This window comes from Trachemys scripta, chromosome 9 (assembly GCF_013100865.1).
Source record: "Trachemys scripta elegans isolate TJP31775 chromosome 9, CAS_Tse_1.0, whole genome shotgun sequence".
NCBI classification, from domain to species: Eukaryota; Metazoa; Chordata; order Testudines; family Emydidae; genus Trachemys; species Trachemys scripta.
The window spans coordinates 81,613,765-81,754,450 of NC_048306.1; the positions used below are offsets into that span (position 1 = coordinate 81,613,765).

General features: G+C 42.3%; 4 protein-coding genes across 6 annotated transcripts; 2 read left to right on the plus strand and 2 right to left on the minus strand.

Moving 5' to 3' along the window:
• Positions 1 to 1,012: 1,012 nt before the first annotated feature.
• Positions 1,013 to 14,857, plus strand: MLF1 (myeloid leukemia factor 1; the record flags this gene model as incomplete). Of its 2 annotated transcripts, XM_034781515.1 has the most annotated exon segments (7): positions 1,013 to 1,175; positions 5,165 to 5,209; positions 9,154 to 9,240; positions 10,274 to 10,402; positions 11,565 to 11,724; positions 12,114 to 12,246; positions 13,534 to 14,857. In XM_034781515.1, coding segments are annotated over 7 exon segments (829 nt in total), but the record flags the coding sequence as incomplete, so codon positions are not given.
• A 7,832-nt stretch (positions 14,858 to 22,689) lies between these two features.
• GFM1 (G elongation factor mitochondrial 1) lies at positions 22,690 to 77,631 on the plus strand. The gene is made up of 18 exons (XM_034780952.1): positions 22,690 to 22,826; positions 25,437 to 25,589; positions 26,233 to 26,365; positions 28,114 to 28,318; positions 29,150 to 29,266; positions 31,024 to 31,174; positions 34,599 to 34,753; positions 38,740 to 38,824; positions 41,956 to 42,093; positions 43,039 to 43,140; positions 44,806 to 44,862; positions 45,615 to 45,752; positions 47,149 to 47,231; positions 59,974 to 60,136; positions 61,315 to 61,459; positions 70,425 to 70,585; positions 72,099 to 72,152; positions 76,750 to 77,631. Exons 1-18 carry the CDS (start codon positions 22,752 to 22,754, stop codon positions 76,879 to 76,881), a joined length of 2,247 nt encoding a protein of 748 aa, XP_034636843.1. The 5' UTR covers positions 22,690 to 22,751; the 3' UTR covers positions 76,882 to 77,631.
• Positions 47,267 to 59,031, minus strand: LXN (latexin). 2 transcript variants are annotated; one of them, XM_034780953.1, is made up of 6 exons: positions 58,682 to 59,003; positions 55,221 to 55,283; positions 54,313 to 54,490; positions 53,671 to 53,807; positions 49,038 to 49,100; positions 47,267 to 47,611 (listed from the first exon to the last, which is right to left on the minus strand). In XM_034780953.1, the coding sequence occupies exons 1-6, from the start codon at positions 58,808 to 58,810 to the stop codon at positions 47,513 to 47,515; spliced, it is 669 nt and encodes a 222-aa protein (XP_034636844.1). In that variant the 5' UTR covers positions 58,811 to 59,003; the 3' UTR covers positions 47,267 to 47,512. The 2 variants fall into 2 exon arrangements, with proteins under 2 accessions (XP_034636844.1, XP_034636845.1); XM_034780954.1 differs by lacking the exon at positions 53,671 to 53,807 and having other exon boundaries at positions 54,258 to 54,490; positions 58,682 to 59,031.
• A 3,158-nt stretch (positions 77,632 to 80,789) lies between the features above and the next one.
• RARRES1 (retinoic acid receptor responder 1) lies at positions 80,790 to 95,918 on the minus strand. The gene is made up of 6 exons (XM_034781949.1): positions 95,534 to 95,918; positions 86,327 to 86,389; positions 85,298 to 85,472; positions 84,456 to 84,592; positions 81,480 to 81,542; positions 80,790 to 81,394 (listed from the first exon to the last, which is right to left on the minus strand). Exons 1-6 carry the CDS (start codon positions 95,756 to 95,758, stop codon positions 81,230 to 81,232), a joined length of 828 nt encoding a protein of 275 aa, XP_034637840.1. The 5' UTR covers positions 95,759 to 95,918; the 3' UTR covers positions 80,790 to 81,229.
• Between the last annotated feature and the right edge of the window lie 44,768 nt (positions 95,919 to 140,686).

Here is a 140,686-nt window from a genome sequence, read left to right on the forward strand (position 1 = left end):
GTATATGTATGCAATTATAAATTGTGGTGGCACTCCTATGCTTTATGGTTTTGAACAGACTTAAAGGTGACAATTTTGTGGTTGTGCAGGTGAAAACTTGCTTGTGCTTGTATTTCTCACACTGTGAGTAAGGCATTTATCCTGTGAATAACTGCCAAGACACTTGATGCCTTATAGTTGCTTATCATGTTTGGACTGAAGCTAAAACTAGGAATCGTGTGTAGGATGGGTTAGGGACTGCTCTTGACAATAGAAAATAAGGGAGAATGAGCCAGGAATGGATTTAGTGAATGGTATTGGCCTCAAAGAAGGGGGCAGGGGGAACAAACGTGGGAGAGATGGAAACAACCAAATGGAGAGGCGAAGAACCAAGCCTAATATGAAGATAGGAGTATTCAAGTTTTAGAGATCTGGCTTTTGGTTAGTGTATGGACCAACTGGGAGATGCAAGTGGAGCAGTGTGATGCTCTTAATACTGAGAGGGAATTCCAGATGTAGCAGGTGAAAGGAATGGGAAGTGTGGGCAACAAATATAGAATTGATGGTATTAAAGCCTGGCAGGCAGGAAAGGTGTGAGATTGGGTTGAAGAGAAGATGGATTTGAAGAAGGTGAGACATCACTAAAGGTGATGAGGAAGAGAATGAAATATGGAGAGTTGAGAGCCAGAGGGGTTGTTCATGGGAGGATGAGGCAAAAGAGTTATGGGGAATAGAAGAGAGAAATACATGGGAAATGAACAGCAGGATGGAACAGCAGGATGGTGGGAATAAGTGGAAATCTCTGCCTCCCTAGGGTTTATTACAATGGAGCTGTCCATTGAAAACAGTTTTTGCAATCAAGGTGATGAGGTGTCTGGAGATCCATATGTCTAGTGGCTTTAAGTGGAGTTCTGGTTATTGCTCAGCAGGCCTGGCCTACTTCCTAATAATTTTACATAGTTTGGAATTGGACACGTTAACTTTCTAAAAGAATATTCATGAGTTTTCTTTGTTTCTTCCTCCCGCTCTCTAGGGAGCCTTTTGCTGCGCAGCATCAATACATGCGTCAAATGATGAGAAGCTTTTCTGATCCTTTTGGACGAGATCCATTTCTCAGTATTACAGAGGGTGGCGAAAGAGCTCGAGATCAAAGAGGACACCATGATTCTCAGGTTGCTTTGAGAGGAAATCAGAGAGTAAGTTTTCATAATCTCAAAGGATTTTTTTCCTTTACCAGTAATTAATTGTTTCAGGTATCTGGCATAACACTTCAATTTTAGACTCTAACCTAGTCTAATGGATGGGACACTGGTCTGGGAACAGGCAATCAAAGTTATATTCCTGGCCTTACGACTGGCCTATGTGACGTTGGTCTAGTTACTTAATCTCTCTACCTACCCTAAAATGGGGATAATAGTACTTGCCTACCTGTTGTAAAGTGCTTTGTGATCTCTGAATGAAAAGCACTATGTAAGAGTTTTACTTAACTCATTTGTAGCTGTTTTATATTAGAACTGGTGATGAAAAAAACACTTGTGCATGGCTAATATTTAAATAGCAGGGGATAAAATTTTCCAATGGAAGAGTTTTCCCTAAACTTCCCTTTATTTTTATATATGAATTTCCTTTATTTAATAATGTTAAAGGAAAGATTTTTAAAAGTGGGTATTTATGTTATGCCTTTAATTTATAAACTCATCTCTTGGGCCTACATAATTATAAACACAAATGTAGTCAAGAATTTATGCATTTAATTACTGGGAGCAGTATGAGGGTGCATAAATGTTGCTCCAGTTGAAAATCTGCCCCTAAACGTGTATGGCAGATTAAATCAACAAAGTTGGATGATTCATAGCTAGCCACTATCAATGTCTTTTAGCTGTCTGAAGCTACTGGCCTGCAAAGCCTCCACAAGCCATCTGCTCTTTGAAGTGGAAAGACTGCAGTCTGTGGAAGAAAACCTATAATGCTGTGGGTCCTAGGTTTTTGGTTTTCCATTTAATTTACTTACCATGTTGCGTTCATATGATGTTGGCCTCAGAATAGTGGAGGGTCTTGCTTTCCCCATAATTCATTCAGTTATGTCTGTGCCTAAGTATTGTAATGGCTTGTCGTTAACCTTGAATTTCCACTTTTGTGGGTGTAAGACGCACTTGAAACCTAGACATCTAAAATTGTTGGGAAAATGTTAAGCGTTATACAATTTCTTTACTTTGAATTGACGCTTCATATTCTGCATTCAGCCTGATCCATAAATGTCTTGCCTCCTGTTATGTGGCTGTAACAATTAAGGAGGATCAAGTAAATGATATGAAATCTAATAATCCTGGAGGCTTTCTACAAAAGAGAAGAAAATTCGCAACAGTCTGTCTTATAAAGTACACTTTCAACTGACTGGTCGTGCAGTGACAATTATGGCAATGTTTCTGTTGCTAAATCTAATCTGATTTTTTGGTTTAGAAAGGATATATGTTTTTAAATAACATGACAAATATATTTTATGTTCAAAGCATTTTGACTTTGTTTTAAATTAGATATGAACCGCTGCCATTTAGTTCAAGGATAACACAACTATAGGGGGTTGTGGAACTTTGCCAAAATCAGTCACTGTAATTCAAACTTACATATTTGGAGCTTAATAAACATAGCTGGAGCACAAACTGTCACCTGCAGGTCAAAAGAGTAACTGCCAGATTCTTTCCCTTATGCTTATAAGCTGAAAGTTAGTTTAAACTATAGATAGCGTTGGACCCACTTGGGGTCTGATTCGGCTTCCATTAAAGTCCATGGGAGGAGTAGGCTCTCAGGCTTCAGTTCAGCAAATGCTTAAATATGGACTTGACCTTATTTTAAAAAAACAACAAACAAACAAAAAATCACAGCGGGATTTCACTGTCTAATCTCAACAATTGTGGGGCACAAAGGAACATGAGTTGTGGTTGGGAGGAGCTTAGTGTTTGGGGACACTGAAGTATTTTGAAAGAGCACCAAGAAAAATACATCTGCCTGATCTTGGTGCCTAAAGTCACCCCAATATCCTTTTTTAAAAAATCCTTGTGGCTGCCCTAAAACAGTGGCCAAGTTGCACAGAAAACAGAGCTGGATACTGTGACCTGAGGGTGGTTCAGTGTATTTGTTTGCTCCAATCATAAGTGTTAGAGAGGTAAAAATGAAGAATTCAGATGAAATAGAAATGTATTTGATAGAGGAACATTTCAAAGTATAAATATTTAGAAACTACTGTGGATTTTTGGGTGTAGATATTTTTGCTCAAGGGATGGTTCAGTCAAACTTGGTGTTACACCTTGGCTGTTGTATAGGGACATATTAGTGTCTTTATTACAGTTTTAAATTATACACTTTGAGAAGAATTAATTTTATTTAAAAGCTTCAAAACTTTTTTTGTCTGAGTCCATGCTGGGAAATTATCCAGTCATTAATGAAAGTATAATTCCTACTGTGTTTAACTAAATTATAGTGCCTAAGCTTCATTTTAAAAAGGAACAAAATGTATGTTGCAACAATCTGGGAGCAATCACATTTCTTTGTTTTAAGATTTTAACTGTTCTTCCAGATTTGTTTGAACACTGTTTTCTAAACAGATCACAAAGCTTGTTTTAACTTTTGTTTTTGGAGGGGGAGGGACGCGGGGGGTGGGGAGTGGAAGAATACAATGCATTAACATGTGCAGTAATACTCTGATTTCTTAAGTTGTCTTCATTGTGTCTGATTCAAGCTGTATCTTGTTACATTTATTAAAAGAAACTAAAAATTAATAAACAGTTGGATTTTGGTTACCACAGCTATTAAGTAGAACTGGTTGAGAAAAGTTCCAAAAATTCAAAATTGCTATAGAAAACCCCCCAAAGTGCTGATTTTCTTTTTCCATTTTTGTAACCTGCTCTACTACTGAGCAAGCCACCTTCATGAATGTCCAGTCATAGTGCAATAAGAGCTTTTTTATGGATTTAAACTATTAGGCAAATATTAAATGGTTTTACATTTTTATCGTAAAATAAAGGATATTTAATTTCTAATTGACCATGATCAAAAACTAAATTATTGTTTAGATATGAAAGGAAGTCATGACAGTTACTTGTGCATTTTTTCCCAATACTAGCCATCAGCCTTAGCTGCAATGTATATTGCTCCATAGTGTATAATATTCTGCAATCAGATGTTGTATTCCATTTTGAACTTGCATTATTAGAAAGTGTTATACTGTTATGAGCTACACACATTTTCACATTGTGTGTGTCTGTGTGTGTGAGAATTTAACATCTCATCCTTATTTCCTGGAAATTTAAATTTGTTTTCCAGCATTTCAACTGCTCTCTCATACAGGGATATTCAAGACCAACTAGTCAGTTTTACAGGCACTGTATCTGACAGTGTTCATAGCTGCATCTATTTATGCATCTGTACAAGAATATATTTATGCACTGTGGATTTATTAGTCTTCAGACTGTTCTGTATGTGACGATAGATATACTTAGAACTTCTTTGCAATGACCTTTGAAACTGCTGACATGGTAGAGTTGATTTGGTTTATCCTAAGGGATCTGAATATTTTAGAGAATATGTATATATTTCATTTTTAAGTCTACATTAATCTCTTGCATTACATAAAATGAGAGCTTATGAGTAGATCAGCTGTATCACTTACTTTAATTTTTCTGCCCTAAAATTTGTCAGCCTTTTGTAATTTAGTTATGTAAATTTGTTTGTTGAGTAGAAACAGACTTGTTGGTTTTAATTATCCTCTCTGTGACTGCCTCTGCTACATAAGCAGAATTGAGCGTGTGTGAGGAAGCAGGGGACGTTCGAAGTACACCTTATGTTTTAATTACCTCTAGTATAAAGGTTGCTATGATACACAGATTTCTTATGATTTAAGTACTTTTATTACATTTGTGTAAATATGATTTATTCAGCATGGGTGCAGTCATCTTTTTTCATTTTGAAATAATTGTACTACTGTGTCTACAGAAAACTGCTTCATGTTATGTTGTTTTAACATATTATAAATCACTGAGGTCCCCTTAAATGACCTTTTGGTAAAATTAAAAAAAAAAAAAAAAAAACATATTATTTCAGTTGCTATATGTGAAAGTGGACCGGATTTCCCTTAACCATGATGCATAATCGGTACAATAACTAAAAGGAACTGGTACTTTTCTTCCAGGCAGTGAGCTGCTCCCTCATGCCCTTTGGCAGTTTTGGTAGCATGGTTAGTATCCTGAGAGAAATACCCCTTGTAACTTGCTAACCTGTATGTATTGTCTTTCTAACTAAAACAAGAATAAATCGTAGCTACATGGTGCTTTCTAACTACTGTAGTTGCTTGTTAGAAATGCGGAGTGATATAACTAAGGAATGTTTGTTTTTTATCTAGTGAAAATGCTGAGGTTGAGTAAATATTCCACTGATATCAAGTTTGATACTGCTGCTGAATTTTTTTTTTCAAAATAGTTTGATTTGTCCTTTTAAAAATTGATATACTTTTGTTTCATCTACAAAACTTTTGGGGAAAAGATAATTTCTTTGATTAGTAATCATGTCTATAGTTTGTTACTAGCAGGGCAATATCAGCTCTAGGACCAGAACTTGAATTGTGCCAACTTTTTTAGTTGGGGAATGCCCTCAATAGCTTGGGGGGCGGAGAGGGAGGGAATAGCTGGAAAAAATCCTTTTTAACATTTTTTACACAGATAAAACTCAGCCCTGTATCGCTGTCATTCTTTGGCCCTTGTAGCCAACTCAGAAGCAACATAAAACAACTCTAACAAATGGAGACGTTTTCCACAATGATAGTGCCTCTGACATAATGTCTCAAGGGTTATTGCAGGATGGGTGGAGAGTGCAGTGCCAAAGAGAATGGGAATACTGAGAGCTTTGGTAGGAACATGCGCACTAGCTTTTGTGGTTGGAAGCCATCATTCTGATACAAGACATTCAAACAATATGCAAGCTCCTTGCTGCTCTGCAATTAAATAGTTAATTAGGAAATGTTGTTTCCATAGCTATACCATGATATCAATGATACTGGTTCTCCAAAACAAAAGTAGACTGAAGTAGTGTCATTAGCTTCTCCATTGACGGTGAAAGAAAATAACACTGTCAAGAACCTTCTAAGCAATAATATCTCCTGTATATGTGAGTATGGGAGTGAACGTGGTAGTCATGGCCATGATTAGACTTTCTGGATGGAAGAAGAGAGTAGAGAATTTGTGGGACCCAAAAACATTGATAACATTTCCTTTGACAAGAGAACTCTATCTCTCACTCTAAAATGTGCACTAGTCTGATCTGCCTGTTCCACTCTTAATGAAATAGTCATGATTTTCAAATCAAATTCAGAAATGGAATTTTGGTGTCAATGTATTTACCCACATACATAAGTGTTTAAATTGGCTTCGGGAATGGACATCCTTAAATTAAACTTATTCAGCCAGCATAATTGTGTGTTTTGAAGTATATTTTTGGGAGCAGTATAGTAACAACCTATAATCTGTTCCCTGTCTGGACAGAGACTGATGCTTTACTTAACTTAACCTGAACAAGCCTATGTCACTGGATTTTCTTCAGACCCTTGACAATAATTACACTATTTCAAAGGCTTACTTTTCTCCTTCAGGCGTCCCTTTTGATATGGACATGTTTTCTCATAAGGAGGTTTTGTGCCGCACTGGGATTAGCTGCTCACTTTATAGTTTTGCATTTTAATTCTGAGTCATTTGTCAGTGATGTGCAAAGATCTCCTTCCCATCCCTACTCCAAGATGACCATGAAAATCATTTTTTCCATAGTGCTTTCTTGAAACAATATGTTGTGAATTATGCAATTAACTTTTAAACTGTGAAGCAATGCTTACTTATGCAGGATGTATGAAACAACTAAAGCCTCCAGTAGTTCATTAGGTTAACCCAATGTGGTGCATGCTAGTCAGAAAGGAGTCACTCATATACCTGCTGCTTCTCTTAGGTCTGCTGTCTGCTTTATCCAAAGGAGATATAATGCATTTGACGTGTAAATGTAAGTCTTGTGACTGAGAATTATAAAAATTGGAGGCTACTCAAAGGTCTGTCAAGCAAATGTATTTCTTGGTATGTCTGTTTCTGTTTGTTTCTGATCAGAACACCATTTCACGCCTCTTTCTGCCTAATGAAGTTTAGCCATGAGTAACGAATACTAGTATATCATTAAAGAAATGTGGTTTAGATGAAATTACCACAGGGTGGAAGCACAACTGATTGAAAGACCATATCCAAAGAATTATCAATGGTTAGCTGTCCTCCAGGGAGGAAGTATCTATTGGAGCCCTGTAGAGGTCTTTCCTGGTCCAGTACTAGTTAATATTTTAATTATTTGGATAATGAAGTGGAGAGAGTGGTTATAAAATTTGCAGATGACACCAAGCTGGAAGGGATTGCAAGCACTTTGGAGGACAGGATTAGAATTCAAAATGACATTGACAAATTAGAGAATTGGTCTGAAAACAAGATAAAATTAAAAAAAAAAAGTTCAAAATATTACACTTTAGGAAGGGAAAAATCAAATGCACAACAAAATGGGGAATAACTGACTAGGTGGCAGTTGAAAAGGATCAATGTGAATCATAAATTGAATGCGCATTAACGATGTGACATAGCTGTGAAAAAGGCTAATATCATTCTGGGGTGTACTAACAGGAGTGACGTATGTAAGACATGGGAGATAATTGATAATTGTCCTGCTCTACTAAGCACTGGTGAGGCCTCAGCTGAAGTTCTGGGAACCCCACTCTCAGAAAGATGTGGACAAACTGAGTCCAGAGGAGAGTGACAAAAATGATAAAAAGGGTTTAGAAAACTTTACCTATAGAGAAGTTAAAATACTGGGCATGTTTAGTCTTGAAGAGAGGACTGAAGGGGGAACTAAGTCAGGGGTGGGCAAACTTTTTGGCCCGAGGGCCACATCGGGGTGCAAAACTGTATGGAGGCCAGGTAGGGAAGGCTGTGCCTCCCCAAACAGCCTGGTCCCTGCCCTCTATCCGACCCCTCCTACTTTCCACCCCCTGACTATCCCCCTCGGGGGGGGGGGTGCGGGCTCTGGGGTGGGGTTGGGGATGAGGAGTTTGGGGTGTAGGAGGGTGCTCTGGTCTGGGACCAAGGAGTTCAGAGGATGGGAGGGTGCTCCGGGCTGGGGCAGGGGATTAGGGTGTGGGAGGGGGATCAGGGCTGGGGTTGGGGTGTGGGGACAGGCTCAGGGGTGTAAGCTTGGAGCGGCACTTACCTCAAGCAGCTCCTGGAAGCAGCGGCATGTTTCTTCTCTGGCTCCTACGCTGAGACGCGGTCAGGTTGCTCTGCACACTGCCCCTGCCACAGGCACTGCCCCCGCAGCACCAGAGGGGGCCATTGGAGCACGTAGGAGCAGGAGGGGGCCATGCTGCAGCTTCCGGGAGCCGCGTGGAGCAGCCTCCGACCCTATTCTGCGGCTGGAGCACCGGAGCGAGGCAAGCCCTAGACCCCCAGTGGGAGTTTGTGGGCCAGATCTGGCCCGTAGGCCATAGTTTGCCCACCCCTGCTCTATGAAGTTCATAGCACTACCTAATGAAACATTTGTTGAACAATTGCTAACAATGTCTGAAGAATTTCACTGATTACATTTGGAGTCCGCCCTAGATCCTCATTCATGTCCTTTTCTGGCCGACTGCTTTATGTTTATGAATGCGACCAGTGAGATTTGCACATTAGAGATGCTCTGTCTAAGGTGTTCTAAGGGATGGAAAGGCATATTGTAGTTCTAGTTTGTTTGGTTCTCTGGATGTCACCAGAATTGACAGGTTAGTCAGTCCAAAGAGAGGTTTAAAGGGAAGAGACCCCAAACAATCGTAAATGCCATCCTAAATGTGTGCTTGTTTTGACATTCCAATAATTTCTAAAAACCTATGATCTTCCCTTTTCTATTTTCACCTCCACAATCCGGCTTTTAATTTTTAAAAAAGGGAGTTGTTTTCAGCTCTTTTGTATTTGTGAATTGCTCGTAGGCTCCACAAAGCTTGTGAGAAGTTTATTTGGTTGCATCTTCGGAAACATGCATGTGATTGTCTTGTCAAAGAACAGTCTTAAGAGTCACAGTTCTATTTTCATTGTTTGTGTTTTCCTTTAGCTAATAATTTCTCTCCTCCAACAGAATTCAGATTTTAAGGATCCTTTCTTTTCAATTGATAGAACTATATCAAACATGAGAAACAGTATGCTAGAACTGCAAAGAAATTTTGTAAGTACATTTCAAAAAATCAGTCTTAAAAGTATTATTTATATTGAACAGAATAATAGTGTTTAAAACAGTTATTCAGGAAGTCCTATAAAAAGCCATATTATGATATCTATGGGGTGCAGAGAGAAAATTTTTTGTTTTTTGTTTTGTTTTTTTAGCCCAGAAAGTATTGAAATTTTAATTCTTTCTACAATCAGTTGTACACCAGTTATGTCTAAACACAGTTGACCACATTCTACTCAAGTACATAATTTATTAAGATGCTCTGGTAAAACAGTTTTGTCATTATCAGTACTGAAGACAATAGAACATATGAACATTTTGATACCCTTATTCTCCCAAATACATTAAATGAATATTTTATTATTTAAGTACAGACTGGGTACTTTGTTCTGTATATGACACACACATTAAGGGTATGTCAACACTAGCTGTCGGATTGGCAGGTAGTGATCGATCTATCAGGGATCGATTTACCGTGTCTAGTGTAGACACGATAAATCAATCCCCGATTGCTCTGCTGTCGACTCCGGAACTCCACCACGGTGAGAGGCAGAAGCGGAGTCGACGGGGGAGCGGCAGCCGTTGATCCTGCGCGGCGAGGACGCAAAGTAAGTGATTCTAAGCCAATCTAAGATACGTCGACTTCAGCTACGCTATTCTCGTAGCTGAAATTGCGTATCTTAGATAGATTTCCCCCGCCTCCTCGCCCCGTGTAGACCAGGCCAAAGACAGTTCCTTCCCTTCTGAAATACAAATCCTGCAATAAACTCCACAAAAGCACATCTCATTGAAGTCAGTAGGGCTGTATATGGGCAGATGAGTTCCTCTGTGTGTGGATAGACTGCAAGATTCACTGGCAAATGCAGAGGATACTGCAAACTCAGGCTTTTTCCCTCCTATTTTTTCCTGATATAATTCCTCAAAAGTAATATTGAGATGGAGAAGGTGTCTAATGTGGGATACTGTTCTTTCTTCTTAGGTTATCTGTCCGCTTTAATATTTGTATTAATTTAAAGTGTATCAATTTCAGGATCATCTCTCACTCAATCCAGATGCACACTCATTCAGTTCTTCTTCTGTGATGACATATTCCAAGATAGGTGATGACCCACCAAAGGTTTTTCAAGCTTCATCTCAGACCCGCACAGCTCCAGGAGGTGTAAGTATTCTTGAGACATGGCTAAAGAGTGTTGTTAAATTGTCAGACTGTATATTAATGCAGACTCAAGTTGTCTCCTTTAAAATCCTTACTGGGATGAATCATTTCTATAATTTAGAAAGGTGTACACTCTATTACACCATTGCTATATCTTAGAGTAGATATTGTTTGAAAATACTCTTTAAGGCATTATATCCTGTGCTAAAGCTATTTGTATACCCATTTTCTCAAAAGCTGAATAGGTCAGTAATACAGCTACCAGTTCTGCATTTGCTGCTTTTTGAACCAGTGTACGTCATATTCCTTTTGCTTATTGGGGTATATTTACACCTAAATATTTGCAATCGTAAGATACTAAAAGTCTCCACATTGATACACGACTTTACCTCAAATCACTTTATGTACCAATAATAGTGCAAAATGGCTACTTTGAATTATCTGAGCCTAAGTACTTGACTTTTAAATGCTTACATAATGCTTCAGATTAAGATGCCCTCTCATTAGCTTCGTTGCAGCTGTTGTGCATCTAATTCTGCTAAGAAATTCAAATTTAAATTTGAACCCTCAAGGCAAGGTTCATGAAAGATTATATGCAAGCAGTATGAGGCTGTTGAAAATATCCCACAGCAATCATGTCAGAACTCAAGCCAGCACTTGGTTATCAGAAAGGCTCTAATAATATACCTATGAACACAGTGATAAGCAGTGGCCAAGAGTTTCAGACAAGTCAACATGACAGCCTCGTAATTAGTTGCCCTTTCATGTAGAGAATACCAACACATACTTATCTGTTCTGTTGTCAAGGAGAATGTTTAAGACTCTCTGCAGGGGTTATATTTAGGCTGGGCTCTGACAGATTTTGAAACAATTAATAATAACCTGCATGCATATTCTCTTCTTAAAAACCGATGGGTGGTAATATTATCTTTCCTGTCTGCCAACGGTGGGATGAGTATTGTTTGCTCAATACTTTGTTTCAGCTATCAGTCTTTCAGCCAGTGCAACAAAAATAGATTCAGTAGGAAGCATCTGGTTTTTTTCATAAACTTCATTTTAAAGCAAATTTATTTTGAGTTAAAAATAAAACTCTGAGAACTAATTTGTATAATCCACTTTTTCAGTTGAAGTAGCAATTGCAATATAATTTCCCTTCTTTGAGCAGATCAAAGAGACTAGAAAAGCACTTAAAGATTCTGAAAGTGGGCTGGAAAAAATGGCTATTGGTCATCACATTCATGAACGTGCCCATGTAATTAAAAAATCAAAGAACAACAAAACTGGTGATCGAGAACTGAATCAAGAATTTATCAACTTGGATGAATGTAAGTCTTCCAGCACACACCTCCTGATTTTTTTTTTTTTTTTAGGAAGTGCTGATTTGTTGATCTGGCCCCTTCAGTGGGTATCAAGTTGGACACCTAAAAAGTGAGGAACCCCAAATCATCAGTCACTTTTGAAAATACTATTCTGGGGGGGGAGGGGGGCTAGGGAGGTGTTGTGGGTTTTTTTTGGTCATACTTGAGGGTAATCTGAGTGGTAACGTTTTATGGTTTTGAATGGACAGTAATATATTAAATTATATAAAAATTCCAGTTACAAAACTTTGTGTTTTAATACAATTGCTTTGACTAGTGATGTAGCAATTGTAGCTAAATACTCTCTCCTATGTTTTCATCAAGTTTAAAACAAAAATGTTTTTAACTGTTTGCAGCTGAGGCCCACATATTTGATGAGGAATGGCAGAAGGAGATTATGAAGTTTGGAACATCTGGAGCTAGATGCAACTTAGAAGCTCCAAAACACAGAAGTAACCATCATATAAGCAAGGAAGATGCATCAAGGAGGTAGAAATCGTTTCTGTAATGGCTCTAATTATGCTGATAGTCTTTCCTTTTGCTTAAAAGAAAATGAGTGTATGCTCTATTTCATTAATAAGAACTTCACGTTAGGAACCTTGAGAAGAAATAATATACTTACTCTCTGCTTCACAGATTATGTAGCTGAAGTGTAATTCAGAGTAGTATTTTGATATAACTAAAATTTGAGGAAATACTAGGTGTGGCTTTCAGAAGTTTTGACCATTTAACCTATTTGGTTATAATTCGACTTGTAAATTTTACAGTTTTATTTTTTTTAGACAAGTATGTTTTTATCTCAAACAATGAGAGAGAGAAAATAATGGTAAAATTGATCCCATGCAAATTGGGTTCACTGCGTTAAGGCTGAATCCTCCACTCTTTACTCAGAGGTGGATTGGTCCATCCTCTTGAGGAAAAGAGCAGGAGAAGGTCAGAAAATTGCTGTATTCCTCTCCTGGCAGTATCCCCTGGGGTGAGATGCATAGGTTCAGGAGGAGACAAGGCCATCCAACCCCAGAGACCAGGGAATCGGGGGGGGGGGGAGGAGCATGCCCCATATCTATGAAGGCAGTAGTTGTCTGTCCAGCATAGATTGTTTTCCCCATGCTGCTCTTTTGGTCTTTTCTTATCAGCATAACTCCAGTAAGAGGTATGCTGCCCTTGTCAGCTGCTTGGTATCAACGAATGGAGGATATGCAACAAGAGTTAATGCTGGCTCAAACTAATTTCTGGAGTGAGTAGGGAATACTGTGGTAAGAAGCACTAGTCCTTGCTTCACCTTCTCCCAAACCGTGCAGAGTGCTTTCCATGTGTCACTTCTGCACAGTCCTAGAGGGGAAACACTGCAGAGGCTGCATTAGCCCCTCCTGCAGTATTCCATGGGCAAGTTGTGCTCATTTAAACTGAGAGACGAATCTAGCTCTTGATTACTGCTCAGTTTTTAATTAGGCACAGCTCCCATTCACTTCAGTGAGTTCTGCCAACATGCCAATTTGCAGCTGTCTCTTCTCAAATACATAGGTACACAATAAACTCAACAAAAAGCCTAGGCTGCCAAAGTTTCTCATCCACTGAAACATGCTAGTAGTTTTACCAGCAGAGGATGTTTCTAAGTTGTAAACCAGTTTAAATACATATCATAAAGGCTTACATAAAAATAACTAGATTATTCATTGTGTGTTTTGTAAATGGAAAAAATACTTGGCCAATGCATCATATTGTTCACCAAGCATTATACAATGGTTTTGATTGTGTTTTGGTTTTTTGTTTCAGGGAGAAACCCCACCCAAAACCACTGATTGCAGGATCCAGAAGACCTGAAGTTTCTGTGGAGAACCTCAATGTGAAAGGATCGCACGTCCCAATCAAAACCAGCAAAAGATAAATGGCTTGTACAATGGTTTGGATCTTTTTGGGGGTCTTTTTCAGAGAAGATAATGGTGCTAGATCATAGACCAATCCCTGGTTTTTAAGTGTTAGTGTGCCTTGCTCATCTAGTCATTTGACCACTGAATGTTCTTGAAGACACCAGGTCTTTGGACTACATCTGGGTCTGAGCAGTAAAAGAAAATATTTACCACTGAAAGGCACTTTATTGGGTTATCACTTTTCTTTATACTGTAAGCTATAATATTTTGCCTTCCACGGCTTTTTTTCTACAATTATGCTAATCTCTCAAACTTTTCAGCAGGCTTGGTGGTAAAACTACATCTATTACCCATGCAGTACAACTTACACAGGAACTAAATTCACTTTTTGTAAAATTATTTTTTGTGGCTGAAGCAATACCAGTGTGGTTTTGGTGAAATTAGATTTAAAATTATACTATAAAATTATTAAATAGCTATTGTACAATAGCCAGATTCATGGTAATTGCCCTGATTTCAGAATGTTAACAGAGTCTAAAAATAAGTAGTCAAGTAACTTGTTTTTAAGTAAAATTTAAGTTTATCAACATTATTTATCACCTTTGCATAGCTGATTTTTTTGTATGTAGTTTATTAATTTCAATGGCTTTATATTGTATCTCTTAAATGGTTCTACATCCTTTGTGTGTTTCCATTGAAGGTGACCCATTATTTTTCACCATTGCAGATTCTCTATACTAGGGCTAGAGTTAAGTAGCATGATGGGTTTTCTATTTTCTGTGGCAATATACTGCAGTTCCCTCGTATGGACAATAGATATGACTGTTGGCATTCTTGACCAGATTGGTATGGGAATCAAATTTGGTTCAACAGACAGTAGAAGTATATGAACTAAACGCTGAATAATTACACCATTCCCTCTGTAAATGATAGTTTTAAAAACATATGTGCAGGAAATGCTACTTGTAGTCATTCTTATTTTTCTATCAGCTAAGTTTGTGGTTGTGTTGTATCATTTTGTGTCCTGATTTTTAATTTAAAGGAATCCAGGATCTGGTAAACCTAAAAATTGTTGCCCTCCCTTGAAAATTTTACTGTTTCAAAGTTCTTCCCTTATTTTGTACTTCTTGTTTTCTTTTTTAAAAGTTTCCTTGGCTTAAAATTATTAGGCGAAAACAAACTGAATGACTTATTGGGAAAAATAAACCTCTTAATGTATGTTATCTGTGTCAAAGTTCATGCATCATTTTGTTACTTGGAAAGTATTGTAGATGATATATAAATTAAAAATAATAATAGATTCATTGTTCGTGTTTATAAGTTACAGCATTTGACTTCTCATGGCCAAGATGTACACTTTTTTAATCATATCAACCTCAGAGGTGTTTTTAAAACATGTCTACTCTTAAACCATATTGATTTTTTTCCCCCTGCAGATCCCTAAATTATTTAATATTATTATTCTTACACTTAAACAGGGCATGTTATGTGTATTTTTGGAATGGAAGACTGTTTTCTCTCTGCTTAATGCAATGGGTTTTCTTCAAGTATAATAGTAAAAGCCAGTGCCTATGGTTTAATGTTACTAAGACCCATTTGTAGTTCATACATCTTAGTCAGAGCCAGACTTATTTACAGATAATTCTTAATCTGAAAATGTACTGTCCTTAGATACTAACCAATGTACAAATTTGAGGCCTGATCCCACTTTCATTGTCGGTAACGTGGATCTTGCCATTGATTTCATTTAGAGTAAGGTTAGGCCCTTAATGTATGTTTCAGTTTTGTCACCTAGATTCTCTAATAACAAGCAATGTAACCGAACACTTAGACATTAGAATTGTAATGTAATATTAAAATCAAATCAGAAGGAAATCTTCTGTTTAGGAGATTCTGTAACTTAATAAAAAAAAATATACATCTTACAGCCCTTCATATTATTTGACTATACTTGACCTTTTCTTTTTACATCTTTTATGTGTGTACTTAAATAGTAAACATTACTGACACATACATAAAGTACTTCATTCTTTATTAAATAAGCAGATACTATGATTGTAAAGAAGCAGTGGAGGACTAATATACATTGCTGAATTTGATGTAATGTTAAATAATCTAAAAGTTAATTCAGGAAAAGTTGTTTCTAAAAGTATGAAAATATAATTCTTTGGTTAATAAAGAGTTGTTTATTCTTTACCTTTTTGTTTTTTTGCTTAGTTTGTACCACAATGTGCATTGTGTTTGGTTTGGGCTGCTATAAATACTTTTTCATACAGCAATATTCTGTAGGGAAGTAAATGTGCTGGCTGTTAAAAGAAAAACATGCAGCTAAAATAATGCAACAAGGATAAGATAGGAAAACTATCCTTAATATCTCTGTGCAATGACTAGGATGGATTTCAGACAGGTGATTCTTTCAATTGGTAGAGTACTCCTCTTTAGTATCACTGACTAATGCGTGGCATCACAGAAAATTCAGATTCAGGCTGTCCATTGTTACAGTTCTTTTCCTAAGTCAAGGCAAATGAAACATCTCCTGTATTCAGCTTAGTTTCTCACCTGGCTGGGTTTTGTTTTGTATTTTTCTTTCTGGCTTCACCAGGTTGGCTTCTTCCAATCTTTTTTTACAATATTGATGCTTATGCATTAGCACAGAGACCATTAACTCTTTTTGCAGCAACCACTGAACGGCTTTCAAATGGTTGTAACATTTGGGCATTACTGACCTTGAATTTGTAGCCTCTATGTGAAAGGCAGGCTCCATATTCTCATATCAACAATCCCCTTATCTATACAATTCCCCAATCACAATTGCATTAGTGCCAAATGCAGTACTCAGCAGAGGCCAGGGATTGCATAAACATGCACATTGAATTACTGCCTTGTCCTAGCCATGCAGGAACAAGATAGGAGGAGTGTGGTTTTAATTAGATTGCAACTTCATTAGTTCATTTGGGAAATATCTGGCAATGAACTGTAAAGTCGAGAACATTGTTTCCTAAAGTTTCAAACTTTTGGGAGGGCTGCCATCAGCCCTCCTCCTTTCCAAGCTAGTCCTTCCTTGTTGCTGGGACCCCTTGCTCGTAGGTCATTATTCAAACACATTGTATTGTGCTCTACATGTTACTGCAGTTCAATTTAGCAACTTTCATGAGGACTCTTAAAAAAAGAAAACTAGCAGATACCTTTGTGTGTATTTAAAATATACCAGTAAAAGTGCCAACTCTTCCACAAATTTTCTTGAGGGTGATTCCCTGTACTATTTTTCGTTTTTTAAATGTTCTTAGGGGACAGACACTGAAAGTGTCAGAAACTCTAATTCAGTTGACATTGTCATGTGCAGAGAGGTTCTAGAATAAAATTACATATTCTAACAAACTTCTATTAATTCTTGTGCCATAGGTCATGTTTTCACTCAGTGTGAAAGCTGTTTGAGGATGTCATCTCAAAGTTTCAAAGCCTCAGAAGATAAATTGAAGTCCACACCTAAATCCAGTTTGTCCCACTAGCAAAGGAAGTAATGCCTCTGATCATGAACACCCTGCTGGGTGGTGAGAATTTCCTGACTAGTGCTAGGATTGAAAGAATACTTTGCTCAAGGATGTGGTATAAATGAAAGCCTCATTGTGTAAAAAGTCTTTTGTCCAAGACACTAGAATCTTTTGCTCTTTAACATTTTCCTCAAGTGACTAACCAAATCAGTATTTTAAAATGTAAAAATCTAGAGATGGAGTGATGCTGCAGGAATAGAGAGGAGCAGTGAGGCAGGAGAAAAACGTGTTTACTAGCTGAACACTAGCATTCACCCAAAGTGAGACTCTGTCTTTTGGAGGGTTTAATTCTGAACTATTTAGCCATATCCAGAAACTCTTGTTGGATATTTTAAAAAGAAAAAATCCTTGGTGAGTAACAAACTTGATCTGTGTGTAGTTACTTAAATTTATAAATCTGACACCTATCCCATTCTTTGCTTACTTTTAAATAATTCTGTGCTCTTGAAGGTAGGATGGTTGAAGACTATTCCTTTGAGTGGTAATGCACCTGAGATATAAAATGCTCCACATGAGGTTATCATCAGATGAGGTTACCCCTGCACCCCATACCTATCCTTGACTAGTGAAATCTACCCTGGCAGAGTAAAAGATGACACACCGGAAATGAGTTTCACTAGGGAAAGAACCTGTTCTTCCACCTGCCTGATGAAAGATTTATGGTTGAAGCTGCAATGGTTGGGATATGTATGAATTCATTTTCCCAGTGTAGTGATTCCAGAACCTGTGACAACCCTACAGTATTCTGTTATTAAAACTCAATATTTAGTGCCTAATTTTCCCAGTGGCCTCAGTCTGGTGTCTGAACTTTGGTGCCCAACATTCAATTTACATGTATATTTGCATACAGCATCAACTAGGTAGACATCTGTGAGACTTGTGCATGTAAAATTTAAATTTACATCACATTGGATTTTGAGTCCTCAGATGTATTTGTGCAACTGAATACTCAGGCACTGAGTCAGCAAAGCTCTTAAGCATCAGCCAAGAAGCTTCTTATTGGAAGGCCAAATTACACCTGCCCTACTTATAAAAGCAATCCCTTTGGAGTCAGTAGAACTTCTTGCAGGAGTAAGATGACACCAAATTAGATCACAGATTCTAACACGCAATGTACCAGTTTGACTAGATGAAGGTTCATAATATTTGTATTACAGTAGCACTTAGAGGTATCAATTGAGATAAAAAAAACCTCATTATGTTAAGCATTGCACAAACACATAATAAGAGACAGTCCTTGCCCTGATGAGTTTACAATTAGGGACACAAAGAGTAGGAGGGGAAATTTGCACAGAGAGTTGAAGTGACTTGTACAGTGTGTCTCAGCTGCTCAGTGCAAATTTTTCTCAAAATGTGTTGGCGCACTTGGTAGTTGAAGTTCTGTTTCCTTAATAGTAATATAAACAAAGAAAATGGATTTATTTGTACAAAAGTTAGTCTAATTCTGCCTATTCAGCGCTATTGACTTGTGGGGATACAAGAGTATAAGGGCAGAAATTTATGGTGTATTTAGTTTCCATCAAGGTATTTTTGTTTCCTGGCTGAACATTAATGTGCACCTGAACACTTAAACAGTAAGTGCTGCAGTAGTTCCTCTATCCTCCCTTCCTCCCACTCCACCCACCCACCCACCGCGCAAAGCATGTGTTAAACTTCAAGGACAATAAATCATGTAATTGACATTTATGATAGAACAGCTGACGAAGGCTTCAATCAGAAAGGAATTTCCCAGACATGGATACTCGTTGCAAGCTTTGTGTTGTATGTGCCATGGCATATACATTTTGTACGTATCTAAAGTTACCAATCAATTTAGGAATGCCAAACATAGAAGTACAGTACAGAGAGGTGTGGATACACAAATGTATGAATTATTTGGCTAGAGGCCAGAGTTGATTCTTTTAATAACTCTGATCTCCAAACATACTAACAAATTAAAAGTTGAACTAAAATAACTGAAGAATATATATTCCTATCCAAAGAACCAAACACATTTTCTGCCTTCCTTTAGAAAAAGACTGTTCAATTTGCTGAAGTTCAAGTTGTGAGTAGAGTTGCTGTTATTACTAGAACGATCTAAGGTTGTTTGGAAGGAACTACATATGAAGTAGACTTCCATTTAGGCAGACTTCCATGATGGCTGTAATGCTGATAACTACTCTGAAAAAAAAATGGAAAAGTGCAAATATGATAACCTTTTGCAGTGGTGAATAGCAGTGAATTAAGGGATGGTACTTATAGGATAGCTATTGTGACAATGTTTTAACCAATTTAGGTCACTAGATATTCAAATTTCAGTCTTATTGCATCAAACATCTGCCTGCCCCAGCGCAACATACTGCATTAGGAATGTTTATACAGCTCTCCTTGCCATCATTAAGCCCTGCTCTGAAGTACAGATCCAGTGTACTCTGAGGAGAATTTCACAGCATTAAAAAACAAATTAAAGTTTTAAATCTTCCACTTTGGCACATATTTGTGTTCAGGGTGTGATAACTGCTTATAATAGGTGGCAGAGTGTAATGCATGTGTTGTGCTTATGCACCAATACATAGTATAATCAAAAACTGTATAGCAGTGACAGCACAAATATTCTGAATGTTTCTGCCTCCTTGCTGCCAATAAGCCACCATAATTGTGTCTCCCGATAAAATAATTATTAGAATTTAGCGCAGCCTAGCTTTTAATTTTCCCCTGCCCTCTTTGAAAATGGTTTAATGATTTACAGTGGGGCTTGAAAAATCAATTTACCATTCGCAAGTGGGGAACTTTGCTTGGTGAAGGAGGGTGCATGACATAAATTACTGCAGAATATAGCCTTTCATTAAAAAAAAATAAATCCATATATTGTGAAGACTGCTATAAGAATGTCAACTAGTTCAGGACTCTTCCTGCTGCTATCCAGCTCTAGTGCCTCTGCTGCTGCTCAGTGTAAGCAGTGACACATAAAGATGGAGCAGTGAAACTGACAAATATGTCAGTTTTACTCCTCCACTGCAAGACAAAGTTCTGAGCACCTCTTGAGTTCTGGGGAAGGAGGGGGGGGGGAGTGGATGAGCGGAAGCCCGCCCACATCTAAAGGCCCCTCTCCCAGTCTAAGGGGAGGAGCCACTGAATCCAGGTCTCAACTGAAGTCAGGAAACAACTAATGGAAAACAGGAGTGAGGGTTACAGGGTCAAAATCAGGGATCCAGAAGAGGACACTGAGCAGAGAACCCTGGACAGCGCCCACTGCTCCTTGAAGGAGTCCAGGAAGCCAGTGGATGTGGACCAGAGGATCTCTGCCCAGATATGTGATCTGAGGGAGGAGCAGAAATAGGCCCCACACTTACAGAGCACCTCTCTGTCCAACATCCTCCTCCTGTATGGCAAGTTCAGAGCAGCTGCAGAGGCAGCCCTTGGAGTTACTAAAAGAAAAGGTATGCAGTGCTGACATCTTTCCCTCCATCCATCCACACTCCCTAGCCCTCCTTCTCTCCCTCTGCACAAAAGCCAGAAGTCCAGAGAAGATGGGGCGAGGGGAGGGGAGAAATAGAATAATGGAGACTGCCCTCTCACAGCAGGCAGGATGCTCTTGGGAAAGATAGTAGTAGTTGGAGACCTTTCTACCCTCAGTCAGGAGGTTAGGGGAGGGGTAGAGAACATCAGAGACAGACATCCTGCCTCCTTATAACATCTAGGAAACTCTGTGTACAGAAGAATAGGTGGGATCCTCCACACCTGCAGTAGAGAAGAGTCTCCTCTGGGAAAAGAACAGATAGTGAGGTTCCTTTTCCCTTTCAGCAGTTAGAACAAGGAGGAAGCTTAACAATTGCTATATATACCGGTCAGTGACATATGGAATATTAAGGCCACAAGCAGTTTCTGGGTCAGCACCCTAGTAAAAATCTCAGAACCTTCCAGCCCTTTTGCTGCAGCAGGCTTCTTACCAGGATGTTGTCCTTGGATCTGTCTGGTGTCCACCTTCATCCCATCCCTAGAACTTCAGGCTCTGGCTAGCAGATGTTTGGTGTATTTTTTTCAAGTCTTCTATTACATATTTATAGCACAATTTATCCCAAATGATCTGCGAAGCAGTGCCCCTGAAATGCACCCACATGCACTGCAGTATTGCAGGAGGGGAATTCAGTGAGGTACCCTCAGGTATACATGTTTCTTAATCAGTGCAATGGACCTTTACTATCAACAAAGAACTGACTCAGCTTTAATTTTTAAGATTTTGTCAGAAAGACACACAAGCCCCATCCTCCTCCCTTTCACACACATTTATAGTGCATGGAATGGTATGATATTTTCCTACTTTAGAAAGACAGTAAGTGGGGTTTGCTGCAATTTAAACTTATGATTCCAGGGTGTCTTAAGTCTTTATACTTGGTTTATGCCTTTAAGCCATTCCACCCTGTTCATTTTTGGGACTGAATTCTTCCTATTACTGAGAACTGCTTGGCCACCACTGACTAGTCTTTAACATTCCAGAAAAGTCCTATTTATCTAACTAATTTTTGTACCCATCCCACTTATATCACAAAGGGGCCCAACATGATACGGTTTCTAGGGGGTACTGTAATATAAATAACAGGTATAAACACTCCATCTCATTATTGCTGTGCCTAGATTTGAATTAAGACATTGTTTTCCAGATTAATCTAGATATTGTAATCAGTGTGTCTGGGGGTGAGAAAGGACACTGTATTAATAATATATTTTATACAAAACACTTAATATACTATACACCTACAGTACTACTGAAACACAGCCCTCACTAGCCTGAAAAGTGCTGGTGGACAGCACAGTAGGACAGGGAAGGGAATTTTCTCACCATGGTCACACTGTCAACAACTCGCAAGATATTTGGTGTAATTTTTAAGCTCCAGCTCCTGGAATCAAGTGATTACAGGGGAATCACAGCTTTCATTTTTAAAAATTTTAACTTTCTAACCTTCATGGTTGAGGAAAACGAAGCTTGAAAAAATGTGATTCGCGGGCACCCTAAGGCTCATAATCCAGGAGGCCAATACACAGAATCCAACCTTTATTATTATTGTATTAATACTAATAATTAATATATTTATTATTATTTAAAAAATCTTGTGATTTTTAAGCCAGGTTTATCGAATGCTTGGGGTTGGCAATCCTGAGGACACCTTTCCTTATGCTGCCACTGGGCAATTCACCGCCCGTGCCTCAGTTTCCCTAGCTGTAAAAGGACGCCAGCGACACTGACCTCTTTGTAAAGCGCTGCGCACTCCATTGATGGCGCGTGCTAGCAGAGAGCGAGGCATTCATTAATTCTGATGACTGCCCCCGCCAGTGGGAAGCGCCCCAGGGAAGCCACACGAAGCGGAAGGGCCTGGCTCCCATCCACACAGACCCTCATCCCGGTGGCTCGAGCAGCGCCCTGTGCTCGCCGAGCCCCTCCCCCTGCCCCTCCCGCCCTGCAGGTGGCGCTGCCAGGAGCCAAGTCCGTGGCCGGCCTGGTCCCCTCCGTGCCCCGGAAGTGTTACCCAGCCGGGCCGGAAGCGCGCGGGCAGCAGGACATTGACGGTCAGAGCCTGAGGGGGTCCGGTGCGCCATGCTGCAGCTGCTCAGAGCCGGGCTGGTGCTGGGGTCCCGGCGGCGTCAGGGCTCGGCGCTGTTGTGGCAGCAGGTACTGGGCGAGGCGAGCAGCCTCGCTTGTTTCCGCGGGGCCAAGCTGGCCCGGGGGCCGGAGTCCCTCTGCGTGGGAGAGTAGCCCCCGGCCCGGGGAGTGTCGGCAAAGGGCCAGTTCCTGCCCCGGCCGCTCGGGGCTGTTGGCCGTTAGTGGCGTTAGGTGCTGTTGCCGTCGTGTCGGGGCGAGGGCTGTCCGGGCTGGGGGTACTAGGCAGGGCTTTGGAGCGGAGCCGGAGCGGAGCACAGCTCCAAAGGGAATACCACGCTCCCTCTGTCACTAGGTGTAAAGCCCGGACTCGCCTCCCTGACGTGTGTTTGGCAGGGTTCGTGATCTTTGGGGGGAAGCCTGGGATGGGTCCCTCTCTCCTCCCCCACCCAGGCATGGGATGGGTGATGGGCAGGGGATTCATGGAGTCTAGGGGAAGCATCACAGTTCTGGCAGACTTCCAGGCAGACCCCAGGCTCAGAGCAGAACTAAGGGGGTTTGAGTGTGTGTAAAGTGGAGCAACCCATCTCATATGCCACCCAAAAGATGTGCTGAACATCCCCCCCCCCCCCCCCCGCCCTGTCAAAACAGCAGGCATCTGCAGAGTTCTATGCCCAACTCATAAAAGTTCATGGTCACTTAGGTTATGGGTACACTGCATTGTGAACCCAGGTCTGTGGGACTTAAGCTTGTGGGACTTAAGCTTGTGTGGTTTCCAAGTCCACAATTTAGCATTCACACTGTACGGTAAACCTGGGTTTATAATTACAAGATTGGGGTTTTACAGCTGTGCAAAAGTATCCATACTCAGGCCTGCAGTTTGACATGTGTCCACATTGCAAAATGACAGGGCTTGGACCTGAATCACAGTGGGACTCTGGCTCTGACTCACTTCCCGCCCCGTAGAGACCTAGGACTCCGGTCCTGAGTGATCACTGACTTGAGTTAGACTGATGTGTCTGGATGGAAGGGGGGTTAGGGCTCAAACCTGAGTCAAAGCCAAGCTTTAAAGTGCAACATAGACAAACCTTAAACCTGTGGGACTCTTGGCAAGAGTATGGGATTAATCTTTGCATCTTGACCAAATTACATCATAGTTTAGTCAGTGGCCCTTTGTGGCTCTCAAGTGCTAGAACAATCCTGCAGTGGTTGGGTTGCAAACACCACAGGATAATGTTTAAATCCAAACAAAGAATAAAAGCTTTTGTTGGAAATAAAAATGCCCTTAATATATATATTTAAGTCTTTGTTCACAAAACTTAAATTTATGTCTGAAGTGATCTGAAAGTGTCCCTGTAGACCTTGCATACATCCTTGTGAGGCAGATAAATGTTATCTCAGTTTTACAGACATCAAAGTATGACATGACTGATTTAAAGGCCATGCAGACTCAATGATGGAGCTGGAAACAGAATTAAAGAATTTTGGCTTTTATACCTCAGCTCTAATCACCAGACAAAGCTTCCTAACATTGCCTTGATAATTGCATTCTACCAACTCAGTACCCCCCAGTCTCACTTGGATACAGTATGTTGCTGCTGCTTTTCTAGCAGTTGTGGTTCGTATTTCTTAGGGCTCTGTAAGTTCTGTTAATTGTATTCCTAGTCCCCTCTTGTTACTGACCTGCCTCTGCACAGAACTGCTCTATGCTTATTCACCTTCGCCCTGATCTGCCCTCCCTATGGGTTTTGCTTCTCACCTGCAGGTTACTGGCATGGGACTTCATCTGCACAGAGATTACTTTTTTTATTTAAGCCTCTTACCATTATTGTAATAGTGATGCCAATAATGGTGGGAGCACTTCCATGGACATTGTCATTGACCAGAAATTAAGAGGAGATGAATGGAAAAAAGGAAACTAAATGGAGGGCAATATCTTACAGCATGGAAAGTAAGACTAAGGAAAGTAGTAGGTAGACCTAGAGAACAGAGTGTGGAATGAAGGGATAGAAAAGAAGGGAGACAGCGTGAGTCTATAAGTGTCCAAGTCCTCAGTTTCACAGACACAACACTTTTAGGGATGAACTCACCAATAATGGCTATCTTGTCTGCTCACTTTCAGATGTTCCTGATCTCTCCTGTCACCTTGCGGCCTACTGTCTCTCTGCTGCTCTCGTTAGGCATAAAGGCATAGGCTTTCATACATTGTCCAAAGACCTCTTAAATCCACACTATGGCCCTCCTCACAACAGGAGAACTAGGAGGCTGCTTGAGTGAATTAATAGCTAGTAAATGTAGGGAAAAATAAGACTGCTACTTCACACATTGTTTTTGAATGTGTGTAGCATCTTCCCTGGTATCCCAGAAAGCAAGAGAGTGCAGGGAGCAAGTTTCTCTGAAACCTCATTGCAGCATCTCTCTCTGCTTGCCTGAGGGAGTGGCAGGCTAAGTGCAGCGTTGATTGGGCCTTAAGTTGGAGGCTGTCTGCTGCCCTAGTTGGGTGGAGGTTCTGGAATATGCTTAAGGCTGCTCAGATTAATTGATTTATTTCCTATCACAGTAAAACAGAGAAAAGAATCACTTTATTGGTCTCAAGTTACCTTCCTTGAGGCATGCTTATGGTGAGCCATTGTTCTGACATGGACAAAAGGGGCTGAACTGCCTTCTGCTCTTGTTTTTCAGTTTCTCTTGAACGGCTGCAGACAGTGTTCTTCAGGAATCATTCCCAATGAGAAGATTCGCAATATTGGAATCTCTGCTCACATTGACTCTGGGAAAACGACATTAACAGAACGAGTCCTTTTTTACACTGGGAGGATAGCACAGATGCATGAGGTTTGTCTCTGAATTACTGGTATGACACTCATTTTGGTGGCGTGGGGATTTTGAACGTTATATGCAATGATTCAGCTATTGAGTTGTCCAGAATTGTTGAACAACAAAGAGTACTGAATGGAATGAGAAGGTTGTGCTTAAAGGCCCATTGATCCTGTTTGAAATACAAGCCAAGTGGGGAATCCTAGAGACAGCTTTCTCATGTTGCTCTTTGACTCCTCCCTTAAGTCACACACAATTGCTGTCACATACATGCCCCAGCAACCCCTTCCTCCCAAACAAAAAACCCCAACAAACCCACCACCAACATAAATGGAAAACTTTTCCATGCAGTCAAAGGTGAACGTGACAAACTGGAATAGAAAGCATAAAGAATGTGCTCACTGGCTCCAGAAATGTTGGCTTATTAAATTCACAGTGAAATAGAAATAGTTTGCAGTGGCTTTTTGACCACCAGGTCTTCTTCAGGAATGATATGCAAAGGAAAGAGCAAAGCTAGTTAGAATTGTAGACTTGTGCCACTAACTCAGCTGAATTTTGTTGCCTGTGTGAAAGATGCTTAGTCAGTGCTTATTCAGGCAAAATTCTCATTGAAACCATTGGGAGACTTTCTTGCAGTAAATGCTTTGCTTTTTGCCTTTAGGTAAAAGGTAAAGATGGAGTTGGGGCTGTCATGGATTCTATGGAGCTGGAACGACAGCGCGGTATCACAATTCAGTCTGCAGCAACATATACCATGTGGAAGGACACCAACATCAACATCATAGATACACCAGGTAATGTGAACTCTGAGAACTTTGTAAGTGCTACCCTAACCAAAATATCTTGTGTCCAAAGAAGACATTGATTCTCCCCCACCACAGTTTCCAATCTGATAACAGTAATCTAGCTAAAAGCAACAGAGAGTCCTGTGTTGGTTTTTACAGATCCAGACTAACACAGCTACCCCTCTGATATTTGAGTAATCTAGCTGTTTATCTAAGCTGATCACACAAAGTGTTGCACTGAACAGAGACTTCCATGTATGTGTTTCTGTCTGTTTGCCAGTGTGGAAATCAACAGAGCAGAGGAAATTCAGTATCTAATTGTTTTGGGAATCATTAGTTGCCTCACCAACTGTGGAATGCAGGTTTGTCCACAGTCTTTTTGCATCTTGTTTCAGTGTAGTTTGTAAGCTCCTCAGGCCAAGGCACAGACTTCTTTTGGTCTATAAATGCACATTAATGGCACCATCAAAACAGTGCATAATAAAGGCGGAAAGGTATTACAGCTCTGTTCCCAGCAGCCTTTTCCAAAAAGTATTTGACACTTTTGCATGTTTCTACTGTACTTGGGGGTAACCATGGAAAACTCACTGCTCTACTGGAGTCTTGTTTGAGGGTTGAGTATGACAAACATACAGACTTAGATTCTTTTTATGACAGTCATCTCTTGTAGAATGTGGTTGAGAACATTAGAGCAACTGGACCAAATGTTTATCTCAATCCCAGTTGAAATGGCTTAAGATACAGAGCACTTTGTCTCCAAGGCCCCCTTCTTGGCAGGAGCCTCCATGCAGGGGTCTCCCACATGAAGCTCATTGGAATTAGGGGCTTTTGGTATAGACTGAAAATGCTTAATGTCTTTACCATTCTTCAGTGTCCTGTGAAATGCACTTGTGGTTCCTGGTTTCTGGTAGACAACTGTGATGGTTTTAACAATGTGGACAATTAGCTTCTTTGTTGGCAGTATTAAAAGAGAGACCAAGGCTGAATAGCAGTGGGCAAAAAATTGTTACTTTTAACATTGATCCCTCCAGAACAGATATGAACCACATTTCTGGGACAGAGAAGATGACTGTTGGTACCTAAGCAGTATCTGGTAAATAGGCAAGGTACAATGTCCTCACCTATGCTTCTAATAACACCTTGAATTGCTGAAACTGGAAGCATAGTAAATATCAGATCTGTGTTTCACTTTTTACTGCAGTTTATATCTTGTACTTCTGTCACCATAGTCTATGAAAAATAAACTCTTATTATATTTGTATTAATATAGCACCTAGGAGCCCTAGTCTTGGACCAGGACCCCATTGTGCTAGGTGCTGTACACAGAAAAAAAAGACAACCTCTGCCCCAACAGCTTACAATCTAAGTGTTGGGCAAGAGACAGCAAATACAGAGGGAGATGGGGAGCACAAGAAAACAGTGAGACAATATTAGTAATCATGATCAGCAGTGGTATCAGTGATTGTTTCATTTTTGTTTATACAGTAGTCTGTTTCAAATCAGTTTCCATTTCTAGCTTTTTTGCACTAGTATAATGTTGTAGTGTTTGAGTTGTAGTCACTGTATGGGGATTTCTATCTGATAAAATCAAAACGCTGTCCAGTGGAATTCCTTTTTGGCCAAAATTTGACTTGACAGTGTCCCTTTCAGTATAGCTAAAGACTTATTCGTGTGGATACAGAAGAGAAAACAACCCAATTGAGTGTAATTCCCTACTGCAGCTTAAAACATCACAGAAAATTGTTTTTCTCATTCAGGGCATGTGGACTTCACAATTGAAGTGGAACGAGCTTTAAGAGTTCTTGATGGAGCTGTCCTGGTGCTCTGTGCTGTTGGAGGAGTCCAGTGCCAAACAATGACCGTGAACAGACAAATGAAGCGTTACAATGTCCCATGTTTAACATTCATCAACAAACTGGACAGAATGGGCTCAAATCCAACCAGAGCTGTGCAACAATTAAGGTAACTAATGTGTTTAGCTTGTTTGCAGTGCAGTTCCAAACTGTTTGTGATGTTTCTTGATGTTCAGAGTAGATGTTAATGAGCCTGTTTAGCTTGTGTGTTCTGAGAACAATGCATAGCTTCAGGTTACATCATATGGTAGCAAGGTAACAGAAACAACTCTTCTTTAACGTCACCATAAGGTGGTACCAAAATAACTCTCCCATTGATAAAATAGCTGTCAGTGTCAGCCTAGGTTATGCCACTTTCATTTACCAAAAAGAAGCCAGTTTCATGGCTACTGAATTGGGTCTGTGCCTCATTTGGACTCATTATGATAATGGAGATGTTTATGGAGTCATTTATAAAGATTTAATAAGAAGATTACCTCTGCACTAGGATAATAATAGTGCTGCAGTGTGTTGTTCCAGTATCCCATGGAGAAGGAGTAGGGACCTAAAGGTGGGGCAGGCGGTTGTCTTTAGCCTTGTATCTCATCTTTTCCTCCCATCCTCTTCCATCCTCTAAGTGTGTGCAGAGATTCCATTCGTAATAGAAGAACAAGCTGGCTCCAAAGTACTAACGCACTTGAGGGAGAAGTAACCCCCTGGATTAAAATTATTATTGAAAACAAACTAACATGGGTGAAAGCAAACCTTGATGTCCTGCCAGCATTTCAATTTCACTGGGGCTCTCATGCTATGACATGAGCCTGTGAGGCTTTTCATTTGAGTGAGGGGAGGCTAGGTTATTGGTCCCGGGGACACTATTGAAGGACCCAGGTAAGACACATGAATTAAAATGCTCCCTTGTCTTGTACTGAGAACTAATTTATATTTTTAAACTTTTCAGATCCAAGTTAAATCACAATGCAGCCTTTATCCAGATTCCCATTGGCCTGGAGGGAAAGTTCAGGGGGCTTATTGATCTCCTTGAGCAAAGGGCTATATACTTCAATGGTGACTTTGGGTAAGTGGTTGAAGGCATTTATTATTTGCTGAGACTACTCCCTGTTTGCTGAATGCTGAAACTGAGTAGAAAATTGTTCAAGTTGCCAAAAAAAAAAGACGTTAAAAAAAAAATTCTCTCTTGGTAGTGAGAGGGGTAGTTAGTGGCTTGCCTGGGAGGTCCATGTTTGGTTGCCCAGATTTGTTAGCTGCATCCCTTTGATGGCCACGTGAATGTCGCTGAGAAGGTAAAACAGCACTGTTGTTTACTAAGGATATAGGGAATGCAGTTCGATTGAGGATCCCAAATCTTTGCAATCTCTGCGGTTGTGGGCAAGGTGGGAAGACAACACAGTATTAAATCACATATATGGCAGAAATCTGGAGCAAGATTTTTATTCTTGTGGCCATTGGTTAAGCTTGTTGAGTGAAATCCTGTCTCTATTCAACACAGCGGCAAGACTCCCATTGACTTCAGTGCATCTGGATTTCACCCATTATCTCTCATGAGGGTAATAGGCAAGGATCCCATTCCTCACTTCATGTTGGCTGTGAATAAAATATCCATCCATCCATAACTTAATAGGGGATGAGGGCCCCTAACTTTGTATCTTTATTCAAAACCTGTTGAGATGCCAGTAGGGCCAGTTTAGGGTGCAGTTGTAGCTGCCGGAAACTTGGTGCAGCATGTATCAAAGGGGTCTGACATTACAGTTGTCCAGAGGACAACAATTCCGTTTTGTGGGAAGTTTTGAAAATAATTTTTGTTCCCCATTGGAAACAAAACAAGACCTTTCAAATGTTTTCACAAAAACAGAAGTTGGCTGAAATGTCAGTTTTCAGACCAAAACCGTAACTTTTTGATTTGGGAAGAAGAGTGTGTGTGTGTCTGTAGCCGAGTGGTTAGGATAGCCTACTGGCCTAGGTTGTGGGGCACCATGCTCTGCCTGATTCAGAATAGAGCTTTTCATCCCAGACCACTCTGCATCAGGCAGAGCAATGACTTGAACCACATCCCAGGCAAGTGCCCTAACCACCAGGCTAGAGAGCATGGCAGAGTCTCGCTCAACCTTCCCAGTGAGAACTTTGTCAAAACCAATATGTCTCTACGAAATGTTTTGGCTTTGACAAAACAGGATATTTTGACAAAATTTCGTGTAGTCGAAAATGTTGGGATTAGCTCTAGTCAGGTTGCATCTAACCTAAAGAGTAGGAGATCTCCTGCTCTAAAACAAGGACCAGTAGTGCCCATTTGGTATGTGAGTCATGGGCCTGGTCCACACTAACCCCCCACTTCGGACTAAGGTAGGCAAATTCAGCTACGTTAATAACGTAGCTGAATTTGAAGTACCTTAGTCCGAACTTACCGCGGGTCCAGACCTGCAGGGAGGCTCCCCCGTCGATGCCGCGTACTCCTCTCGCCGAGCTGGAGTACCGGCGTCGACGGCGAGCACTTCCGGGATCAATCCCAGAACATCGATTGCCTGCCACCGGACCCGGAGGTAAGTGTAGACGTACCCTTGGTGGTAAGGTGAAATTGAGGCTGATGCACAGATTGTTCCACTGCACTGCAAAGCCCTAACGTGAACTGTTGAAGTTCCTCTGTGCTGTGGTGTTGGAGATGCAACATTGATAGACCTCAGTAACTTTATTACCCACCTAGATGCTGAGACTGTTGAACTGACTCAAAATTTCATGACCATTGTGGTGCCCACATGGATGAAAGCTCAACTCACATGGCTGTCCACAAAACTGATCATGTTGTCTATGCCTTTGTAGTGAGACCATTAGATACAATGAAATCCCAGCTGAATTTAGAGTAGAGGCTACAGAAAGACGACAGGAACTGATTGAATGTGTTGCTAACTCAGATGAACAACTGGGGGAGCTGTTTCTGGAAGAGAAGATCCCTACAGTTACTGATTTAAAGGTAAATGATGATTCTTGTGGAACATGTATTATTTATTAGCGGTGAGATTTTTCAAAGCCTCCTAAGGGATTCAGGTGCCTAAATACCATTACAATTGTTCTTTATATTACCCAAAGTGCGCCACAGTGCTACATATTGGAGGGCCACCATTACCCTTTAAAGTGTGCTTTTACCTAGAGGCACCACCTCCCTTGGGTGAGAGGCACGTTCGCTCCCTACATCAGTTCAGATGGCTAACAAGGCTGCCAGATGTGTTGGTAGGTTTTGTAATGTGGGCAGAGAACTGTACTGACACCGCCAAAAGGTTGTGGGGTCTGGAGGGGATTTGAACTTTTATGTGCCCTTCATAACTCTGATAATCTCCTCTGTAAGTATGTCCACACTTCACACTAAGTCCAGGTCTGTGGGACTCAGGCTTGTGGAGTCAGTGTTTCCAAGCCAGTGCTTGAGTGTCCACACTGCATTGTAAACCTGGACCCAGATGTCTCAGCTGTGCTAACGTGACCATACTGCACTATACAAAATTTGTGACTCAGGTCTCTTGATGTGACCTGCTTCCACACTGCATAATGACAGGACTTGGACCTGAGTTACAGCAGGACTCCTGCTCTGACCCACCTTCTAGCAGGTTCCTAGGACCTAGGTCCTGAGTCCTTGCTGTCAAACTGATTTGTGTGTGGACAGAAAGGAGGTCTGGGCTCAAACGTGAGTCAGACCCTAGGTTTAGTGTTCAGCAAAAACATATTCTCTATGCCCTTCCGAATCCTTGAGCCATCTATTTAGTCACCCAGGTTCTGTAAGCATTAGTCTATCACTGTTGATGGCCCTACTGATATTGAGACATAGAGATTATGACTTGCTCAAAGTCACACAGCGATCTAGTAGCAGTGCTGAGAATATATACATACCCCCGAGGGAATTCTGCACCAAAAAATTAAATATACTGCACCAAAAAAAATTACAAATTCTGTGCACAATATTTTAAAATTCTTCATATTTTAATTGTCAAAATAACACAAACACAATAATAATATAGTCACACCATTTTCAATCATTTTGGTAATTTATTTCAAAATACTTGTCAGCAAATAATTGAAAATGGTGTGATTATACTGTTGTTTGTGTGTTATTTTGACAATTAAAATGTGCAGAACTTTGCAGAGTTTAATTTTTTTTAGTGCAGAATTCCCTCAAGAGTACTAGGGTTCCAGGTTTGAATGTATTTTCGGTATCTCAGGAAAGTGGCCAAATCCATGCCGATAAGTGGGCACCATTTCACTTAATTGAACCCAGTTAGGCTAGGCTGAATTTAACTCAGACTTGATCATGGAAATCGTAACTTTAAAACATAGCTTTAGATTTAAAAGTGCCTTTGTCAGCATCTGTTTACTCTGATAACAAGGGAGTCGATGTGTGATTGCCATTTTGTAATTGTTTCCTGTTCTATTCATGTTCTTATACTGCACTCATCATCATAGGAAGCAGCCCCCTGTACCTGCTATTAATGGTGTATTATGGAGGTACAATAGTCACTCAAAGTTAGAGATGCATTGAGGGTTCTATTGTAAACTTTATTTGGATGATCTGGGCCCCTAACTTTTGATTCGAGTAAGTGATTTGTTTGATCCTTTTATGTATGTAATGCAGATTAGGATTGAAAGAATATTGATTTTTCGCTCCATGGAGTTTTAATCATGAATTTGCTGTCCAGCATGTGCTCTGGCTTCAGGAGCACTCAGAAAGCTTATACCTTAAGATGCTCTTAAACCTGTGTCATGATGGCAAAAGGCCTGATTTTTTGGAGGTGCTGAGCAGCTGTTGCTCCCAACGACTTTAGTGGGAATTCTGGGTGCTCTGCACATTTGAAAATCTGGTCCACTGTGCTTTATTTGATGAGATGTAAAGGCAAGAAAAACTAACTGGCCCACTCATAAAGCAACCCCTCTGCTGCGTGACTAAGACAGTCCTTAATAGTAGCCTTAGAGAACTGCAAAGCTCTTCTAGCCAGAGGAGGGAATGTTGCAGTAATCTGTGCACTCTGTGTTCCTGTTGTGATTTGCTGTAAGAGAGGAGTGATTTTAAGAGTTTGTTGTTGGTAGCACCCAGTGGGATGTCTGGGAAGGCAGTCTGTTACAAAAGTAAATTTGCCTATTCAGAGTGGCCTTGCTCTTATCCCCCCTCCTGAAAGCAAATTAATTAGTTATTTAATAGCTGTGACAGAGCAAAGGCGGGTTTACTTATACTAATTTTTTTCAGTGGCAGGCAATCAAGTTCTTGTTTAAAATATTTTTTCTTTGAAAACATGTTGGCTATCAATCCTGAAGGTCACAGTTTTAGTGGATGATGTTCATTAAGGATTAAGTGCTTAAACAAATACCTGGTTCTCTGCTGCCAAAACATTATTTGCAAGAAATTGTCTGATGTGCCCCAGCTGCTCAATGGAATGAAAATAATTTTCACAAAAAAAGAAATAAAATTACTTCTGTATCTCTAAAAAATTATTGTTGATGAGAATTGAATGGAGCCATACATTTCCAATGTCTCACTAGGCTGGCAAAATAGGAGTAATAGGCATAAACATAATTAAATAGGTTTCCAAAACACACACGCTCGATGACTAGGTAAGCAGAAAAGATGACAATGGAATCTCATTTTTGTGCATGAATTTTGGTATATCTTCAAATATTAAAGAAAAAAAGAACAAAGCATCCAGCAAGATTTTTTTTCTTCCAATTCAAGATCTGCAAGTTTTTTTCCAGTATCCTCCTTATGAGCCATCTTGCTATTTCAAAATATTCTTTCAATCAAGAGAGCTTAAAAATAAAAGCAAGGTGGATGGTTAAGAGTTTGTGCTAGTGGAAAAGACAAGTAAAATTATTTAATGTAGGCACCAACAATCCTTTCTTGCAAGTAGTTTGAGTTTTAGGATATTTTATAAAATAAATTAAAATCCTGATTACATGGAGGAGCCATGTGTATCTGTAATGCCTCATGCTTAGGCCTGACCTTAGTGCAATTGATTCCAGCCCTTCATTTAAGAGATCTTGAACCTCAAGCCTAAACTTCAGGTCTAAATTTTCAAAATGGAGCCCAAAATGGCCTTCAGTGGTGGTGATCCTGGGTTGCACTTAAATTCAAAAAGTGATCTTGGGCGTAAAAAGGTTGGAGACCACAGTGCTACATACATCATTAATGCTATAACAATGCTTCCAGTCCAACCCTGTCCCTTTATGAATGATTATCATTTTTTGTTCTTGTTAACCATTTGTTTGGCACCTTGTAAGGCATAAGTAAAGACACAATACCTGCCCAGCAAAGCTGACAATCTGAACTGCTACAGTGTTAAAGGCGACTACTTTTGGTTCTATGTATATAATATTGGAGTTGCTACAAAATTAGAAGTAATTCATAAATGTTTTCCTAGCTTGCAATCAGAAGAGCAACACTGAAAAAGTCCTTTACGCCTGTACTTGTGGGAAGTGCTTTGAAGAACAAAGGAGTGCAACCCCTGCTGGATGCTGTCTTAGACTATCTCCCAAATCCATCTGAAGTCCAGAACTATGCTATTCTCAACCAGGAGTGAGTGCCAGAGGGAAGAGGGTGGGGAGGACCGATTTATTTTATGGGTGTACAAAGTGTTTATAGAATCAGGATTTCAAGCAGGGTCAAAAAAAACAGAGCAGGAAATTTTAACAAAATGCATGAATAATACAATTCGTTAGTCACTTTAAAGAAAAAACATGTATAGTAGTGTGGTGTAGTAGGCTTGTATGATCATTAAAAGGTGATAAATCCCTCCATCAATGGGACATTCTTTTCACTTGTAGTATAACATTGTTTTACTTCCTCTTAAATATTAAAACTGACATATTTAGTGATCTGGTCAGGTCTTTTTTGTAAGGATAAATTGATATTAACATCTTAGATTGTATCTAGACTAGGACATAGGCCATTTTTAAAAATGTCAGGGCATGATTTAAAAAGTGTTTGTTCTCTCTTACTATAGATATGCCCTCATAGTTTAAAAACAAACAAAAAAAACCCCATCCAAATCTTCAATGCTAACATATGTCCTTTTGTGTATAAATGGTGGTTTGAGTAATCTCCTGTACATATGTGCATATTTTCAGACATCTCTTCATGTAGAAATAAATCTTAGAAGGATGATCGAGTTTCTCTTGCTGTATTTGAGTTGCTCAGATAATGCAGTGATAGGTACAATGTAAAACCTTCATACTTAGAAATTATACTAGTAAATGTCGTTTACCACCCCCCCACACCCGAGCACCAGTATTTTTCAGTTGACTCCTCACCCCTACTTAACCCCCTGCCCTATCATGACCATCCTTCTGTGTTAGAAAGGTTAGATAAAGTTTCTTATGTGACCCATCAGTGTTACTTCTGAGCTGGTGTGAGCAGTTGCTACTGAGGGTTCTCTCTGCCCTTCTAGCATCCAGGTTGGAATGTTTTCTTTATAATACTTCCATTCCACAATTGCAAGACCAAACCCAGAGGGTTTGAGGTTAGAGCCCCCGAATTGAATAATAGCATATGGTGCAACAGCCAAGCTAACCCATTCTTGTCCCCTTATTGGTACTGATCAGTTGAATTTTTGACCTGCCAGCTGTAGTTGCGGTTCTCATGTGCTTTCCCTCTCTGTTCTGTTCTCATGAATACTCCCTATGTTGACATTTACAAGTATGCGTCTCTGCTGCATGTGCAGGAAGAGCGTGACTTGCTGAGAGGACACTTGGCCACAAAGGCCATGTCCACACTGCAAAAAAACACCCACAGCAGTGAGTCTTAGAGCCAAGGTCTTGTATTCGTGCTACTGTACTAAAAACAGCTGTATAGATGTTCCCACTCGAGGTGGAGCTCAGGCCCTGAAATCCACAACCCACCTACCCAATCCTATCAGAGCCTGAGTGGGAGCATCTACATGGCTATTTCTAGCACCGTAGTTTTCAGAGCCGTATTAGTCTGTATCCGCAAAAAGAACAGGAGTACTTGTGGCACCTTAGAGACTAACAAATTTATTAGAGCATAAGCTTTCGTGGACTACAGCCCAATTCTTCGGATGCCTATAGAGTGGAATAAATATTGAGGAGATATATATACACACATACAGAGAGCATAAACAGGTGGGAGTTGTCTTACCAACTCTGAGAGGCCAATTAAGTAAGAGGAAAAAAAACTTTTGAAGTGATAATCAAGATAGCCCAGTACCGACAGTTTGATAAGAAGTGTGAGAATACTTACAAGGGGAGATAGATTCAATGTTTGTAATGGCTCAGCCATTCCCAGTCCTTATTCAATCCTGAGTTGATTGTGTCTAGTTTGCATATCAATTCCAGCTCAGCAGTCTCTCGTTGGAGTCTGTTTTTGAAGTTTTTCTGTTTTAAGATAGCCACCCGCAGGTCTGACATTGAATGACCAGACAGGTTAAAGTGTTCTCCCACTGGTTTTTGAGTATTTTGATTCCTGATGTCAGATTTGTGTCCATTAATTCTTTTGCATAGAGACTGTCCGGTTTGGCCAATGTACATGGCAGAGGGGCATTGCTGGCACATGATGGCATATATCACATTGGTAGATGTGCAGGTGAACGAGCCCCTGATGGTATGGCTGATGTGATTAGGTCCTATGATGATGTCACTTGAATAGATATGTGGACAGAGTTGGCATCGGGCTTTGTTACAAGGATAGGTTCCTGGATCAGTGGTTTTGTTCGGTGATGTGTGGTTGCTGGTGAGTATTTGCTTTAGGTGGGGGGTTGTCTGTAAGCGAGGACAGGTCTGTCTCCCAAGATCTGTGAGAGTAAAGGATCATCTTTCAGGATAGGTTGTAGATCTCTGATGATGCGCTGGAGAGGTTTTAGTTGGGGGCTGAAGGTGACAGCTAGTGGTGTTCTGTTATTTTCTTTGTTGGGCCTGTCTTGTAGGAGGTGATTTCTGGGTACTCATCTGGCGCTGTCAATCTGTTTTTTCACTTCAGCAGGTGGGTATTGTAGTTTTAAGAATGCTTGATAGAGATCTTGTAGGTGCTTGTCTCTATCTGAGGGATTGGAGCAAATGCGGTTATATCTTAGAGCTTGGCTGTAGACAATGGATCGTGTGGTGTGTCCTGGATGGAAGCTGGAGGCATGTAGGTAAGTGTAGCGGTCAGTAGGTTTCTGGTATAGGGTGGTATTTATGTGACCATCGCTTATTAGCACAGTAGTGTCCAGGAAATGGACCGCTTGTGTGGATTGATCTAGGCTGAGGTTGATGGTGGGATGGAAATTATTGAAATCATGGTGAAATTCCTCAAGGGCTTCTTTTCCATGGGTCCAGATGATGAAGATGTCATCAATGTAGCGCAAGTAGAGTAGGGGCGTTAGGGGACGAGAGCTAAGGAAGCGTTGTTCTAAGTCAGCCATAAAAATGTTGGCATATTGTGGGGCCATGCGGGTACCCATAGCAGTGCCGCTGACTTGAAGGTATATATTGTCCCCAAATGTGAAATAGTTGTGGGTGAGGACAAAGCACCGTAGTGCGAGCCTGGTCTGTAGACCCGGGCTCTGAGACTCTCTGCCACATTTGCTTTTGTTTTTTTTCCAGTGTAAAGAGAAATGTTCTGCACTGTCTTTCTTACTGTAGAAAATTAGGTCAGTTTAACTACATCAGTCGGAGTGTGAAAAATCCACTCTTCTGGCTGGCGTAGTGAAGCTGACATAAGTCCCCATGTAGACTGCATGAGGTCAATGGAAGAATTCTTCCATCAACCTAGCTACTGCCTCTTAGGGAGGTGGGTTACCTACGCCGATGGGAGAGTCCCTCCCATTGGTGTAGGAAGTGTCTATACTAAAGCGCTAGTGTGGCGCAGCTGTAGCATTTTAAGTGTGGACAAACCTTAGGTCTTCTTTCTTTAACCAATCTTCAAAATACCTGGAAGAAGCAGCAGTGTTATCTCCATCCTACACATGAGGAGACTAGAACTTGGGAGGTTAAGCCAGTTTTACCCAAGGTCACAAAGGGAGTCACTGTTAGAGTTTGGATTTGTACTTGAGACTTTCTGGCTGCCAATTCTGTGCCTGATGCACACCTCTCTCTAATTATACTTGCTTTGAGGATTGGGGTGAAATCCTGGCCCTTTTGAAGTCAACGGGTTTTGCCATTGACTTCAAGGGGGCCAGGATTTCACTCTTGGAATTCTGTCCCTAGTGCTTTAAATATGGCATCTTCCATGAAGAATGAAATATGTGTAATAAAGCGTTGTGCTACCCACTTCTTCCAGTGGAATTTTAGTGAGATGATGTGAACACTGGTGATAAATATGTCAGTGCTGTGGACCTCTACTTCAGTGATGGCTGTAGTTTGTCTGAAGTTGTCTCTAGAGGGCCTGGTCCTGCAAGGTGCACAGATCCTACTGGGAGGTGCTGAGCAGCACTTTGCAACTCCCAAACAAATTCAATGGGAGTGTAGGGCACTCCAGCACCTAGCAGGATTGAGCACACAGTCAGGAGAAGCTGCCATGTATTGTCTCGTCACTTAAACCCTCTTCCCCCCCCCCTCTTTTTTTTAAAGGGATTCTGAGGATAAAACCAAACTTCTGCTGAACTCAGTCAGAGATGACTCTGCGCCTTTTGTAGGTCTGGCTTTCAAACTGGAGGTGGGTTATTAATGTTTTTTTCTTTGAGAGGAATTTCTAGTTCAGCAAGAACAATTGAGGCACAGGGCATTTCCTGGGAGAACTGATGGATTAAGTAAGGTTTATGTGCACTGGGCCATTAATAGCAGCTTGTCATTAATCCCCAGGAAATGTCTTACACAGGGATGGTTATTGGTTTTGTAAATGAAACATACTAGAGTTTTGTTTAAAAGCTTTCTGGTAAATGTGTCTATTTGTGCATGAGACGCATTTGTTACTTCATTATTATGTTCATGACATGGCTGAGCTAAGGATTTCTAACAGATGGGTTTCCATACATTAGCCAATCCTTGCTTCAATTGTTTCTGAGTTTTTCATTTATCTTTTTCTTGCTGCCAACATCTGATTCCAGCTGATTGACTTAGAGTGTTGAATACAACTTCTGTTAATCACCTTAGACATATACTGTACCCACATTCATTATTTGTGACCTGGTTAGAGAACAGAGCAAACGGAACCAAAGGGATCTGCCATAATTTATATAGCTCAAATCTCTCAAAAGGGGCAGAGGGATAAGAATTCTTCCATTCTGTATGAGGTAGATGTTTAATGCTGTTTCTAATTATTACAGTATGTGGCACCCTGCGTAAGGCACCACATGTATTCCGGTTGGCTAGCAAAAGAATTTGACTCTAACATTCAGTATGCACTGAATTCTGGAGACTGATTTTTAAACCAGCTTTTTATTTCATGAGCATAGCTTTGATCTCAAGATGAATTGCCAGGAAAAAGCATTAACAGATGGATGTAGGATGGGGTGAGGTGGTGCAGATATAATTCATCTTGCCTCAGAATCGGGGTGGTGTATGGACTAGATCAGAGGTGAGCAAACTACGGCTCGCAGGTACATCCGGCCCGCGGGACCGTCCTGCCAGGCCCTTGAGTTCCCGGCCCGGGAGGCTCGCCCTGAGCCCCCTCCCTGCTGTTCACCCTCCCCCGCAGCCTCATCGGGACGTGCCGCCAGCACAGGAGGGGGCTGCACTGCAAGGGAAGGGGAGAGCAGGAAGGGAGGCTCACCTGCAGCCTCAGGGAAGTAGGCGGGCAGTGCGGGTGTCTTGAGCGTGGCGAACGCGGGCAGAGGACTCAGGAGGAGCGTAGCCGCACAGCCGGCCGGAGAGAAGCGGCGCTTTGAAGGGGAAACCGCTGCTTCTCTCTGGCTGCGCGGCTGCCCCTGCTCCTCCTGAGTCCTCTGCCCATGTTCGCAGGACCGCATTCTGAGAGGGGCTTTGGGGGGTGGTAGATGGGGGGGGGGGTCCAGAGTGGCTGTCAGGGGGCGGGGGTGTGGATAGGGGGCGGGGCAGTCAGGGAGCATGGGGGGTTGGATAGGGGGTAGGGTTCCAAGGGGGGGGGTTAGGGGCAGGGGACCCCAGGAGGGAGTGGTCAGGGGACAAGGAGTGGGGGGGTTGGATGGGTCGGGGATCCTGAGGGGGGCAGTCAGGGGGCAGGAAGTGGGACGGGGTGGATAGGGTTAGGGTTTGGGGAGGCACAGCATTCCCTACCCGGCCCTCCATACAGTTTTGGAACCCCGATGTGGCCCTCAGGCCAAAAAGTTTGCCCACCCCTGGACTAGATGATCTCTTGAGGTCCTCAGCCCTAAATGTCTGTGATTTTAATTGTGGGTGAAAACATGGATGGCCTCTAACGTGTACTACTGTACTTTTCCAGAGTTGGTAGATCTTATGAGATAGAAGGCAAAAAATAAGAGACACATGATCAGGTGGTAGGAATAAAATGACAATGAAGCTGATACACTAGGAGGAGAATAGCAAGGACATTGGTTGTTTCTTAGGACAGGCCAAGGGGGTGGTGATGTCCTCTCATTTAGTCCAATTAGAATATGTCTGGAAAAAGGGATAGTGGTGTATTGGTAAATGGCAGGTCCTGGTACATGGTGATGACCATGAAGAGGATGCTGACAACAGCCCACGTGGTGATGCTGCTGCCCATTGAGTTAAGTTTTTCCGCAGAAAATTGTCCAAAACAATTGTTAATTGTTCCAGATAGCTCATTTATCGACATCGCTTCTTAAGGTGATTCTCGTTTATTGCTGTAACAATTTGTAGTTTCAACAGAAGGCTTTAAAACCCATAGTCAGTTTTTATTCCAGACAAACTCATTTAGCCCATATCTTTGACTCCATTCTGTGCTGTCTTTCAGCTCCATTTTTTATACCTGTGTTTGTGACCTTCCTTGCCCCTTTCTTCCATTTTGGCTCAGAAAGACGTCTTATAATCTTAAAAATAGCTGTGTTGTAACATTTGTAGGGTAAGCAGTTATCCTGGCTCCCATAGGCCCATAGAGCTGCCGAGCTCTGGTCTCAGTGCGCCTTTGATGTCTGTGCCTGTTGCCACAGACTGACAAGTAAATCTTTAAATGGAGATCTTACTATCAGAGATCTAGTTAATAATGACTGTTTTCTAATAATTTCTTTATTTTCATAAAATTTTTACATTCTGCTGTGTCTGAATGATTCTAAACATGGGTGAATTTGGAAATTTTAAAATGGTTTCATTCCTGATACACATCACATTTTTTCAAAAGGATTTGATTTTTCTGCCTTTTCTGGGTTGAAAGATGTTACCTTCCTTCTCTGTGGTTGGAACTGCAGCTGAAAAGTTTAGCTTTCCTTTGATTTATCACAAATATTTTCAGAGGGAAATGTTATATTCCTGTGCAAATCTGGAAAAGGGGGTGGGTTTGTGCATATATGAGAGGGAAAATAAGGCTTAAAATGAAAATGTGGTTGCATCTTTAATTATAGAGTAGTGACAGAGACCTCTGTCATATGAGACATTACCATCTGGATTGCTAGGATGCTGTGGCATACATTTTAGCGGGCAAGCTTTTGGACTGGTGAGTTGGGGAGGTAGGAAACTCATCAGGAGATGCCAAATTCTACCCCAGAGTTGAGAGAAGGTTTGACTGTTTTAGAAATGTAGATGAAATTATTTTTGATGTATAGTTTCAAACTAATAAACCCAAATTAATGGTCCTTTAGCAATAGCCAGAGCAGAGTGCATATAGAATAGCTGTGCTGTTGACTCTCGTGGTGGTTCTAACCTTTATCTCCATTTTTTTAATGCCATTTGCAGGCTGGCCGTTTTGGGCAGCTAACGTACATTCGAGTTTATCAGGGGATGTTGAAGAAAAGTGACTACATTTACAACACCAGGACAGGGAAAAAGGTGCGAGTGCCGAGACTGGTTCGCATGCATGCAGACTCGATGGAGGTAAGTGTAGGAACTAGAAATAGAGGAAAACTTTTGGATGCTGTTATCTGTCCTTGAAGCTTTTTGAAAAGTTGAGGTGCTTGTTCAGCATCTCAAAATAAAGCAACATAGGGCAAAATTCTGCTCTCATTTGACCCATGTTACCCTATTTCCTTTAATAGATTTCCAAAGGTGGAACTGGAAATTAAAATATGCTCCATTGTATTGTTTTCCCCATTGAGTTGGAGGATTCTCCACATATGTCTTTTCTCCGCCCCTGACGCCTTACAACATGGCTCTTGGCCTTCTGGCTGAAGAAGGCTAGATGTCACTTTTTCCTTTTCAACTTCCTTACTCATGTCTATTTTTCCAAGGCTATTTCCTTACTCCCCCAATGAAATAGCTCTGCTGTGAGGTTTTTACTATAATTCTCAAACTAAAAACTACCTCCCAAAATGCTACAAAAACTACCCCATCCAGAAAACATGTAACTGTGGAAAGCAAGTAGGTTTGCTTCTAGAGTTCTTGCAATCTAAATACTATGGGCAAATCAAGACTGCGTGAAAGTTAGCAAGTGACATGCTTAGCACCCTTCCTCTTGGGCTAACTAATATTGAAACTGAGACCCTTTATGAATTAGCACTGAAGATCTTCGTGTCAAGTTTGTATCCAGCTGTTTACAGCACATTTTTATCAAAGCTGATGTAGTTGGGGATTGGTCCTGCTCTGAGCAGGGGGTTGGACTAGATGACCTCCTGAGGTCCCTTCCAACCCTGATAGTCTATGATTCTATGAAAGCTGGAATGTTAAAGTAGGTAGTCTCTTAAGCCCCTTTTGCAAATCCCAGCCCTTTTTATCATAGTTCTTTCCATTTGAAACCAGATGTAGCTCTGTGTGTATATTAGATATGCTTTGCCATTTCCTTTCAATACCATGTACATACCTAACCTGACTTTGTCTTCTTAGGATGTAGATGAAGTTTATGCAGGAGACATATGTGCATTGTTTGGAATTGATTGTGCTAGTGGGGATACATTCGCTGATAAAACCAGTACTGACATTTCCATGGTAAGTACAACTTTTTTCATGGACCTGATCCATTACACCTTGGGACTTTATCAGGTTTTTATTCTTTCAGTTCTTAAGCCACTTTTTCTTAATTTAAATGCTCTGTTTATTCAGACAAAGGATATCCAACTGAAAATAACTTCTAGAAACATTTCTGATGCCGGTTTAGATTCCTTAAAAATGATACAAACGTAAAATTGTAGTATATATGTAGGCATATATATAAGATATTACACACACACACACAATACCAAATGTCAGCTCTCAGGGGAGGTATAATGTCAGTTGGATATAATAGGTAAAATGTTTTTTGTGTGTATCAATATAAATAGAAAATTTGGAGTTAAAAACATGGAAGCCAAACCATTTAACTAACTAGAAGAGCCACAGTCCAGAAAAAAGATTATTTCACATTCAAGCAACAGTATTAGAAATATTTTTCTTATAATTACTGTATGTATTGGAATATAGTTTTGTCATGGTCTTGAGAGGAACTAACAGAATTTAGTAGGAAAATTGGGAAGGAGCTATAGTGCTTTAAAAATATGTGATAAGGCAAAGCGCTTTAAAGAGAGAGAGCTGTAAAACTAATGCAGATATGTTGGTGGTTTGTCATGTGCAATATATAAAATCATTTATCATCACTCCCATAACTGCATTGGTTGCTGGGGCACCATCATTGATGAGCAATCAACCATTAAATCATTAGCTTAAGATTTTAAAACCTTTTTGATATACATAAAAGAATTGTAACTAGTCAGTTTCCTTTACTGTGTTTGAAATGATGTTAGATCAGAAGGATTCTTGGTTCTAATACATGTCCACTTGTGGCAATGTTTATCCAGTTTTATAATTCAATAAAAAACATATCCTCCCCGTTACCCGAAATATAAACCTGTACAAATATCACTCACTCATGCTTGCAAAAATAATTGAATACATTGTATATATGAATGTGTCATGCTCACCTCATCCCATTGTCCTTCAGCAGTTATTGCATAAGGTTTGAGCTTGGCAAATGGGCAAGTTCTTATCCCTTTCCTTCCACCTTAGTACTCTTCCTTCCTTCCTTCCTTAGGAGGGTTGGTGATGATCAGGGTAGTATTCTAGTATAGATTTAGATCTCTTTAATGCACACCTTTCATTCCCAATGCCGTAAGACACAAGCCCAAACTACACACAATAGAGGGTGGGTCAAGGACAAAGTGACAAGCTTAAATCAGAATTTTCCTGGCTTTGTGATTGTAAGAACATAACATTATTTTAATTGAACTTTTACCTAGAGATATAAATATCCGTTTAAAAAGTTAAACGTTTAAATGATTAAAATTGTCGTTTAATCAGTTAAATAATTAAAGGGAGGGGAGCTAGGGTGGCTGGGGTTGGCGGGCCGGTGCAGGGCTGCTCTGGCTGGCGGGGCTGGGGGTTAACGGTTAGGGTCAGTTAACTGAGAGACTAATGCTTATCAGTTTACCGTTTGGTATTTTGCATCCCTACTTTTACTATGTGAGATGTAAATCTGAACAAGACCATGTTATAAAAATAGTCACCTTTGTTTGGAACCCCTGGTCTCTGAGACCAAAGCTTAAGTTTTCTGCTGTGATCGCATTGCCAGCTGTACTGAAACTTGTTTATTTGGCAACTGTTCCTTTTTAACTACTACAGGAATCGATTCACGTCCCTGAACCTGTCATTTCAGTAGCCATGAAGCCTTCCAACAAGGTAAGAGCCTGTCAATCAAATTTATAGCCAATAATACAAAACTTTCAGTCTGAGTTCCCTCCCCTATCATTCTACTCTTGTCATTTTACAGTTTGAGGGAAACCCTCTGTATTTGTCTATGCTGTGAAAATGAGTGGTGTCTTAAAACATGTTAGCTGATGCATTTATCAGCATGCTACTCATATTGTTTAACGTGAATTAAAATGTGTTAGCTGGCCCTGATTAACTTTAGGGATTTATCTACATTAAGAAAAGGCTATCCGCTAAATCAAGATAAAAGGTGTTAACCTGCACGCTCACTAAGGAAAAGATTGGGGTTAGCTAACGCTGACCTAAGCATGACCTCTTTTCCTACTCTAGGGGTGTTCTTGCTTTGTGGTAAGGCACATGCAGGCACACTTACAAGAGTTTGGAGAATGAACTTGATTATATATATATTGTATATATATCTCCTCAATATATGTTCCATTCTATATGCATCCGAAGAAGTGGGCTGTAGTCCACGAAAGCTTATGCTCTAATAAATTTGTTAGTCTCTAAGGTGCCACAAGTACTCCTGTTCTTCTTTTTCTTGATTATAAGCTTATGGATCTGTTTGGGAGGCAAATCCATGTACCTCTTATTGGGAGGGAACGGTGCTAACTAGCTAGGATGAATTTTTCAGACCTTTCCATCATCTGCTGTTCATAGAATGTTGAATAAAGTGGTTAATTTATTTTGCATGTGTATAATTTTTTTTTTTTTTTTTTAAGAATGACCTAGATAAATTTTCAAAAGGCCTGAACCGGTTTACAAGAGAAGATCCTACCTTTAGAGTCCACTTTGACAATGAGAGCAAAGAGACAATCGTTTCTGGAATGGGAGAACTGCACTTGGAAATCTATGCTCAGGTGATTATAAAAACTGAATTTGAGACCTCTGCAGTTGAGTCTTGGCTGGGGAAAGTATTGCTCTTTACTTTGTGCCCTAGGATATTGTGTAGTATTGCTGTGCGCTTTAAAAACATCTGCCACAATCTTTCTTGTAGGTGGGCTAAGTGATCACAAAATACAGGCCCTGATTCTGCAGTTGTGAATCACTATGCTTGTGTGGTGCCAATGGGTAGAGTTTGGGTGGAAAGCTGTTTTGAGATTTCAAAGATTTCCCACTGCACATTGGGATGAAACTGATCTTTTGACATGTGTTGCCAAAAAAAAAGTCAGCAGCCAATAGACTGGTAGTTGGGGCAGTCACCTGGGATGACTTGGACATAAATCCAAGTTCATGGTGTGAATTAGGCAGAGCAGAGATTTGAACCAAGGTCTTCCACGTTCTGGGTCTGAGTCCCAGTCACACCCATCCTGGATTTGAGAAGCCTTGATGAAAGTATGGTCAAAACTGACCTTTTCCTGTGAAAACATCCATTTTGATGAATCGGTAATTTCCAATGAAAAACTATTTAATCGAAAAATTCCTGACAAGCTGTACTACCAGTGCTCTGCAGAAGTGCAAATTCCACTTGTTTAGATCCAATGGAGAGTTGGGGCCATAGTTCATAATGGATTTTTGGATCTCCAGAATGAAAAGCACTAAAATATTAATGTAAATAATTATTGGCTGCTTAAGGTGGTGGTTTAATAAATATCTAGATATAGATATTTGTACATCTTAGTCATCTTTCCTGGGCATTAATAGTTTTAGTTGAAGGCTTTCTATCATCTTAAAAATCAGACTTCGGTCTGAAATTTTTTTACCTATTAGTACAAACACCACCTAAGATTACTATAATTAAAATGTCAGAAGAGCACTTTCTTCCCTGTTTGCTCATTTTGTACATTTGACAGCTTTTGTTTACAGTGAATGTCACCATAGTCAGTTTCCCCTGTTTAGCAACCCAAAGGAGAAAAAGCTCTAAAAATTATAAAGGAAAATGGGTTGTAAAACTAATTGGCAGGGAGATCTGGAGTCTGTATGAGGTTATTCCCTTAAAACTAATTTTGACTTTATAAAATTTATGGTATTTCAAGATGAAAGTGTTCCTTTAACAATTTTATATAACGCTAAATGGAGCTGGCATTTTATAGAACATAGAAAATCTTGTACAGCTTAAATCTGAATAAGAATGTTGATGTTACCTGTATTGTGGAACACTTCCAGTTCAGAAGTTTCTGCTCCTAAACAGGGATTATATCAGATTGACAGTGACACGCAGTTTTTTGAGGGGTTTTTCAAACTACTTCAGTGACTGTGATCAAAGACATTGTCACTGACAGGAACAGTCCTGGATTTTTTCTGCTTTCTCCGCAGCGAATGGAAAGAGAATATGCTTGTCTTTGTACCATGGGAAAGCCTAAAGTTGCCTTTAGAGAGAGCATAACAAAACCTGTACTGTAAGTATTCTTCTTATCCAGCATAATACACCAAATTAGCCAAGCACTGAGACATTTTATTATATCTTCATCACAACATTTACACTACAGAAAAGAAATACATAACATTTATTTTGATTTGTTTGGGCATGAAGTAAAATACAGATGGAAGGAATAGAGGGTTTCACTGAGTGGGTAAGGATATTGTTCATCACTTAGTCTGTCTATACACCTGTCTGCTTATATGACTTCTCCATCACCATAGCTTCTGAGATTCTATTATTGCCATACTGGATATACTTCTAGTCCTGCTCTGCATGTTTTGGCTGACAGCTGTTCTTTATTACTTTAACTCCATGCTGTGGATGCCAAAGAACTTGCATTTGCCAAGGAATAATTTCCTGTGGATAAAAAATACATAATGTACTGGAGAAGACAGGAAATTTTCTTAGACCAATACTGAACTAGAATACCAATTGCTGTTTAAGAAACAAAAACAAGTGCAGGACTGCAAAAGAAACAAAAACTGTGCTTTGTACTGCAGTTAGTTGGCTAATTCCTTTCAGGACCTTTCCTCCCTACAGATGACTAAAGTATGGTATGTGTTGTTCACAAGATGCAAATATTAATGAAGATAAAGTGTGTGTCTGAATGGTAATATTTGTAATGGGAGGGGAATCTCGTGTTATCTGTGAATGATTTTACACTAAACAGTATCTAAAGCTTTGAGTCTAAAACTTTTTCCTTAAATGCAAATTATTTTCTTTGTAAAAAAGATTTACCTGAGACACTGTACTGTGTAGTAAGATGGTGCCAGGTGTAAGATAGTGCCATTTGGAAATCTAAGGTGATGCTGCCAGTGCCATGCCCAGTGTGGAGGGCATCTCCATGGCCTGATCCAACAGCTCTTTGTGGACCTTGCCCTCATGCTGGTTGGGCACACTACTTTCATTCCTCCAGGCTATGGAGGACTTAACCCCTCCCACATGTCTCTGGTCATCTTGGGTACGTCCAGAGTACCCGCCATATCGGCGGGTAGCAATCAATTTATCGGGGATCAATATATCGCTATCGTTAAGACGCTATATATTGATCCCTGAACGCGCTCCCCATCGACTCCGGAACTCCACCGGAGCGAGCGGCGGTAGCGGAGTCGACGGGGGAGCCGTGGCCATCGATCCTGCGCCGTGAGGACGGGAGGTAAGTCGGAATAAGATATGTTGACTTCAGCTATGGTATTCCCGTAGCTGAAGTTGCGTATCTTACATCGAGACCACCACCACCCCACCCCAAGTGTAGACCAGGCCCTTCTGTGCCCAAATTGCTCCAACACATGAGCATTTTGGTCCCTGTGAGGGTGTTTAAGCAGATTCAGATGTTTTTTGGCTCCTCTTCTTGTCCCCTTCAGACATGGCCAGAAAGGGGAATGGGTTCACCCTAGCAATAATTTCCCCTTGATGGAGAGGTCTGAGAGCAGCTGCTCAAAGAACCTCCTCCATCTCACAGGAACGGCCCAGGAATTTCACCCTTTTCTCTTTAGTTTTTGTAGTCAATTAGAATTATAACCAAAGAATTTAAGATCCCTGAAGCTCTGACATAAGCGGAGACCCTTGGTCTGCTATATGCATACAAATGAAGGCAGAGTACTCTGGAGAATGCAAGGTGGAAGGGGTCGTCTAGCCCTGTTATGCAGCCAATCTACTGGTCCAAGCATCAGGGTGAAGGGGGAACACGTCACTGTCAGTCTGTCTAACGTGGTGGGTTCTAGAAAGACAATTCATAGGTGGTAATCTAATTTTCCCTTTTGCTTGACAATAAAACTTTTACCTGTGAAACAATATCATGAAGTAGGACCGTGTAGTCAAATTCCAAGTAATCATCGTTTCTTTTCTGGAACCAACATAAAGACAAGACAATAAGGACTGATATTTAAGTTACCTTTTCATTAATAAAAACAATCATTTAGTTGTACTTGGCAGCAATAAAATGTCCAAAATGTTACAAAAGAGTAATGAATAAAACAGATGAAATTTAGTTTTGCTCTATGCTGCACTTCATTTAACCACAAAATAACATCTGAAAGACAGAACACAAAGTTTAACTCCACACTGATTGCTCAAACAGCTCTGTTTATAAAGTCAGGCATGACTAATGTAATGTTCTCTTTCAAGGGAAATACTGGGTTTATTTTCCAAAACAACTTAACTTTTTTAGTGTTGACTCATTTTCCATTTACTTATGTTACTATAGAGACTCTTTGCTTTGGTTGTGTGTTTAGATTTTTGTGACTGTGAATAATTTAGGGTTTGGGCAAAGAAGCCGAGTAGAGCAATTGGTCATTTAAGAAAATCCAAAGTTACATGGGAATTGTAAACAGCAGAAACTAGTACTTATTTTAGGGAAAGCAAATCTTGCTACAAAAATACCTGATTTGGGAAACTAGCAGCAGCAATCAGTTGGATTAGTCCTCCAACCACTGAAACTGCTGTTCATAATATAATCTTGGATGGGAGAACACTGCCAGATGGAATCCCATAGAAGTTAGTTCTGTTTCTGTTGATACTAAACACTATTACTATACATCTTGTTTCAAGCGTAGCAAATGTTTGCATGTGCCATTGTCCAGTCAGTTGGGGCAATTAATCATTATGTCCATAATATATGAATATTTCAAGGCCAGATCTAATCTGAAAGGTGTTGGAATTCAGAGAAATTGTATCCTTTTGCATAAATGTTGGGTATAGGTGTTTGAACTTTACCATGCAGAGATATGAAAAAATTGTTCCCTTGGGTGAAGAGGTTAGAGCAGGGATGGGCAAACTTTTTGGCCCAAGGGCCACATCTGAGTAGGGAAATTGTATGGCGGGCCATGAATATTCACAAAATTCGGGGTTGGGGTGCGGGAGCAGGTGAGGGCTCTGGGATGAGGCTGGGGATGAGGGGTTGGGGGTACAGGACGGTTCTCCAGGCTGGGACCAAGGGGTTTGGAGGGCAGGGGGATCAGAGCTGGGGCAGGGGGTTGGGGCGTGGGAGGGGGCCAGGCTCTGGGCGGTGCTTACCTCAAGCAGCTTCCAGAAGCAGCAACATGTCCCCCCCCTCCAGCTCCTATGTGGAGGCACAGCCAGGCAGCTCTGCATGCTGCCCCGTCCGCAGGCGCCACCCCGTAGCTTCCATTGGCCATGGTTCCTGGCCAATGGGAGCTATGGGGACTGAGCGTGGGACAGGGGCAGTGTGCGGCGTCCCCTGGCTGCCCCTACGTATAGGAGCTGGAGTGGGGACATGCTGCTGCTTCTGGGAGCCGCACAGAGCGGGGCAAGCCCCCGACCTAGGCAGGAGCTTGAGGGCCGAATTAAAACATCTGGAGGGCTGGATGCAGCCCTTGGGCCATAGTTTGCCTGCCCCTGGGTTAGAGGAAACAGGGGGATGTAGCTTCCCAACTCCAGGGATCTGTGAGAAAGGGAACTCCCTCATTGCTGTTCCTATGGCCTGTCATCAGCCTCTAAACCCCATCCCTACAGCACATGCATTCCTGCAGGTTTCCAAGGAAGAGGGAAATGATACTTTGGTGTTGGCATTCCACACACTTAATAAGGATCTCTTCTTGTTGCAAGAAGAGACAATAGGGCCCCAGTCTCTCTTACTCCTTCTGTACAGATGTGTTTTTGCACCTAAGAACGGTGAATAGAGTGGGATTTTTCAAAAAGTGCCTAAATGAGTTAAGAGCGCAAATCCCACTGATTTCAAGATCTCAAGTCTGTAAGGTATGCTAACAAGGAAAATAACTTTGAAATGAAATTATGTTAATAGGGTGAGACATGCCAGGCACTGCAGGACGTTTCACCATGGTAACATGTTATAAGAGATGGGTGTGGACAGCAGAATACACAAAAACAGACTAAAATCTAAGGATAAGTGAAACCTCATAATTCCAATTACTAATAATTTATCTTAGCTTCGTATGAAAGGAACACAGCACAGATCTGAAATTTAATCTAATTTAAGTGTTATATGGTGTCTGCTTTTCCCTGTTCTAAAATTTATCTGTTGCAGACAGTTGTGTTAAAATCCACACATGATCCACTCCTGCTCCAAATCAGCCACCAGAGGGAGAAAAGCTAATTAACAAATTCTGTTCCCAGAATGATATGAACACCACTGAAGTGATGATGCTCAGGTGATTAGTCTTTATCCCCATTCTGTGACAGTTTTTCATTCCCAAAGTGAGTTTGTGACTCTGTGTTCCTTTCACACACACAACCTCAGCTGAGTTAATTGCACATATTGAATGTCCAAAACTGGGCTTTGAAAATGTATGATGGCCCCTTAGTTGTTTAGATTACAACAGCATGATCCTAAATGATGTGTCATTTGTGGTTATTCTGAATGTCAGGTCCTATTCTGTGTTTCAGTGTCCAGGATTAATATGTTTGAATTGTAAATTGTCTCACTGTAATTGCAAAAGAAAATCCATATTTCTTCTCAGCAAGTAGATAATAGAAGTAGGGAGTCTCCACTTACCTAAACACCATCTATGGTTTTCCTAAAGAAACTTATACTCAGACAAGTTGAAGTCTCTTTCTGGTAAGACACCCACAGGGTCTTTTGGCTGTGGCAGATGGGTTACTTTTGACTAACTTGAAAAGCTATAATTTGTTTTGGCAGCTACAGGCCATGTACTCCTGAATGGTTTAGGGCACATCAAGATCAATTCAGTAAGAAGAAATTTTCAATGGACAATCAGACAGAGTAATAAAGATAAAACATGAAATAATGTTTACATGTTTTAGCCCTTCCCTTAGGGACCATCACCTTGCTTTTCATGCATTTTATTTTCTTGTCAAACTTAATCAGTGATCACTATACCATATAATTCTGTGAACATTAACTAGCTAATAATGTACTGCTTTAGCCAGCTGGATGGCTGCTTCTGCAGCAGAAGTAATTATTATATGAATCATATTAATAATGGCCCTCTTTCAGTTTTAAGAGAGAAGAATTCAGAGGGCATTTCCCAACTACAGGTATATAACTCTTTCAAGGTATGAGCTGCTTCAGTATTCTTTTAAGACACGTGCTTTAGTGAAATGAAACATACAGAAATTAATAAAAGCAAATATAGCAAGAGCAAGGTTAAAAAAGGTAATATTTGGTGATATGAAATTAAGAATTAAACAGAGACTTGATCCTATCTTTGAATATCCTTTTAGGTAAATTAACAATTGTTGAAGACTGGAGTGTTACAAACTAGTACAAACATAGATGGATTTTGATCTTATTGGAGTTGAGATGCAGCCCATTGCTATTTGGCCAAACTCAGATAGCATAGAGATGTCAAACAATATTACTGTGACTGATTGTGAGACTGTAGTGTAAACTAAAAGATAAAGGAAAGTATTTTGATATTGTGCAGATGTAAGACTACTGTAAATTGGACTTAGAGAATATAAATGAAGGAAAGAAAAGTAATAGAAAACCCAATCAAATGAAGTGATTAGACCAGAAAAAATGTCAAAAGACTTGTAACTAATAAACTTGCAATACTGTTGTCACCGAGAAACTGTATGAGAAATGGAGCAAAATTAAATTAATGAAGAGAAGACCTAGGAGAACACTCCAATCATCAAGTAGGCGCATTGTTTTGCTACAGCAGAAAAAATATTTAATTGGTTAAAAGTGTAACAGACAAAGAAATTCATAGGAATGGTTTAAAATAGAAATCTTTGTAATTACTTTTGCTTTGACTCAATCCTAGAGGTATGCTTTTCACATGAGGGGTATGGATTACAGGTGTAGGTTGGCCTGTGCCATAAAGCAGCTCAATTTTCTGCCCGGAGCATGTCCTTTGACATACTAACTGTTTGGGAGGGACTAGGACTCCTTTATAGATGCACTCTTTGATAGTGATATCTAATTGCATCCATTGTATGAGTGCTCCTGTAACATGGTCTATAAAACATGCAATCACATGAACGTGCATGAATTCAGAAATGGGGACACTGAATATTAAATTCCAGAAACACCTTGTACTAATACCATGATTGTGGAGTAAATACCTAGTGAGAGCAAGCTATCCTGTTATGTTCAGTGTCCTGAATTTTTTTTTAGTATTGATATATAAATGCATATCAACTTTGAGGTGCAAAGGATAGAGAGAATAAGGAATAGGTCAGTCAGTATGTACATATTTCAAACATATTTTATACCCTAATCAGGGTAGGACATTGCCTACACCATTTTGTAAATGGTGAGCAAAGAACCCATTTGAAATCTTGATATTGTCCAAATCTCAGTCGGATTCACAGAATCTGTTCCATTGTAGACCTTAAATCTAAATGTATATGTTTCTACTTATCCTTCAGCAATCTATAGTTTTAACAATGGAGTATCCTTACATAGCAGCTTCTCTGAATTTATTCCTAATTATTATCATCCCAGTGCATTGATTAGGTGCATTACTTACCACCTGCCTGACATCTCTGATTTGAATCAAATTGTACAATGTATTTTCAGTGGAGTTCTGCCATATTATATAACCACAGGCCACCCGGGCTAGATTGCTGATGGGCTCCATTTCTGGGGACATGTTGCCATAATTGTCTGAGAACCAAAGCAAATAATCTGTATTAAATGTGTGAAAATCTGAAATTGAAACTCATTCAATCTCACCCTAGTAGGTAGGATACTGGACTAGGAATCAGGAGACCTGGGTTCTATTCCTGGCTCTACTGCAGACCTGCTGTGTGACCTTGGGAAAAGGTCTGTTTCTCCTTCTATCCTTTGTTTGGCTTTTCTATTTAGATGGTAAACTGTTCAGAACAGGGATTATCTATTACAGTGTTTAAGTACAGAGCCTTGCACAATGAGGGCCCGGTCTCAGTTGGAGCCTCCAGTAGCTTTTATAATGCTAACAGTGATGAGCCATACGTTTTTAAAGCAAAGCAATTAGCCTAATAAGTATTCAGGGAAAGAGCAATTAAAAAAAAATTGAGTCAATCTCAGCACATTCAAAACTAATGAATGCTCACTGCTGCTATGCTTGACACTAACGTTTGAATGAAGAAGGTGAAGGTTTCTGCCAAAATCCCTTCCCTCATCTTCATACCTGGAATATTTTGTGCAACCAACGGTTCTTGAAGGCTCTTGATTCTGTTGTAAAATTCGTTATCTGCTTCATCTGTGTTCTTCCCAAATTCTCCTTCCACTGTAAAATGCACTTGTGGCGCAGTACGTTGGTTGCTCAGAAGATAAAGAATTTCAGCAGTGCAGTTAATGGCATTGTCCTGTTACAGAAATAGTTACATGGATTTAATCCATTTTAATAAAGTAAAATAGACAGTTAATACGTAGAAAACTCCACAATGCATCTATTTTACTGTTTATGTATTAGCCATTTTTTCTGTAAGTCTGATGTGTGAGAGTATGTGCAGACTATTTCATTAAGATTAAAGCAGGGTCAAAATCTTAATTACCCTTAAAATATATTCACAAACTTTCTGTGTAGTTTATATAGAACATGTCAAAGCTATATATTTAGTGATGGTGCTTTTCCCTTTTATATCAATTTGACACAGTATTCTGCTTGTTATTTAGCTAGAGAAATATATTCAAATTAGGTCTGCAAATTTAAGATGTGATCTAACTCACAGGGGATGACACTAAGACATCCTTGTTTTTAATATGCTAATTGCCTCTCTCAACAAATTGCCATACCATGGTATTATACAGCAAAAAGTTACTTTTCAGGGCTTTCATGGTGCCAAAAACTGGCTGTTTCTTCTTTTGGTTAAATCCAGTCCTATGGCCTGATTAGCAATGAAGGGAGCTCTGAAATTTGTGTATTGTGCTCCAATTTTACAACCAGATAACTTTCAAATAATTATTTACTGGTACAGTCTACAAGCCCCAACAGAGAGCAGGGCTCCATTATGCTATGTGCTGTCTACATGTATAATTAAAAGATGATTCTTGCCCTAAAGAATTCACAATTTAAGTATATAAAGCAGTACTCACCTTGTGGAGGATATCTTCCAGTGAAAATTTAAGGTGGTATTTATGCCCAACATCAGCAATGTCCTAAAGTGAGGAAATATTTTTAAAAAGTTAAACTGTTTTGTTTTTAATCCTCCTCATTGTTGTACCTGATGGAGATTGTTCAAGTTATTCCTGTGAAGTATGACAATGCACAGTGCCACTCTGTACAGTACATATTTAACTCTTTACTTATCTTTTGTGTACATGTGACCAGACTTAGTTTAGTCATTTAATACACAGCACCAACGTTCCTGATGTCACATCTGGTTAGTTATCCATGGTCCAGTTTATTTAAAGTCCAATCGGGTGAAATACATCCAGTGCAGAGGGAACATGCAGAGTCCTATCTGCCACATAAATCCCATCCTTACTGCTCCTAAGCACAAATTATTAAAATAATAGTAGCCTTGTGTGGGCCATGTGCATTGGGTGACTTTCACCCTCCAGGAATTAAAAACTATATATGGTCTTAAAGTATTTGAGCTGTAAAATGAAAACTCTACAGAATATCATAGACTAATCCTCAAGACTAAGCTAACTGTGTTCTGGAACATAGTACAGTCTCAAATCAAGGGCAGCGTTTTGCTGAGAGAGTCCCAGCTGTTCTGATAGTAACCATGACAATATCTTTCCAGCGTTCTTGGTGGAAAGGTGGTAACTGATTCCTTGGCCAATAGAGACAGAGCCCAAAATCCCATCAGTACAGTAGGAGCTGCAGTGTTGGCGGGCACAGTTACTACACAGTAGTCCTTTCCCTCTCCTCAACTCTATTAAACATGTTTCATACTAGCATTGTAGATGGAATCAAGCTATGTTCCTGAACTGTGCTACCTCGGGCACCAGCAAGGCTGGTGCACACGTTGGAACATAGTTCATTCATACCTACACTGTTTTAATCACATTGTAACCAGGTATCTCAACACAATAGATTGTATAGTACATGAAGTGTTGAACTGGAGAACAGTCTTTGCAAGAAGTTACCACCACCAGGTTATTTATGCTTTCTCTGCTGCTTTGATCTGATATAAAAGGACGTTGTCTGAGGAGAGGGCGGTGCAGATGTAATAACAGCTTTATCTCCAAACTTCAGAACTACAAAAAAGAAAATAGGCACAAGCTAATTATTAGTCTTCAGACTGTGCCAGAAATGGGAGCAAGGCCACTTAAGACATCTTTGAGCAACTGGTTCATGGGACATTTGAGTAGATCTGTCCCAGCTATTATCTGTAAGAACAATGAAGAAAAAGCTCAAAGCTGTGACAAAAAGGTTTATTAATACTTTGCATTTATATTGTGGTCCATTTTCAGAATGCACAAATGGTGACTAATCCTCACTACACTCTTGTGGAGAATTGGTTCAGTGCTAGTCAAGTCACTTGTCCAAGGCAACATCGTTATCAAGTAAGAGTCAGGATTAGAATTTGGGAGCTCCTGGCTTCCTGACATGTTTAATCCAGTAGACAATTCAGCCTACTTATCAAATAGATGTTTGTGGATAAAGCAGCAGTTTTGGTTATTGATATATAAGTAAGTTACTAAAGGCACAGTCTCAAACCTGACTTTCATCCATGCATTCTCCTAAAGAGGAGAGTTGAATTGAGAATAAGAGAAAGTATGGCAAGTTAGGGGTTAATGCAATTCAATCTGGAAAGAATCCAAGGTTCTGTTACTTGTGGAGCCAGACCTGGAATAACTATCAACAGTGATCCTTTCTGGATTGAGGAGAGCTACAGAATTCCTGTATGGAAGGAAGAAAGTCTTGAACAATGACTTAAGCATCTGTGGGCATTTATCAGTGCTTTATGGTGACAGGTAGAATGGATAGGGGATCTGATCTCAGTGGAGGGGAGAAAGGATTTTAATCTTCCCTGACACAGGGAAAGATCAATTCTAGGAGGTAAATCAGATCTTTAGAGAGAGGTGTAAAAGCAGTTTTGTTCTTTCCTGCTAAGTGATGAACAAGAAATCCCACTTTAACAGTTATAACCTCCTTTTCCTTCCTCTCTTCAAAAGTAAATACTGATTGGCCCAATACAGCACCACCTCACTAATACAAATCTTTTTACAATTCCCATGAATATGTAGTCCCACCAAACATCTCAGCAAAAACTATAGCAGAGCGGTTAGTAGTAAGGGTTTATATTTTCTTACTAAATCATCAATTTTTTAATATGCCAAGTATTATGAGCACATAACATTACAGTGCAATTGTCAAATAAGTACACATTGTTAGTTGTATACTTAGGATTTTTAGTCCTTTTGTTCATCAGAACCTAAACAAATGTACACAAAACTCCCAGTGGGCTTCCTAGTCATTGAAAACAGCAAAGTTCTAATGTAGGCATCTTACATGCGCATATACACTGAGTGGATGGACTTTTAGGCTTTGGTCCTGCAGACATGTACATACATGAGTAACTTTACACATGTGAGTAGTCAAGCATGTGCATAAGTCTTTGTAGAATCTAAGCATTCAAGTGTTCACAGTATATCTTCTGTTTCTCTTTTAATGTGAAGTTATGTGCTTTGTTTCTGATGTATGAAGGAGTGAGCAGGGGGAATTTTAAAACACAAAGACCACATCACAAATTCTGGGAACCATTTAAGAGCAGAATTAATTTGTAACACATTTATTATCGGAAATACCTCACTGAAATCCATGAGATTTTAAATTATAAATTTGGCATTCTTTTTATTTGTCTTGTGGTGGCGGGGATGGTTTATGTTTCCAGGCTTTTATTTGCAACTATGAGAGCTATGTTATTTGTTTAATGAAAGCTGAGAACTATATGACTCCAGGAACTGGGGCTTTAGGCAAAACACCAAATACAGCAATACTCAGGATAAAATCAGGAGCCTGGGTAACACTGTAGTTTTACCTGTGTGGACACTTTTTTTTAAGCCATAGCAGAGAACCATAATTTAGCCTAAATCTTCCTGGATTAAAACTTGATCTTGTGTGGGAACAATATTTTAACATTAGAAGATTAAGTCTATGTGACTTAAAGATATATTTTAATGTCCTGACACACAAGACTAAAGGAGACTATAATACGACTATTTTGTAGCCTACCTGGGGGCCTTAATATTGGCTGGCTGGTAAATACTCAGTTACAGCACTGCAAAGGAAGATCTCTGGTATGAGTGTGACGCTGCTATGAGACTCCCCCGGGGCTGGGAAACAGGACTCTATCTGCCCGGGCTCTGTACTCTGCGCTCTTCTAAATCAGCACTGAGCGGCGGAATAGGGAGTGGCTCTGGAGCAATCACTTCCTTACACCACAGCCAGCACGGAAAGTAGCATATTTCCGCCCTATATGCCTTCAATGCGCTGGGTTGTGTCCAGCTTTCCAGACCCAGGCTAATTCGTTCTAGTGCATGTGCCGGGGTGTTTCTGGCCAGTCCCTCTTCGCAGTGTTTTCCCCTCCGCACACACTCACCTCCCTGCTGGCTTTGGTCACCTTCTGCACCATAAAGATCTTACTGGGGCTGCCATGCTGGTAGTTGATGTAGTTCACAGCTACGGCGGCTGCTCTCGTAGCTGGGTAGTGGGACGGGGGGATCTCCATGGAGCAGGGCGCTTGACTTGCTAGCACAAGTGGGAAGGGCGAGGCCGGAGCAAGGGAGTGTACGATCCCTTCAGCTTCCGCGAAAGCAGGAAGCAGCCGCTACAGCCTCCGTGCCCAGCGGCGCGGCTGATGCGTGTGCACCACGGGGCACTGCGGGTCACCTGTTAGTCGCCTTGTTTCGGTGGAACAGGAACAGCTGTGTTTTACTTTAGCTTTTGCGGAGGAGGCGTGAGAAGCCGCAACAGCTGGGACAAGCTAATGCGGGAGGCTGGAAGGTGTGTGTGTGTAAGACACTATACATCACAATCCTCCTTTGCAAATACTGCCACTAAAATGAACCCTGCCAGTGGGGGCTTCCAGTAGCGGGACTAGGCAGGTCTGTGATCAGCCCTGTCCCAGCTTCCCCGTTAGTGCCTGATTCATAAATCTAGTCTCTGCTGTTACATTCTTTGTCAATAATACATTTTATTATGCAACTTCACTTTTGGAGCTTATTCTGCCACTAGAAGCCCCAGCAGTGCATCCTTGTTAGCATGAAGGACTACCTGGATCATCCATGCTTAAATTGCTAACGCTTTATGAAAAATTTGAATTTCTGTTTTGCAAAAATGTTGTCTATATTTTCCTTCATTCTCTGTTAAAAGTGTCATTTGCATGACAACTTTCTAACAAGTTAATCCTGTCAAGGTTTTATTTACCTAGCTGAACATCTCAGACATTTTTTGACATCCCAGTTTTTGCATCCACAAATTGATGTCACAGTTGAGGATTATGACTTCAAGTGGAGACTCAACACCGAAAGAAAATGAATTTGGGACAGCAAAAGAGTTCTGATTTCCATGCTAATATCCCATATGGGTGTCTGTCGGCTATGTTTTGTGTTTTAATATAGAGTATTTTGGAGCGTTTGGACTGCAGTGACCTATAAAGTAGTATCCTGCCTGTTTTTACTCTCTTGTAGATTGGTGAATCATGCTGTTCATCATGTGGGTCCTTGAATATTCTTGGCTATTCAATGATTAATAGAAATGCATAGCCATTTTGGTTATGCATAACTAAATAGGATAAAGTAAAATGTCAATAAATGGACATATTCCTTTGGAATTCTGACTAGACTCGAGCATAGCTTCTATGATAGATAACACAGTGTTTTGTATTTTTAGGTTTGACTATACTCACAAGAGACAGTCTGGTGGGGCAGGCCAGTTTGGTAAAGTAATAGGGTGTCTACAGCCTCTGGATCCAGAGAACTACACGCAGTTGGAGTTTGAAGACAGAACTGTTGGAACAAACGTCCCAAAGCAGTTTATACCTGCTGTTGAAAAGGTGACAAATATTTTCTAATATTTTGTATTTGTGATATAACAATTGCACAGTTCTTACCTTCCTCCTATTGTCATCCCTGAGGAAACCATTGGAGGGAATGAGAGTTTTACTGTTGATTCAGGTTCAGGAAGGATCAAGGCCTAAAAGTGATTTTACTATGTTTTGCCCAATTCCTAAGATTTCTGTTACTAAAGACAATGTAAACAGATCAGTTTTCTGATCTTTGGCATGTGATATTCAGTGTAAAACAAGCAAACAAACAAAAAAGAACAAGTTGTTTTTCAGAATTTATAATAAAAGAATCCTACTTCCATTGAGACTGGTTTTCTAACATCCCCTTTCCTGAATGTACCTGCTTTTGGGTATGTATAACCAGCAGCAAATTCTGAAAAATGTAGCATGTCTGTGACATATCTGAGATCTTTTTGTGCAGGAAACTCCAACTAAGTTAAATTTTCTGAATAATTTACCAAATGTCTCCACTGTGTGGGTCTGTTTTTATGTGGCTGTATAGTTTAGTACATATAACTTTTAATATTAGCATCTTAATAATGTCAATGTCTCCATCATAGCACTACTGTACCATTTTATGTTGCCGTATTTCTGAATCTCTTATTAATTATGCAAATTGAGGTCATTCTCAGACACTTCCGTTTTGCACCCCTAACTTCAGTTGCACAACAAAAGAAGGATTTTGGCCAACCCCTGCCTAGATAGAAAAAAAAGTATGCTATCATACTAGTCAAGTCATTCTCTCTCTATTCAGGATGATACTTTAGATACCACAATCATGGGCAATCTTATAAAAACCTAGGTAGATTTTTTTTTTTAAGTAAAACTTGCCCTGAATTCCTCACCAGAGCCCTCTTCCAAAGTGACAGCAAACCAAAGTCTAAGACAATGACAATAAAAAGCTTTCAAACTCTTCTGAGGGAGAAACATTCTTTCCTTTACTATATTACGTTTTTTGGGTCTTGTTTTTTCTTCTTGTCAAGTAATAGGACTAGAATTCATAGTTTAGGATTATGCTTGCTGTGAAGCTTTTTCTCTTAGCAAAAGACTTGATGCATAATCTCTGGAGGCAGTTTACTGTTCCTTACACACTGCCATTATCATTATCCTTTTTAAAAGCTGTATTTTGGGGTGAAAATTGCTAACTTTGAGACACTTCTCCACAGGGATTCCGTGAAGCGTGTGAAAAGGGTCCCCTGATAGGTCACAAGATTTCTGGAGTTCGGTTTGTCCTAGAAGATGGTGGACATCACATGGTGGATTCTAATGAATTCGCTTTCATCCGAGCAGGAGAAGGGGCCCTCAAACAAGGTATCATCAACCACTTTGAAGATGTGCTGTTTTACATGCTCATGATTGAATATTTGTTAAAACCAAATTAAGCTGTTGATTTCATTTTTATGCTCCTTACTTGCTTGCCTACTCATACACATTTCCCATTCTGAGGCAGTCAGCCAAATGTAACCTGTGTTGAGTAGTGGATGTGTAAGATTTGTAGAAATTCCAAATAGTCATTCTGAGGAATGTGACCTCGCTCCTGAAGCTGTACGAAAGAGACAATGGACCCTTTTTGTAATAGATCTTTGTGGGAACCACCCCTTCCCTAATCATAGACACCTGTAAGAGTAATTATGTTTGAACAGTCTCTCTTGGAATGTCATGCAGAGTAGGTAGCTGCTACAGTGGAACATTGGTTCTTCTTCGAGTGCTTGCTCATATCCATTCCATTAGGTGTGTGCGCGCCGCGTGCACGATCGTCGGAAGATTTTCTACCCTAGCAACACCGGCGGGTCGGCTGTGGAGCCCCCTAGAGTGGCGCCTTCATGGCGCTGAATATATACCCCAGCCGACCCGGCGCCCCCTCAGTTCCTTCTTACCGCCCCTGACGGTCGTTGGAACTGTGGAGCGCGGCATAGCTGTTCTCCACTCTCCCTAGCTTCGTTCGTTAGCAGTTATAGTTACAGTTCTAGTGTTAAATAGTTAAATAGTTAAAATAGTTTGTAAAAGTTGTTTAGTTGTTATACTAGTTCAGGGGATTAAGGGGGTCGTCTCCCCCTTTCTCCCCCGGCCGCGGGTCCGGGCTCATGCCCAAAGCTCCCGGCTTCAAGCAGTGCGCCTCCTGCGCTAAACATATGCCCACGAGCGACCCGCACGACTCCTGTCTGAAGTGCCTGGGAGAGTCCCATCAAACAGATAAGTGCAAGATCTGTAAGGCCTTCAGACCAAGGACCAAGAAGGAGCGGGACTTTCGGCTCCGGCAACTTCTGATGGAGGCGGCACTTAGTCCTGACGCTCCATCTACAAGTCAGGCCCCGGCACCTAGCGCCTCGGTGCGCAGTGCCCCGGCGGCACCGGCCACGACGACCACGCGAGTGGCGTCGGACAAGCCTCCCCGGCACCGGACCTTGTCGGCACCGCAAGCACAGCAAGTGCCTAGGCGCCGTTCATTATCCCCAGGGCATAAAAAAGCCCATAAGACGGGGGCCTCCGTGCCGAAGACGCCGGCTCCCCCAGTGCCGGGGGTAGAGCCGCGTCCGCCGGTGGAGCACCGGAAACAGGTGCCTCCAGCACCGTCGACTCCGGCGCCGAAGCTGTTGAGTCCGGTGCAGATAGCGTCTCCACCGAGACCGGCGGTTATACAGTGCCTCCCGTCGACTCCAGAGACCTTCGAGGCGGCAAGAGACTTAATAGCTCTCACAGAGCCGGCACCGCCCCAACCACCGGCACCAAAGGCACCGTTGACTCGCCCGGTACAGTCGAGGGGGAAACCTGCCTTGATGCGCCCTCCATCGCAAGGGCTGGAACCTCGGCACCGATCCAGGTCCCGAAGCAGGTCCCCACGCCGCTCGCAGTCCCGGCACCGAATATCGCCTCGGCACCGGTCGTACTCGCGGCCAAGATCTTCTTCGCGGCACCGCTCTACGTCTCGACACCGCTATGATCGTCGGCACCGATCAACGTCGAGACGTAGTTCTCGGCACCGCTACGGTCGACGCTCGACGTCGAGAGGCCGCTCCCGGCACCGGGCATACTCCAGGTCCTCGTCGAGGTCCAGATCTGACTCCCGGCACCGACGAGGTCATCGGCACCGGTCACGGTCCCGGCACCGATCGCCGGCACCGCGTAGAGATAGATCATCTCCGGACCGGCACCGTGCGGCACCGCAGCCCACGGGAATCGTCTCGACGCTCTCGGCACCGCCGTGGCCATCGAGATCGGTGTCCCACTCCTCGGAGGACCTCTCGAGATCGGCATATCCCCCTCAAGGGCAAACCGAGGAACAGGACTTGGGCCATTGGCGGGAGATGACAGAGGACCATTCTCATGGCCCATCTCACTGGTCGTTCTGGACCCCGTGGGCGTACCATCAGGAGCAAGGGGCTCCAATACCCTCGACCTCTCGCTCGAGTCACTCTGTCAGAAGGGCCCCGGAGTCCACCATCTCTCGGCCTCCACCAGGGGACATGGAGGCTTCCGTGTCCGCACCGCCTGACGCCCTGGACCCAGGCGCAGGTGATGCTCCGGCCCAGGAACAGGGAGACCAGGACCAGCCCTTGGATCCTGTTCCACCGGAGGCATCTTCCTCTTCTTCGCCGGACGAGGCAGTGGCGGGCACATCGTGCACGGGCCCACCTCCAATAGATCTTCGGGCTCACCAGGATCTTCTGCGCAGGATGGCCCGTAATATGGACCTGCAGGCGGAGGAGGTAGTGGAGGTGCACGACCCGATAGTGAATATCCTCGGAGCGGATGCCCCATCGAGGGTAGCGTTACCCCTGATCCGCACGATACAAACTAATGCAGATACGATATGGCAAACTCCTGCCTCTATCCCACCCACAGCGAGAGGGGTGGAAAGGAAATACTTTGTCCCGTCTAAGGACTACGGGTACTTGTATACCCACCCCCAACCGTGTTCACTGGTGGTGGCATCAGTGAACGCACGAGAGCGGCACGGCCAGCAGGCTGCAGCGCCTAAATCAAAAGAGGCTAAGCGGCTCGATTTGTTTGGCCGTAAGGTTTACTCAGCCGGAGGGCTGCAACTTAGAGCGGCGAACCAACAGGCGCTACTGAGCCGCTACAATTTTAACTCCTGGAACTCTATGGGGAAGTTTAAGGAGTTGATTCCCCAAGAGTCCAGGGAAGAGTTTGGAGCCATGGTAGAGGAAGGTAAGAAGGTGGCTCGAACCTCCTTGCAGGCCTACTTGGACATAGCAGACTCGGCTGCGCGGACCCTGGCTTCGGGTATCGCTATGCGGAGGATCTCCTGGCTTCAGGTTTCGGGTTTGCCTCCGGAGCTGCAGCAAACCCTACAGGATCTGCCCTTTGAGGGACATGGATTGTTCTCGGACAAGACGGACTCTCGCCTGCAGAGCCTCAAGGACTCGAGAACAATCATGCGCTCCCTCGGGATGCATGTTGTGGGCCCTCAGCGCAGGCCATTTAGGCCGCAGCCTCAGCGCTTCTACCCCCCCCCCGCCTCGCCAGAGACAAGACTCGGCCCGGAGGCGAGGGCGAGGTGGTAGGAGAAGGTGGACCGGCCCTCAACCCGGCCAGAACCAAGGGCCACCTAGACCACCTTCAGGCCCCAGGCAGAACTTTTGAAGGTGCGGTCGAGGACGGCGCCCCAGTCATCCACCAGGATCCAGCCCCCTACTTTCGGGATCGCCTCTCCCACTTCCACCGTGCCTGGTCCCTTATAACTTCGGACCGTTGGGTCCTCTGCACGGTGGAGAGGGGATACGCTATCCAGTTTTCTTCTATCCCCCCCTCCCACCCCCCTTCCCCGTCCCTCTTCAGGGACCCTTCTCACGAGCAACTTCTTATACAGGAGGTTTCTACGCTCCTGGCCTTGGGGGCCATAGAGGAGGTTCCGATAGAGTTAAGGGGCAGGGGATTTTATTCCCGTTACTTCCTGATCCCCAAGTCCAAAGGAGGTCTGCGGCCCATCTTGGACTTGCGCGGACTCAACAAATTCGTAGTAAAGTTGAAGTTCCGCATGGTCTCTTTGGGGGCCATTATCCCTTCCCTCGATCCTGGAGACTGGTTCGCCGCCCTCGACATGAAAGACGCATACTTTCACATCACAATTTACCCACCTCACAGACGCTTCCTGCGATTCGTGGTAAACACGGTGCACTACCAGTTTGCAGTCCTTCCCTTCGGCCTATCCTCGGCCCCAAGAGTGTTCACGAAATGTATGGCTGTCGTGGCAGCGTACCTTCGTCGACAAGGGATACAGGTGTTCCCGTACCTAGACGACTGGCTGGTACGCGGTCGCACCAAGGAGCAAGTTCAAGCTCACGTCCACACAATAGTGCACACATTCAACGAGTTGGGCATCCTACTCAACAAGGACAAATCCACTCTAGAACCTACCCAGAGAATAGAATTCATTGGAGCAGTTCTCGACTCCAAACGTGCACAAGCCATCCTGCCAGACAACCGCTTTGGCACCATCACGAACCTCATTCAAGGGCTACAGGCCTTCTCAACTACCACGGTGAGGTCGTGCCTTACCCTGCTGGGTCACATGGCTTCCTGCACGTACGTAACCAGGCATGCCAGACTTCGGCTTCGCCCACTCCAGACCTGGGTGTCATCAATATACCGTCCACATCGGGACAGCCTGAACATGGTGGTCACGGTCCCGAACTCGGTCCTGGCCTCCCTCACCTGGTGGCTAGATCACAATGTGGTCTGCGAGGGGATGCCATTTCACGCCCCACAACCTTCTCTGCACCTGGTCACGGACGCGTCATCTCTGGGTTGGGGCGCCCATCTCAACGAACACCATACCCAGGGCCTGTGGACTGCACCCCAGCTAGCCCTGCATATCAATGTTCGGGCATTGATGGCGGTGCGCCTGGCGTGCCAGGCATTCCTCAATCTCCTACGTGGCCGTTGTGTGTTAGTTCTCATCGACAACACCACGGCCATGTTTTACATCAACAAGCAAGGAGGAGCACGTTCGTCAATTCTATGCCAAGAGGCCATTCGCCTGTGGGACTTCTGCATCGCCCACTCAATCCATCTCACGGCATCGTTCCTCCCTGGAGTCCAGAACACTCTAGCGGACCGACTCAGCAGGTCCTTCCAGACGCACGAGTGGTCTATCCGTCCGGACATCATACATTCCGTCTTCCAGAAGTGGGGGTTTCCCCAGATAGACCTGTTTGCATCCCGAGACAACAGGAAGTGCCACATGTTCTGCTCCCTACAAGGTCGAGCTCCGGGCTCCCTCTCGGATGCGTTTCTCCTTCCCTGGAAAGACCACCTGTTTTATGCCTTCCCTCCGTTTCCCCTGGTCCACAAGGTACTGCTCAAATTGCGCAGAGACCAGGCACAGGTAATTCTGGTCGCTCCAGCGTGGCCGAGACAACATTGGTACACCACACTGTTGGAGCTCTCGGTTCAGACACCGATCCCGCTTCCATTATGTCCGGATCTCATATCTCAGGACCACGGTCGGCTGCGTCACCCCGACCTGCAATCACTCCACCTCACGGCGTGGCTGCTCCATGGTTCACCCAGGCAGAGCGGCAATGCTCGCACTCTGTCCAACAGATCCTGCTGAGCAGTAGGAAGCCCTCAACACGGACCACGTACCTGGCCAAGTGGAAACGGTTCTCCTGTTGGTGCGAACAACGAGCCACGTCCCCGTTGCAGGCACCCATTCCTCTCATATTGGAATATCTCCTCTCCCTAAAACAACAAGGGTTGGCGATATCTTCAATTAGAGTTCACCTGGCCGCTATATCGGCCTTTCACCCAGGGGAACTCGCGTCCTCGGTATTCTCTAACCCGATGGTTGTTAGATTCCTCAAGGGCTTAGACCGGACGTACCCACAACAGCGTCATCCCGTCCCGACGTGGGATCTCAATCTGGTTCTCTCCAAACTCACAGGTCCTCCGTTCGAGCCACTGGCCACCTGTTCACTTCTGTACCTATCCTGGAAGACAGCCTTCCTCGTAGCCATCACCTCAGCAAGGCGCGTTTCTGAACTCAGGGCGCTTACATCTGAGCCCCCTTACACAGTTTTTCATAAGGATAAAGTGCAGCTTCGTCCACATCCTGCCTTTCTCCCTAAGGTGGTTTCTACATTTCATATCAACCAGGACATATTTCTCCCGGTCTTTTATCCCAAACCACATGCCACTCGCCAGGATCAACGTTTGCATTCCCTGGACGTACGAAGGGCCCTGGCCTTCTATGTTGACCGCACAAAGCACTTTAGAAAGACGACGCAACTCTTCGTTGCAGTGGCTGACCGAATGAAAGGCTCACCGGTCTCCTCACAACGCCTATCCTCCTGGATTACGTCTTGCATCCGGACTTGCTATGACCTGGCAGGTGTCTCAGCACCGCACCTCACCGCCCACTCCACGAGGGCCCAAGCCTCCTCGACTGCTTTCCTGGCGCAAGTTCCGATCCAGGACATTTGTAGAGCGGCAGTTTGGTCATCAGTCCACACGTTTACAGCCCACTATGCACTAGTGCAACAGTCCAGGGACGATGCTGCTTTCGGATCAGCGGTTTTGCACACAGCAATGTCTCACTCCGACCCCACCACCTAAGTTGGGTTTGGGAGTCACCTAATGGAATGGATATGAGCAAGCACTCGAAGAAGAAAAGACGGTTACTCACCGTTGTAACTGTTGTTCTTCGAGATGTGTTGCTCATATCCATTCCAAACCCGCCCCCCGTCCCCACTGTCGGAGTAGCCGGCAAGAAGGAACTGAGGGGGCGCCGGGTCGGCTGGGGTATATATTCAGCACCATGAAGGCGCCACTCTAGGGGGCTCCACAGCCGACCCGCCGGTGTTGCTAGGGTAGAAAATCTTCCGACGATCGTGCACGCGGCGCGCACATACCTAATGGAATGGATATGAGCAACACATCTCGAAGAACAACAGTTACAACGGTGAGTAACCGTCTTTTCCTTTAATGGTATAAAAATTGATGCTTTAGAAATGCTGTCTGATAATAGACTTTATCAGAATGATTCACAGAATTGAAGACAGAAAACTCAGAAGCTCCTACCTAGACAATGGGCCAGATTCTGATCTTATTTGCACTAGTGAAACTGAAATCAAAATCTGGCCCAATGTTTGTACATTTACATCTTAATTCATACTCCCTGAATGGCTCCATCTGGGCTTATATTCATCACTAACAAAATTAGATTGTACAGTCATATTTGAAAGAACATATACTCTGATATTGTAATGGTAAACTTAATCTTCCCTTGTATAAACGTTACAGATTAGTGAACGCACATGACATACCAGCTAGGGTAAAAGATTGGGAACTTTTGAGAAATCAATAAAGGGTTTCTTCTAGAAGCTGGTCTTCCAACAGTACTAAGAAGCTATTGATTCTAATAGCACTTGGGTTAGAAGGGATGAAAACTTTTCATAGCATTTAAACTCTGCAGAAATAATAAAACACTTGTCATAGGAACCTGCCCTGATCACTCAGTTCCAAGCAATTGTAATTAATTATATTTAATTTCAAAGTCAAATACAACATCTCTGCAGTGATCTCTTTTAAGATGGGTTTATGTCTCTGCTTCTTATACTACAGATTGTGATCATGCCTCCTCCCCATCCCTAAAACTGACAGTTTCAAATGCTTGTTGAAAAAGTTCTAAATGATGCTGCCTGATCTTTTCTGAATCTATCAAGCTGAAACAGCAAATAGAAACCCCTTCTAAGTAAAACTTAGAAAGTATGATTTATGTGTCAGACCTCTGTAGGGAGTTTTAATTTCCCCAAGGAAACAGGGAAGTAAATTTTTTCTAAGAGTATCTGAGATGGTATTTGGCTGAGCCTAAAGTAAAGTCAGATTATTTAGAAGAGACGGCATCTTCAGGAAATGGTTCCTCTTTCACCATTCCTAATGCCCATTCAGCAAAATACCCCAAATTAATTCTTCATAGGGAGTAAACCTTACCATTGAATCTGCACCAGCATTTTCTAATCATTTTCCTCTATAATAAAAGTTAGTCGTATTGTGTAGAGACTGTAGGACAATCCTATATCTTCAAGACACTCTTCTATTAGCAACAGTTGCCGAGAAATTCACATTATGGGTCTGTAATGTGCACTGAATCATATGAAGTTACATTATGCCCTCAGAGGCTTTGACATTCTGCTTGCATCTTCTTGAACTAATATATTTTCAGTATTTTATTATTAATTCTCAGTTCTCAAAAATATTACTGATGACACAGTAACTCAAGCATCTAAATCAAATATTTGAAGACTAAAAGATAAGCTATAGTTCAAATTGAAGTTATGGACGTGATGGAGTAATAACTGGGTGCAGTCCTGTTGCCTGTATTATGCAGGAGGTTCTGTGGCCTGTATTATGCAGACTAGACCAGTGGTCCCCAGCCCCCCTAAGGAGGCACAGAGGAATGTCTGGAGGGATTCCGGGGAGGGGGGGGCGCGAGCCAGCCCCCACAGAGAGTGGGAAAGGAACACTACCCAGCCTCGCTCTGGCCCCACCTGAAGCTGTGACCCCACTTCCACTACCGGCCCCCTGCCACAGCCCTGCTCCTGGCCTGTGTCCACGGCTCAGCCACCAGCCCTAGCTGCAGCATCGTCCCCTGGCTCCAGCTTGGGCTCCACTCCCAGCCCCCGGCTGCGACTCTGCTCCTGGCCTCATGCCCTCCATTACAGGTAAGGGGAGGGCACGAGAGGAAAAGTTTGGGCACCAGTGGAGTAGATTATCATAATGACCCCTTCTGGCCTTAAAATCTATGATATAAAGAGTGCAAGTACTCACTGAGGGAGGTTGGAAGTCAAGACATTCTTCTCCAGTAATGTAAGAAGTGCCCTTAACATTAATCATGAAAGCTCTTGACATTGTTGTGTGCCAGAATATTATTAATCTCAAGTAATCATAGCCAGGATTCTCCACTAGTTCCTATGATGGTCCATGTACAAGTATAACTTATAGCTAAGTGTTACCTTTCAAAACTGCCATGGAAATCTTCAAGCCCAGGTGCAACATCTGTTTTCTCACCGTTTACTGTCATGATGATTATAATGGGAAATGAACACACTTGCCTGTCACTTTTGGCCTTATCCAAAGCACTTTGAAAAACTTGCATTGATTTCAGTGGGCTTTGGACCAGGTCCTGTGGGCTAGTGGTTGAATAGAATTTTGCACGCCTGAGTTAGATAATTTTTGAAGAATGTGTAATATGCATGGATGCCGGAAGCATAAGGATGTGACTAATTCTACTTCATCTTCCTTTTTTACCCAGCTGTGGAAAATGCAACTCTGTGTATACTTGAGCCCATTATGTCTGTGGAAATTGTAGCACCGAATGAATTCCAAGGAGCTGTGATTGCTGGAGTTAATCGTCGTCACGGAGTGATCACAGGACAAGATGGAATAGATGGCTATTTCACTTTGTATGCTGATGTATGTGCTGTTCAATGTGTCTAAACCTGTTTCCTCTTTCAATGACAGACCAAACGCTGATTTACAAGAAACTTTATTTTAATATATAGGCAATTATGTTATGAACAGAAGCAATTTCTTGTTTCCTCTCCTGCATTATTATTAAGTCTATGGCTGCTTTTTCTGAGCTCGAAATTTGCCCATATTAGTCTGATAAGTAAACCATATCCAAGGGATAAGTGCGACCTGGTGGAAGAAGTTAAATGTCATTGTATAGTAATATGTAGAACAGTACTATTAAACCTATTGTAAGTGTCCGCTATTTTAGCAAAGCAGTTTTGTACAGTGGATAGAGCATTAGACTGGGACTTGGGAGACCTGAGTTCCGTTACCTGCCCTGCAATTATATGACCTTGGGTAACGATGCCCAGCAGTCCCATCTTATAAACAGGGATATTGATACTTCCCTTGCTTTGTACATTGAGAGGTATAGCTGAAATGCCCTTCATTGATTAAAAGGGACACTGCCAACTTTTTTAAACTAATAATTAAGTTTTCTAGTAGAGCACACTCTAAATAATATGTCCAGATGTCTTTTTTAGTATTTGTTTGTTTTTAAAAGGATTTTTCCTCTCCTCTGTTGTTTACAAACGTCTTTTCAGCCAGGGGGAGAGTCTGACCAACTAACTATACAGTGAAAGCAGTGAAACCAAATATACACAAAGTCCTGGAAGAAACATAGAGTAAACTACCTAAAAAGTAGAAGAAATATTTTTTCCTCTAACTTCTTCCAGTTATAGAAACCTGTAGTGTTACAAGTAACAATTGCAGATTTTCAGACAAATGAGATTTTTTTCAAGTTGATTAGTGTCCCTTTTTACATGTAATTGTCTTGCTAGTTCAGGTTAAATGTATTTCTGAACAGTTGTAGGAGGTTAAAATACCTCAGCACAACTCCTTATCTCTGGCTGCCTTGTCATTAATTTTCATCCCTTACCCCCCCAAAAACAAATTTGTTAACCACCACAGCAAGACTTTATCTCCATCTATAGCATTGTCTACATAAGGAAAAATAATCATTGCTGACAGTGGATGTCAGTAACATGTGCAGCCGAATCACTGCTTAACATGGTTTAAATGCAAGTACAGCCAAGGACAAACCTTTTCAGTGCTGTTTCAGAAATTGTGGTTAAAATCTGCAGCCCTGAGATATTTCCAACTGGGACCTCTCGTGTGGAACTACAGAGTACTGAGGTTGTGCCATTAAGCTAGCTGAGATGTCCTTAAACTGAGAATGTCCTTGTTTTCCTGCTGAGCATAATGAAAATTAATGCTTTGAAATAAACACCATTTATAAAACCATATAAGAAAATCAATACTAAACGCAAAGCATAATTTTTAAAGTGTTACCAACTGGCTCTTTTGATGTCATAGTAAAGATTAGGAGAATGGAGCCTTTAATTCAAAATTACATTGAAAAATTCCTTGCTTGCACAAGAATAACATGTATAATACAATTTAAATTGGATTTCAGGTGCCACTGAATAATATGTTTGGATACGCCACAGAACTGAGATCCTTCACAGAGGTAAGTCAGCAAATAAACTCTGGATACTTTTTGTTGAAGTATATTGGATTTTCAGAAATAAGCAACCTAAGATGAGCTTATCAGTGGGTAATAATGGTGACAGCAACGATAGAAAAGAGAATCCAATTAGTTAGGGAGTAGAATCATAATATAAACACGTGCATAGCTAATGTAGTTTATTCGAGAGTACTCAACTTTATTAGTTTCTACAGCAGTCAGAAGCTGTACAGGTGTTAGACACTTTAGGACAAAAATGGGCCAAAGATGCACGCGATGGATTATTTGTCATCTAATATTAGACACAACAATTGTAAATGAGAGTAATAATTGGTAGGGAGGGGATGGAGTAAAGGAAGATGTGGGTTTTGGTGATCTACAGTTAAAGTAACTCCTCACTTAACGCTGTAGTTATGTTCCTGAAAAATGCAACTTTAAGTGAAACGATGTTAAACTAATTCAATTTTCCCATAAGATTTAATGTAAATGTGGGAGATTAGGTTCCAAGGAAATTTTTTGGGGGCAGACAAAAGGCATTATATACTGTACAGTACTATACTGTACTGTGGTTGGGAAGTGCCCCTGGCTTACCCCACACAGGCACAGCCCGCTGCAGGCAAGGACGCTAGGAAGCACCTTCGCAGCAGCAGCGGCAGCTTTCCTGGAGAAGAACAGGCGCAGACTTTGCTGGGAATGCTCCAGGCCTGCCTCTTCCTGTCCCCGCTCCACTCCAGGCCCACCTCTTCCCACCCCCAGTCCACCTCCTCTCTGGAGCATGCGGCATCCCCGCTCCTCCCCCACACACACTTCCCTGCTCCTACCCCTCTCTCCCAGAAAGTCCTAAGCGCCACAAGACAGCTGTTTAGCGGCGCTTAGGATTTTCTGGGAGTGAGGGGAAGGAGTGGAGACATAGCGCTTCCCCGCTCCTCCCCCTCCCTCCCAGAAAGTCCTAAGCGCCGCCAAACAGCTTTTTGGCAGTGGGGAAAATGTTATGCTATACAAAGCACATGGGATCTTTATTGAAGAGAAGACAAAAACACTGCATTTATTGAAAATACAACAGTTAGAATATGCTTTTTAGTCACACACACACACACACACACACACACACACACTCCTGATGCATGCATTCCTCATTCACACAATCTCTTACAGAAACCTTCAAAGGTATACAGACAGCAGTATTGTATATTCAGAAGAATACGTTGTAAATCAAGCCTTGCTAAACCTTATAACTAAAACAATTCACATTGGGGCTTCAGGCCCTCAACATTCCTCTAATCTCCTTAACATAGATACAATACAAGATCCTGTCTCTTAGGACTGGTCTACACTAGTGGGGGAGATCGATCTAAGATACGCAGCTTCAGCTACAAGAATAGCATAGCTGAATTCGACATATCTGAGATCGAATTAAAATTGCTTACTTCGCGTCCTCGCGGCGCTGGATCAACGGCCACGGCTCCCCGCGTCGACTTTGCTTCCACCTCTTGCATTGCTGGAGTTCAGCAGTCGACGGGAGAGCAATCGGGGATCGATTTATCGCGTCTACACTACACACGATAAATCGATCCCCGATAGATTGATCGCTACCCGCTGATCCGGCGGGTAGTGTAGATGTACCCTTACTTATTAAAGTCTTAAAACAAAGAAATGTATATTTAACTAGAGTGCCTAATTTGCAATACATATAGGAAACCATAGTAGATATTATAACTTATCCTAAAACAAAAGGGTGACCATAATTAGTCATAAGGATTGTTCTGGTCTGTCAGTCCTTTCTGCGATTCAAAAAGGGTGGCTGGCAGGATAAAATCAAATCATACATGAATTCGCATAGTACAATTATAAAATCCTGCTCCTACAGAAGCGCTGGGAGGGAGGGGGGAGGAGGCAGAGAAGAGGAACTTGTGCAATGCTCCCTTCTAAAGTCGCTGCTCTTCCACAGAATCTTACAAGCAGTGGACAGAGCAGGCAGCCAAACGATGTTATAAGGGACCATTGCACAACTTTAAACGAGCATGTTCCCTAATTGAGCAGCGACATCACTTTGAAACAACGTTAACCGGGAGGACGTTAAGTGAGGAGTTGCTGTACTCAAGTTGAGCACATACACATTTTGATGTTATAGTTGGGTTTTTTAATTACTATTGGGGCAACACAGAAGAAGGACTTTTAAGTAGTAGTTTGAATTAAGACAGGTAGAGGCATAGAAGAATAAAATTGGGGGAGTTTCATTCATGGAAAAAGATACGGAGATGGAATCAAATTGCACTGCCTCGCATCGGGCTATAAGGGGAATGGCTTAGCCAGACAAACAGCTAATGCCCTGGGGTATCCAGTTCACTGTGAAAGTCCAATAAGCGTTACACATCATGTACACTGTGCCATATCATCATCTAAATTGACACCATTCTGGAGATGGGCTCCAGATTCAACTGAGGTCAGGTCTTCTAAAAGGGGAGACCTCCCCAGAGTAACCAAATTTAGAAAGGCCGTGCCCATTGGTCTGTCTGGGTTCATGGCAGTTTCCACAGAAAACAGTACAACCTGCTGGCAATTATGTGCCAGTAATTAATAGTAGCAGTAACTCTTAAAAGCAATGCCTGTTGAGAAGTTTAGAAAGGAGAGTGAAAGGCTAGATCCTTGTATGATGCATTTGTACTTAACATGGTTATCATCCAAGACTGCTATGTTCTTGCCAGAGTTTCATTGCATGTAAACTTCCTGTAGCATTACGTTCTTTTAACAATAATAATTCATGATTTTAGAAACTTTAAATGTTTACAAATTGGCTGATATTCAAACTGCAGATTCTTGGAGTTCTAGGAGATGGAAATTTCTCTCTTCTAAGCAAAAAATGTTGGTGTTGTTGGATGGTTGAAATAAAGGGCCAGATTTTCAGCTGATATAACAACAACTGCAGCTATTTTGAAGTCAGTGGAGCTATGGTAATTTATACCAACTGATTTCAGAGTAGCAGCCGTGTTAGTCTGTATCCGCAAAAAGAACAGGATGCATATGCATCCGAAGAAGTGGGCTGTAGTCCACGAAAGCTTATGCTCTAATAAATTTGTTAGTCTCTAAGGTGCCACAAGTACTCCTGTTCTTTATACCAATTGAGACTCTGGCCCATAGTTTTCAGCTGATTAGAATATACAGCAAATGTACAGGTGTTGTCTTCTTTGTGGAAGAGAGTCAGGTAGGGGTACCATAGAGTACTGAAGGAATCAAAACAGCCTATTTCATACCATCTGTATGAGGAGCCTAATCTTTCTAGGGCACTTTTTTCTTTTAGAAAGGAATGGAGAGTACTCGGAACAAACAGTTAATGGAACAGTATTGGCAGGACTGAAATTTGGAGAATTCTGCCATTTTTTCTCCCAGTGAAGTTCTGTATGGCCCTGGTTCAAGAAAATCCCTATTCCATTGAAGTCAATGGGATTTATGCATGTGCATAAATCCATCCTTATTCTGGAATTGCTTAAGCATGGTCCAAAAAATGTTTTTGTTTTTTTTTAAATAGAGTATTGCTCCCTGGGCAGTTACCCTGCATCCTGGGCATAGAGTGGATCGGGAGGAGGGAATATGGGGAAAGGGTGGGGAGACAGTTGTCAGGGCAGGGCAAGTGAGAATTGAGGAGAATAATACTGCCTATTTTGAACCCCAGAGCACTGGTATATTGTGCAGAAACCTACATTGTCTACACAGCTGGAGTCATTGCCACCAGTAGGTGTTGCTGTATAAATGCATGTTTGGTGGGAGGCAGGAATATACGTTAAACAGGAGGACACCTCCATATTTTACAGTCAGTAAAATGTGTTTATAGATGGGTGGGCTTTCACTTATGTCTTCTACAAAAGACAAATAATAAATATTGTTACACGGAAAATGAGAATCTAAATTCTGAAACCACCTAAATATTTGCTTTGTCATTGCAGACTAATGATTTTCACATGCTTTGGGGAAAAAATTCTTCCCTAATCTTAAGTGATAATGTAAGGCATGAATTTAACACTGTTCTTAGTGTCTATCAGAATGGAAAAGCTTGGGCATAGAAGCTACTTTCCAAGTCCAATATGTGTTGCCCATTTCGAATTTCTGTGCAAGTAATGGAGATCTTTGAAAGCAGCACTTCAGCAAGCAAGATCTCCATCTTTAACCATATGAATTTTTAAGACTGTATGTTGACTTAATTACTAGAGTTACTTTTACCAAGTGAGATATTTTCTGTACATAAATCACTCACATGTGGCAGCTCAACATTCTCCGTTACATGCAAGTACTTCTACCTGTGCGGCGTTGAGTGGGTCATTATTAACAGCAGCGTCATTCTTTTCCAAAAAAAGAGGAAGCAAAATTATAACCTAGTGATGGTCAGTTGGTTGTTATAAAACTATTTGTCTCTGCTCCTTTCCAAGAAAAATATATTGTATGTGAAATAAATCTGGTCTGACATTACAGTATGCTTCATTGTGTGGCTCTGCTTGTTTTACTGACAGTTAGTACTGCATACTGCTTTGCAGAGCACTGTGCAATCTAGCTGCCAGGTATGTGTGTGTTTACAGTGGCTCTAACTTTGATTTTTTTTCCCCTTCAGGGAAAGGGTGAATATACAATGGAATACAGTAGATACCAGCCATGTTTACCTAGTGTTCAAGAGGACCTAATTCACAAATACCTAGAAGCAACAGGACAACTTCCCGTGAAAAAGGGCAAGGCCAAGAGCTGACTTGCCTCCTCCTGAGTGTTAATTAGTAGCTTTCACAATCTTCTGACAAACTCTTTCTCCTGCAAAGCTCTGTAACCTCAGTGACTCAACATATCCAGGGCGAATAGCCGAATTCAGACTGTATCAGGACCTAATCTTTATTAAAAGCTCCTTTCTTTATGATACATTCAGAAGTTACCGGCGATCACGGCTGAAATGGTCACATACAAATTCGGTTCATTAGCAAAAAAATCTATGTTTAATTATAATAATCATTTGTCTTTGAATTTTTTGTTTTAAAGCACTTGTATTAAAATGATGATATAGTCATTATTTTATTTTGTTACTTGGGAAATACGATACTGTGACTATTGTGCCTCTATTTTGAATCCTCCAGGATCCCGATTCAGAGGACTAAATTTATACAGCTTGATGGGCATCAGGTGGATGAATTCTTACCCAATAGAATGAAATTTGCCTTTGAAGGCTGCTCCCAAACCGATCCCTTTGCTTCTGCAAGTCACTCATTAGCAATATGTGATTTCAGGAAGTGAACATAGATATTTATTTTACTCTGATTCCAAAACAAAATTCTAAGATCTTCCAAAGTCATAAATAATTCGTCATCCAAATTTATCTGTCAGTGCAATTTGCTGCTCACCCGCACTGCTCAGGACAGATGAGCCCACTAGAGTGAATTTGAAAAACATTGCCCGGGATTTAGGATTATACCAGCCTTAAATAGAATTAAAGTGAATATCCTTCATAAACTGAAATGTATTATGGATTTAGCTACTATTTCATTTGCTTTCCCATCACCAGGTTCTCTGCCTTTCCAATGGGATCTTTGTGTGACTGCCTAACAGACAAAAACAAACAAAAGCTTTCCTAATTCTTCCCCAAATCTCACATTCAAGAAGGTAGTTTTATCCACCATTGTAATTGGCATCAACAGTGATCCTCAGAATCAATTAATTAGTTCCCATCAGGTGGTTGCACAGAGTAAATGCCAGACTATTATAATTGGGCAAGAGAGAGGATATTGTTCATGTGCTTTAATTAGAGTTTTTATTACCTAGACCACAGGTAGGCAACCTATGGCACGAGTGCCAAGGGTGGCACGCGAGCTGATTTTCAGTGGCACTCACACTGCCCCGGTCTTGGCCACCGGTCCGGGGGTCTCTGCATTTTAATTTAATTTTTAATGAAGCTTCTTAAACATTTTAAAAACTTTATTTACTTTACATACAACAATAGTTTTGTTATATATTATAGACTTATAGAAAGAGACCTTCTAAAAGCGTTAAAATGTATTACTGGCATGCAAAACCTGAAATCAGAGTGACTAAATGAAGACTCGGCACAGCACTTGTGAAAGGTTGCCGACCCCTGAACCTAGACAAAAGAATAACTTAGATTTTCACATGCACATGTGTTTGTCCCTGACCACTCCAACTCCTGCTATGCTACAACATTCTCTGCAGATTTTCAGTTAACAGGCCATGGGTTGGGGATGGGGTGTGAAGCTTAAAATCATTTTGGGACAACGTTCCCAGTGCCTTGTTCTAGTTGTCCAGACACAGAACAGAACTGTGGTGACGTGCTTTGCATCAGCATTCACAAAAAGATAGCGAAGATGGTTATTTTTAAATAACTATTGTAAACAAATACAATTTCAAGGATTTGCCAGGTGCACATAGACACAAAATAGATGCATCTATCTCCATGCACACTAAACCTCATAAGATCAAATCCTGCTTGCCCTGCTCATGTATGTAGCTATTCTCACCTGGAGTAGTCTTGTGAACAAGATCAACTGGATTTGGCCTTTAAAAATGCCCCACACATTGCTTATTCTTTTTTAATCAAGTAAAATAAATGTTTTGCCAGGAACTTCCTTTACCACAAACAGATAAACCCCCTCATAAAAGTAATAAGGATATATTTAAGGAAGTAAAACCTGGGTAATTGTCACTTTTTCCATATATTTGTGGCTCTCATTTTGTCCTCTTATCAGAGGATCACTTTTTTTAACAAATAGTTTACACAGACACAGATTTATCAATCTAAAGGTCACAAGTGTTTCCTGAATTTAGGTTAAAAATCTCTCTACAGGGATACAGTGTTATGTGGTTATTGAAGGGACTGACAAAAGCCGGTTGCTCAATATACGTGGCCTTAGAATAACACTCAGAATTTAGGCCCTAACTCTGATCTCACACTAGTGTTAATTGGAGAAATTCCATGTTAGTCAGTGGAATTACACCAATATAAACCCACATGAGTGAATAAGAATCAGACCCTAGACATTTCTGAGTTGTTTGGTGGGAGAAGTTTCTTTTAAGACAAGAGGTTACCTAACAAGGATGGTGTCTTGCACAGGTTTTGTTGGCTCCGTAACATGGTAACACAGTCTGTGTAAGGAGTTTTTACGTAACCGTTCAGACCACTCCATTGTTTTCTGTTTGAATAGTAACCATTAGTTTGTTCAAGGAATTTTTAGGGGTCACCAATCTCAATTTTTATGGAAAAAGAGGCAGTGCTCCTACACTTTCAGTAAATGACTAGTCCATTGCATCAGGTGGGTGAATTTCAGCTGTTCATAGATTTGTGAGGCAGCTGTCCTCTCAGGGAGAAAGAGCAGAAAGGACCAAAACATTCTAATACAGTGGCAAAGCTTTGAAAATAAATACTTTGTTGAATCTGGGCTTACTTATTGAAATACCATTATTTAATTTACCCCTATCTCCATACAGCCTGAGCGTGATGACTGATTAAAACATATGGGAGAATTTAGCCAATAATGTAGACAGGGCTGGCTTTAAGCCGAGTCACCCGATTCCCTGGAATCAGGCCCCGCGCCTAAGGGGGCCCCGCTCCGGGGGTCTTCGGCGGCATTTTGACAGCGGGGGGGGGTCCTTTGGTGCCTCGGAAAACCCAGATCGGACCCCCCGCAGCCAAAGTGCTGCCGAAGCCCTGGACCATTGCCAAATATTCCAATTGGGCCCCGCTGTTCATAAAGCCGGTCCTGAATGTAGACTGTAGTATTTCACCTGTTGCGAGGCATTCCCTTAACTTGTTATAAGTAAAAATGCTGTTTTCCCTGCTATTAAGACAATCCCAGCTAGATTGGCATAGATTTAAGAGTGGGAGGTGAGGGGACACCCCACTTGCCCTAAACCTAGAACACATGGCTTAGGGCAAGGAATTTTGAGTGAAAAACTATGAACGTTCTTACAAAAGGACTTTAATATGTTTGGGATGGGGCAAAAAGGCAGCAGTAGGAAAGACAGTCTGGGAGTACTAGCTGGGTAACTTGAAAACAGCTGTGTTTTGCTGGAGTCCTGCTGTGGGGCTACGTCTATACAAAGCTTTTTCTGTTCTATCCATCTTTGTTCAAGGTAATAACATGAACTCTGTGCATATTGTAAACAAAAATAGACTAGGAATGACTATCCTGGGTCTTTGTCCTTATTTTTCTTCTGACAAATTTGTACTTCTCCAAGCAAATTGTTCCAGGCTGTCTGCACGCTGAGGAAGATGACACTACATCAATTTTTTGCTCTGGCCATATTTTCACAGTTGCCTTCATAGCCATGAGGGCTAGAAACTTTTTTTTTTTTTTTTTTTTTAAATGAAAGCTTAGATAATGGAGCACAATGTTGTGTGGAGTAGCTTGTGCACTAAAGATGTTGTCACAGAACAGTGGAATACAGTAGATTTTTCTTCTTGGCTTATGTTTATTTTAGTTTGTGATAGAGAATGTTTTCTCTGCCTTGCCTGTTTACTTTACAGAAGTATTGCCTAGGCTAGTCTGCAGCCTGTAATGGCCATGGATTTGGAACCAATGCCCACAATGGAGATTGCTGGGAGTTGCTGAGGATAAGGAATGAATCAGCAGTGTCATGCAAAAATAAAACACAATTTCCTCCAAATGTAATGGTATTTGTTTTACTGTTGATATAAGTTAAAAGCTAACATAATATTTCTGGTCAAAAATGTAAAAAAATTGGTAGACAAATATTTTTCTTATGGAGATGGAAAATTAATACTTTTCTCAAGACTTTTATCCACATATATTAACTTTGTTCACATTCTGAGTTACAGCTAAGTAATTTAGTGAAATAAAATCAAGGGTGTGTGTATATATTTTATAAGGACATTTTTAGGTAGCTATATAGAATGTGTGATTTCTTTCATTTAAGAAATTCTACAGAGATTTATTTTTGGTGAAAGTTGACTAGTCAAAAGGCTTCAAATTCATTGCAATACAATTTGTGTAGAAGAGTTATCACAATACCGATTGGAACTATTAATGCAAGATATTTTTCCATTTCAAATCTTTATATAAAAGCCAACATTAATCTTTTTAAAAATTTGCTTCTTCCTCATTGAAAATTCCATTAGTAGACCCAGATTCTGTTCCAGACCCTTCTCCAGATTCTGATCGCTGATTCTCTGACAAGCAGAAGTACTTCACTTTCAGGGGACGACCAGGAGTCCAAATGACACGGAGGTGGCATGAAATCATTTCCTGGAGAGCAAACAAAATCAAGGTTATCTCTACATTGTCTTTTTTGTTGATGAAAAGAGATTTCAGACAATATGTGTTTTTGTACCTGTGTTGGAATTTCATGTAGTACAACCGAGTAGTCAAACTCAATCGAATCATCTTTAGTTATCTGGATGCACACAAAAGACAATGAAGAGGGTCAATCAAAATTAGACTAATGTTCAGAAGCAATTCTTCCTGGCACCATTAGTAAGACCAGTTGGATATTTAATACATGCTGTAGCTTTTTGATTCCATACACTTAATAATTTTTGTTGCCCTTCTCTGTATCTCTTTTGAGATGAGGCAATCAGAATTATATGCAGTATTCCAGGTGTAGGCATACCATGGATTTATATAGTGGCATTATGATATTTTCTGTTTTATCATCTATCCTTTTCCTAATGGTTCGGAACATTGTTAGCTTTTTTGACTGCTGCCGCACATTCAGCGGATTTTTCAGAGAACTATCCACAATTCCAAGATCTATTTCTTGCATGACAAAAGCTAATTTAGATCCCATCTTGTGAGATCCTTTTGTAACTCTTCACAGTCTGCTCTGGACTCATGAGTAATTTTGTATGTTCTGCAAATTTTGCCACCTCGCTATTTACCCCTTTTTCCACATCATTTTTTAATATGTTGAAGAGCACTGGACCCAGTACAGATCCCTGGGAAACACTACTATTTACCCCTCCCCATTCTGAAAATGGACCATTTATTCCTATCTCTCATTTCCTGTCTTTTAACCAGTTACCACTCCATGAGAGGACCTTTCCTCTTATCCCGTGACTGCTTACCTTGCTTAAGAGCCTTTTGTGGGGGACCTTCTCAAAGGCTTTCTGAAAGTTCAAGTACACTGTATCCACTGGGTCACTCTTGTCCACATGTTTATTGACCCTCTCAGAGAATCCTAATCGATTGGTGAGGCATGATTTCCCTTTACAAAAGCTGTGTTGACCCCTCCCCAATAAATGTGTCTGATAATTCTGTTCTTTACTATAGTATCAACCAATTTGCCTGCTACTGGAGTTAAGCTTACTGTTAGGCTTACTGTTCTGTAATTGCCAGGATCACCTCTGGAGCTGTAGGCACCAAATACCACTTATTGAAATGACTAAATATGGCCATAGATGCCGAAGGGTATGTCTTCACTACAGAGTTAACATGGGGTTTGCTTCTAACTCTCCTCCATCCACACACAAAACCCTCTCACCCAAGTGTAGTGGTGTGTTTTCAGCCTGAGCTAGCTGGCTCTGCTGGGACTGTCGGTTAAAGCTCAGTTGCTGCTTTTGCTTGAGCTAGTAACCTCACTTTGAAATGATGGCATCAGCTATATCACTCTAATGCTGATAGTCCTCTAGTGCACGCCCACAATTTCTCCCATGTAACCAGAACGAATGACAGTTTCTCCCACAATTCACTGGGAAAGAACCACGGCAGCTCAGCTTACTTCAGCTGAAAGAACCATGGGATGTGCCCCAAGAACTCCTAGTGATATATACAGCGGAGTGCAGCACCAGTGAGGACACAGTAACTTGGATATGGCTTTGCAGTTTGGCTGATCACACCTGGGCTAGGTGAACCCAAGATGCTCAGAGCTGGATGCTGTTCACCTGAGTTAACTGGGCAATGAAGACTTATCCCAGGTTCAAGAATCCTACCTCATCAACTACTAGAGGGTGCCACTGAGAAAAGGATCTTTCATCTTCCCATAGTTTGAATATCAACCTTTTCTTCTGAAAATCTGGCCCTAAACACCGAGAGCAAAAACTAAACACATTGTGCGTATCGATCATGGAAGTTAGAGATGGAAAAAACCTATTCAATCACTGATTCCATACCCTCCAGATACAAGATATAGTCCCCTGAGAGAGGGCAGCTCAAATATTCAACTGGCATTATACTTAAGCTTAGCTAAAAGGCCAAAAGACAACTGGAATGAGTTAGTATAAAGCAGACGTGGGCAAACTACGGCCCACGGGACCGTCCTGCCCAGCCCCTGAGCTCCCAGCTGGGGAGCCTAGTCCCCCGCCCCTTCCCTGTTGTGTCCCACCCCCCGCAGCCACGCTGCCGCACAGGCCGCACTCTGGCCTGCTGCTCCCACTGGGCAGCTTGGGGAGCGCAGCTGGCTCTGGCCGGGTGTCGCGGCTGGGAGCTCCTGCTGCTGGTAAGGGGGTGGGGAGTGGGGGGGTTGGGTAAGGGAGCAGGAGGTCCTGGGGGGCAGTCAGGGAGGAAGGGACAGTTGGATGGGGCGGAGGTTCTGTGAGGGTGGTCACAGGATGGGGAACAGGGAGGGTTGGGAGTGAGAGTCCCGGGGGCCTGTTGGGGGGCCTGTCAGGGGGCAGGGATGTGGATGGGGTCAGGAGGGCAGACAGGGAACAGGGGGGGTTGGATAAGGGGGTGGGATCCTGGGGGGCAGTTAGGGGTGGGGGGTGGTCAGGGGATGAGGAGCAGAGGGCAGTTGGATAGGGGGTGGGAGTTCCATGGGGGGCTGTCAGGGGGTGGGGGTGTGGATAGGGGTCGGGGCAGTCAGGGGACAGGGAGCGGGGGAGTTGGATGGGTTGGAGGTTCTGAAGGGGGCAGTCAGAGGGCGGGAAGTGGGAGGGGCTGCATAGGGGGTGGGGGCCAGGTGTTTGGGGAGGCACAGCCTTCCCTACCCGGCCCTCCATACAGTTGCGCAACCCCGATGTGGCCCTTAGGCCAAAAAGTTTGCCCACCCCAGTATAAAGTCAGTATATTACAGTAACACGGGGTCAAATCCTCACTCTCATGTTTAGTCCTACGGAAATCAGTGGAGGTACTTGCATAAGTGAGACAAGCAGGATTTGGCTCACACTTTGTACGAACGTTTTTTGCTATAAATTCTTGGACAAAATAAGTCATTTTTGATTTAAATACTTGCACTTCGGATACTGAGATCTTGTATGAATCTGATATTTGACAGTGACTATGAGCTGCTGATTGCTGGTTTATTGTGCACTGCTTATTGTGAGATGATGTGTTAACCTTGTAATGCAGATTTAATTTCAGCTTCACTTACCCACTGCTTCACATTCTTGACTTGTGCCATGAAATAGCCTAAGTTCTCTGTTGACTTTTCCCACATTAGGTAACTGCTGCCAGCAACTGCCAAAGCCCAGGCTGGCTCCAAGGCTGGTTCAATATTTCCATAGCTGTCTGAAAGGGGAAGTAAAAGACAGTGATGTAAAAATAATTCTGTGTTTAGATCAGATACACAAGAAACCACTTTTGCACCGACATTGGATTACTCCCAGGAAGTAACTGTTTTCTCAAAGTCTGTGTTGCAATATTGAATGGGGAGGGTAATGAACTGATAAGAAGCTTATTGTAGTTACAGAAATACAAAAGCATGGGCTGACCCTGATGGAATTGAGTTTAGCAAGCAACACTATCCACTGGGTCCCCACAATGAAGAAACCCAATCTCCGTGATGACAGAGTTATAATAAGCCAATCCAGAGTGGATGAATGACTGAGGCACATTATCACTCTATTTCCAGTATACAAATATTCTGCTAGTCAGTCCCCTATGTGCCTCCTCTCAGTTGAGGGAACACCAGTGGCCTAAAAGACACTTGTTACTACCATATGATTTCCCTAAAAACAGTTAGAGTGGGTCTTTCATTGCAGAATTTTGCACAGAATTATTTGTAGTCTAATCATACAGCTATCTCTAGTCTATCATGTTGTCTTCATCCTGCGAAGCCCAGAACATCTTTTCAGGAATCTTCAGGAATGTTGGCCCCTTTTTTAAAGCTTTTTGTTTTAAAGCTGCTATTGTTTGTCCATATTTGCTTGGTTTTGTAGTGGTTACAAAAACTGCTTAGTACAAAATAAAAATAATGACTGAAAGGGAATGTACCAGGAATATCATTTCCAGTGATTGGTTTGGTTTGTTGCCTCATTTTTTTGTAAAAGCTGTAGTCATCTTCTCGGGTTTGCTTCTGATCTTTGGTATATGTGCAGTTTATATTAACAGCAGGTCGAGGTTTCCTCTTCAGGTAGAGCACTGTAGCAAGGCAGGTCCCAACGTTTTGCTAAAAACATAAATATCAAAGCGATTATATTTCACTCCATGTCTTTATGTGCATGCACCACGTTTTAAAAACAAAAACAAAAAAACTCCATTGTGTTAATCTTGGAGGCACAGCATATATAGTAGGCACGTTATGTGAAACTATATAGTATTTGTGTAGGGTTAGGAGGATTGGGGCAAACACTTATGATTTGTCAATTATTGCTTTTGCACTTCTCTTGAAGTAAACAGTGTTCAGAAAAAATACAGTCAAACCTGTCTGTCCTGAGCAACAGACAAAAATTAAGTTGCTTAACAGAGCTGGTCTTCTAGTACAGGGGAGCAGAGCTGTCCATGGTTCACTTTGGGATAGTCTCTCTCAGGACAGGAGATTAACTGACAAGAGAGGTCTCTTGGACAAGTTTTCACTGTATAATAAATATGGACTTTATTCAGAGAAGAGCTACAGATTCATTTTAAAAATCATTCTATATGTGGTACATCTGCCTGTAATGGAAGCCCAGATGCATATGGTGAAATCAGTAATGATAAATCCCCAGTAGAGTGTAAGTGCAGTGAGGGTTATAATTCCAACAAATTCATCAAGTACTTATTCAGATTTTGGAGTGTGGACACCACAGGAGATACATTTGAATAATGAGGGCCATACTGTGCCATTGATTTTGACATCAATAGGAAGTTTGACTTAAAAGCTTGATGGGACAATATAGCTCCAGGTCAGGATTATCCTCCTCAGGCATTGAGCAAAATAAACCTTATGAAGGAGCCACTCACAAAAGCATTGAAATGACCTGTGTTTTTAGGGGTAAGTATTGTACTTTGTGTAGGAAGGACCATCTTACATTACAAACTTACGCTGCTTTTGTAGTCTTCTGTAGTGAACTGCAGGTAGTACTTATGTCCAATTCCTGGGATAGTCTGGAAGTGAGAGAAACAAGATCTTTATAAAAGGGGAAGTTCAGATTGTATTTTAGCACATATTGTTCTGGCTGCCTAGGAAGATCATCATTAAAATAGTCAGGTGATAGCACGGAAACCCACGCTTTGGCTTTCCCTTGTATCCAGTGTGCGCACTACAGTGTGATATTAGGGACGAGACAGCGATGCATTATTAGAGGTGGTGTCTGGGGTCACTTTTGCCTTGCTTTGGCTGTCCAACCTGAAATTAAAGATCGTATGGTACTACTTGAAAAGATGAGGGGATAACCTTAGTGCCCTACTGACTAGTCCTGTTCTTATTAAAACCAGTTTTATAATGTCCAAGGCTACGAATAAGCACACAGGGCCTGATCCAGCTCCCAGGAATGGAAATGGAAAGAGTTCCATTGACTTCAATAGCAGCAGGAGCTGATCCATAAATGGCTGTTTTATGTGCTTATATCATAACTATTCTACCACGCCCAGCTCTTTAAGAGATTTGGATACAAAGCATTACAGAGAAAGGCACCATCTACATTACTAACACCAATACCCAGAAACTGTTCATAAGACCCTTTTTTTTTTTTTTTTTAAACAAGGACCTTTTTTTTTTAAACAAGGAGGTGGTAGTTTAGCTTTACCACCAATTGAAAGGGGTGTAATTTGGTGCATATACTTTTAGAAAGATGTTTGAGTCTCCCGAGGTGCTTCAGAAATTTAGTTTATGCCCCATTTCTACTCGAAGCAAAATTGTGCCAATTCAGCCAGCTTTAAAAATCAGCATAGTGTAAAACTAAACTCTGCTGTTCTTTCTCCATTCCATTTGTTCAATCTATCAAAAGCAAAACTTAATAGTAGCACCACAGCTACTATGAAAATAGGTTCTATTTTAGTCCCAGCTATGAGCAATGAAAACCAAATGCAGTCAGGGGAGCACAAATATGTATATGCATTTGTTACAGAACAATACAAATTACTACTAAGGACCCTATCCAGCTCAAAGACATCTATCTATGCAGCTTCAAGTCTGCAAAGGCCCTGCAAGTCTGTAAATGTTTCTGCTAAACTACATAGTCATAGATTCTGCTGCTTCTTCTGAAGGTCCATGGAAACCAATTTCAACTTTGTGTCTGCCTTTGTCTATTCTGTTCCCAGGGCACAGTCATACATGGTCGCTGCATTCCCAATGACCTAGAAACCAGGTGAGTTCTTCCTTGGCCAACTTTCAGATGGGATCTCTGTCAGGAAGAAGTGATGATCAGGGCCCACTGGACAGAAGATTCTTCCCTCCTCATTATACTGAATGCCAAATTAGTGTGAGTCCAGTCTGAATAATAATTAATTGTTACTGATAATGCTGCTATCACAGAGTAGCAAAGTAGAGTGTGCAAAGGCTACTTCCTTCACTTTATCAGATATAATGTTGTCTAAAAATGTAACCCAAACTTCCGTTTGATTGTGGTTTTTCATGTGATAGATAAGTAAAAAAGGACATGTTTGACAAAGATAAGATAAAGGCAGAAACCTTCCAAAACCACTGTTAGATATGGACCTCAAGCTGATTCACGTTGAAAGTGCATACAGCCTAAGAGCTGTCTTTGCAGCAGTCCTGCAAAGACTTGGGTATGTGCTTAACTTTATGCACCCACCGGGCCACGAGTAGTCTCATTGACTTCAACTGGATTCTACTCACAGTGCATAAAATTAAGCACATGTATAAGTAAGCCTTTGCAGGATCTGGGCCTTAGAGAGGTGATGAAGAAACATGCAAGTATGTCCACGAATCATTCTGCCTGGCTGCGTGTAGTCTCCAAAATTAATTCAGAGCATGTATCCTGTAGTCTATAAACTTTTACTGAAAAGTTAGAAAAAAGAAAACACTGGTCTGAAGATGGTATAGGAGTACAATACTGGGCACAGCATTCCAGCCCCAAATGTGGAGCTTATATTAAGGAATGTTTTAAAGCCAGGGTAGTACAGTTTAAGATTCTGTACTGAAGAGGATGATAGTCTAGATTCAAAAGAATGAAACTCACCTCTTCAGATCAGTGCTGGAAAGACAAGGTAGTATTTTTGAACATAGCCTACGGGAGTTCCCTTAATTACATACAGTTTAGTTGTCTCATGTCGCACACTGATTTACAAGTGAAGACTGAGTCTGTCATCCCTGAAGATGCTAGCAGGTAAGAGACCCTCACATCTCATCAGAAGTTTCAGTTCCTAAAAGCTATGACTCAAACAAAAAAGATTCAATTCTTGCTGAGTGGAAATAACCAATGGCACCACAGTTAGCAGACAAGTTCAGGAGACTTTTGGAAACTGGAAAATCTGAGCACAGAGGTGCTGGAACAATTTGTATAGTGGGCATACTAAGAGCCATTGAACCAAACTGTAAACCCTGTATATGATGGAAACCACTTCAAGCCAGGAGGTGCTGCAGCACCCCAGTATCCCTACTTCTAGCACCTATGTCTGAGCATGCAAATTTGGCATTTTTCAGATCTGCAAATCTTGTCACTATGGTTTAACATTGCAGTCCTTCATGATGATGATTGCTGACTGAAATGGTTCAGTAAGATTCCTCAGTGGATCTTTACAGAAACACTTCAACTAACAACTCTAATTCTGAAGTGGTCTGCTTAACCGCAGAATATCCTGGTACAAAGTGCACTCAAGTTGCACAGAAACTAATATGTTAGGGTCAGATTCTGAAAAACACAAGTCCCATTGTACCACTCAAATTAGTAAGCACTAAGCCTGATAAGTATTTGCAGGATCTGCTTCTTCCTTTGCTAGTCTATCACTTATCTTCCCACTAACTTTTGTATTTTTCATTTTTTGCAAGCAGGGAGTTTGAGTGGTTTGGGAGCTAATGAACATATACAGGTAAAGGGTGTTTATAAATGAGTTATTTATCTATTGAAGGCTTTTGTTTGTAAATTAATATTTTGCATCAGTTAAATGGCTGGGATGTTTGCACATTTTTCTTTGATAAAATCAATTATAAGAAAATCAAACCAAATGAATCTATTTGGATGTTGTCATACAGATTTTCCCTTAAGGGGTTGTCTATATTGCAGTGCCTACATATTTTATTTGAGAGTGCTAGTTGTTTACCAAATGTGTGTGTTTAAATGAAAGGGTAATTACTGTATGATAGCAAAACTTTGTTACAAATACAATTTGTTAATCTTACATTTGTTTTGCATGAGATCCTCTCCAAGTGAACAGTGAAAAGAATTCTGGCTGTTTGTACAATGTTAGAGGTTAGAACCTTGAGCAGATGTGCACATATTTTTCTTATCCAAACTTGGCTCTCCTTCCCCTCACACACACACACACATCATACTTTTCTCCAGGCAGCTATTACTACCAAATGTTTGTAAAATTTTACTAGGAGAGCAAAGCTGTGGGCCTGCCACCTGCCCTATGTATATACACTTGGTTATATATTCCAGATAAGAGGCAACAGTGGATTAGCCACTTGCACAACTTTAAAATAGCCTGTACCTTTACAAACAGGAGAGTTTGGCCTCAGATCACTTCGGGGAGGGCAGGGAGACTGAATGTTGACCCTCATAATCTGTTTTTCTTTTCTTTTTCCCTTCCACTTTGAGCCCTCGCTAAAAATGTGTTGTCCTTTTGATCTACTCAACTGTCAAGTCAAAATGACAAAGGCTATTAAATGAACAGGCATTCTTAGTATAAAAAGTAGCTGCCCGGAGTTTTATGAGCGACTTATGAAAGTGTTATAAGTGTTTGTGGCATAGAAACCAAGACCCAATATTGGGAGGGATTGAGCACCCAAGGAGGCATTCAGCACTAAGGAGAGATGGTCCCTATGTCAGCTTGCAATTTAGCCTTAAAGGGACACAAGGAATTATTTCCATATATTGCATAGCAGAAAAAAAACATTCTAAGGTCCTGTGTTTACACAGATAACATGAAATAATTACCACCAAGGGGATTATAACACTTTTATAATAGAAGAAATGTGGGTTTGAGACTGCTACTGACAGGGAGTGGGGGGGTGGGACTTCTGAACCCTTGGGGAGCCTCGTTAAAGTCACTGCAGACTTGCAGAGATGCAGCAGTCTGCCCGTAGGCTATTAAGTGCAGCATCGGGGCTTTGAGGCTTAAAATACTTAAGTGGCTTAAGCCACTGTGTAGTTAAGCCAAAACTTCCCTATCAGAAATGTCCAAAGTCATATAATAAATGCTGTGTTTTTCCTTCCATGAAGCTTATCCTTAATGGTGGCCTCATCCCTTTCTGCCTCTTGAGAAACATTTTCATTTTATTATTATTGCTGAAATAACTTTAAGAATGACAATCAAATTTCATGACAAAACACGGCAGTAGTTTCATTTTATTTGTTTAAAATAAATATTAATGAAGGAAATAAAAGCTATCATAATTTTGTATATATCTGTTGTCATGTAAGTATAGAATTATGTGCTTCTTGAAATGGATGTAGTCTCCTTACTTGTAACTACACCATCTGGTACATGGGTATTTAGAAAATTTTCAAGGCTGAGCTGCAAAGCTAAAGTACAAACTGACTTAAGTATAGAAAGATATGTTGAAAGATTTCCCTATCTACACAATGGGGGCAGCAGCTGGCACAGAAATAAGTTTTTATTTTAACTAGCCTTTGTAAAATTCTTCCTTTCCTGCCTTCTGAGAAAAGATTTTCATGTCTTCACTTTCTCTCTCACTTCAAGGTTAGCTGATGATATCCCAGAATGCATTATTACATGAGCCCAAGTCCCTGGGTCAAAATGAGACCTCTGGTATATAGCACATCAAACAATGGATGCTGGGTTACTGTCAGCCAACCAGGAAGTGTCTGGAGGATTTCAGAACAGGAAAGAAAATAATTGAACGGGTTATGTTGACATGTCTCTGCTGAATGTCTGAGCCGATAGATACTTAGCTTATTGTTGGGATAAAGTTCATCCAACTTCCATGATAGATTTTCAGTTCTCAGTATACTAGAATAGCTGCTTTAGAAAGGTTCTAGACAGGGCTGCCAAGTATATGCACCTTGAGTGACACTCATACATCTAGCAGCCCTGTCATTATCCCTGCAAACTAACTGAGATGTCAAGCGTTCTGCTGGGCTGTGGGGATAGCCAGCAACTGTTACTCCTGGCTCTGTCACGCTGCGCCCATGGCTCCCTGGTGGAAAGGAGCAGCCAGCAGTAATGGCAGGAGCAATTATGGGAACAAAAAGTGAGAGGGGCATAATACTGGCCCCAGGTTTCTCCCAATCTTTGCACTGACTTCAGTGGGCTCTGGATCAGGCCCAGAGTGACTTAATTAAAACAAAGTATCAGTCGTACACAATGATCATCATTCTTATAATTATAAGAAAATTAAAAAACAATTGTTCACCTCGGGTCAGGAAATTTATATTTCTTTGTAGTCCCTAAAGAGTTAACTTTCCTTCTCTTGTCTTTCATTTAGAGTAGAGATTTCTAACACAGGAAATTATACTGTTCAGCATCGTGATAAATTTGTGAAGAGAGAACTCAACCCCTAGAACTAGACACTCTAATAATGCAAGTGCTGCTGCTTGGTCAAAAGATTAGGAAGTTTTACCTTTGTTGACAGTTTCCCTTTTCCCATTCAAATACACTTTCTAAAATTATGGGGCGGGGGTGGAATCTAATAATAGGTTTTATAAAACTTTTTTCAACTATATTTTGGACATAAACTACTTAAGTGTTTGTTTAAGCAAGGAGCACAAAATGAAATAGAGAAAAGATTTCAAGGTTTTTAAGTAGGAAATCAATTAATTCATAACATACACTTAGGCCTGGTCTACACTGGGGGAGAGGGGGGAAAATCGATCTAAGTTATGTTACATGAATAACAGCTGAAGTCGACATACTTAGATCCACTTACCACGGTGTCTTCACTGTGGTAAGTCAACTGCTGACGCTCTCCCATTGATACTCTGCCTGCGCCTCTCACCCCGGTGGAGTACCGGAGTCGACAGGAGAGTGCTTGGTGGTCGATTTATTGTGTCTAAACTAGATGCGATAAATCGAGCCCCGCTGGATCGATCGCTGCTCGTGGATCCAGCAGGTAATGTAGACAAGCCCTTAGTGTATCCATATCAAATTCTGTTACAAATATTGCTATCTAAAGAAGCAGGGTCATTTAATGAAGTGTATTAGAATGGAGATTATTTAGCCCTGTTTACATGTCTCCTTATTAATTTGCTTTTCTCTGGCCAGGCGGGCTAGTGTGATTCTCTGTAAAATCCACTCAAAGCTGCTCCTGAGTGTCAGTTTTTTGGGTATTGCTTCATTGTTGTACCTGATATGGTGGGTTGGGAGGGCAGAATTTTAAACCTGAAGTGATTCAGGCTGTGGCCAGCCTCTAGGAAGGAAAAGATGACCCACCCAAGGGAATGAAACATAACGGTGTTTTCAAAGCACTGGTTTCTCTCAACATAGTGGCCTCAGATCAAACTTTGTCAATTTCAAAACCTTGCTTTTGACAAAGTCCCAGAGCTAGAACCTTTAACCTGTCTGCATGCTCTCTTAGGTCTGTCTGTTTTATGATTGGCAACTAAGAAACAGCATCAAGAAGTAAAAATGTAAGGCACTTGGGACAGTTAGTGTTTTGAGCTATGATAGCTTGAGGATTGTCCCAGCCTGTTTACAAAGTCTTTGGTGCTGTTTCTTGGCAGCTTTCATTTAATTTCAGATTATCTAAAATCCTACCACATCCCCACCTCATGACTTCAGATTTCTTTCAAGGCACAAACATGTTACATTGAAGAGTCATTCTGCTTGCCTTCCACTAGCCTTTAAGCATAGGACTTTCGTTGTGTGCAAAATGTCATTTTATGTATGTTTCAGAAGAGGCTGACACCAAGGTAATATCTATTTACCATATATGGAGAAATAAGAGCTGAGGCTAGAAGCACTGACCTAGATTTCTTGGTTAGCCTATAACATGCTAAAATGTAAAAGCACACTCAGTGGCTATGCCCATTTCTATCAGACACCATTGATTTCAGTACAATTAATGCCATAGGGCAATAGGTGTTCTCCTTTGCTGCACATTTTATTCTCTTACAGGACACTGAAATTGTTAATTTAATCCAAAATGTAATCTAAACTCTACAAGTTTAAGGAAGTAGATGATTTTTCTCTCTTGCAGTCATAGCAAAAGATATTATAATCACATGCACATAAGAACACAAGAATGGCCCTACTGGGTTAGACCAATGGTCCATATAGCCCAGTATCCTGTCTTCCAACAGTGGCCAATGCTAGGTGCCCCAGAGGGAATGAACAGAATAGATAATCATCAAGTGATCCATTCCCTGTCGCTCATTCCCAGCTTCTGGCAAACAGAGGCTAGGGACACCATTCCTGCCCATCCTGGCTAATAACCATTGATGGACCTATCCTCCATGAATTTATCTAGTTCTTTTTTGAACCCTGTTATGGTCTTGGCCTTCACAACATCCTCTGGCTGGTTGACTGTGGGCTGTGTGAAGAAATACTTCCTTTTATTTGTTTTAAACCTGCTGCCTATTAATTTCATTTGGTGACCCCTAATTCTTGTGTTAAGGAAGTGCTGTTTACTACTTTTCATATCTATTTTCTCTACACCAGTCATGATTTTATAGACCTCAATCATATCTCCCCTTAGCTGTCTCTTTTCCAAGCTGAGAAGTCCCAGTCTTATCAATCTCTCCTCATACGGAAGCCGTTCCATACCTCTAATGATTTTTGTTGCCCTTTTCTGAACCTTTTCCAATTCCAGTATATATACACTGTAAACCCTTTCTGCCAGTGAGGTTACTCATTTAGCAGCCTTGGTACTCTATGTTTGCAAGCTGAAGATTAAGGCAACAAAAGAGGCCATTGTACTTTTCAGCAGAAAATTCTTTGGAAACATGGAGTTTGGAAGCAGTTTAGGTATTTTTTTTTTGTTGAAAATTAAGTGTTAGCAGAAAAATTAGCATGAGGTCTGCTAAATCTGAAGAGAATTCACAGTTGCCATGACAAATAGACTATTTCACTAGTGACCAGGGCATTTTAAGAGCTGTTTTAATGTTAATGAAGTGTGTAGTTCAGACCGCCTGCCTTTGTTTTTCTGGGCTGGTTTGGTGGCAGAGAGTTGATGAATAGTTTAACTCTGTATGTACTGGCTATTGAAGAACTCTAGGGGCAAGCACTGCCCATTTGGGAAATGGCTGCTACTCTACCAGCCTGTTCAGGAGCCTTCCTAATTTATTAGAAGATTTGCTGCTTGGGAGCACCATCGGGCACATGGGGGAGGGGGGTCTATTGGTCCCTCTCACAATCCTTCTTTCACCTTTCCTTTGGAAATGTTCCTCCAGCCCTCCCGTCCCCCTTTGCTTGTCTCTTTTACACCATCCAGCTGCTGACACACAAGAACACTAAATCCATGTCTTTCTCTATCGTCTCCCTAGAGCGTCTGAAACCTGTGCATTGTGCTATTTGCAAGCGGGCTCAGTGTATTACTCTTTGCTGTGTGCGTTACCCCAGTACCACACACTCGGCGCAATGCCCTTTGTTCTGTGTTACCGGGGAACAAGTGGGTTAGGGGCATTGCCTTTTGCTCTGTGTGTTACCCTGAGCACCAGCTGGCTAGGTACCTTCCCCTTTGCTCTGTGTGTTACCCCGGGCACCAACGCACTCTATGCAATGCCCTTTACTCTGTGCGTTACCAGGGAACAAGTGGGCTCCGGGGCCAGGCATTGCCCTTTGCTCTCTGCGTTGCCCCAGGCACCACCCTTTGCTCGGTGTGGTACCCGGGCACCAGTGGGCTCGGTGCGTTACCCTTTGCTTGGTGCAGTACCCAGGCACCCCCCGGCTCAGGGCTCTGCCCTTTGCTTGGTGCGGTAGCCGGGCAGCAACGGGCCCTGGAGTTGCCCTTTCCTCGGTGCGGTACCCAGGGAACAAGAGGGCTCGGGGCGCTGCCCTGTGCTCGATGCGGTCCCCGGGCACTCCCCGGCTAGGGGCACCGCGCTGCCCTGTGCTCGATGCGGTCCCCGGGCACTCCCCGGCTAGGGGCACCGCGCTGCCCTGTGCTCGGTGCGGTCCCCGGGCACTCCCCGGCTCGGGGCACCGCGCTGCCCAGCTGTCCCTTACCTTGACCGTGGCTTTCCGGACCTGTCCCAGCGCCCGCAGCGCGCTAGGCGACCCCATGCGGTAGTTGAGATAGTGCAGCGCCACCCGGGCCGCCTGCCCGGCCAGGCGGTTGGAGACTTGCAGCTCTCCGTCGGCTCGGGGCGGCTCGGGGCCCTCACCCCACGCCAGAGGCAGTAGGAGCAGGAGCAGAAGGGGGCCGAGCCGGGCTGCGCTTCGCCGCTGCATGTTCAGCGATGCCGGGTGCTCGAGGTGCTGCGCGTCCAGAGGCGGCTCTGCACTGAGCCCGCAAGCGCCAGTACAAATAGCAAGGGTCGGGCCGGCTCCCCGCCCCTCCTGCCCCGGCTGTCAGTGCCGGGAAGCGATCGAGCACCACCAAGGAGGCTCCGTCCAGTCTCCGGTGGCGACTTCTTGCCTTCCCCTTGTCCCTCCCCCCCTTTCCTTCCCTCCTGCCCGAGCTCCTTCCCTTGGCTCCCCCAGGGATTTCCCTACACTCCCCAATTTTCCCACCCCCCCTTTTGTGAACTAGTTACATGGAGTGTTGCCAATTTAGTGATTGTTTGGACATTTGAATTGAAATTGAAACATTAATTCACATTTTAAAACATACACAGTGTATGATAAAATACGTGTATCTGAAAAAGTCGAATAGATTTGAAAAGTATGAACATAGGCTAGCTTCCTTATACAGCTGTTGTTTTTATGAGGATGTCAGTGCATTCCTTTCAGTGATGTTGGCCAAATGATGATTTGTAAGCAAAGTCTAAATGAGCTATCCCTGACAGCTAGTGATGGGCTGGGGGCTGGGGGGAAAGGCTTCACGACTAGATTGTATTTACATTCACACCTAATCTACCTAGGTATCCAGCAAACAGAGCTGTGTTGCCAAGTGATAGATTTTGGCTGGGGTTGGGTTACAAATCACTCGAATGCCAGGGTAATGAAATATCAGGGGGTAGCCGTGTTAGTCTGTATCTACAAAAACAACAAAAAAATCTGTTAGTCTTTAAGGTGCCACCAGACTCCTTGTTGTTAGGGTAATGAAATGTTGTTATTGTATGAGTAGAACTGTACTTAGCCTGTGCTGATTGAGGGCATTGAGAGAGGGTGGGGACAGGTGTTTGATGGTCTGCCTGAATTACAAGTACTATTTGACCTGCCCTTCTCCACTGTTTAAAGACAGAGCTGATTAGGCTCCATAGATAGTCTTTTGTTCTGTTAAGTGACCACTACAGCTGAAATCACTGATAATCAGGTCTAAGTGCTTAGAACTGCTGTGGGACGGTGTTTCTGTGGAAGAGATGGCCCAGTCTGCACTAGCAGTGAGGTTCCCACACTGAGAGCTCAGCTGAAATCACTGAGAGCTGGGTGGAACCTCAAGAGACCAATTTGCAGAGGTTACAGTGGTAGGTGACAGCAGACGGTGACGGCGCAGGGCCATTGGTAACAGAGCGATGCAGTGAACGGTGGCACAACGAACAACAGTGGCAGAGTTAACAGTGAGCAGCTGGAGGAATGAACAAGGTGCCTCCTTGCCCCCTGACCTGGGAGGTGAACTCATGAAAGCACCTCTGAACTCTGAGTCTCCATTTAGCAAGGACAACACTGGTGAATGTGGTGCAGTGGAAGGAAAAGTGAGGGGCACATTAACTAAACATTTGTTTGTTGGACTATATTTTAGTGACTTTGCTCCAGTATGCTAGATTTGTGACTGGGAATGGAAACTTACATAAATGTTTCCTAGTAGGCCAAGATTTTTAAAATGCATTTGTCAAGGTTGTTATCTCACATTGTTGCTATCCTGAGAGGTCATTATATTGGGGAGTTTCTGTACTAAACATTTTTATTATTATAATTAATTTTTACATAAGAATGGCCATACTGGGTCAGACCAATGGTCCATATAGCCCAGTATCCTGTCTTCCGACAGTGGTCAAGACCAGGTGCTTGAGAGGGAATGAACAGAACAGGTAATCATCAAGTGATCCATCTCCTATTGCCCATTTCCCAGCTTCTGGCAAACAGGCTAGGGACACTCAGAGCATGGTATTGCATCCCTCCCCATCCTGCCTAATAGATACTGATGGACCTATTCTCCAGGAATTTATCTACTTCTTTTTTTAAATCTGTTATAGTTTTGATCTTTACACCATTCCCTGACAAAGAGTTCCATGGGTTGACTTTATGTTGTGTGAAGAAGTACTTCCTTTTGTTTTTTTTTTAAACCTGCTGCCTATTAATTTCATTGGGTGACTGCTAGTTCTTATGTTATGTGAAGGATTAAAGAACATTTCCTTATTCACTTTCTTCACACCAGTCAAGATTTTATAAACTTCTATCATATTCCCCTTAGTCGTCTCTTTTCTAAGCTGAAAAGTCCCAGTCATTTTAATCTCTCCTCCTGTTTCATACCCCTAATCATTTTAGTTGCCCATCTCTGTACCTTTTCCAATTCCAACATATCTTTTTTGGGATGTGGTGACCAGATCTGCACACAGTATTCAAGATGGTGCATGTACCATGGATTTATATAGAGGCAATATGGTATTTTCTGTCTTATTATTTATCCCTTTCTTAATGATTCCCAACATTCTGTTTGCTTTTTTGACTGCCGCTGCACATTGAGTGGCTATTTTCAGAGAACCAGCCACAGGACTCCAACATCTCTTTTTCTTGAGTGTTAACAGCTAATTTAGACCCCGTCATTTTGTATGTATAGTTGAGATTATGCTTTCCAATGTGCATTACTTTGCATTTATCAACATTGAATTTCATCTGCCATTTTGTTGCCCTGTCACCCAGTTTTGTAAGATCCCTTTGTAACTTTGGACTTAACTATCTTGAATAGTTGTATCATCTGCAAATTTTGCCAGCTCACTGTTTACCCATTTTTCCAGATCATTTATGAATATGTTGAACAGAAATGGTCCCAGTACTAACCCCTCAAGGATACCACTATTTATCTCTCTCCATTCTGAAAACTGATAATTTATTCCTACCCTTTGTTTTCCATCTTTTAACCAGTTACGGATCCATAAGAGGACTTCCCTCATCTTATCCCATGATGGCTTACTTTTCAAAAGTCAATTTAAATTTTATATATATATATATATATATATATATATATATATATATATATTTAAATTATATTTGTTTGTTTTAGAAATCCAGACAGTTATGTGTTTTGGTGTAATTTGCATTATCCTTACATTAAATTTGCATTAACCTAACAAAACATTTAATTTATTCATATCTCCTTTATATGTTGCAGGTCAAAGTGAAAATGAAAAGACAAAAAACAATGCAACAATTTTTCCACTCAAAGGCCTCAAAAACCAGCCTAGATGAAGAACACATCATGAACCAAGAATATACATGTCAGCTGAAGGTTCAAGTGGCGTATCTACATCCGACCAGCCTGAAGCACAAATACAGCTACCTACTGAAGAAACAGTGTCTCCAAAACCTAAAGGCAGTTCCTGATGCTTGTCAGTCAATGTGTTCCCATTTATTGATGTTACAAAAGATGGCTATTGGTGCACCTCTTGCAAAAAAGCTTACGAAGAAGGAAACCTTTCCAATGCTATAATTGGTAGAAGTGGAGGTGCTTGGTTTGTCAGACCGATCAGCAAAGCCAATGCTGACAAACTATGTGAAAAGGCTGCAAAACACCACGTCTCTGGAGTGCATCAACATGCAGAAAGCCTTATAAGCCCATTTTCAAAGCCAATTTTAGAAGTACTTAATGAGGCTGTTAAGAATGCTCGAGACACAACACAGTTCATGCGAAAAAACGTGGCTGTGGCATCCTACTTTCTATTTAAGCAAGAGATACCACACACTACAAACTGGAGGCCAATGTTAAGTGCATTGTCACTTGTTCACCTGAAGCTGAACACTGGTTCCGAACAAGACCAGCAAATGCTCACTATCTTTCTGCAAGAAACTCAACTGACTGGCTAGAAGCATACTGTGCAACAGTGAAAGACTCAACAGTTGAAAAAGCGAAGAACTCTCTCACCACGTTCAAAAAATTTACATACATGGCTGATGAATGCACCGATGCAAATGGGATCAAGTATTAAGTCACTGTGTACATTATCTTGATGTCAGTGGTAGGCCAGTAGTTGCATTTCTAGATGTTTGTTATAGAAGACACATCGGCTGCATCTGTAACAACCCACATCTTAGAAGAGTTAAATGCTTGTCAGTTGGACCCCAAACGGATGGCTGCTTGTGCATTTGATGGAGCTGCAAGCCTCTCTGGAAGACCTGGTGGAGTACAAGCTTTGCTCAGAGACTGGCCTGGTGTGGTAAAGTGTCCTACTATGGAGGACAGAATAAGGCTGCACTGCCCAGAAACCTTCTGCAAAGGCTTTTGGAGTACCTCCAGGAGAGCTTTATGGAGATGTCCCTGGAGGATTTCCGCTCCATCCCCAGACACATTAACAGACTTTTCCAGTAGCTGCACTGGCTGCGAATGCATCCCAAGTCCTCAGGGCAAATTAATCATTAAAAACGCTTGCTTTTAAACCATGTTTTATATTTTAAAAGGTAAACTCACCAGAGGTCCCTTCCGTGGCCTCATTGTCTGGGATACTGCCTTGGGAGGGTACTTCAGTCAGGCTGAGAAAAAGATCCTGGCTGTTGGGGAGAACGGAGTGCTGTGTGCTCTCGGCAAGCTTGTCGTTGTCCTCCTCATCATCATTTTCCCTGTCTGCAGAATCCTTAGGCGTGGCTGAGATTACCCCCTCCTCAGAATCCACGGTCAGAGGTGGGGTAGTGGTGGCGACCCCCCCTAGAATTGCATGCAGCTTAGCGTAGAAGCGGCATGTCTGCGGACCCAGAGCGACCGTTTGCCTCCTTTGTTTTTTGATAGGCTTGTCTGAGCTCCTTAACTTTCACGCAGCATTGATATGAGTCCCTATTGTGGCCTCTCTCCATCCTGCCCTTGGAGATTTTTTCAGATGTTTTGGCATTTCGTCTTTTGGAACATAGTTCTGCTAGCACAGAATCCTCTCCCCATATAGTGATCAGATCCAGTACCTCCCGTACGGTCCATGCTGGTGCTCTTTTTCAATTCTTGGACTGCATAGTTACCTGTGCTGATGAGCTCTGCATGGTCACCTGTGCTCTCCATGCTGGGCAAACAGGAAATGAAATTCAAAAGTTCACAGGGCTTTTCCTGTCTACCTGGCCAGTGTATCCGAGTTCAGATTGCTGACCAGAGCGGTCACAATGGTGCACTGTGGGATAGCTCCCGGAGGCCAATACCGTTGAATTGCGGCCACGCTAACCCTAATTCGAAATGGCAATGTCGATTTCGGTGCTACTCCCTTCATCGGGGAGGAGTACAGAAATCGATTTTAAGAGTCCTTTATTTCGAAGTAAATGGCTTCGTTCTGTGGACGGGTGCAGGGTTAATTCGATTTAATGCTGCTAAATTCGACCTAAACTCATAGTGCAGACCAGGCCTTAGTATAAAATAGGAGACAACAGGTGACTATAACAAACCGGTGGGGAGAGCACCAGGTAACAATGAGACAAGTCTAGTCAGCATGAGAAGTGGCAGTCATTAACACCCAATGCCTAACCCTTGTTGAGTTTTTTGTAAGCATCACAGCAAAGTCTTTACGAGTGATTAGCAAGAGAACAATGAGGTGGTTTTGCAAATGTTTATGGGTAGGTCCTCCTGTGCCTAAGAGGCGACTTAGAAGAAATATCATGGAATATAGAAATCCTTCAATACGAGAATGTGACTCAAAAGGGCAAATGCTGTTGCAGAGGTGATCAATTGCCTTGCTCAAAACTAATGTCAAAGACCACAGTAGATATAAATAATCACAAGATAGCAAATAGACCAAAAAAACCCAACAACAGATAAACATTAGATCTGCATCTTCCAAAGCTAAATAGAAGTGGCTCTGATCCTGTGGAAAGTCACTTAGATGGCTTGTGGCAAGTATGTCCCAAGTATGAGGACTTTTCAGCATTTTATTTTTATTTGGCAATGGGAAATCTATATGTTCTTTGTAGCCTTCCTAATCCCATTTCCTGCATCTCTTCTTCTCACCGCTGCGTCCCCCTACAAGTACATCTCCTGCAAATATTTTGTTACAAACTCAAAAATGGGGATGTTTTTTAAGAAAATAGCACTTTTTTCCCCAAAACCAAACCGGTATGTTCCTGGGGGGATATTTTATCAGCAAAGATGGCTTTTATAATCCAAACCTGCAAAAATGTGCACTTTTGCATGTTTTTGGTGCAAGAACAGTCATTTTATCAAAATCGTGCTAAAGTGAGAGGTGTGTGTGTGTGTGTGTGTGTGTGTGTGTGTGTGTGAGAAATGACACTATGCAAAATGGCAGCATGTGGAATTCAGACAAATAAAACCCACAAACATTGCATTGTTCCATCCCTTTCTCACTCTGCCTTCCCTTCTGATCCCTAGCCTGTCCCCTCTTCCAGCTACGGCCCTTCCTCTGAAAATCATGGTCTACTCCACACACAAACAATGAACTGTTCTGCTCTCTTCTCACTTTGCCTCCCCTCTTTGATGTGTCCAGCTTCTCACCTTTACTCATTCTGATACCCCCTCAATAGGGTGACCAGATGAGGGGAAGAAACTATCGGGACACATGTGTGGGGGGGGGAGTGCCCGCCAGCAGAGCGAAAACAAAAAACAAAACAAAAAAAGCCGAGTCCTGCTTTGGTCACCCTACCCCTCAAATGCCCAGCTATCTCTGTGGATTCCCCCACCCCAACCAGAGCTTGTACATTTATCAGGAAAAGTTAATTTGACACCAATTATTAACTCTGCTGTGAGACTTCAGTCAGTGGTAAAGGATAATTATGCGGCTTGTATATATTTCCAGTTATCATCATGATCTTACTATTCTTTTTAATTATGTGCAGAATCCTTTTAAGAGAGTAATGGGGAACGGGAACTCGCCTTGCCTACCTGATAGTAACCCAGTTATCCCAACTGAGCAGGTAAGATACATTTAAGCCTTTTCCAGTCATTGCAAGTAGGTGAATTGTAGCTTATGAAAATGCCTGTTTTAAGTGAAGACACTCCACCATTTTATTTCTATTACTTTTGGTAAAGCAAAGCTTCATTCTAGAAGCTACAGATTACAGCAGTATTTTGCCTTTAGGCTTCAAAGTTACTATATTCCATTAAGAATATCTTTGAATTTTATGCATGTTTGTTTATTAACCCATGCAGTGGACTAAGTCCCTTGCATCTGTTACAAGGGTCAAACCTCTCAGCTAACCCTGGAGTTACGTAAATAAACTGGATGGAAAGTTTACACTTCTGGAGGTGTCAGTAGTGACTGGATATTTGACTAAAGTCCCTCTGTTTCACAACCTAATCACTTATTAAATTTCTGTCTAAACTGGCATCATAATTTTTCAGGGAACAATGGAGTCTTCCATGTAGGTTTTTATTCTAAAATGCTCTCTTTTAAATGTTGTTGATGTTTGTCTCACATTCCCTTTGTTTGTCCCCCATTCTCCCATTCTAGTTAAACAGCCACAGTCCCACAAACTCCAACTTTCTCTCTCACGTGCACACTCTGATAACATCTCGATATAGGCCACTTTAAAAATTAAATACAAAAAGTGATTCCCCCTTATCTGGTGTAAGTGGTCTGAGCTATGCCAGGTGTTTCCTGATGCTACCTTCTTGCCTCACCTGCTCCACTCTGCACAGACACCCTTGGAGGCAGGATGGGCTGCAGCAGCTAAGGAGAAGGGCTGTGCAAAGCCAAGGAGGTGAAGGAAGTCAAGGCAATAAGGGCATTAGGGGTTGAGGAAGGTTTCGGTCAGGAAGGGAGGCTGAGCAGGGATGGTCTGGTGGGAAGAGGATTTGTGTAAGGGAGACCCTAGAGTGGTGGGGAATCAGTGCTTTGCAGGGACCCTGGAGTCCCAGTCCAGGATATTGGTGCATCAAGGGTTCCCCATAGTGCAGCTGCCTAGTATACCAGAGGCTTTAAATCACCAACACTGGGAAGTCCTACAATCATTGATGCCACTAAGCTCACCTCCACCCAAGCACCCTGTTCAGCCCTTGCCCACTACACGCTACTGTGCTCTTCCCGCTGCCCCATCTCTCTTTACCATCAGCATTGTCAGAGTTAAAGCTGCACACTTGCTCCCAAGTATGGTGGAGAAGGTATGTACATTGTGAGTAGTGGATGGTTATGGGTGAGTATGACAAGGATAGAGAACCTATATCATGAAGTGGAGGATAGAGAACCTATATCATGAAGTGGAAAGAAGGAGGACNACCTATATCATGAAGTGGAGGATAGAGAACCTATATCATGAAGTGGAAAGAAGGAGGACTTGCAGTGCTGATTTCCTAGATGTTTAGAGATTATGAAGGTGACATTTGCACTTGAGCAATCTTGATTCTAAATTAACCAAGTGTTGTAATTTGGGGAATACAAAGCTTGAATGCTGAGCTCATTCACTGGTCTTGGTTAGGGGAGGCCCCTTTCATATATCAAAGCAAAGGCATCTGCACCTTCCTGGAGACTTAGACAAATACACTCACTTAAAATCCGGTTGCCAGTGAGTGGCCCTTGAGAACTGAGGGAGCATTCTGTAGCAGCAGGTTCTGAAGGTACCTACACTCTGGTCATTTGGTGGAGATAAAAAGGAAATCTGTTTAATGTCTAATGACTGATAGTAGGAAAAAGATTAGTTGTCTAAATAAAAAAAATCCCTTTACATATTTATACAAGATGATCAGAGGCTGGAATATGTGATTTTGTATCTTTTTAGAGTACGTTTACCTTGGTTCACACAACTTTGGCCAAATGTAGAGGTGACATAAATGGTGAGGTAAGTTACATGCTAATAAATGGGAGTAAGTGTGTGTTATATAACAAGGCAGAGAACCTTCCAGGACACTGAAACAAGGATAATTTATAAGCCAAGGGAGTGTTGAAAAACAGACATCAGGATGGTGTGAGAAAGTCTAAGATAAAGGTGGGGGCTCATGGCCTGTTTTGTTTTCACCCTTCTATTGACCACTTTCCTTCTACAACCTGTAAATTCCACAGATTTACCCTCCATCTACCATTGTACAAGTTACACTACAATTCTTCAGACTTGCATCTGAAGAAGTGAGGTTCTTACCCACGAAAGCTTATGCTCCCAATACTTCTGTTAGTCTCAAAGGTGCCACCGGACCCTCTGTTGCTTTTTACAATTTATATAATCTTTGACTCTGTCCCCTTAGGGTTTCTTACAATTGAAATGGAAGCAGGAAGGGTTTTGGACTTATTGAACTGTTAGTGTACAAAGCAATCTGAGATTTTCTTTTTCTTACAGCTGTTTCTCATGCATCAAATATTTGTTTAGCAACCAGTTATTTTAAGTTATGTCATATTTGAAGAATATTGGCTATAACCTGTATAAAGCTTTTACAACAGACCATACTGGCTCATAATCACTAACAGATGCCTTTGCAATGGAATGGAATGAATTTGGACAAAATTGTGTTTATTTTCTTTTGCAACTTTTACAGTTAAGTTCTGACTTTGGCATCTCACAGTAGTTTACAAAATAAGTTCTTTATGGCCCCATCGCATGTTTTCAGGTAAATCATGCATGGCATTTTGTTTTATCCATCAATAACTATGGCCTGCTTATTTTTATTTTCAACAATTACTCATAGAGGGAGTTTTACATTTTTTTTATAGTCTCCAAAATTTGTTGTTGGATAAATCAAGTTCTGAAGAATTGATCTTTTTAATTATTTCAAGGCTGAACTTGCTCAGGGTAAATTCAGATTTTTTTTTTAACGTATTTACCATTAGACTGAGTTTTACCATTTTTAAACCTTTTTGGGTTAGATTTTTTAAAAGGCAGCTTGTACACATGCACACATCTGTACCACTGAGGACAGATTCCATTCCTTGCACACATAGGTGATAGACTTCTCATTCACAAAACATATTTGTCAAAATGGATATTGTGCATGTAAACCACCTTGCTTTATCATGCAGGTGATAGTGATCTAAAAATGTTTGTTTGGTGTGCTTGCATGCAAAAGGAGGCTGTATTAAAGCATAAATTAGGCTTTTAATGTTTTAAGAGTATGTATTACAGAAGTGCAGATGCTCTGAAATAGTTTTTGAATACTGTGTGCTGATGTGGTTATTGTGAGGTTTAATATGAGGGCTGTTGGGGAAAAAAGAAACAGGAAAAGAAAGAATGGTTCAAGATGAGCCACCATCCAGCAAACATTAGAGGGCTGTTAAGGGACAATGGCAGAACCATTCATTGTCTCTGTGGACTCTGGTTCACTATCTTGCTGAGCTTATAGGACTGGTTTTGTGCAGAAGGGACAAAGCTTAAGAACAAAGAAGGACTGTAGTAGCTTTAAAAAGGTCTCTCTCTCAAGAGAAGGTGGAGCTGTTTGGGGGAACCAGGTTGAGACAGAGGTGCCTGCTGGCCAGCTGAGGTGTCTGAAGAAGATAGGCCTATGTAGGTTAATATCTGGAGATGGTAAGCCTTTAGGTGAGATAAATGTGTGTAGACTTAAAATCCTTCTTTTCTAAATTCGTTGTTCCTACTGTTCAAATAAACAATGCCCTGGTGTAAGAAGGATGTCTGGTCACCATATACAGTACCACTGGTCACAGACTTCCAAAGGGAAGAACCGCAGGTGTGTGAACGCAGTCAGACTTGGGTAAGTGCAGTTGACACACAGGGTGCTGCAGCCCAGGGCCTGTTCCAAGAGTGGAAGAACTGTGGAATTCTACCCAGGACAGGTACAGGCCAGGGCCAGCTTTAGCAAGTGCGGGGCCCGATTCGTGGGGCTTATACTCACCGGGCAGTGCTCCAAGTCTTCGGTGGCACTTTGTATTGCCGCACTCCGGCCCAGGGAGGGGTGCCGCCGGGCTTGCCGTGCTCCAACCGGGAGAGCAGGGCCGCGGGGCTTTGGAGCTGCAGCCGGGGGAGCGGGGCTTTGGAGCTTCAGCCAGGGGAGAGGGGCCGTGGGCTTGCTGCGCTCTGGCTGGGCGCGGGACCCTCTTAGGCATGGGGCCCAATTCCGGGGAATCGGCCTGGGCCTGACACTTGAGAGGTGCACTCACACCACAAAGGGGACAGAAGTGCAGCTAGTTCTACAACTGTGACAGTGTGTATGTTTTATATCTTTTATATCACAAAATATGTCAGTGGTCCATGAGGGAGAAATACAGAGGGATTTATGAAATGCTGATGATTTTTGAGATACTGAATCCTGCTTAATAGTAGTACTGTACATGAAATTTACAGTACTAGATCAGATCAATGGTCAATATACTATCCTTTAGGGCAGGGGTTCTTAACTGTTTTCTTTCTGAGTCCTCCTATCAACATGCTATAAAAACTCTGCAGTCCACCTGTGCCACAACAACTGTTTTTCAGCCCCAGTGTGGCAGGGCTTGCCTCAGCTCCACTGCAGCTTGGGGCTAGGACTTCAGCGGTGGGGCTCTGGCTTTGGCTTTCTACCCTGGGTCCCAGCAAGTCTAATGCCATCCCTGCTTGGCGGACCCCCTGGAACCTGCTCGCAACCCCCTGGTTGAGAACTGCTGCTTTAGGCTACTGCAAACCTTATTTACTAATGATCTCTATAATGCACCTAGTTAGTCATGCAGTGTTTGTACACAGAGAAGGGGAGAAATTCCTACTTGACCTCTGTGTAAGCGGGGGAATGGTCCCGCTATTTTGGGGAACTTTCCTGGCTTCTGCACTACCCCGGTGAAGTGGGCTGGTGAAAGGATCTGAGTCCTCGCTCCCATTTCCTTTACCCAGAGGCCTCCCTGCCCTTGAGGACTCCCCTCTGGCTCTGGCTGCTGCAGCTCTCTTCCCAGGGCAGCTCTGCTCTCTCTGGGCTGTGCTCTGGCTTTGGCGCTGCAGCTCTGCTTCCAGCAGCTTAGCTCGGGCCCCTGCTCTCTCCTTAACTCAGCCCTCCATCTGTCTGACTCAGGCAATTCCAGTTCACACGGAGGACGGGACCCCCCTGGCCTCCTGACTCCCTAATTAGTCTGCCCGCCCTGTCAATCAGGCTGATCTGGAGCATTGGCCTCTCCCCATTGTTTCTGGGGACTGTCAGTCTCAGGCTCCTGATTTGCCATCGACCCCTCCCCTTTTAGTGCTGGGAGCTAGCAACCAAAACACCCCCACTGAGTGTTAGTAAGGGGGCAACAGTCCTCTTACATCTGCATTGGTCAGATTAGGCCCTAAAACATGAGATTTGATTGTACATTTGCAATAGCTTTTATAGCTATAAATGTTAGTGCTCAGAAAACTGTCCAGTTAATTATTAAATCCAACCAGGAACACTTCATTTCCCTTTGACAATTATATAATGACAGTCTGCACCTAATCCATTGGGTTTAATGCCCAGTGAATAGGGCAGAACAGCACTAGCTCCAGCTTCTGAAGAAAGAAAGTGGTGGTGAGTTTGATAGCACTGTAAAATGCATTATAGTGAACTGAAAATTTGTGTAGCTGAGCTTAACACTTGGGTATATACTATGAAGATGCTTTTGAATCTGCTTGGGTTACAAGGAGGCAGAAAAACTTCCATTTTTTTAATTCAGACCTATTCATTCCACTCACAGGGTGATCTATGCCAACAAAACAAAGAGCAATGCAATAAGCCAATGCAATGCAATAGAGGTTCCCTTTTTTATTATTCATAGCTCTATCTGTTTTGAGATCCAGCTACTTCTCCTTAAAGGGCTTTGGGAACAAAGAAAACAGATACCTGTTAAAATCCAGCTGTACCAGTGACTGCACAAGAAAATCCAAGGCCCACCCTTTGTTACCCACCATTTTGGCAGAAAGAAACTGTTTCTGGCATGTGAAACAGTACACTACCTTCCTGATTTTGAAGCATAAAGCAAAAATATTTTTGAATCTATTCACAAAATAACACTGTGTAATATGAGCTTAAGTGCATTTCCTGCTTCAAGAAATCTGGGAATAGATTTGCAAATAGACTTCCAGTAAATGCCCTCTCGGTCTCTGTAACTAATATGTTATGGAAAGGTTGTCAGGCAATGAGCAGGAACAGGATTTTGAAATTTTCTTTGTAAGTTCAGGGAGCTTATAATGCTGTATGGATGATACTTCTGTATCAGCCAAGATACCATGTGTGTATAAATTATATGTAATGTAAACTTGGATATAAGTTTATGTAAACTGTCAGTATCTTCTATGCCAATAAAAACTTTTTTGGTCTGAAGAAAAAACTCAACTTCAGTACTGTGTCTCAATGATCTCTTGCAGCAGTGAATCCCACAGGTTGAACATATATTGCATAAATAATTATTTAACTTTTTATTGGCTCTAAATTTACTGCCCTTTAATATAATTGTGCTTCCCCTTCCTCTTGTCTTAATGGACAGGCTAACAGAGACCTTTAGTTTGGAAAAGAGAAGACTGAGAGGGGACATTATAGCAGTTTTCAGGTATTTAAAAGGGTGTCATAAGGAGGAGGGAGAAAACTTGTTCACCTTAGCCTCTAAGGATAGAACCAGAAGCAATGGGTTTAAACTGCAGCAAGGGAGGTCTAGGTTGGACATTAGGAAAAAGTTCCTAACTGTCAGGATTGTTAAACACTGGAATAAATTGCCTAGGGAGGTTGTGGAATCTCCATCTCTGGAGATATTTAAGAGTAGGTTAGATAAATGTCTATCAGGGATGGTCTAGACAGTATTTGGTCCTGCCATGCGGGCAGGGGACTGGACTCGATGACCTCTCGAGGTCCCTTCCAGTCCTAGAATCTATGAATCTATGAATCTTTTCAGCTTCTGCTGCATGTTAGTGGTGAGTGGACCAAAATTAGACACAGTCATTCATATGAAGATATACCATTGATGGCTATCTCATTACAATATTTTCTGTATTTTATATCCCTTTTAAAATTACTCCAGCTTTCAGTGAAATTGAAAATGTCATGATTACGCTTCAGAGAAGTCTTTTAACTGCTGCTGTACATTGGGCAAACCTCTCCATTGAATAATCCATGAGAATTTATGACCTTTTTTCCTCAGAGGATCCTGCTAGTTCAGAGGCACTCAGTATCGATAAGAAATCTAACTATATTTGCCAGTGTGCATAACTTTTAATCAGCCCTTGTGCTGTCCAATCTACTTTAGTTTTGATGAATAAAAACAGTGGTCCTGAGCCTGCAAACACTGAAGCCCATGAGTAACTGTGTGAACTCAAGGAGACTACTAGCATGCAAAAAGTTATTCACACAGGATCAGAGCTTTAGTGGAGTCAGCTGACTTAACAAACTCAGTGTTTCCTTTCATCCTCCAAAAAGTTAATACATATATTAAACAGTGATCCCAATATAAGCCATTTGTTGTATCCACCAAGCAAAGTATTAACAACTTCAACAGAACTTTATTTACAGTGGAAGTCTCTTTTCCAAGCTCTAGCTGCACACTCTGTAACTCTCCCAGCCTCCTCAACTCCTCCCCTCTCCTTCCTGTTTCCTATCCTTTCAGACTACCAACAGCCAGTGCTCCCAGTTCTAATAATCACATGCAGCATCTAAACACCACACCATTTTAGTGTCAGTTCTAGTTATGCTATATGTATGTAATTTGGGGTCAGTTTCCCTGTTTGTTTAATAATGAGACCATATCCTAGTGGGGGAATTCAGAATGAAACTGTTTGTATACCATTTGACAGCATATGTACTGTTTCCAGATTACTAATTCAGTACACGCACTAACCTGGAGTTTTAAAAGATTCTTTTTTGTGGGGTATATTTAATATCAGTGCCACATTTACAGCTATCTGCCTTAGTAAATGGTCACAAATTAAGAACCACCATCTTTACAACTCTCATTAGTTTCTTAATACGTGTACAATATCAGGTGTACACACTGATAGAAGACATGGTAAGATGCGACCATCTCTTGTTTCCTGCAGCAGAAAGGAGAGCTTCGCTGTGTGCTGGTCTGAAATACTCAGAGTGGATACAGTCATGGTATATCCTTGGCTTGTAGGTAGAAGATTAAATTTGTAAAAGTGAGTGAGTTTATACCAGAGATCTCTAAAACATAAGGCACTAATAATAGAATGTCTGTTTACAATGCAAAGAGAAACAAGCTAGAGCAATGTCTGAAGAGTGTGCTTTCTTAAGAGGCCAAAGACATGCTAACATTATTCCACTTGGGATCATCTCTAATTCATGATTACCTTATGAAAATCATTGAGGACAGTACAATTCCACATCTCATTTTAGGAGCTTAAACCCTTTTCAGAAAGAAGCAAGTTGCAGGAAACAGATGATAACTCCTAAAATGATACTATGCCACTGGTGAAAATTAAAATATTAAATTATCTGCAGCTGATATATGAAATTCCATGTTATACAAAGGAAGCGCAAATTGTTGCTAACAGTTGTTCTTCCTAGCACTAAAAGCAGCATAGAATATCTCACTAACTAGTTCTTAGATAATTTTGTTCTTGGTCATGTAACAGCTGTGTATTTGGAAAATGTGAGGACCTTTAGTTTTCTTCCAGGTGGTTTGGATACACTTCAGGGAAATCTCAATTTATAGACCAGCTTACACAAACAAATCTCTTGAATGCCTGAATAAGACATAAATCACCACTGATTAATACACCAAAATTAAGTATGAAACACCCAGCTAGTTCTGAGGAAGTGAGAAAACAATCCACTGACTTGCAATGAAATTAGCATTGTTGAGATTTCCAAGGATGGAACGGCCTTCTGCCATTCTTCCAAGCTCTGGGCTCTACATTTGTTTGTTGCACAACCAAATAAGACTCTTTCACTCACAGAACCTTAATATGAGATCAAATTGGCTGCTGCGATCCCAGCATTTTGACTTGGATTTTTTTACATTTAAGTGACTATAATGCTCACAAAAAGTGTCATAATGGCAGCTCTGAAGTCCTGTTTGATCATAGAACATGTATAGTAAGTAGTGTCACTTCCCTATTCCACCATTATTCTTCACTCCACAGCTCCTCTGATTTGGCCAAATTGTGCAACAGGAAGAGGCGAACATGTGCAGTTCTTAAATGTGAAAGTGCTGATGATGAGTAAAAACTGTACCCAGCAGCAGATGACTGGAAACAAACAGGAAGACTAGGCTAGTAAGAAATATTCCACCCTAGAAGTGTTGAGAATTTGTGCTAGTGCAGGCATTAACAGAGAGAGAATTATTCCTACTAATTAAGGCTAAGATTTTTGTCACGGATATTTTTTAGTAAAAGTCACGGACAGATCACAGGCAATAATGAAAAATTCACAGAAGCCCGTGACCTGTCCCTAACTTTTACTAAAAATATCCATGACAAAATGGGTAGCCTGGACATCTGCCGGTGGGCTGGGAGCTCCAGGGTCCCCCTCTGCTGATGGCTCCGAGCTGTGGGGTTCCCCCACTGCCACCTGCAATGGCCTGGAGCTGCAGGGGTCCCCCTGCTGCCTGCAGTGGCCGGGAGCTGTGGGGGTCCACCTGCCACCTGTGGCGGCCAGGAGCTGCAGCGGGGGTACCTCCCCGCAGCTCCCTGCCTCCACAAGCAGCAGGGGACCCTGCAGCTCCCAGCTGGCGCTAGCTGAAGTCACAGAGGTCTTTGGAAGTCATGGATTCCGTGATTTCCATGACCTCCATGATTAAATCGCAACCTAACTAATAATATAATCAGAACCAAATGTATTAGATTTTCAGTAGAGTGAGTCATGATAAGAGAAATACCAGTCTGTAGCCTAGGTCTAAATTGTATATCCCAGCTGCAAATCTGAACACTTTTTGCCATGTGCAATAATTAATATAATGTGTCATATGTGCTGTCCAGAACATGATAGAATCAAAACTAGTGTTTGCATTCTTTTAACATTTGCTCTTTATAGGTAAAAATGGGAATTGTTTAATGCCATATAGACACTGTGCTTTAGTTCTTGTCTGGAGCTCTATTGTGTATCAAACATGTAAATTAAGCATAAGCTCCAATGTGTTCATACGTTTCTAATTTTTCAGATTTTTTGTGTGTGTCTGTGTACTGATCTCTCATTTTACATGCCAGAGAGTTGCTAGGTTTGGGCATTTTACTGTCGGGAAGGATGATGTTAAATCAATGTAAATTTTTTTCTCTGGCAATGATCAGCATGTTGCTATGGATCGGTAGTTGTTTGTGCCAACCTTCAACAAAAATCACAGAACTCCCATTACTGCTGCATAAATGGAAGCATCACTGTAAATCTTGTTGACAGTTACTTCTACATTTTCTTTGGCAGGCCTTGGCCCCAGCCAAACAACATTGTGCACAATCTGTGCACTGCAGCCAGTGCACGTTGGTTGTCGCCAGGTTCCTCCTGCAATTAGTAGAACGCATTATTTTTAACCTGGCAAGCAGCCCTTCCAAACATTGGTTGGTGCTATCACCAACAAAATGCAGCTAATTCATTAGTTAAGTTCCTTTCAACGGAGGATACAATATGGTCTGACAAATTGTTCTGCTGTTTCACTAAATAAAACTGAAATGTGAAGGATTTGGGTTTGATACCCTCAGGAGTCTTTAACGACATACAACTACAGCAGGAACCAGATTAATATTTTATAGTTCAGAGATGCAAATTTGACATTTTAAGTTGGCAGATCTTTGTTTCTCATGCTGACACTAATACATTAACAATGAAAGCCCGTGTCTTAATGTGGGCTCAGAACCATTTCTGATCAGAGGGTTTTCTGATCAATCTTTATATGTGGTCCATGGAACGAAGCTATGTCTGAACATGTTTTACAAACTCTCCCAATAGCAAAAGCCATTTTCCATTTCTTTTTGGCTCTTCTGCTCTCAAGTTTACATCACTCAGTGGCAATGAGCTTCAGCTGCATACAAACATCTCTTTTGCTTTTAAAAGCTCAACAGAATCAGAATGTCTACAATGAACTGAAGTTTTGCAGGAAATGTTTCTTATTTCTACCCGCTCCCAAATCACATCAGTGTCACCACTTCTCATGTTGCCATTCAGGGTGGCAGAGTTTTCATGGTGTTTATTACTACAGTGAAATCTACCTCACGGAAAAATCTTGGCATATAAGTATTCACATTCCATATAGGCTTGGGCCTGATCAGTACTTGGATGAGAGACCACCAGAGAAGTTGTTGCAAGAAGTGTTACTGGGCATTTTCCTGAGTATGGAAACACCCTCCCTGCACGTGACAGGACTCATTATGCTTACTGAGAGGTGGTTTTTGAGGTAAAATGTATATTTGAGGTCTGGATTGTTTGCAGTTGTTATTTTTAGTAAGCAAGAACTAGAGCCAATCAACAATTTTAAGCATCATTTTCATTCTCAGTGACCCAGAATTAGTAAAGTTTGACTACATTTATTTCAGAAGCATTTTGGCTGTGGAGCAGTGTTAGAGAAAAGATGCGAAAAGAAGATTGAAAGAATATGTAGGAAACAGGGTGTTACCCTCTACTTTTAGGTTAAGAGGAGTTGGAAGACCAAAAGGTAGCTGGATGGATGTCATACAAAAGAATCTGATTAACTTCTGACTTTCCAAAGAACTGCTTCAAGACAGACTGAAATGGAGAAGAGGGACTCAGAGCCAAGCCCATACAGATAGGACTAAGACTAGAAGAAGGTGACTCTTGGTAGTGGCATTATCCCTACATCCTGCCCAAATTTCAGTGTGGGGAATTCCAGTTTTCCATTACCTTCTTGGTGTATTGTGCTTATTATATAGTGTTGCTGGGTATTTAGGTAGCTGCTTCACCATAGTGAATGAAATGATCAATGGCATGGGTATATCACTTCAAGAGCCTGGTACTACTCCAACTGAAGTTAATGGCAAGACTCGCATTGCCTTAAATGGGTTTAGGATCTGGCCTCAATATGTAATATCTTTAGGGATGCAAGGTGCAATGTCAACATGATTCATATTGACAGCAGTGTAATATATGATTGCAGTGAATGCTGTACGTAAAATTTAATTTATAACTCCATGATTTCAAAACTTTCTGGAGGGCTTTTCTTTGTGGTTGAAGTTTTCCATGCTTGATTGTGGCCCAAAGGTGAAAAAAATCTCCATGAAGATTTAAGCAAAATCAATTTAACCCTTTTTCAATTTATGAGAGACTGAACAAAATTGCACTTTTTCCAGTATAAGAAGTTATTGCCATACAGTTTTTGATGCAGTTAGCTCAAACTACATGCTAAGTTTCAGAATTCAGCTTTAAATAGTCTTCAGTGAGAAGTACTTCCAAGACCAAATGTGAAGAACAGCGGTTAGAGAATGAGTTCCCAATAATGGAAAGTCCTAAGAACCTTCAATTTCCTTCTGAGTCGTCCTGCTCCCATCCACACACATGTCCCTTGCAAAACATATACCTCCCTCCCAATACCTCTAATCATCGCCACTCACTAATCTACTACCGGCCTCATACTCTCTGAGCCTATACAGTAAGATAAGATTTTCAAAAAAACAAAATAAAACCCAGAATATTTTTCTGGCAACATTTTTAGGGCCATGAAATGTTCTGACAAAAGACTAAAGTAATTTTTTTTTATTAAGTGCATGCTGATGTCACTACTCCCAGCTTCTGTCTTGAGAGAGACATTTCCTACAGCAGAGGATTTTTTCCAGTAATTTAGTGTTCTGACTCAGTTTATCACGGAACATGGATTAGGTGTAGTTAATATTCATTTTGTGAATAGCAGTATCACTGACAATGTCTACCCTCATTTCAATTTTCTATTCATGTTTTTTGGAGTTAGACTAAATATTAGAAAGTCTGTTTCTCTTAAAAATAATAAATCAGTTGAAACTTTAACTATTCTAATTGTTGTGTTCATCTGGCAAGAGCAAATTATTGTGGAATTGTTTTCAAAAGTACTTTGGCAAGAGCTTAGGCATAATTTTAAATGAGAAACAGAAGTTCAACACAATCTCATATTCACTTGCATTCTGCATTGCCATATTTTTGAAGAATTTAATTAAAAAGTTAAACATGGTTACTAACTTTTTAAAACTTTACCAAATGAGGCAACCAGAGAGGAGAAGGAGGAAGTTAAAATGGCTGAATACTGATTGTGCCCTTTTTCCACATAAAGCTTGAGCCTATGTAAGTTGCAGGTGCAGTATTGCACATATACAAATGCAAGATAAAAAGTGATGATGGGCAAGAAAGAGAGAGCAATGGAGTGAATCCTGCATTTGTGGGAGCAAATTACGTTTTTGCCTAGGAGTAGAGTAAGGCCAAAGAAGAAAATATCTAGCGTTGAAGTGGGGGGGAGGGGTGGATTGTTTTTAAGCCGATGTCTCCTCATCAAGCCATTTCCCACCCACAGCTAACCATTCTGCACCCTGAGTATATGCCAGAAAGGGAGCAGACAAGCAGGAGATTTGAGACCTAGTACTGCCTAATGCAGAAGACAACAATTTTAACCTTACAGCACTTATGCATAGCTTTCAATCCCACTTGAGGTGGAGCTCAACAACTTTGTTGTGCCCTGTTGCAACTTTCAGCTGAAGTGCATCCTTGGTTTTTTGTTTTAAAAAAAGCTCCAATTCTGCAATTGTTGTTGTTGTATGTACAAGGGTCTGCCCATGCAAAGCCAGTTGTAGACTGGGGACAAATTCACAGATTCCAGGCCAGAATGGATCACTGTGATCATCTAGTCTGACCGCCTGTACAACACAGCTCATAGAACTTTCCCAACATAATTCTTAGAGTAGATCTTTTAGAAAAACATCCAATCTTGATTTAAAAATGGTCAGTGATTGAGAATCCACCACAAACCTTGGCAAATTGTTCCAATGGTTCATTGCTTTCATCGTTAAGAATTTACGCCTCAACTTCCAATCATTGGATTGTGTTATACCTTTCTCTGCTAGACTGAAGAGCCAATTATTAAATCAAGTCACTCCTTAACCTTCTCTTTGTAGAACTAAATAGACTAATTTCCTTAAGTCTGTCACTAAAGGACACGTTTTCCAATCCTTTAATCATTCTTTTGTCTCTTCTCTGACGCTTTCCAATTTATTAACATCCTTCTTGTCTATGGGCACCAGAACTGAATACAGTATTCTAGCAGTGGTCAGACCAGTGCCAAATATAGGGGTAAAATAATCTCTCTACTACTCAAGATTCCCCTGTTTATGCATCCCAGGATTGCATTAGCTCTTTCTAGTGTCACATTGGGAGCTCATGTTCAGCTGATTATCCGCCCAAAACTTTTTCAGTCACTGCTCCCCAGATTGAGTCTCCCATCCTGTCAATATGACCTATGTCCTTTGCTCCCAGATGTATGCATTTACATTTAGCTGTATTAAAATTCATACTGCTTGCTTGTCCCCCGTTTATCAAGTCATGCAGATCATGCTGAATCAAGGAATCAATTTATTATTTACCACTTGCCCAATTTTTGTGTCATCTGCAGACTGTGTCAGTGGTGAGTTTCTGTTTTCTTCCAGGTCATTTGATAAAAATGTTAAATAGTGTAGGGCCAAGAACTGATCCCTGAAGGACCCCACTGGAACCATGCCCACTTTATGATGATTCCCCATTTATGATTACATTTTGAGATTTATCAGCTAGCCAATTTTTAATCCGTTTAATGTATACTATGTTAATTTTATACATTCTAGTTTTTTAATCAAAATGTCATGAGATACCAAGTCAAATACCTTACAGAGGTCTTAAGTATGTTATGTCATCACTATTACCTTTATCAACCATATTTGTAGTCTTATCAAAAAGGATATCAAGTTAATTTGATATACTCTATTTTCCATAAACCCATGTTGATTTGCATTAATTTACATTACCCTCCTTAAATTCTTTATTAATCGAGTCACATATCAGCAGCTCCATTATCTTGGCCCAGGATCAAAGTCAGATTGATGGGCCTATAATTACTTGGGTCATCCCATTTCCCCCTTTTAAAAATTGGCACAACATTAGCTTTCTTTCAGTCTTCTGAAACTTCCCCAGTGCTTTAAGACTTATTGAAAATCAACATTCATTGTCCAGTGCATTCCTAAGCAAGCTCTTTTAAAGTCTTGGATGCAAGTTATCTGGACCTGCTGTTTTAAAAATGTTTAACTTTAGTAGCTGGTCTTTGACATCCTCATGAAATACTAGTGGAATGGAAAGAGTGGTATCACCACCGTATGATGAAACTATATCATCTGTCCTCCCACCCCATTACAGAACAGAAATATTTATTGAACACTTCTGCCTTTTCCGCATTATTATTGATAATTCTACTTTTTCCATCTAGTAAGGGACCAATACCATAGTCAGGATTCTTTAATTCTAATATGTTTTTAAAACTCTTTTTTGTTGTTAACTTTGCTGGCCATAGATTTCTCTTAGTGTCCCTTTGCTTCCCTTATCATTTTTCTACAATTCTGAACTTATATTCATTTATATCAACTTCCCCTTTCTTCCATTTGTTATATATATTTTTGTTTGTTTTTTATAGCTGCCTTCACTTCCCTGCTAATGCAGGTAGTTTATTTTTTAACCAGTACAGCCTTCTTCCTTGATTGTGGAATTATGTTTTTTTAGGTATCTAGTAAGATGTTCTTAAATTATCCCATTTATCATTAATATTTTTTATTACATTCTTCCTCCAAGCTAAGCTGATTGGACTTGCACATTATAAATGTGATCAAGCCACTATCACTTGTACCTAAGCCATCATTGATTTTTAGTTCTGTGATCAGTTCCTCTTTATCTGCTAAAACAAGGTTTAATAAAGAATTCCCCTGAGTTGGCTGGATCATTTTTTGAGTTAGGAAATTGTCATCTATGTTTAGAAATTCGAAGGATGTTTTAATACTGGCAACATGAGCCCTCCAGCATATGTCACTCAAATTGAAGTCCCCAGTGATCACACAGCTTTTTTTCCTACACATTATAGATAGGTGTGTAAGGAGCTGGTCATCTTGTTCCCTAGTGTGATTTGGTGTTCTCTAGCAGACACCAACTACAGTACAGACCCGTTTACACACGGCTGTCGGGAGTCAAGCCGTCACGACCGCGTGTTAACAGACCCCGGGTTAAGAGGGCCATGCTGAAATATCTTAAGATATCTATATATACATGTATAATTATCTAGGATTACATACATATTCACAGTGTCCCAAATACTGCAGGCCTATCTGTTAATGGCACTTTGCAAGAATATAAAATCAAAGGTGTAATCTAATTAAAACATTATTATTACTACACAGGGGTGAAAGTGACTCAGGACACTTACCGGTATGGAGGCGGCTCTGACCCTCGGAAGGGGTGGGGCCTCGGGCAGAAGGGGCGGGGTTAGGGGTCAGCATCCCCCCAGCCAGCCCTTCCAGGCCGCCTGGTCCGTGCCGCCCAGGGTTCCCGTGGCGATTTAAAGGGCCCAGGGCTCCGGATGCCGCTGTTGCGGTAGTGGCATCCGGAGCCCCGGGCTCTTTTAAATTGCTGGCCTCGGGCCAGCTGCTCCCTTTGCCCTCCCACTGCCCGTCGGCGGCCGAGGGGGGGCAAAAGGGGCAGGGACATTAAAGCGCTGCAGGGTCCTTTGCTGCGGCAGTGCTTTAATGTTGCTGCGCCCGCCCCCCCTCCGCCCCCCCCGTCGGCGGCCCAGCACTGCTGCGGCAAAGGACCATCCTTAAAGCGGTCCCTTAAAGGGTCCCTACCAGCAGGGCCACCGACGGGGGTGGGGGGGGGAGGGAAGCGCAAGCGGCAGTGCTTTGAGGATCCTTAAAGCGCTGCCTCAGCAAAGGACTGTCCTTAAAGCCCTGCCACGGCTGTGCTTTAATGTTGCTTCCCCTTCCCCACCCCCCACCCCCGTTCATCAATCCCAGTTCATCTTGTTTGTAACCCAGGCTCCTAGCACTGGTGTATAGGCAATTCAAGAATCTCTTCTCTTCATGTCCTTTGGTTCCTTGATTAATCTGATTCTCAACTTCTCAATTTTATGCTGAGTGTTCATATCATTCTTCTTTTTCCCCTCCCTTTTTCTATTAGTTTAAAGCCCTACTGATTACTCTAGTCAGCCTGTCCCCATGGAGATTGGCTCCCCTTCTGCTGAGGTGGAGGCCATCCAAACTGTACAGCCCTCTCTCCCCACAGAAGGTGGACCAATGTTTCACTAAAATGAAACCCTTTGCTTTTTACCTCATAGGTGCCAACTCCGTGGGTGCTCCATGGGGAAAAATTTTCCACGGGGAAAAATTAGTGGGTGCTCTGCACCCACTGGCAGCCAAGCTCCCCTCACCCTCCACCCCACCTCCTCTTCCTCCCCTGAGCACGCCGTGTCCCTGCTCCTCCGCCTACCTTCCTCTGCTTCTCGGCCGCCGCCAAACAGCTGTTTGGTAGCATTAGCATGCTCTGGGAGGGATGGGGAGGAGCGGGAACATGGTGCGCTCAGAGGAGGAGGCGGAGAAAAGGGGGGCGCCGGGGCGGGGATTTGGGGAAGGAGTTGGAATAGGGGCAGAGAGGGGGCAGAGTTGGGGCAGGGACTTTGGGGAAAGGGTTGGAATGGGGGCAGAGGCGGGGCCTCATGGAAGGGGTGGAGTGGGGGCAGGGCCGGAGGCAGACGGGGGGAGGGGTTGAGAACCCACGGGAAAGAGGGGAAGCCAGCGCCTATGCTTTACCTAGCCATTTCCAGAATCTTCTGCCTTCTGTCTTCCTTTGCTAATGGGACAGGAAGTATCTCAGGAAAGAGCGCTTGAACGTTCTTCTTCAGCACACTTCTGAGTTCCCTGAAGTCATCTGTTATCTGTGAGATATCTTGCGAATCATCACCAATGGATCCTTGCCGGTTGACTTCAGAAGCCTGTTCTGTCTTAGAGTGATGACATGTGTCTTTGCTCTGGGAAGGCAGCACACTGTCCTGTTGTCCACCTGTCCCTTGAAGAATGTTCTTTTGATTCTTCTGAGTATTGAATCTCCAACACAGATCATCTGTCTCTCTTGGATGGTGAGAGAACTCTTTGAAGGCAAGCTTGATTTATTTACAGTTGAGCCAAGCTGCCATTCACATATTTGTCCCTTGCATCTCTACATTTCCTTGGACCTACTGGATCTTGAGAGGTATCTTTCATAGTTTCTGTGTTGAGGATCTGGTATTGCTTTGAAACTTCTAGCTATGTGGAATTCTTCCTGCTTCTCTTCTCTCTAGTGGCCACAGCCTGCCTGTCCTCATCCTCTCCAGCTGTGTAGAACACCACCGTGACCTCTTGTATCTGGTGGTTATGAACTGTCAGGCCTCCTCCCTCTCCAATTCCTTGGCAGCCAGCCCCATTATTCCTGGGATACTGGTGTTTCCTGAACCTGGCTTTCTAGGAACTCCTCAGCTTCTCCGAATCTCGGTAGCATCTCCCCTTGCCCCTCCAATGCAAGAATCTTTTCCTCCAGTAGAGCCACCAATTTGCACTTAGTGCACAGGAAATCTCTTCTGACATTAGTTAGGAAAGAGAACATGATACAACCATTGCAAGTCACCACCAGTGTCTATTGCTGGGCATCTTGATATCACGTGTAGTGATGAACATGGAAGGAAAATCACTCACACTCCCTTTCTGAGCTCCCTCTGAAACTCTCCTGTTGGCTGCCTCTTGTTTGTGGCTCTCAAGTTTGCCTAGCAAGTGACTTTTTAAACCAAGTCTTGCCTGCTTTGCTCTACTCAACTCTGTCCCCTCACCACTCAGAGGCTTCAAATAGCCTCACAGGTCCAAGGGTTAGAGCCTCACAGGCTTTAGCAAGGACTAATCGAAGTTCCCAAGGTTAGAGCCTTGTGGCCTTTAGCAGGGTACTGTGCTTACTCAGGGGCCCACGGCTCAGCTACTCAGCCCATACACAGAGAACAAACAATCAACAACTAACCCACAGAGGGATCAAATGCATCCCTCATTAAGTCCCGCTACCTCCAAGCACAGAACCTGCAGCGACTCCCTCCTGTCAGCTGCCTCTCAAATTTGACGAGCAGTTCTCTGATCTGTGACTGTTTAAATTAATCTGCTTTGGGGTTTTGGGAATAAAATAAAACAGAGAGGCAAGTTCCACACAAAAGGAAACACCACCATTTTATTTGTATGACTGCTCCTAATAGCCAGGTATCACTTACTGACTTTCAAGAGCTGTATTGACAAATACAAATATTTTTAAGTGAGCTATTTTCAATGTGCACCTCTGCTTATATAAAATGCACCAAATCTCACAGAAACTAGATAGCTTTTGCCTCAGATTACATGGCTATATCTTTTATTTATATACGTTTTAATAAACTGCATTTGTTTGTGCTAACCACCTGGATTCTAAGAAGCAACTTCACACTTTTGTGAGTGCAGGGCTGCAGCTTAGAGCAGGAAAAGCAAAGCTGATTTTACTCATGCCTGAAATAGTGCGTGTTAGGAATGAGGCAAATGCCATAAATCAAAATGAGAGACTTGAAACAGTTTTGACACTAATCAATAGTTTAGGACTATGGAGGCAGACTATTATTGATCCAAGAAAGAGATGGCTGGATGCTCGTCAAAGAGCCCCGAGGACTTTCTCCTCACTAAGCATTTCTTCCCAGGAATTATCTAACAGTTCATGACAGGCACTGGTGGAAAAATCATTTTCTTAATACAAACAATGTAGAAAATAAAATAAAATAACACTTCATGAAATGAGATACATGGAAATGAAATAAATTAAAGAACATTAAAAAGCAAACAAGTGAGAAGGGGAGAGAAATCTGCCATTTAGTTAGTAAAACATGATGTGGTAGCAGATTAACACATTAATTGATTATGGTTGAGGCTGGTTGTTTGTCATGGGAAAAGTCATGGCTTTGTCCTGGCAAAAGCTATATAATTTTAGTTAATAACAAATGGTTTAGTCCCTAATCCTTCAATTGATGGCACACAGGTGAACTGCCACCACCCCCCAGATCCCCATTAACTTCAGTGGGGTCTTTCTTCCTAGCATATGCCCAGCGTGCCGCAGGTGGCACGTGACCGGGATTCATCACTGAATTTGGTCCACTGGTTGGATCATTAGCTTTTCCAGCCCGAGCCAGGTACTGGCTGGGAGCACACTATGAATCCAGATCCATACCCCCCAGTGGTGTCCTTACTGGACACATCTGTGCTCCTGCATGCTCTAAGTTGCAGGATCATTGATATTTCATGAAAATGTGTTAAGTAGCTATTAACAATTCAAAAGCAGAAATAGGGCCTCATCCAAAACCTATTGAAGTCAATGGGAGTCTTTCCTTTGGTTTCAGAATGGACTTTGGGTTGTGTCTAAAGTTAGCACAACCAAACACCCCCCCCCCCCAAAAAAAAAAGTTGGAATCAGGCCCATTAGTACAGCTAGGAAAAACAGGAAGAAGAGGGTTCATATTGTGAGTAATACTTTGGACATGGCAGTGTAACATGGTTCCAGTTCCTGGGGCCTGCTTGCTGCCCCCAATAAGGCTCAGAGAGGCTTCAGGGTTGTCTTTATTTATATAAGGTTCTCCCACCACCAGTGTCTATCTATATAGAAGTCTCGCAGGATTAGTCACCTCCTTTATAGGCAGAGGCAGCCTTCAGCTAGGAAGCCTTGAGTTCACTGACTATCTAACCCCCACCTTCTGCCTCCTTCCCAACCTTTATAGCTCTTTTGTCAGGCCAGCAGGTGTTACCAATCATCAGGCCTTTTCCATCAGCCCCAATCTGTTTCCTCTGATTGGAGGTGACTGGGCAGGGGCTAATTAGGTGCTTTTGCACCAGCACCCTGCTACGGGGGGAAACAACCAAGGGCTGAAAACTGGTAGCCTGTTCTCCAACCCAGATGTTTGATTATGTGCCATAGTGTTAATGGTTTGCTGAAGTTCAGCTACTTACAAGGCTGCAAGATTACAAACAACAGATCTCCCAGACTCTCCTTCAAAATTAAATATAAGACAAGAGCTGTTCAACCTTGAAATGTCCTGGAGGACAAATTACATTTCTTTCAGTAGTTGAGTCTTGATTTAACCCCGCCCCCCAAAATCAACATGAGTTAGATTTTTCAATAGAAGGAAACAGTTAAAATTGGTAGAGCAGGAGCTACGTGTGCTTGGAAAAGTATGAAAGTGGGTGATCACATGGATTGTGACATTTAGATTTATTTTTTGTCTTTGAAAACAAAAATTGAATCACATGTTTTAATAAGATTTAAAATCCTGGTGTGACATATTTTTTTTATAAACAAGCAGCTTTCACGGAATCTGTGCAGCTGCATATGTATTTCCGTTGCACCTGACTGGATGTTGTAATAAAGGTCTGGAATATCACTGTATCTGGGGTCATAAGTTTACTTTTAGCTTTCTCCTGCTGTTCCCTTTTCTTCTCCCCTTCCTCAACCCCAAGTGAATGCTGCTGAAACTTCATGTTAGGACAAAGTATTATTTCTGTGTTTAGGGCATAGAGAAAAAACAGAATTGCATTGAACTATTGCTTATACTATAGAAATATTATTTTGCTAAGGTATCTGTGCCTTGTATTTTCTGCAAATGTAAGAGAATACCTTGTTATATTTCTGTCAAAATACCCTTGCTGTAACAATGCAATCAACTGGTACACTATTCTACTAAGAAAAGAAACAAACCTTGATTGGTAAGTTTATTTTTATTTGAAAGCTTTCTAGCTATATATAGTAGTTTGAAAAGACTATATAGATATAGCAATGTTTAGTAAATAGAAAAACTATGGAGGAGGAACATCAGGAAAATATTAAAAGTGCTGTGAAACCCAGACTCCTAGAATGCAATCCTGTCTCCATTGAAGTAAATGGCAAAACTCCTATTGACTTCAGTGTAGCAAGGATTTCACATCAATGTGACTACTCCACACCCTCTCAGAGCCTTTCAACTGAAATCTGAATCAGGATCTAGATGTTAAATAGTTCCTGTCTTTATAGAGTCAAGCCAAAATCCCCAATCCAGCATCCTTGAATTGTACAAAGACATATGGAACCCACTATGAAATACTTGAGGTCATGTCTTTTTATTTGGGGCCCAGTCCTGCAAGATGCCAAACAACCTTAACTCCCATGGGATTCAATGATAGTTTAGGATGTTCAGAACCTTGCAGGACTGGGCTTTTGAATGGAATGTCCCAAAATTCAGGCCTTCTGGATTTTTTTCTTTTCCTATATATCTAATAACTTCTGTAGGCCTTCAATGGAATCCATCCAGCTTCTTCCTCAACCTTCCTGTTAAGAATCTATACAGTGTAAATGCGGGAAATTAATCTCATAGCCAATTGCACAGTCGCATCATACTGGAAAGGAACTGAACAGCCAGATATCTGCACTTGACTAACATAATTTTGAATGATAACAGTAACATTTTTTTCTGATTTTCCTCCTGATTCTATTGCTGGATCTGACCTTCATTTATCAAAATATTTGTATTGTGTATTGAAAGCCAACTATATAAAACTTTTCAATAGTTTTGCAAAACATTAGGAAAAACATTGTTCTTCTGCTGTGGTTTGCTCTCCTAGCAAAGTTAAGGGGAAGGTTGAGTCCATGATGCTAGTGCTGACTTCTTAAGCAGTTCCAGTTTCAATGCTTAATGCATCATTATGGATCTAATTACATGAAAAAAATACTGGACTTTAAAAAATTGATACTTTCTCTGTTTCACTTAATTGGATTGTAGCTTCTCTTGAGTTTGGAAATAAGAGCTGATTATGAAGTCAGCAGCTGGTTGAGTCTTAAGCAATTTCATAGGCATTGCTGAAGAAACCACAATGGAAGTACAAGAATTAACTTCTCAATTTCTCCCTCACCCCCATCCTTGAATTATATGGTTTTAACAGTGATAGTCTCCTGAATGTTGGGAGCTAGAGATTAATGACTTTCATCATCTGAAAGCTGGGGTTGCAAGCTTTCAGACAGTGGACAGCACTGATTCCAGGCTGTGCAAATCAGGTTAGAATTGAAGAAGAGGATGTGGAGGGGAAAGGCAAGACTGTAATCAGAATGATTTTACTTAAGGCCCAGTATCCCATGAATCAGTAGGGTTAAATCTGAATGCTATATCCTTGGAAAGTTGTGATTTCTGACCCTGGTGTTTCAAGATAGTGGAAATTAAAATGGCCTCTGAAGTCTGGAGATCTGGGTTCTATTACCTTTGTGCCACTGACTGGCATGTGACCTTAGACAAGTTAATTTGCCTCTCTGTGCCTTCATTTGCCCAGATGTAAAATAGAGATAAAGATGCTTATCCTTCTTGAAAAAGCACTTTGAGATAGATGGTTGCAAAGCACTGTAAATGCTAAGTATTATTATTATTATTATTTTGCTACCCCTCAGACAAGCAGTGCAATTCTGGCACTAATCCAAGATTCAACATAAAATATTAGAGCAAGCCATGGACTTTGGACCTGTGTAATTCATTAATCCACCACTGAGTGGTTTTGGAGATGTTGCTGAGGTTCTTTAGGAGATTGCCAAGATCCAGTGGGTTGGTTAGGGGCCTATATTGGGAAACGGGAAAGAATGTAGTTTGGCATTAGGGAGTAGTAACAACATATACTGTATGCAACAAACTAACTTTTTAAATATGTTAGTAGTATTTCTCCTCCTCTTTGAATCCATCTTGGAAAATGTCAGTGTTCTTTTCACTTTTGATTTGGTTTAGCAAGGGCATTGCACTTTCAGTGTCCCAGAAGATGCACGCCTTTGTCACATATTTGATCCTTAGTTGGCAGCATAAGGTAAAGAAGCTTATGAATGAGAAGCAGCTCCCGCAGTTTTGTTTGTATGCTTGGGACTACATCTGTGAAGATGAGAATTTTATGATTCTCTTATTATAATTTCTTTTGTTTGTGATCCAGGGAAAAAAAGACCTTCGTTTGCCCATTAAATCCACAGTGTAGATAATTGCTCTGCCAGGCTGTGTGCTAGTAACAGATTTTCCCTGCCTGTATTTGGGAATGTGCTATGCATAGTCTATGCATAAAGGGTCCATTTTTGAATACCATCCCCCTCCTCTGGAGATTTAGTAGCCATGATTTGAAGAATGGAGTCTTCCTGTTTAGCCGTCTTTGCTATCCACAAGGTCCTCAAATTATTAATCCTGACTTGGTTTTTTTAAGTGTTTCAATTTTGCATGAGCTCTGGATTTGGTTTTCCTGTCAAATTTTGCACAGCTGTAGTCAAGACCTCTGTTCGCAACGTCAGGTGCAGTCTTTAGGATAGTAGTGCCAACTAACATCATGCTCAGGCATTCGCTCATTGCTGAGCTAGAGGAAATCACATACCCGATTTGTTTTTATAGAAGGTATCCCCTTTCTGTGAAGGTGTAGCAACGCAAATATAGATGAGTGGTGCAGAATATAAAACTTGTGCAGGAAGAACATTTCATGCTATAACAATATCTTGACAGCTTGCTTGAAAAACTGTGCTCATGTGAAGCATAGACAGTGGGAGAGAAATTGTGACAAGTATATACGGTATGGGAAAATGCCCTCTGTTCCAACTTCTGAATAACCAACACTTTTGCAACCTGGGTGTTCCTTGGAGAGTCCCCAATCCAAGCTTTGACTACATATGTCATTACTTACGTCCCAGCCCTAGGAGGTTTGGCTGCAGGCCAAAACCCTGTGCGATTTTGAGGGGTTTTTTTAGTGTCCTTATTTAGCAAGTTTATTTTTCTATTTATTTCCTTGAAGGACAATTACCGTACACATCCTTGAGTCATGCACATTCTGATGGAGTTGTGAAAGGGTTGTTACAAACTACAGTATTTCCTTTCCCCCGCCCTGGCCCTCGAAAGAACTCATGTACGGCAGGTTATTGGGCTACACCTTAGAATCAATGGGTGAAATTCTGTGGTCTGGGTGAAATTCTGTGGCCTGTCTTATCTAGATCAAAATCTAGATTGTGAAATAGATTCATAGATACTAAAGCCAGAAGAAACCATCATTCTAAAGGTTTCAGAGTAGCAGCTGTGTTAGTCTGTATCCGCAAAAAGAACAGGAGTACTTGTGGCACCTTAGAGACTAACAGATTTATTAGAGCATAAGCTTTCGTCCACGAAAGCTTTTGCTCTAATAAATCTGTTAGTCTCTAAGGTGCCACAAGTACTCCTGTTCATCATTCTAAAAATCATAATACTTCATTTTTTTGTCACTGAATTTAGCAGTTAAGGAGTAACTTTTCCACTTAAGGTATAGATGCAGTAACAATAGAAATTACATGTAGAATGGTGCAGAAAATGTCACTCACCAATTTTTTCCTGTATCAAAACAGCTCAAATCCTCTCATCTATCTTCTTCATGGAGTTATTTTTCTGGAGTATCTTATGGTCATTAAATGCTTCTGCCAGTAATAAAACAAACAAACTTTTTAAACAAATTTGGGCTTAGTCAGAATCTTAATTTTGGGTTATGTATTTAGACTGTAAGGTCCCTAGAGCAGCACCCTTTATTTTAAAACACTTTCAGTAAGGCACCAGTCACATGTTTCGACATAGTATAAGTAGTAATAATGAGCAGTGCACTGGGAAAACTTCGGGCATCTGGATGTTTGTGGACAATATCCACAAGTACACAAAGTCGTAAGTTTGCTGAAAAGAGTCTGTTGTGTTTAGTCTTAGTATCATTTTTTTTATATACATGGTATTTACAGCACTGGAAGCATATAAAACAGGTTTTGGCTTTGCTTGTGGGACAGACTGGTCAGTAGAACAGTGCTAGAAGAACTAAACATCATGGCACCACAAATGTAATAAGGTGTAAGGTCACAGGACCCTGCACCAAACTGCAGTTGTGGCTGCTGATGCATCATCCAGTCAGACTGGATGCTATTACTGTAGCTGCAGCTCAGAAGCAGAAATGAGGCAAGGAGCGTTAGGGGCAAGACCAGAAGGGTCCTGCAAGGATAATTCCTAGAAACAGACAGGTTCAGGAGACAGCTCATGCTGAGCTGTATGTTTTATTTTGCTGTTATTTAAGGCAACCCCTAGGAAGTAGTTAAGTTTGGGACAGATCCAGTGTATGTGTACTGTGTTGGGAGTACCAGCTGCTTACAGTCTAATGTGCAGAAGCATTCTCAAAGGGTCATCTCATTATCAAGTGGTTTTAGTATTCCATTGTAGATTTCACAAAACCTAATGAGTGACATCCACTTCATCTGCATACAGCTTGAACAACAAGGAGTCCGGTGGCACCATAAAAACTAACAGATTTATTTGGGCATAAGCTTTCGTGGGTAAAAAACCATTTCTTCAGATGCATGGTTTTTTACCACGAAAGCTTATGCCCAAATAAATCTGTTAGTCTTTAAGATGCCACTGGACTCCTTGTTGTTTTTGTGGATACAGACTAACACGGCTACCCCCTGATACAACTTGAGTTACTCACATCCAACTGGATAGCACTATACCTACTATTTGATTGGCGCTCTCAGAGATGGGTTTATCCCAAAGACAGGACAGATGGCTACACAAGACAGAAAAATGCTCAGTGGTTATTTAGGATGTGAGGAACTCTGAGCTGGAAGAAGCTCTGATTTTTCACAATTTCCCAAGAAAAGCAAATTCTCTAGAGCTTGCAATGAGGGGTGAAGGGGGGGGGCAAGAAAGGATGTTCTTATTTGGTATCATTCTCAAAACTAGGATGTTCATCAGCTTCCTTTCCTTGAGTTCACCCTTCTTTCACTAGGATGTGAACCCTAAATGATACTTGGGGTTCAAACCCTAAGTATAATCAAATGGGTTTGAAATCCACAGCATCATAAGCATCAAATATACTACCAAACAGGGTGGCTGGAAAAGGAAAGAAACAGAAAATTAAATTCCAGAATCCATTTATAAATCCCTCATACTTCTCTGCTTACTAGTGAGTATGCCTGGCATCCTCTGTTAGGTTATACATATCTGAAATAAAAATGTAATGACACTTAATTTTATTCCTGCCTTTTATTTCAATGGTAATTTCAAGCCTTCAAATGTCTTGAGGTTGTTGACCTCATTCAGGGCCGGCTCTAACTTTTTTGCTGCCCCAGGCAAAAAAGAAGAGTCCCCCCCCCCACCACCACTCCGCCGCTGGACCCCCCCCCCCGCGAGCGCCGCGCAGCCGAACCCCCTCTTCCCCCCCAGCGCTGCGCCAAGTCCCCGCCCCCCCGAGCGCTGCGGAAACAAACAAACAAAACCCTCCAGTGCTGCCCCTATAAATAAATAAATTAAATAAAAACCTGAGCACCGCCCCGCCACAAGGTGCCGCCCCAAGCACGTGCTTGGTCGGCTGGTGTCTGGAGCCGGCCCTGACCTCATTGTTGTCACATCACCTGCCCAATACAAAAATGTTTCCGTGGCAAAATTTTGCACTGAGAGGTCATCTTCTCTCTTTCACTTCCTGTTAACAAAGGATTTGATACTGCAATAACTGCTATATGCAAGAAAAATAACCACATAACATACCACACCATGTACCAGACCAGGGCCGGCTCCAGATTTTCTGACACCCTAAGCAGGAAAAAAAAAAAAAAAAAAGCACCGGTCCACTCTTCGGCGCTAGTCGGCGGTGGGTCCTTCACTCCCTCTCTTCCTCTTCAGCAGCACTTTGGCGGCAGCTCAAAGAGGAGGAGAGGGACTGAGGGACCCGCCGCCGAATTCCTGCCAAAGACCCGGACGTGCCGCCCCTTTGTATTGGCTACCCCAAGCACCTGCTTCCTTAGCTGGTGCCTGGAGCCGGCCCTGTACCAGACAAATCATTGCAGGCCTGCTTTCATTCCAGTGGAACATCAACACTGAAAGAACACTGCCACGTTCTGCTGCAGCGAAGTCTGTATTTGCAATAGCGAAGGTCATTTTATACATTTTAAATATAGCTGCTAGCAGATAAATGGAGTAGAGCTGTTAGTTATTTCATTTCTTCAAAAATAGATGCAGAAATGCATCTTGACATCACTGCTTTCTAGACACTTTAGCCATCATCAGAGCCTGCCAGATCCCAAGCCTGCTTCCCCACTGCCTTGCCCCTCGTACGTTTATTTACACCTGTGCAACATGGGTTTGAAATGCCACTGCTCTGACTTGGTAGCATTTTACAGATACACTGCACTTACTTTGCCCAGGTGTAAATGACTAGAGAAGCTGAAAGGCTGCTCACGGGCCACACGGGCATGTGTACGTTGCAGAGAGGAAGGTTCACAAGTTCAAAGTTTAACTTTAATCTTTGTTTCCCTGATCTGATTTGTATTTTAAATTTGTTTCACCCTTAACATGACTGTTGGAGAACCCACAGGTGTAACTGTAAGGAGTTTGCAGGGGACAACAAAGCCTTGTCTCAATTTCTTTAGCTTACTGTGACGGGGCAAGGCCAGATGGCTATAGAAAAGTAATGGGAGATAGATATATTAGCCCCAGGTTAAATAAATCCCTGGTACCAGGATAGGTAAATGGCAGCTGCTCCAGGTCAATTAAGACACCTGGGGCCAATTAAGATCTTTCCAGAAGGCAGTGGAGATTGCTAGGTTGATTGGGACACCTGAAGCCAATCAGGGGCTGGTTGAAACTAGTTAAAAAGCCTCCCAGTTAGTCAGGTGGGTGCATATGTTAGGAGCTATAAGAAGTTGTGCTGTTGGAGAGGCTGAGCTGTATACACCATACTAGGTACAAGGAAGGAGGCCCCGAGGTAAGGGTGAAGTGGAGCTTGAGGAAGTGGGGGCTGATGTGGGGAAGTAGCCCAGGGAATTGTACATGTCCTGTTCCTTAAAGGTCAGCTACCATAGCTGATACTATTAGGGTCCCTGGGCTGGAGCCTGGAGTAGAGGGCAGGCCTGGGCTTCCTACACCCCCCCCCTCCCCCGATTAATCACTGAGACGGGGAGACAACAGAGACTGTGCAAGGGAGGATAGCGTCTCCTTACCTCCCTCGCTGGCTTATGATGAAAATGGCTCAGTAGACACTGACCCTTGTCTCTAGAAAGAGAGAAGGGACACAGTGAGCCTCTGAGGCTAGTGAAATCCATCAAGAAACGCAGGACCCATGGAGACAAGGACAGAGCTTTGTCACCTTAAATAAACCCTATTCCACCTCTTACTTGGTACAAGCCAACTCCCACTGAAGTCTCCGGAAGTTTTTCCGGAGTTCAGTAAGAGTGGGATTGGGCATTGTGTGTTTTTGAATATATTTTCCCTTAGTGAAAAATATATGGGTCTATGTGTAGTGGCATGCTACAATGTTTTGATCCATATGTATTTTGCAATAGTTGTTTTATACAGTCATGAACACGAGGGACTCTCCAAGACACAAACGTAAGGCTCAGAAACAGCCAATGCATACCATTACACAAAACCAACACTTCTTGGAAGGAACTACTTTGTGTTCCAGAGACTTAGTTTTAATGAAAAACAGCAACTCTCTCTTGCTGTTATGTTTGTGAAGAAAGTATCAAAAATGTAAACCAAGTGTAGCCAAAGCAGAGATGAATCTGCAGAGAGCCTGGGACAAGAATTCTGAGAGGTGTGAAATGTCCCATTCATCTCAGTTATGACCATTTAAATGTAAACATTAACTATTTAATTTCTCATGTAAGAAAGGAAAGGGAGGGTCACAGATCTGCACATTTTACTGAGAGTAATATCTTATTTTGGCGCCCCAAGTGGGTGATATTTGGGAGCTGCCACCACTTAGGGCTTGTCTGCATGAGGAAGCGTTACCAGTATATTATTAATAGCCCTCATCTACACTTAAAATTTATATCAACCTAACTGAGCACAGTAGTTAAGCTGACCTAACCCCTGGTGCAAAGGCTGTTAGGTTGATGGATTACCACCTACATCAGCAGAAAAACCCCTTCCGTCAATGTAGGAAGCATCTCCACTACAGCGGCCGTGCTACAGCTGTAGCACCCAGAGGCTGCACATGTCTTTAGTTTTACTGACACAGTTACAGGATGCTTATTCCAATATAAGGAATAAATAAGATAATAGGACATAAGGTAAACCAAAAAAGGGTACTCTTATACGAAACTAAGGCCTAGTCTAGACTATGATTTTAGGTCAAATTTAGCAGCGTTACCTCAATTTAACCCTGGAGCCGTCCACACGACGAAGCCTTTTTTTCCGACTTAAAGGGCTCTTAAAAATGATTTCTTTACTCCACCTCCGACGAGGGGATTAGTCTGAAATCGGCCTTGTAGGGTCGAATTTGGGGTAGTGTGGACGCAATTCAACGGTATTGGCCTCTGGGAGCTATCCCTCAGTGCACCATTGTGACGTCTCTGGACAGTGCTCTCAACTCAGATGCACTGGCCAGGTAGACAGGAAAAGGCCCACTAACTTTTTAATTTCATTTCCTGTTTGGCCAGCGTTGCGAGCTGATCAGCACAGATGACCATGCAGAGCTCATCAGCAGAGGTGACCATGAAGTCCCAGAATCACAAAAGAGCTCCAGCATGGACCGAACGGGAGGTACAGTATCTGATTGCTGTATGGGGAAATGAATCCGTGCTAGCTGAACTCCGTTCCAGTAAACAAAATGCCATAAAGCTCTCCTGGATGTACTTCCAAAGCCTTTGCAAAAGGTTTCTGGGGAGGGCAGCCTTATTCCGTCCTCCATAGTAGGTCACTTTACCACGCCAGGCCAGTAGCACGTAGTCTGAAATCATTGCATAACACAGTGTATGGTCCTGATGTTTGCTGGCATTCAAACATTCGTTCCTTATCTCTCTGTGTTATCCTCGGGAGAGTGATATCATTCATGGTCATGTGGTTGAAATAGGGTGATTTTTATTAAGGAGGCATTCAGAGGTGCCCATTCCTGCTGGGCTGTTTGCCTGTGGCTGAACAGAAATGTTCCCTGCTGTTAGCCACGCGGTGGGGGGAGGGGGTGAAGCAATCATCCCAGAGAATTGTGTGTGTGTGTGTGTGGGGGGGTTAGTTGGGTTTGTGCTGCATGCTAACCTGCAAACTGCAGCTCCTCCTTTTAAATTGCTAACGCATTTTAAATGGCCAACCCAACGGCCGCTTGGTATGGGAAATAAGGGCGCTGCTGTTTAAAACCATTCCCACATGTTATGAAGGTTAAAGAAGCCAAAAGACTGTGGCTTACCATGGCTGCCGGCAAGCCGAATTCTGTTGCCCGGCCCAGCATGAGTGATCTCTCACATCAAACCGGCAGGCCCTCCCTCAATAAGAGGCAAAATGCGACCTTGTAACGAAAGCACATGTGCTATGTAATGTTAACAGCAAAGTTTACTGTGAAAGAGTGTACCATTGTTCTATAAAATGTCTTTTTAACTACCACTCTCCTTTTTTTTTTTCCTCCTCCCCTCCACCAGCTGCATATGTTTCTCCTTCCCAGAGGCTAGCGAAGATTAGAAGGCAAAAAAAAACCCGCACGCGGGATGAAATGTTCTCTGAGCTCATGCTGTCCTCCCACACTGACAGAGCACAGCAGAATGCATGGAGGCAGACAATGTCGGAGTGCAGGAAAGCACAATATGAACGCAAGGAGAGGTGCTGGGCTGAAGAGAGTAAGTGGCAGGCTGAAGATGATCGGTGGCATCAGCTTGCTGACAGAAGGCAGGAGTCAATGCTCAGACTGCTGGAGGTTCAAACTCATATGCTCCAGCGTATGGTTGAGCTGCAGGAAAGGCAGCAGGAGCACAGACCGCTGCTACAGCTCCTGTGTAACCAACAGCCCTCCTCCCCAAGTTCCATAGCCTCCTCACCCAGATGCCCAAGAACGCAGTGGGGGGGCCTCCCAGCACCCAGCAACTCCACCCCAGAGGATTGCCCAAGTAACAGAAGGCTGGTATTCAATAAGTTTTGAAGTGCGGTGTGGCCTTGTCCTTCCCTCCTCCCCTACCCCACCTGGTGCTTCCCTCCTCCCCAAACCCTCCCGGGCTACCTTGACAGTTATCTCCCTATTTGTGTGATGAATGAATAAAGAATGCATGAATGTGAAGCAACAATGACTTTATTGCCTCTAAGTGGTGATCAAAGGGGGGGAGGGAAGGATGGCTAGCTTACAGGGAAGTAGAGTGAACCAAGGGCGGGGGAAGGGTTTCATCAAGGAGAAACAAACAGAACTTTCACACCGTAGCCTGGCCAGTCAAGAAACTGGTTTTCAAAGCTTCTCTGATGCGCACCGCACGCTCCTGTACTCTTCTAAGCGCCCTGGTGTCTGGCTGCGCGTAGTCAGCAGCCAGGCCATTTGCCTCAACCTCCCACCCTGTCATAAACATCTCCCCTTTACTCTCACAGATATTGTGAAGTGCACAGCAAGCAGTAATAACAATGGGAATATTGGTTTTGCTGAGGTCTATCCCACTCAGTAAACTGTCAGTGCGCTTTCAAGTGTCCAAATGCACATTCTACCACCATTCTGCACTTGCTCAGCCTATAGTTGAACAGCTCCTGACTACTGTCCAGGCTGCCTGTGTATGGCTTCATGAGTCATGCTATTAAGGGGTAGGCTGGGTCCCCAAGGATAACTATAGGCATTTCAGCATCCCCAATGGTTATTTTCTGGTCTGGGAAGAAAGTCCCTTCCTCCAGTTTTTGAAACAGAGCAGAGTTCCTGAAGATGTGAGCGTCATCTACCTTTCCCAGCCATCCCACGTTGATGTTGGTGAAACATCCCTTGTGATCCACCAGGGCTTGCAGCACCATTGAAAAGTACCTCCTTTTGGTTTATGTACTCGCTGGCTTGGTGCTCCGATGTCAAGATAGGGATATGGGTTCCGTCTATTGCCCCACCACAGCTGGGGAATCGCATTGCAGCAAAGCCATCCACTATGACCTGCACATTTCCCAGAGTCACTACCCTTGATATCACCAGCTCTTTGATTGCGTTGGCTACTTGGATCACAGCAGCCCCCACAGTAGATTTACCCACTCTGAATTGATGCCCAACTGACTGGTAGCTGTCTGCCGTTGCAAGTTTCCACAGGGCTGTCACTACTCGCTTCTCAACTGTGAGGGCTGCTCTCATCTTGGTATTCTGCTGCTTCAGGGCAGGGGAAAGCAAGTCACAAAGTTCCATGAAAGTGCCCTTATGCATGCAAAAGTTTTGCAGCCACTGGGAATCATCCCAGACCTGCAACACTATATGGTCCCACCAGTCTGTGCTTGTTTCCCGGGCCCTGAATCGGCATTCCACGGCATGAACGTGCCCCATTAACACCATGATGTGCATATTGCCGGGGCCCATACTTTGTGAGAAGTCCATGTCTATGTCCTCATCACTCTCGTCACCGCGCTGCTGTCGCCTCCTTGCCTGGTTTCACTTTTGCAGGTTCTGGTTCTGCATATCCTGCTGGATAATGCACGTGGTGTTTACAGTGCTCATAATTGTGGCGGTGATCTGAGCGGGCTCCATGATCCCAGTGCTATGGCGTCTGTGCTGAAAAAAGGCACGAAACGATTGTCTGCTGCTCCTCTGATGGAGGGAGGGGTGACTGACAACGTGGCTTACAGGGAATTAAAATCAACAAAGGGGGTGGCTTTGCATCAAGAACAAACACAAACAACTGTCACACAGAATGGCCCCCTCAAGGATTGAACTCAAAACCCTGGGTTTAGCAGGCCGTTGATTTCACGGAGGGAAGTGGGAGCAAATGAATACAAAACAAATTGGGTCTATTTCTTGTTTTGATTCATGCCATCTATCTTTTACATCTTAGGCTGGCAGCAGATGGTGCAGTATGACTGCTAGCCATCCTCATCTCCTGGATGCTCGGCAGAAGGTGGGAATGACTTGTCTTGAGTCACTCCCATGTCTGCCCAGGTGCCCCTGACCGACCTCACCAGGGTCCGCTAAAAGAGCACCCAGGAGTACGACGACGATGGCTACCAGTCGTAATGCACTGTCTGCTGCCAAAAGGCAATGAGCTGCTGCTGTGTAGCAATGCAGTCCCACATCTGCCAGCACGCAGGAGACATATGGTGACAGTGAGCTGAGCGGGCTCCATGCTTGCCATGGTATGGCGTTTGCACACGCAACCCAGGAAAAAAGGTGCGAAACGATTGTCTGCCGTTGCTTTCATGGAGGGAGGGAGTAAGGGGGGGGGCCTGACGACATGTACCCAGAACACCCGCGACACTGTTTTTGCCCCATCAGGCATTGGGATCTCAACCCAGAATTCCAATGGGCGTTGGAGACTGCGGGAACTGTGGGATAGCTACCCACAGTGCAATGCTCCGGAAGTCGACGCTAGCCTCGGTACTGTGGACGCAGTCCGCCAACTTAATGCACTTAGAGCATTTTGTGTGGGGACACAAACAATCAACTGTATAAAACCAACTTCTATAAATTAGACCTAATTTCATAGTGTAGACATACCCTACGAGAGTCCACATGAGGAGTTAGACTGGTATAACTATGTCAGTTTAAATTTGCACCTTAGCTTTACTGGCATAACTTGCGTCTGCAACCAAGTCCTTGCTATTTTTTCCTCAGTTAAGAAGCTAAACCCAAGAAGTGTAGCAGAGGCCACCGGTGTAGGGTAACCAGATGTCCCAATATTTAACCCTTTGTCCTGCGTCCCAATCAATCTACGCGGGACAAATATTAAGGTAAGGAGGCAAACGGGAGGGAGGGACTGACTCCATGGGTGCTCCGGGGAAAAATTAGTGGGTGCTCTGCACCCACCGGCAGCCAAGCGCTTGCCTCCTTCTCCCCTCCCCCGAGCGCGCCGTGTCCCTGCTCCTCCCCCTCTCTCCCGGAAAGTCCTAAGCGCCACCTAACGGCTGCTTGACGGCACTTAGGATTTTCCGGGAGGGGGGGGAGGAGCGGGGACGCGGCGTGCTCAGGGGAGGAGGCAGAGAAGAGGCAGCACAGGGACGGGAACTTGGGGGAAGTGGGTGGAATGGGGGTGGGGCGAGGGCGGTACAGGGGCAGGAAGAGATGTGAGGCCAGGCGAGCACCTACCAGGCCGAGAAGAAGTCGATGCCATAGGACGAGTGGGAGCGGCCGGGGTGAAGAGGCGAGTGGTGAGTGGGGGACTGAGGAGGGACGCAAGCCAGTGGCAGGCCCGGGGATGAAGGGTGCGGTGGTCAGGGGCCTGAGCGGGGAGGGGGTGGGACCTGCGGCACCTTAGTGTGAGAGTGGGGGCAGAGCCTGGGAGGAGTGGGGGTGGACTGTGGGCAGGTCTGATGGCACCTTAGTGTGTCCCGATATTTTACTCTTGTGATCTGGTCACCCTACACAGCTCACTGAGCCAGTGGAGCCAAGCATTGGAAGATTTAGAGTTGTTGGGGCCCTGTGCGCAGCTTCATTTTCAGGCCTCCTGCCTCCCCTGGGACCCAGACAAGAAAAAGAACATTCTCTTATCGCCCTCCTGTTTTTCATTCTTTTTTCTTCATCCTCCTTCTATATTATAAGTAATGGGAAGTAAATGAAAATAAAGTGAGGTACATTGATAGGGGCAGGGGGTTGGGGTGCAGGACGGGGTACTGAAGTCAGGCTCTAGGAGGAAGTTTGGGTGCTGGGTGCAGGCTCTGGGCTGGGGCAGGGGGTTGGGGTATGGGAGGGGGGCAGAGCTTACCTCGGGCAGCTGGCTCCCAAAGCGACTGGCCCACACACCCCACTGGCAGCAGCTCCTAGTCAGGGTGAATCAGGGGGTCTCCGCACGCCGCTGCCTGCAGGCACTGCCCCCAGAGCTCCCACTGGCCGCAGTTCCTGTGGAGTTCCTCGTGGCGGGGGCAGCGCATGGAGACATCCCTCCCCCCCCCCCCCGCTTCCAGGAGCACAAGGCGGGAAGGAGGCAGAGCGGGCAGGGAGCTGCCTTAACCCTGCTCCTGGCACCTCTCTGTGTGCCCCTTGGTGGGAGTGGGGCACCAGGTCTCGATGCACAGCCCCTTCCCTGCCCCCCCGCCAGGGGCACGCAGAGACATGCCAGCAGCCGGCTGCTTCCGGGAGCAGCATGGGACTACTGGCCACGGCATGCAGGCAGCCTGCTTGCCTGAGCCTTGCTCCACTGCCGGCCGGGACTCAGGGGTAGGTTGTCAGATGAGATTAGGCTGACCAGACAGCAAGTGTGAAAAATCAGGACAGCGGATGGGGAGTAATAGGCACCTATATAAGACAAAGCCCCAGATATCAGGACTGTCCCTATAAAATCGGGACATCTGGTCACCCTAGATGAGATTTGTCCTGCATTTTGGGGGGCCCCCTGTTGTTGGGGGCCTCGTGGCCGCTGCACAGTTTGTTTCATGGTAAATCTGTTCCTGAAGCCAAGTGACACACATGATCATAAGTTGAATATCGACACAGTCTATGGTGAGTGGTGTCTGATTTTAGCAGCACAGCACGGAAAAATACCACCACTTCCCTCACCCCATCTGACCCCTGAATGTAAGTCTTTCATAAGCAATGTGAAGAATGTCATTGATTGATTGAACATACGACTCATATTTTCAATATAGAAAAGTGTGAATGAAAAGCAGCTGATGTGGTCAGGCATTAAATTATACAGGATCCACATTCATAAACTTCTCTAACTTGAGTGCCCCCCCCGCCCCCCAGTATGCTACAAGAGGGCTGAAATCTGTAGGTCTCATACAAATAATAATAACATAATGTAGTCATTTTTATAGAAGCTACAAAAGGGTAACATGACCTACATCTAGTCTTAGCACAGTGTTAATGTTGGCTTTAATACACAGCTCTCATGAAAGCAGCACTTTATTACTCAATATTAATTACCTCCTTTGTGTACGTCAATAGTGTTACTTTCATAATATCAGGAAATGCTAGTCTCTCATCATTGTTCATTTACCGGTATGACTTGTATTTATTAACTTTTTCTTTTCAATAGAAAAACTTGGATATACATCTGTTTTTTGCTAATGCTGTGAGTAATTCTTATGGATTTATTTGTACTCCTAAACCACAGGGTGATGAACATGAAGGTGTAAAAATGCAAAGCACTGTACTCTCTAAGGAATGAAATTTTGAAATCAGCTGCTGAGCAGGATGTTTTTAAGGGACATAATATATTTTGTGACATACTACAAGTGATTTTGTTGCGTGGTAAGAGAATTTTTCATTTATTCTTTCATGGAAAGCAAAAGTGAAAATTGTATACTGCAAAATTGTAATTCCTCCTCTACCCCTCCTTAATAATTTAGTCTCAATGCTTGTTCCTTATTTAACATTTGAGCAATATTTTCTTTTGTCAAGTCTCACCCCCTCCTCCAGGTGTATTTACTGCTAGTGTTCATTTCACTGCTCAATAAGGAAACAATTAAACTCTTTTGTCTGAATTTCCAACCTGTTTATTCTGTGATTCCCTGGTGCTCTGACTTTCATGAGGTCACATATTTTAGCACATGAAACCTTTCAAAGGTGCCAGCAAATGTACTCTATTACAAGAAAAGCTTTGTATTGTACAGTCAGATACTCAAATTCGATACAAAGAGACAATTCAGCATAGGAATAGCTGAAACCAGGTGGCACTGATTGTTGCTCTGTGCTATATTCTGAAAGGTCACAGGCTAACCTGCTAGAATTGTTCAAAATAGTATAAAAAATATACAGATGAGGGTAAAGCAGTACATGTAAATTAGCAAACAATAGGAATGGATACAAATGTATATTCTGGGACAGCAGATTTGCTAATGATAAGGGAATAATATACACCTCTACCCTGATATAACGCGACTTGATATAACATGAATTCAGATATAATGTGGTAAAGCAGTGCTCCGGCGGGGGCGGAGATAGGGGGGCACTCGGGTGGATCAAAGCAAGTTCATAATGCGGTTTCACCTATAACGCGGTAAGATTTTTTGGCTCCCGAGGACAGTGTTATATCGAGGTAGAGGTGTATCTGCAAAATGGGAATGATAATTTCCTGCCTCATGGGGTGCTGTAATGACAAATTCCCTTCATGATTATGAGACACTCAGGACTAGTCTACACTACCCGCCCAGATCGGATAAATCAATCCCCGAATCAACGTGCGTACTCCCACCTCGTCAGGAGGAGTAAGCGCTGTCGACGGCGGAGCCGTGGCAGTCGATTTGCCACCGTCCTCACAGCGGAGTAAGTCTATTCGCGTAGCTGAATTTGCGTATCTTAAATCGATACCCCCCCCCACAGGCTAGGTCTACACTCAGATACTACAGTGATCAGGGCCACATAAGTATCTAGACAGATAGGATCTCAAGAAGA

What these genes read in the sequence shown, in the direction of transcription:
- GFM1 (XM_034780952.1), top strand. Translation starts at nt 22,752, where the DNA reads ATGCTGCAGCTGCTCAGAGCCGGGCTGGTGCTGGGGTCCCGGCGGCGT. An exon ending in ACTTGGAAATCTATGCTCAG is followed by an intron (nt 45,753 to 47,148) that starts GTGATTATAAAA and finishes CTTTCTCCGCAG; the next exon opens with CGAATGGAAAGAGAATATGC. An exon ending in AGAAGGGGCCCTCAAACAAG is followed by an intron (nt 61,460 to 70,424) that starts GTATCATCAACC and finishes TTTTTTACCCAG; the next exon opens with CTGTGGAAAATGCAACTCTG.
- RARRES1 (XM_034781949.1), bottom strand. Translation starts at nt 95,758, where the DNA reads ATGCAGCGGCGAAGCGCAGCCCGGCTCGGCCCCCTTCTGCTCCTGCTC. An exon ending in TCCGGAAAGCCACGGTCAAG is followed by an intron (nt 86,390 to 95,533) that starts GTAAGGGACAGC and finishes TCTCACTTCCAG; the next exon opens with ACTATCCCAGGAATTGGACA. An exon ending in CAGAAGACTACAAAAGCAGC is followed by an intron (nt 85,473 to 86,326) that starts GTAAGTTTGTAA and finishes TTATGTTTTTAG; the next exon opens with CAAAACGTTGGGACCTGCCT.
- LXN (XM_034780953.1), bottom strand. Translation starts at nt 58,810, where the DNA reads ATGGAGATCCCCCCGTCCCACTACCCAGCTACGAGAGCAGCCGCCGTA. An exon ending in TGACCAAAGCCAGCAGGGAG is followed by an intron (nt 55,284 to 58,681) that starts GTGAGTGTGTGC and finishes TCCTCACTTTAG; the next exon opens with GACATTGCTGATGTTGGGCA. An exon ending in TTCATGATATTGTTTCACAG is followed by an intron (nt 47,612 to 49,037) that starts GTAAAAGTTTTA and finishes TTTTATCCACAG; the next exon opens with GAAATTATTCCTTGGCAAAT.